General features: G+C 33.4%; 9 protein-coding genes and 1 non-coding gene across 17 annotated transcripts; 6 read left to right on the plus strand and 4 right to left on the minus strand.

The window, feature by feature from the left end:
- The first annotated feature begins 7,733 nt into the window (after positions 1-7,733).
- Positions 7,734-14,729, plus strand: LOC112705697 (protein EARLY STARVATION 1, chloroplastic). The gene is made up of 11 exons (XM_025756605.3): positions 7,734-8,659; positions 9,487-9,572; positions 9,706-9,899; positions 11,088-11,127; positions 11,281-11,362; positions 11,447-11,524; positions 11,626-11,751; positions 12,493-12,614; positions 13,054-13,093; positions 13,332-13,406; positions 14,299-14,729. The coding sequence occupies exons 1-11, from the start codon at positions 8,292-8,294 to the stop codon at positions 14,465-14,467; spliced, it is 1,380 nt and encodes a 459-aa protein (XP_025612390.1). The 5' UTR covers positions 7,734-8,291; the 3' UTR covers positions 14,468-14,729.
- Positions 14,730-22,466: 7,737 nt separating this feature from the next.
- Positions 22,467-28,255, minus strand: LOC112705698 (O-fucosyltransferase 16). Its single transcript, XM_025756606.3, has 10 exons — positions 27,880-28,255; positions 27,725-27,778; positions 27,507-27,597; positions 27,318-27,394; positions 26,545-26,633; positions 26,210-26,393; positions 24,838-25,019; positions 24,225-24,327; positions 23,640-23,971; positions 22,467-23,551 (listed from the first exon to the last, which is right to left on the minus strand). The coding sequence occupies exons 1-10, from the start codon at positions 28,045-28,047 to the stop codon at positions 23,107-23,109; spliced, it is 1,725 nt and encodes a 574-aa protein (XP_025612391.1). The 5' UTR covers positions 28,048-28,255; the 3' UTR covers positions 22,467-23,106.
- Positions 28,256-35,690: 7,435 nt separating this feature from the next.
- Positions 35,691-35,794, minus strand: LOC112708528 (small nucleolar RNA R71). Its single transcript, XR_003156382.1, has one exon. It is a non-coding gene; the product is annotated as a small nucleolar RNA R71 (small nucleolar RNA).
- A 10,944-nt stretch (positions 35,795-46,738) lies between these two features.
- LOC112705699 (uncharacterized) lies at positions 46,739-50,276 on the plus strand. Of its 2 annotated transcripts, none has more exons than XM_029288247.2 (7): positions 46,739-47,599; positions 47,983-48,072; positions 48,156-48,236; positions 48,519-48,650; positions 49,088-49,309; positions 49,413-49,505; positions 49,650-50,276. In XM_029288247.2, exons 1-7 carry the CDS (start codon positions 47,336-47,338, stop codon positions 49,698-49,700), a joined length of 933 nt encoding a protein of 310 aa, XP_029144080.1. In that variant the 5' UTR covers positions 46,739-47,335; the 3' UTR covers positions 49,701-50,276. The 2 variants fall into 2 exon arrangements, with proteins under 2 accessions (XP_029144080.1, XP_025612394.1); XM_025756609.3 differs by having other exon boundaries at positions 49,847-50,276.
- Positions 50,277-56,703: 6,427 nt separating this feature from the next.
- LOC112705700 (uncharacterized) lies at positions 56,704-60,136 on the plus strand. The gene is made up of 5 exons (XM_025756610.3): positions 56,704-58,642; positions 58,990-59,142; positions 59,240-59,311; positions 59,581-59,755; positions 59,860-60,136. The coding sequence occupies exons 1-4, from the start codon at positions 56,915-56,917 to the stop codon at positions 59,689-59,691; spliced, it is 2,064 nt and encodes a 687-aa protein (XP_025612395.1). The 5' UTR covers positions 56,704-56,914; the 3' UTR covers positions 59,692-59,755; positions 59,860-60,136.
- Positions 60,137-60,155: 19 nt separating this feature from the next.
- Positions 60,156-63,825, minus strand: LOC112705701 (uncharacterized). 2 transcript variants are annotated; one of them, XM_025756611.3, is made up of 11 exons: positions 63,327-63,825; positions 62,903-62,960; positions 62,691-62,801; positions 62,386-62,523; positions 62,158-62,227; positions 62,013-62,068; positions 61,719-61,844; positions 61,407-61,546; positions 60,957-61,029; positions 60,803-60,877; positions 60,156-60,707 (listed from the first exon to the last, which is right to left on the minus strand). In XM_025756611.3, exons 1-11 carry the CDS (start codon positions 63,467-63,469, stop codon positions 60,396-60,398), a joined length of 1,302 nt encoding a protein of 433 aa, XP_025612396.1. In that variant the 5' UTR covers positions 63,470-63,825; the 3' UTR covers positions 60,156-60,395. The 2 variants fall into 2 exon arrangements, with proteins under 2 accessions (XP_025612396.1, XP_025612397.1); XM_025756612.3 differs by lacking the exon at positions 63,327-63,825 and adding an exon at positions 63,044-63,247.
- Positions 63,826-76,169: 12,344 nt separating this feature from the next.
- Positions 76,170-77,215, plus strand: LOC112705706 (uncharacterized). The gene is made up of 2 exons (XM_025756617.3): positions 76,170-76,394; positions 76,490-77,215. Exons 1-2 carry the CDS (start codon positions 76,268-76,270, stop codon positions 77,035-77,037), a joined length of 675 nt encoding a protein of 224 aa, XP_025612402.1. The 5' UTR covers positions 76,170-76,267; the 3' UTR covers positions 77,038-77,215.
- A 22-nt stretch (positions 77,216-77,237) lies between these two features.
- Positions 77,238-108,125, minus strand: LOC112705703 (1,4-alpha-glucan-branching enzyme 1, chloroplastic/amyloplastic). 6 transcript variants are annotated; one of them, XR_011865004.1, is made up of 18 exons: positions 107,125-108,125; positions 106,811-106,885; positions 106,179-106,280; positions 104,958-105,051; positions 82,300-82,553; positions 82,099-82,218; positions 81,795-82,005; positions 81,649-81,718; positions 81,288-81,557; positions 80,299-81,205; positions 80,021-80,137; positions 79,807-79,869; positions 79,576-79,683; positions 78,931-79,032; positions 78,721-78,788; positions 78,183-78,604; positions 77,926-78,042; positions 77,238-77,673 (listed from the first exon to the last, which is right to left on the minus strand). XR_011865004.1 is itself a non-coding variant. In XM_025756613.3 (18 exons), the coding sequence occupies exons 5-18, from the start codon at positions 82,348-82,350 to the stop codon at positions 77,428-77,430; spliced, it is 2,532 nt and encodes an 843-aa protein (XP_025612398.1). In that variant the 5' UTR covers positions 82,351-82,553; positions 104,958-105,051; positions 106,179-106,280; positions 106,811-106,885; positions 107,125-108,125; the 3' UTR covers positions 77,238-77,427. The 6 variants fall into 6 exon arrangements, 4 of the variants coding, with proteins under 4 accessions (XP_025612398.1, XP_072057743.1, XP_072057744.1 ...); XM_025756613.3 differs by having other exon boundaries at positions 78,523-78,604; XM_072201642.1 differs by having other exon boundaries at positions 78,523-78,604; positions 82,300-82,604.
- On the plus strand, positions 99,391-103,954 carry LOC112705704 (catalase isozyme 1). Its single transcript, XM_025756614.3, has 8 exons — positions 99,391-100,842; positions 101,054-101,150; positions 101,669-101,946; positions 102,063-102,839; positions 103,018-103,107; positions 103,318-103,385; positions 103,475-103,568; positions 103,678-103,954. Exons 1-8 carry the CDS (start codon positions 100,828-100,830, stop codon positions 103,735-103,737), a joined length of 1,479 nt encoding a protein of 492 aa, XP_025612399.1. The 5' UTR covers positions 99,391-100,827; the 3' UTR covers positions 103,738-103,954.
- A 9,859-nt stretch (positions 108,126-117,984) lies between the features above and the next one.
- On the plus strand, positions 117,985-122,151 carry LOC112705705 (catalase). The gene is made up of 6 exons (XM_025756615.3): positions 117,985-118,428; positions 118,616-118,712; positions 120,244-121,295; positions 121,392-121,481; positions 121,564-121,631; positions 121,734-122,151. The coding sequence occupies exons 1-6, from the start codon at positions 118,414-118,416 to the stop codon at positions 121,885-121,887; spliced, it is 1,476 nt and encodes a 491-aa protein (XP_025612400.1). The 5' UTR covers positions 117,985-118,413; the 3' UTR covers positions 121,888-122,151.
- The last annotated feature ends 22,028 nt before the right edge of the window (positions 122,152-144,179 follow it).

The following is a 144,179-nucleotide window of genomic DNA, read 5'->3' on the forward strand; positions in this document are numbered from 1 at the left end:
AGATATTAAAATAACGATAACAAATTCTTTTCAATATTGAATGTTAATTTTACATAACCTAATCACTAAGATTACAATCGATTAGGCAATTGATTCTTTATTTGTTCTCTTATTAGTTTCATTTTTTTAGCGTCAGTATTTGGTTCTTCCCAAGTAATATCAATAGAAATGGATTCTTTTACTTCACCTCACTCATAAGGATGTTCTTGTATATGGTGAATAATAACAAAATTTTAGTTCACAATAATCTTGATGGCAATGCCAAAAAATTTATTATGTAGCTAGTGTTTGCTGTTTTATTGTGTATGATATGGCAGATGAAAATAAAAAATAAAAGTAAAATATGTGTTAAATTGTTAATGTATATTTTATTACTGTTTTTTATATTTTATTTTTTTACTCCTATTAGAATTTCTTCCTCTTTTATTGCAGTCAAGAATTTACTATAACTAACTATAAAAATAATAACAAGTTATATAAAAATATAGTCAATCACGTGAAAAAATAAAATTAAAACAGAGATTTCATACCACATATAATGTTAAATACAAATTTAATAATAAAAATAGAGTGGTAAAATGAGATGAGTAAGTGGTTCAGAAGGAATATTATTGAACATTATCTAAAAATGGTAGTGGAGGGTCAATACAAGGCTAGTATTTTCAGTAGAAATAGAAAACATTTTTTTTACAGAAGTGATAAAATAACTTATCAAAAAGAAAAAGTCATATATTTTTATTTTTTCAAAAAATTGTGAATTAATTTTTTGAAAAATTAAAAATTTTTCTTTAAAATGGTGCCAAATAAGCATATTGTGACCTTTCATTATTTAAAAGTAAAAAAATAGCTTCTACCACTTTTTTATTTGTCAAACCTTCTGCTACTTTTCAAACAGGCTCTTATTGGCTGAATTTTTTTCTAAAATAAAATAAAAAACTTATTATTTCCCTAAACAAGATTTTTGGACTTTAATTCTCCAAATACGATTTTTTTTTTGTAGTTGGACAAGTTTGCCGGACACCAGCGAACTCCATAAAAACTAGCAAATTCGCCGTATGCCTGATGAACTCTATAAAAATGATAGAGTTCGCCATATCCTCCCCCAAATTCTCCTTTAAAATTTTTAAAATACACGTTTTTAATCTGTCATCGTCTCCAAAAGAGTATATGGATCTACAAACAGTATACAAGAATATACAAAAATATCCAAATAATAAACACGGCTTCTTCAAGGATTTTTTTAATTATAAATTAAGAAAACAAGTCATATTTAACAATGACAACCATTATTATTGTCTCCAAAAATACATGAGTACATCGGAATAAGATATATTTAACAAGAATTTTTTTAATTATAAATTGAAAAAAATAATTATTTCCCAAAAATAAAATACAAATTATTCATGTATATTCTTGTGTATTATTATGTATTTTATTTAATATACAAGAGTGTATATGAGAGTACACAAGGGTACACAGAAATAAATCATATTTTATTTTTGAAAAATAATTATTTTTTTAATTTATAATTAAAAAATACTTGTTAAATATGACTTATTCCAGTGTACTGTATATTTTTTGAGACGATAATAATGGTTGCCATTGTTAAATATGATTTGTTTTCTTAATTTATAATTTCAAAAAATCTTTTAAAAAGTCATACTTATTATTTGGGTATTTTTGTGTATTGTTTATAGATCTATATACTCTTTTGGAGACGATGACATGGATTAAAAACGTGTATTTTAAAAATTTTAAAGGAGAGTTCGGGAGAGGGAACAACAAATTTGCTAGCTTTTACAGAATTTGCCAGTGGTTTAGAGAACTTGTCCGAATACCAAAAAGAATAAAATTAAAGTCCAAAAATCTTGCATAGTGAAATAATAAATTTTTTTATTTTATTTTAAAAAAATTATTGGCCTCGTTTTATTATGTGTCTTGGAAACTGAAAGGAACACTAGGGACTCGAGGCTTAACTGCAAAACCTTATCTTTTGTGCTAAATTGTCTAAGTGACGAGGTAGAATATTGAATCTGATCTATTGTTGACAGTTTATTATAACAAGTCACTTTCATCGTGCTTTTCATATAGATATAATCAGATATCAGTTGAAGAACAATGCCAGGGTTTTCAGTTGCTAGCTGACTTGTTTCGCCTTGGCACGTGAAGAATTAATAACCACGAATCTTCTGCCAACCTTTGGTAACAACACGTAAGTGCACATTCATTTTGAGTTAGTCTCTTATCCATAATTTGTTGTTCTCTTGGTCAACAGGTACTTTGATGTGTGCTCAAATTATATTTGAGTGCCACGTGACAGGACATTGTGGGAGAAAAGACTCGAGCATTTCTGAGTGACTAGACTTTGGGACAAATGGATAAGGGAAAAAGACTTTTGTTTCCAACGGAAATTTAAATTCGCTTTCGATCTTTGTTGTGTCGGTAACTATGTAGTATGTAATGTATATTTGAATTAGAGTTTAAATTAATTTTATAAATTTGATTTTGATAAAACGTGATGTTAACATGATTTATATTTGATTAATTTATATTAAAATGAATTATAATAAAATAAATGTTATTTGAATTACATCATTTAAAATTATGTTTAGACAAAAATTAATAAAAAAGACATAAATTTATATCATTTAAAATTATATTATTTTAATATTTTTTTATTATAATTTATTTAAAAAAATTTAAATTTATGTGTTAAAATTTAGTACTCTTTTGATTATAATTTGTTAGTACTCTTTTTTAATATTTTTTTTGTATTTAATTATATCCTTCTAATAAAATTTATATTATAAAAATTAATAATAATAAATAAAATATATACTAATTTAAGAACATATGGTAAAAAGTATACAAAATTAAATAAAAAAATAAAGTTCTATAAAAAAAATATGTATTAATAAAAATGATTAAAAAAAATTTATATCAACAATAAATACTAAAAATTCTATTAAAAAAATACAATATTATACATAAGTGAATATTAAAAAAATCTAAACAAAAATATTCATATTATTAACAAGAAAAATAAATAAAAAATTGATAAAAATTAAAACTTAACAAAGAGTACTAATAATAATATAAAAAATATTTGTTTGTAAAGTAAAGTCATGAAAAAAATTCAAGAACTCTAATAATTATTTTTGGTATTTTTTATTGTAAATGAAATTGAATGGCAAAATTAGTAAAATGTCAATTAATTTTTTAATTTATCAAGTGAAGGCAAAAACTACCATTCGTTGTTTTCGGCGGTCAAAAAAATTGAACGTGCTTCTAACGTGTTTATCAAGCACACCCCTACTTCTGACTCGACCTGTGATGTGGCCATGCTATACCGCCAATGATTTTAAATTGTCATGCATTAAGCGATCTTAATACAACGAATGACCGTAATTAAAATTATTTAAATAATTTTAGTATTAAAATTCATCAAAATCAGTAGTAAAATAGCGATTCATTAATACAGTCAAGTATTTTTTAAATAATTTCAGCGGCAAGAATCAATAAATAACTCAATAATTTAATATTTTTCATCAATCTCATAGATTAATTTAACTTATTCCAACCACCTAAATCTATTAAAATAAAAAATTAAACTAACTAAATTTTACTAATTAATTAACTTGAAGTAACAACATTTGAAAAAGAGTTGAAACAAAAAATCTTGAATGCAGACCAACAAAAAACGGAAAAGAGAGGTGGAGGTACAGTGGCGATAGAAGCAGAAGTAGCAGGGAGATGAAAATGTTAGAGAGAGAATGGGAGGGTGAGTGATTAGAGAGAGAGAGGAAGGTGAGAAGTTAGAGAGAGAAAATAAATTCTAAATGAAGGAGGAGAGGGTTCACGGTTCAAATTTAGGGCACGATCATGAGATTTATCGGCAGATCACCAAAATGCAACATTCCATTAAAAATTTGATGGTAACTCTGACACTAAATTTGGTGCCTATTTATCTTATTTTTCCGCCAAAGGTTACCGACAACTTTACTGTCGGAAGAGGCTATTTGCCGGTAATTATTTGGCATGGCGAATCCCACAACAAAATCATCGCTAAACTCTAAATCATGACAAATTCAAATCACAACAATAATTTCGCTACAATTGGAGCTTCTGATTTAGGGACCAACCTACTTAAATGTGGAACACAAGCTCTGAACGCTGACGATCTTATGTGATGGGCAACAAAATTGGCTGAGGAAGACGACGAGGTCCACAGTGGCATAACCACCTGATGATTATATATATATATATATATATAGAGAGAGAGATATTTAAGCTGATCCATCACTTGCATCCAGAGAGAGAGAGAGAGAGAGAGAGAGAGAGAGAGAGAGAGAGAGAGAGAGAGAGAGAGAGAGAGAGAGAGAGATTTAAACTGATCCACCACTTGCATCCGCTTTCCATAAATTTTCTTGTCTCTGTTGGTTCTACTCATATCTGTGAAGCTTTTTGTCGGTATGTGCTTATCATCGTCTTCTTCGAACTCTATAAAACGGGTAGATTGGACTATGGGAGAGAACGAAGGTGAGAGCGAGGATGAGAGAGAGAGAGAGAAAAACACATTGAGAGGTTTGTTACTTGTGAGAGGAGGAAGCAAGTTAAGGATTAAGGAGGGTGAGAGTTTTCACACTCACCAGCACCAGAGCTCAACAAAAATTCAAAAGGGTTTGGAGTTTTTGAGTTTGAGGAGAACAATAAAGGTGTTTTTATAATTTAGAAAATATTGAGGTGTTCTAGATTAGGTTTTTTATCCTTAACTTTAGAATATTCATTTTTTAAATAGAATATTTCGTTAATTCGGACCTTTTTTTTTACGGTAGAGACTTAATTAAAAAAATAAATGGTATAAGGATCTAATTGAAAAGAAAAAATATATACGAACTCAATCGAAAATTCGATAAAACTATAGGGACCGACAGAGTAATTAAACTATAAAATAAATAAAGTTAATAACTAAAAGAAGAATAAAAAAAATAAAAAAGTTTGAAAATTATATAATTATCAATTTTTGTAGTTTTAATTACTCTTTTATTTAATTAAAAAATAAAAATAAAAATTTTTGGTCCGTGGATTTACCAGATTTTTTTATTTGGCCGATTTTAAATCCTAACCTGACTCGCTCTTTTTGCTGAGTTTTAGAGATCTTCATGGATCGGGCCGGGTTTAAGTTGGCCCCGAATCCAGCCTTAAAAGACCAATGGGTCTATTTTAACCGGATTTGAAAGTGGTATGAAATAAACCAGGTTAAACTAGATTGATTCGATATAAAATTAGTATATACAAATTTCTATATTAAGGTAATAAAATTTTACCTTTAAAAATTTAATTTAATAAATACTATATCATATTTATATCAAAATAAAATATTTTAAAATAAAACTAATATCGTATAATATAAAAAAATATTAATGAAGTATAAAAGTATATTATAACATTACAAATTTTACTCTAAAATATATATATATTTTTGTTGTAAAAAAAACTTCGAGCCACGCCGAGTGATCCGAAGCACAACCCAAACCTGACCCAAAAATAACATTGAGTAGAAATGACAAATCCGAACCTGACAAAATATGTCCTGAGTTCAGGCTTGATTTTGGTCAGACTGGGTCTTGAACACCCGTAGCAGATTCTATAGGGTCGGTTCGGTGAGTTCGACCCATTTTGCCACCCCTAGTTGTTCCATAAACAATTTTATTTGACAAAAAAGACATAGAAGAAAGAATCAAGGGATGTAAGACTAGCCTAATAAAAAACTCCTAATAGATAAAATTATAAATACCTTATAGATCTAGTCAACTATGGAGAGTATTTAGAAGAGACTTGAGAGTTTGAGGGTTTGAGGATGGTAGAGTTAATAGCAAAAAATCTTCCAACAAAAGAGAAGATTTAACAGGAAAAGCATTACAAAAAGCAAATATGAAATTAAATAATTGTAGATATAGTGTCATGTATTGTTTTCAGAAACCTATCCCAAAGACAATGAAACCAAAAACTCTACAACATTCACAACTAACTAACAATTGTCTTCTTCAACCTATTTCTCCCAACACCTCCAACCTCCGACCATGGTCACCTCTATTTGCATCATCCAATTAAATCTAAGATTGATAAACTTAGTATATTAATTTTCAATCAAAACATCATTAGAAACTAATTTCTAAACTCTCCAACACATAATAAAATTTACAATAAGCCGATTTCATGAGCATAATTATATTTTTACCGATCCCCTTTAATAGCATGAAAACTCTATTTTCACTAACCAAAGTCTTTATTACTGTCGGTTAGAAACAACAAAGCACTCAAAAGTGAAATGTAATTGTGCTTCTTCAACTTCTATCACATTCATTCGTAGACGTTTGTAGCCTCCCTTTGAGCTATCCATGGCCTTCAAGCAAGTCTGGATGACTTCAGCATCAACCATGTCATGAGAGAAACTAATTACTGTGCCGATACTTTGGCCAAACACACCCATGGTCCCTTGGCGGGAATTCCTCAATTCGTTTCTCATCTCTCGTTTCTAGTTCCGTCACTTTTTTTTTTGTCAGTGGATTGGACAACTTTTATTCTTAGGTATCCCAATGAATTGAGGAACCCCAATTCTAGGTACACAACACACCCACACACTCGTCACACTTTTACCACATTTTTTCCTCTATTGCAATCTCTAGAATTTGAATCCTAGACCTTTGAGGTGGGAAAGTAAAAATATGCCATGTGAACTAAGGCTCATTAGTTAGTTCCGTCACTTGAAGCTGATAAAAGAGGAAGGTATTTACTAGAGTAATTAGAATGTAGTTTTTATTCTTTTATCTTGGGCCCTTGATCCATGAACAATAAAAAAAATAGATGATTTTATAATTTTTTTTATTATACAATAGTGAGACATGTGATCTCAATCTCATTATCTCGAGTTAAGTCTTACTTTGGTATTTAAAATTGGCGAGTTGCACTGATTTAGCCTCATTTTTCAATTATTACAATTTGGTCCCCGCATATTCAGAAAAATGCATCAATATAGTCTCTCGTGTATTTTCCGTTACCGGAACTCAACGCCGTTAGTGACATGACTCAAGTCTTGCCACGCTTGACATATTAAAACAACGTCGTACGCATTTTGACACTAAAGAAAGCATTAATCTACGTTCGTTTGAGGATTTAAACAATTTTGTCATAACCAAATTCCTTATCATAACCCTCAAACGATATCATCCAGCGTGGCAAAATTTGAGTTAAGTTACTAACAGTGTTGAATTTCAGTGACGAAAAATATACGAAGGACTATATTAGTACACTTTTTAAATTTAGAGACCAAATTGTAACAATTAAAAAGTCAAGAACTAAATCAGTACAACTCGTCAATCCTATAGACCAAAGTAGAGTTTAACTTCATTATCTCATTATATAATTTTATGTATTTTTAATATGTATCTTATATTTTAATATATATTATATTTGAATAATTATTTTATTTTTTAATGTTGATTATATATATATATATAATTGTAAATATTTATAGTACTATTAACATAAAAATATATTTTTATAAAATAATAATTAAAATTAATAAATAATTTAATCATATTATTTAATATAACACATACTTATACCTTAATTAATTGAAGATATATTTGTATTTATTATCCAAATACAATCCAATCATGACCAAATATTTTATATTTACATCAAGCAAGTATGGCCACGCATTAAAAGCTGTGAATGACAAATTGACAAGAAAAGAAATAGAGTAAGGATTAATTATAAGTTTGTTTAAAAACAAAAGGAAAAAAAATAGTGTGAGCTGGTACTCTCATCCAACAAAGATACCGGTGGCGGTTGAACAGGTGACACGTGGCGTAAAGAAAGTGGAATAAGTGACACCAATAGTGGTGGGATCCAAATGCTCACGTGTATGCTCATATATAAGAGTAAATCTCGGGATTCGCAGCCATAGTCGAAGAAGCCCAGCCCAGCCCGGATCTGATCTCATCATCACATCGCTCTCTCTTCTTCCTCCCCTTCTCTACCACTACTTCTACTTCCTCTTCTCTTCAATTTCTCGCATTCAATCTCACTCTCAATTCAAATGCTTCAATTCACACATTCCTCTTCTTCTTCTTCCTCTCCCTCACGCTCCTTTCATTTCTCATTCGACAATTATCCCTCACATTCCATTTCTGTCCTCACTATCATTTTGTGATAGACGCAAAGCAGCAACTAAACAGTTAGTTACGAACTGCAACTACATTTGCATTTGCGTTTTGACCTAATTTATGCGTCAATGTGATTTGGCGTTAATGGCGGCAAGTTCTAGAGGCTTCTCCACCACGCACTTCGATTTCAAGCTACGAGTTAGGCGACTCAGTGTTGCTCTCCAGCCTAACACTAACGTCCTCGGTTTCGGCTCCAGGAAGCGCAGGAAGGTCTGCTCCGGTGCCGACCGAGTTCGACTCGGTAGTTTCCAACTGCGATGCTGCTGTTCCGACTCGGTTACTCCGATTCGCAGAACGAGTGGTCCTGGCGGCAACGGCGGCGACAAGAATGACGAATGGCGCTTCGATGCAAAGAAAAAGCCTCACTCTCACACTCTGAGAGTCAGAATTCAGGCTTCTCCTGCCGCAATGCCTTTCGCTTCTCCGCCGTACGTCTATATATAGAATGGTTGTTTTCTTAGTTGTTTGAAATTTATTCGTATAGGTCTCTGGAGTTTGCATGTATTGGCTTGATATCGATGCTGTGACTTTTGTGGTTTTAAAATGATATTGGATCTGTAGTATGTTCTATACGGATTATGAAACAAAACGTTCCTGCATCAGTGCTAACCTACTACGCCTTTTTGTTTCGGCTCAATTTTTTGTGTAGTAGTGTATATGTCATGAATTACGAATATCATTGCAAATGATTTTTTAGGAATATCCATAGCTTATTTTCTGATTTCAAACGTACTTGGAAGATGCTTGTGATTGTGATGTCCATGTTCTGGTTTGTAATATAATAGATGAAAGTGGCTTTATATATGCATCTGTCACTATGTAATGTAGGAAGATGCATCGACCATTAAGCAGAATGATCAATGAGGGTAAAATAATTTTAATATTTTCGATTGTATCCTCGACTTCTGAAGGCTGATGTAATTATGTTTATATCCACAAAGATTTCTTAATTTATCCTAACTATTATACTGGTTTTAAAATGAAAATAATTAGGCGTTGATTTTGTCATCATACTGAAATGTTCTGATCTACCTCTAGGAGCAAGGAAGGATGAAAAACACTTTTCATTGTTTCTTTTCTGTTTAGGCTTTCTGGTCGTCCACAATGTTTTCTCAAGAAAAATTAAGATGCTTTGGTTTGGGAAGCAATTATAACTCTGAATGTTAAATTGGGTGTTGTTTATAGATTCACACAATCTGTGGTGGTTGAAACTTTTTTTTTAATCAATGATCATGGTGCTTCATGATGGCCACAGATCCTTTCTGAAGCAGGAAAAATTCTTTCCTCGTTGCACCCCAAGAAATTCTGGTCCACAATCACGTGATACGCCACCAAAAAGAGGTACTTCATAATCGCCATATTTACCACTTTATATATGCTCTGAACATTAACAGAGGCCATTTTAGATATGTACATTGCTCAATAATGGAGTGCTGAATATTATATCTGTTTATCTTTACTGGTTCTTCCACAGACACTGGTATAGCAAATGAGAAAGACTGGGGTATTAGCTTGTTAAATGAAAATATTAATGAGACCGGCACTAATGAAGATGGCAGTACCTGGTACAGAGAAAGTGGTGAAGAACTGGGTGAAAATGGATATAGATGTAGATGGACAAAAATGGGTGGTCAATCCCATGATACTTCCTCAGAATGGAAAGAAACGGTACTTGTTTTGGTTTAGTGTGAGAGTAAACCTATCGAAGAAGATTATGTTAACAAAATTTCTTGAATGCAAGCTTTCATATCGGTTATTTTTCTATGCTTAGTTATCAAATATATTCTTATTCAGTACCAGCAAATTATCTTGGTTTTTTTTTAAAGAGAACATTAGACTATATATATATATATATATATGGATCTGATTGTATTTCCAAGCTGCAGACCGGAAATATTTCCATACTTTCTTTTTGTTGTGGGATGATTTATAGTAAAACTAAAAACAAAAATGATAGCAACATTATGGAATGACTTGCTGGTGCTTTTAAAGACAGAGCTTGTAATATCACACCTTTTCAACTGAATACTTCCGTAGCTTAGATAAATATATTATTTGGCAAATATGGTTGCATGTAATGGGAAGAGGATCTTGATGGTTAACACTTTCTATTACTAGGAAATGTTGAGCACTAATCTGCAATCAGATATTTCTAGGAATTTGGTTTTTACTCTTGGAGCAGCTCTAGTTTGAAAGTTAATGTTATTACTGATTTTCATGAATTTAATGCTGATTGACCTTATAAGAATCTTCATTTTTTGACAAGGGTAATTTCTAGTTATCCCTGAAGTGTCATCACAGTGACCCATCCTTGCACATACAAGTGAAATCATAACGTTGGAATTATCTTAAAATATTTGAATTTATTGCCTAGACATTTTTAAAACCTGAATTTCTACATTTTAAATGCTTTACATATGTGGTTTCTTTCATTTGCTTTTGGTCGTTTCTCTTTACTTTAAACTCTAGAATATGGATGGGACTAAATGTTATTCTGGAGTTTATTTGTAAATAAATATTGTCTTTTGGAAATCTTTGAGGGCTTCTTCCATTTTTTTTTTATGTCACTTAAGACTTATCTTTTGTTAAATCAAGCAGCTGGATAGTTCCATTGGCATCTGATATGTGTTTATATGTTTTGAGTATACTCCATTGACATTTCTTATAGCTGAATCAAGCATATAATCTCAAAACAAATTTTGAAGTATATTTAAGTTGGTATCCTTTTAAGAATTGCATCAACTGTCTTCCAAGCCGGACTCATTCTTTATATGTTTTCTTGAAAATATTCATAACCCTATCAGTATCACACCCCAGGTGGATTCATTTAATTGGCTTTATTGATCTAATTGACAGTGGTGGGAGAAGAGTGACTGGACCGGATATAAAGAGCTAGGTATATTAGTTCCTTTGTGTTCAATTCACTAGCCTGAACTTACTAGGACACTCGTGAGAGTTCCTAGTTGCAGGACTGTTGCATTCTTATTTTTCGACTCTTACAAAATCTAATTTCGTGGGTGCAGATGATTAGTTTTTTATGTTTTTGCAGGTGTGGAGAAATCTGGTAGAAATTCTGAAGGGGATTCTTGGTGGGAAACTTGGCAAGAAAATCTTCAGCAAGATGAATGGAGGTCATTACTTTATTTTTCTGCTTGTTGTGGATGAATGAACCCTAAACATTCTTAAACCATATTCTGGCATGTTTAAATTTGCAGTAACATAGCAAGAATAGAAAGGAGTGCACAAAAACAAGCTAAATCAGGAACTGAAAATGCAGGATGGTATGAGAAGTGGTGAGTTAATGTGTCTTGTGCATTTATATAAAAAAGTTGGCATTTATATTCATCGTATTACTCAAATGAATTTATGATATGACTGTTTTGAATTTGTGTAGGTGGGAAAAATATGATGCTAAAGGCTGGACTGAGAAAGGGGCACATAAGTATGGTAGACTGAATGAGCAATCATGGTGGGAAAAGTGGGGAGAGCATTATGATGGGAGAGGATCTGTTCTCAAATGGTTTGTATTCTAACTTTCCTATCTAAAGAGTTTGCTTTATTCTCATCTGCATTTGCATGTTGCGAATGTGTAACACATCATTAATATAGCCTTAGTTTTTCTTTTTGCAATGATTCTCTTTTAGTGTGTGCGTGTTTGTGCGTCTGTATCCATGAGTTAACATTTGTTTACATTTGTAAAAATTGATACACTTATATCATCTAAATAACTTATTGCAGGTAATATAGAAACTGTTGAATTGTATGTAGCTAGTACGCTAATCACATTAACAAAATTTTGAACAGAAAATTTCATTTCTTACGAGATTATATCATAAAGTTGTGTTAGATGATATATGTGTTTCTATCTGGACAAATATTGATGGATGTGAATTCACATGAGATGTTGTGGGCATGACCTACATGATGTACATTCAGACTTTCCAACAGTGGAGTTTGTGAAATTTTGCTCCTATAAAATATCATTCGGTAGTTGAAGGTTGATTTTGATATAATGTAATATCAGCCGATACTGTGTTTACAAGTGTTATATGATATTTTTTGCTGGACCTCTTCAAATTTTAGCTTGCTTTGCTTGTTATTTTTTCTTGCTTTATTTTATTTTATGGCCTCCTATGGCTATACCTTTGTCAATTTTCCTGTAGATTTCTTTGGAAAAGGGGATATGAGTATAAAAATTTCTGGCTATACTAGTTCTGAATTTTGTCTTCTATTTCTTTGCTCCTTGTTGAAACTTCCTCAGGACAGATAAGTGGGCTGAAACTGAGCTTGGAACAAAATGGGGAGACAAATGGGAGGAAAGGTTTTTTAAAGGCATAGGTTCCCGTCATGGGGAGACATGGCATGTATCTCCAAGTGGTGAACGTATGTACTGTAATTTAAGCTTCCACATAAAGTCTACTCCAACATTTATTTCATACTTAGTAGTTCCCATTAAGTAACCAAATGCCATCTGTTTTCATTCCATACTCCATATTGCGATACTCCAATGGAGGTAGTCTTGGAGTTTCATTCCACTTGAAGCTTGGCTCATTGTCTGCATTGGCAATTTTTAAAGTTTTATTTGTGCATCTTTTGACACTGAATAGTTGGACATCCCCGAAAACAAGACATTACTGATTTTATTCTGTGGACATCACTTGTTTTATTCTGCTCTCCAGTTTTTTCTCAATTTTCTCGTAAAGTTAATGATAAAAGGTTTAGCTGCTGCAAAGGGCACTTGTCACGTTATTTCACTCTTCAACATAACAATATTGCTTTAATGTGTTTTCTTAAGTGAATGCATTTTTTTTCCCTTTACCAGGTTGGTCAAGAACTTGGGGAGAAGAGCACTTTGGAAACGGGTATGGAGCCATACACCTGATTGTTCGGATATATTTGCTCATGACGATAGCTTATTGTGAATTGGAAGTATTGAATAAATCTATTTCCAATGATATGAAGCTTTTATGCACCAGTCCCAATATTTAATGCACTTCCTCAAAATGCATTTCTGAAATATCAAGGAGTGTTTAGTCTCTCTTATATTTTCGTTTTCTAATTATCATGCTCGTTACTAATCGTGACTTTTGTCTGCAACAGGAAGGTACATAAGTACGGAAATAGCACTACGGGCGAAAGCTGGGATATAGTTGTGGACGAGGAGACTTATTATGAGTAAGAATGTTATTCTCAGCTACCAATATTTATTGAAATTGGTGCTTAAAAGATTACTCGTTTTTTCAACTTGATTACTTGTTTTTAATCAAATTCGTCTTTTAAAGATTTTAAATTAGTTATATTAGTTCTTTTGCCACTTTTTTGTTGATGGTGTCAAAATTTGTTAATGTGACACGTTAAGTGACACCACAACACACTTCTAGGAGTCTCAATTGACTATTTCATATAATAAATTTATGAAATTAGATCAAATCAAAACTTAATTGAGAGGAGAACTTGAGGTATTGGAATTCCTTAATTTGAGGTTAATTTGATCTAATTTCTTAAATTAATCATGTTAATAGTCAATTAGAAATACTAAATGTGTGTTGTGATGTTACTTAACGTACCACATCAACAAACTTTGACACCGTTAGCAATGAAAGTGACAGAAGGACTAACATGACTAATTTAAAATCTTCAAAGAACGAATTTGATTAAAAAAGTCTTTCGGGACCTTTTTGGAGAATGAGTGATCTTTTAAAGACTAATTTGACCATTTACTCAACATTTAACATGTATAAATAAATTTACAGATCAATTTTAATACTCTTACTGTCACGTGTCAACCATTCATATCTTTACATGACTTTCGAAATAATTACAAGAGTCAAACAATTTTAATAGTGACTATATACGATTAGTTCACTGCCAAAAATGTTTAGTTAACAAATTTTGATTGCCTGTATTATAAATGAAGTTTGGCCCGCTTTAAGCTTACTTAAATTACTTTGCCAATTGAAAACCTTTTTTGAAGTGGAATGGGTGTACATTCCAAAATATATTTGATTTGATTATGAATATGGCATGTATTCCATTTGGATTTGAGAATGTTTGTGACTGTATGAAGGGCTGAACCTCACTATGGATGGGCGGATGTGGTGGGTGATTCAAGCCAATTACTCTCGATTGAACCTCGGGCGAGGCCACCGGGTGTCTTTCCCAGTTTGGACTTTGGTACACCGCCATCACCCGAAGCTGAGCAGGACTCACCTGATGATTTGCCTCCCTCGCAATGACAGAACCACATTCTCTAATTTGGTCAGTTTTTTCAGAGCAACCCATCGTAATGCGGGAAGCTCCATTTGTACAAGATGTGGATCAATCATTTTATTCATTCTTTCCCATATTTTAATTGTTTTGCATTTTTCTCTCTTCTCTCCCTTTTTTCTTTTTTAAAAACATCTTTTGTCTTTCCCCTCGTTAAACTCAGCATTGATGATATTCATGTTTAGTTATTTACTGCTCATGAAATTATTTGATACTTTGGACATCGGCCAACAATTTCTTTTTCTTCTCTTAATTTTTACTTGCCCACTATTTTAATACTTGATTAATTCGTTAAATGAAAAATTGGTTCCTTAACAAAATAAAAAATTCTACAATGCGAAATTTAGTTTCATGAATAATTTAGATGAACAAAACTTGTGAAAATACATTTTAGATTCCAAATCCCACGAGGATATTCTTTTTGCGTTTAAAACTTAAATTTATTCATATCTATTTTAGGGTTTGAAATCCTAAAATGTTTTGTAATAGGGGTTTGAAACTATTGCAAAATAGCGTAGCTGGGTTGCTTCTTTATTGTTTAAAACTCTGAATTTAAATATTTTTAGGTTTTGAAATTCTAAATATTTTTATTTTAGTTTGAAACTCCACAAATATATTTTTTTAGGGTTCTAATCCCAAACTATTAATTTTTTAGAGTTTGAAATGCTAAATAATTTTATAGTAGACGTTTAAAATCCTCGCAACACTTAGGTAGCATTTGTTTTATATGTTTAGTAGTTAGAGATTGAAATTAAAATTTTAATCAATGTTGAGACAATTTGAATCTCTCAAGCACTTCTAAAAAATAAAGATACATGAGACCGATATTTTTTAAGATAAAAATTAAAATTTTAATATTTTTTTTAAAATTCTTTTATTTAATTTTTATTTTAAATTTATTCTTCAATTTTTATATTTATTTTAAACTAAACATAACACTAATATAATTCAATTTAGTATATTTTATATTAAATATAATACAGAAACTTAATTTAGTTTCTCTCTGTTGAACTTCAATCTTTCTTTTAAATGTAGGCTAAATTTATATTTTCTAGAGTTTAGAATTCTAAATAATATTCAACCAGAAGTTTAAAATCCATATAAAATGAAAATACTTTTCTAGGGTTATACTAAATAATTATTGTGATAAAAATAAATGCGTGGATGCCCATTTATGACTTGGGCGGTTAATTGAAGGAATCATCTTTTTAAAGATGAATTTATATTAACTGAGAGTTGAAAATAAAGTCTCTTTATGTGTATAAATAGGAGGTTAAGTCTCTGTTAATAAGACATTAATAACAATAATCTTCTCTCTATATTGTCTATATACAAAATTTTTCTCCTCTCTTTTTCATACGTTGCTAATATATAATAGTAATAGATATATAAGTTACCTCTATTATTATAGTGAGATAGTTATATTGGTGAATATCAAAACTAGAGTCTTCTATTTACATTTTATTTTATATTATATCTTCCTTAATTATTTATTCTACAACACGTTTTCAGTACGAGGCTCTGATCAAATTTTAGGAAGACTTCAGGTAACAAATTTTTATTATGTCGAAACTCTCTCATCTTGAATTTAGTGCTCTTGATATATCTGGAAATAACTATTTATCATGGATACTAGATGCTAAAATTCATCTTTATAATTGAGGATCTTGAAGATACCATTAAGGCTGAAAATGTATCCCAGAAGGATAAAGTCAAGGCCATGATTTTCCTTCATCGTCATCTTGACGATGGATTGAAAAATGAATATCTCACATTAAAAGATCCTGCAGATATGTGGAAAGACCTTGAAGAAAGGTATAATCATTAAAAGACGGTGATACTTCCTCAAGCCCGATATGTTAGAGAAAACTTTCTCGACCTTCCATGCCTCGAATGTGCTCCTGCAGTAGTATCGAGAAAAAAGATTTAAAAAATATTCTGAGTTAATTTCTTACCTTCTCGTTGTTGAACGCAACAATGAATTACTTTTAAGGAATCATGAAGCGCGCCCAGCTGGCACCGCCCAATTTTCTGAAATAAATGCAGCAAATCATAACCTCAGAAGAGGTAAATGGCAATGTTTTGGTAACAAGCACAATTATGGAATGAAAAAGAATTATGTTCACAAGAGAGGATCTCACCAGAAGTGTTGGGATAAGGAAAGAAACAATGGGCAAAATAAATCAATTGAGGATCTTGAAGATACCATTAAGGTAGAAAATGTATCCGGAAGGATAAAGCTAAGGCCATGATTTTTCTTCATCATCATCTTGACGAAGGATTAAAAAATGAATATCTCACATAAAAGATCCTGCAGATATGTGGAAAGACTTTGAAGAAAGGTATAATCATTAAAAGACGGTGATACTTCCTCAAGCCCGATATGTTAGAAAAAACTTTCTCGACCTTCTATGCCTCGAATGTGCTCCTGCAGTAGTATCGAGAAAAAAGATTTAAAAAGTATTCTGAGTTAATTTCTTACCTTCTCGTTACTGAACGCAACAATGAATTACTTTTAAGAAATCATGAAGCGTGCCTAGCTGGCGCCACCCAATTTCTTGAAGTAAATGCGACAAATCATCACCCCAGAAGAGGTAAATGACAAGTTTTTGGTAACAAAAAAAATTATGGAAGGAAGAAAAATTATGTTCACAAGAGAGGATCTCACCAGAAGTGCTGGGATAAGGAAAGAAACAATGGGCAAAATAAATCAATTGAGGATAAATATTTCCATTGTGGTGGAAAGGGCTATTGGTCGTGTACCTGTCGTACACCAAAGCACCTAGTCGATCTTTATTAAGCATTTTTGAAAAAAGACAACAAAGGAAAGGAAACAAATTTTGTTTTAAATGATATTGAAAATTCCACCACTCATTATGATGTATCTGATTTCTTTGAGGATTTTGAAGAAAATATTGGTCATTTGATCGATGATGGAATAGTTTAATATATGTATTTGTTAAGTATTCATGTGAATAAATAATGTAAGAAAACTTTTTGTTAAGTTTTATGCATTTGAATTTCAAGTGTAATATATATGAATAATGTTTGATAAAATATTTATGAATTTCAAAATTATTGAATGTGCCAAGATAATAATAATAAAATTTTTATACTATACTTCTTATAAAAATATTTTCAATCAAGAAAATGATTTTACTGCGTAGATATTTCTACTCATTTTTTTATTATTTGTCTTTAAAGAGAATAGCAAGGACATATAGTGAAGATATTTGCCTTGCGGATAGTGTGAGTTCGCACACCATTCTCAAAAGTAATATATATTTTATCCATCTTGTGCCAACAGAAGAATATGTTAATACTATTATTGGCTCAGGTAATGTGATAGAAGGCTCCGGAAGAGCTACAATTTTGTTTTCTGGAGAAGCAAAATTCATAATAAATAATGCACTATTATCTACCAAGTCTCTAAGAAACTTGTTGAGTTTCAAAGATATTCGCCGAAATAGATATCATTTTGAGACAATGAATGAGGAAAATCATGAGTACTTATATATCACAACTCATGATTCAAATAAAAGGGTTATATTAGAAAAGTTACTCTCACTCTCATCTGGGTTATATTATACCAAGATTAGTGCAATTGAATCACATGCCATTGTAAACCAGAAGTTTACTAGCCCAAATGAATTTATAATTTGGCATGACCGATTGGGCCATCCGGGAACAACCATGATGCGGAGAATTATTGAAAACTCCCATGAACATTCACTAAAGAACCAGAAGATTTTTAAATCTAGTTAATTTTGTTGTGCTGCATGTTCTCAAGGAAAGTTAATTTTAAGGCCATCACTAGTAAAGATTGGATTTGATTCCCCTAAATTCTTAGGAAGGATTCAAAGCGATATATGTGGACCTATTCATCCACCATGTGGATCTTTTAGATATTTTATAGTCCTAATAGATGCATCTTCGAGATGGTCATATGTATGCTTATTGTCTTCTCGCAACCTGGCGTTTACGAGATTACTGGCTCAAATTATTTGATTAAGAGCACAATTTCCAGAAAATCCAATCAAAGCAATTTGTCTTGATAATGCTGGTGAATTTACTTTCCAAACTTTTGATGCTTATTGTATGGCTAATGGAATAAGTGTTGAACACCTAGTAGCTTATATTCACACACAAAATGGGTTAGCAGAATCATTTATTAAACGCCTCCAATTAATTGCTAGACCCTTACTTATGATAACAAATCTCTCAACTTCGCCTTAGGGGCATGCTATTTTACATGCCGCAGCACTTATTCGTTTGAGGCCAACGAGTTACCATCAGTTCTCTTCTATGCAATTAGCTTTTGGCCAACAGCCAAATATTTTCCATTTAAGGATATTTGGGTGTGCGATATATGTTCCCATTGCACCACCTTCTCGTACCAAAATGGGATCCCAAAGAAAATTGGGGATATATATTGGATATGATTCTCTCTCTATAGTGAGGTATATTGAGATACAAACTGGAGATGTATTTAAAGCCCGATTTGCGGATTGTCATTTTGATGAATCAAAATTTTCAACATTAGGGGGACAAAATAAGCTTCTTGAAAAGGAACTTAATTGGAATGCATCATCCTTGATGCATTTAGATCCTCGATAAGGGCAATGTGAACTAGAAGTTCAAAAGATTATACATTTGTAAAGAATAGCAAATAAATTGCCTGATGCATTTTTTGATACGAAAAGGATTACTAAATCCTATATACCGGCTGAAAATGCTCCGATTCGAGATGATGTCCCAGTTGGACAAATTGCCACCGAAGCAAATTCACGCCAGAAGCGTGGCAGGTCTGTCGGTTCCAAAGACAAAAATTTTCGAAAAAGAAAATAGGTAAATACTATTCCTGTTGAAAAAAGATATAGTAAAGACACCTGCAGTTGTCCAAAATTCTGATATAATGCCAGAAGACGTTCAGGTACCTGAAAATTGTGAAAATGACGAGATCTCGATAAATTATGTCTTTACAAGAGAGAAATGGAACCGAAATAAGACAATTGTCAATGAAATATTTGCATATAATGTGTCATTAAATATCATACATGAAAGTAAGGATCTTGAGCTAAGAATAGTCGAAGAATGTCGACAAAGACATGATTGGCCAAAATGGGAAGAAGCCATGAAGGCTGAGTTAGACTCACTTGCAAAACGTAAAGTCTTTGGACCTGTAGTCCGTACACCAGAAGATGTAAAACCTGTTGGATACCGATGGGTATTTGTGAGAAAACAAAATGAGAAAAATGAAGTTGTGCGCTATAAAGCCCGACTTGTGGCACAAGGTTTTTCACAAAGGTCCGGTCTAGATTATAAAGAAACGTATTCCCCTGTAGTGGATGCGATAACATTGCGTTATTTGGTCAGTTTATCTGCATATCATAAACTGCATATGCATTTAATGGATGTGGTAACACCCTATTTATACGGCTCATTAGATCGTGATATCTATATGAAAGTCCCTGAAGGACTAAAGATATCTAAACCATCCAATGAATATTCATATGGGTTATACTCAGTCAAATTGCAAAGATCTTTATATGGTCTAAAGCAATCTGGACAAATGTGGTATAATCATCTTACTGAGTATCTGACCAAAAACGGATTCAAGAATGATGATATCTACCCATGCGTTTTCATAAAGAAGTTTGCATCTGGATTCATTATAATTGTTGTGCACGTTGATGATTTAAATATCATTGGAACTCCTGAAGAGATTCCAATAATTAAAAGCTCTAAAAGAAGACTTTGAGATGAAAGATCTTGGAAAGACTAAATTTTGTCTCGACCTGTAGATCGAGCATACAAAAAATGGGATATTTATTCATCAAACAACACACATAGAAAAGATCTTGAAAAAATTATATATGGATAAGTCACATTCATTAGTACCCCAAATGATTGTAAGATCTTTGAATATGGAAAATGATAAATTCCGTCCTAAAGAAGAGAATGAAGATATCCTTGGTCCTAAAGTACCATAACTTAGTGCCATTGGAGTGCTAATGTATCTTTCTAATAATACATGACCCGATATATCATTTGCTGTGAATTTACTAACAAGGTATAGTTCCTCTCCAATCAGAAGATATTAGAATGAAATCAAATAAATTTTTCAATATTTTCATGGAATGGTTGATATGTGATTGTTTTATACGCATATGGATCCAAGTCACAACTAGTTGGTTATGCAGATGCAGGATACTTGTCTGATCCACACAAAGGGAGATCTCAAACAGGATATCTGTTCACATATGGTGGTACAGCTATATCATGGAGGTCCACAAAATAGACGATAGCAGCAACCTCCTCTAATCATGCTGAAATACTAGCGATACATGAATCTAGTCGGGAGTGTTTTTAGCTCAGAAATCTAATCCAATATATTTTGTCATCATGTGGACTGATTGATCATAAGATAGCTCCAACTGTCCTGTTTGAAGATAATACAGCATGCATTGCTCAATTTAAGGATGGAAACATCAAAGGTGATAGAGCAAAGCATATTTCTCCCAAATTCTTCTTCACTCATGATCTTCAAAATCAATGGACAATTGATGTCTGACAGATCCGCTCAAGTGATAATCTGGCAGATTTATTTACAAAGTCACTCCCAAAATCCTCTTTTAAAATATTGGTACATTAGATTGGGATGCGCCGATTTCGAGACATTAAATGATGTCGGCAAGAGGGGGAGACTATACTTTTTTCCTTGGTCAGGTTTTTTCCCATTGGGCTATTCTTGACAAGGTTTTTAATGAGGCAGTCCCCATAAAAAGATATTGTACTCTTTTTCCTTCAATAAAATTTTTTTTCCATTGATTTTTTCTTTAGTAAGGTTTTAATGAGGCAAAATCCTAAATGGTCATCTAAGGGGGAGTGTTATGATAAGAACAAATGTGTGGATGTCCATTTATGACTTGGATGGTTAATTGAAGGAATCATCTTTCCAAAGATGAATTCATATTAATTGAGAGTTGAAAATGAAGTCCCCTTATGTATATAAATAGGAGGTTAAGCTTCCGTTAATAAGACATCAATAACAATAATCTTCTCCCTCTATATTTTCTATATACAAAACTTTTCTTCTTTCTGTTTCATACGTTGCTAATATATAATAGTAATAAATATATAAGTTACTTCTATTATTATAGTGAGATAATTATATTAGTGAATATTAAAATTAGAGTCCTCTATTTACATTTTATTTTATATTATATCTTCTTTATTTATTTATTCTACAACAATAATATCTTTTTTAGTGCTTAAAACTTTATATATTATCTAAGGTTTTGAAACTCTAAATAATTATATTATATGGGGGTTGAAAATCCCACAAAATAAACATAATTATTTAGTGTTTAAAATATTGTAAATTAAATATAAAAGTTGAGGAAAAACAACATATTTATTTATAGTCGGTCCAACCGAATAACAAAAATGTGGTTTAAATCTAGATTTTTTCTTGTATTGTATGCTCTCTTTATTATTAAACTATATTATTTTTTATTTTTTTTATATGCTAATTATAATTATATAGTAAAATTATACAATAATTTATTTAGATATTTTAATTTTAAATTTATTTAAATTAATTATATTTTTTATTGTTTATAATTATTAATATAAATATGATTAAATATGTATAAAAATATCAAATATTTTATTAGTTACAACATAATTATTTTTTATGCTTATATGATATTTATTAATATTATTTTTTAATAAATACATATAGTATATTACAATATAATAAATATTAAAATACTTTAATACAAAAATTAAATTAAAAAATCTTCATCATAAAAAATACTAAAATTTTATATACTTATTTAATAATAATTGGATTATACCTCGTTGATTATAATTTGTTGAACTAGTTGTTTTTAAAATATTAATTAAGATATGTATTTTAAATCTTTTATTATTTTATATTTTTTATTTATAGAGGACTAATTCTACCATTTCAATAACAACTCATCGGTTGAACCAATAATTCAGTTCTTACAACTATGTATTTATTCTTTTCTATTTTTCAGAAAAAATGAAGGAAAAAAAAAAAGACAAGTTCCCCGAATAGTTGAACATGTGTAGATTTCTCCCAACGATTATAGCGATCCTCTCTCTCACATCAAAAGGTTTCCCAAAACTTTTGGGACAAAAACTTTATGTTGGCATTTTGCTGCTTCTATTAGTGAAAATCAGTTGATTGCATCAAAATGCCAAAGAAAACTAGAAGCAGCGACGCACAATTTTCAACTATAAGAAATTTCCAGAACGAAGATATACACCGCCTACAGGGCTATGCCTCAACGTTGAATGGCTTCCCTCAATTGCACTCCCATTGCTCACTTCCGATCCCATCTCTGCGGATTCAGTTATGTCATCCCCTTGATCGAACCCAGGCCATTATATCATCGTGCATTTGATGATCCCATGTTTGAATTTTTTTCAGTATGTCTTTCCAAGTTATGTGGCTTTTCTGGCTCCGGAGTTTGTCATATACTTTCAATTGACTGGTAGCTGCTCAAGGGGATGTAACTAAGACTAACATAGCATAATGCAAGCAGGTACAATAGTGTTGAATATGGTAGCTCAACTAATCTGATACAACTTCTTCTAACTCAGGATTCTGAGAGTTCATTGCGTCATAGTCCGACACCGTTCCGTTGTATGTACCCTTCTCTACTCGATCACTCAGATCTTCATCATTTTCGTAATCATCATCCTCCATTTCTGGCAATCCAGAATCATCATAATCCTCGTCATCATCATTTTCATTGATTGCATTATCCTTCCCATGTTTTCTATGTCCAGAATCTTGGCCCACTTTGGGCACAGAATCTTCACAGATGCAGGTAGATGGGTTCTCATGAAACACGCCTCTGCCCGGTCTAACCTCATTTGGCTCCCCCATGAAGCCTTTTTGAAAAGTCCGTACACGGGAAGCAAAAGCTTCCCAAGTCATATTATTTCTGTTCATGATCAATTGGTAGAGATTTTTAGCATTTGGACGAATGGTTGGTTTGTGCCCAAAGTATCTCCTATAAGAAAGTTCATGGAAAGATAGAGTGGGTATAGATACGAGCGACCAACAGAAACAAGAAGAAAAAGCATATGCAGTTAATTTACCTTCGCCCAGCTAATATTTTAGCCATATTACCATTGTTATTGGTCACAAATACGTCACTTTCATCACAAACAATGAAGTCAAGTGCCGCCATGCGAGAGGAAAATGAAGAAAATGGTTCTAATTCTTCCTTAATAGCAATGGTCTCTTTTGAATGGATATTAGGAAATAATGCTCTCAGAGGTGCCAATGTATTTTCCCCTCCATATATTTCCCCTGATGCAACGTAAATATGAACACCAGAACCATACCCCAAGGCTCTTAGCATGAGACCAACTTCTTCTGGGGTTAACGGGCATTTTCCCTGTCTTCTTTGCTTATCAGGATTGGCTCCCTGCATTTCAATATAATCACATTATTCACTACTCTATATATTTCAAATCTGCTATCAACATAAGCATAAACCAAAATCATTCTCAACAAAATAATGTTTATGCCTCAGCAGGATGAAAGATTTTTCAGATTTTAATAGTCACTGATAATAATCATTCTGTGAACACATGCTATTAGGTTTAATAGCAGAAAAGGCAACAATAAAATATTACTAACAATCATTGGCAATAACAAAATTTAACTTTTGAGCTTACATGTAGCGTCTTCCACCTCTTCCTTATTGCACCCAGTTCTTTCTGTTCCTTCTCTCCTCCACCATAATCGCATCCAGAAAATGCAAGCATATCGGGTTCAAATCTGGAGCAAGAAAAGATAATCACATCTAGAAACTATTAAACACAAATTGTTTTTGGTCTGGAAAGAGTAAAATCCTTTTCTTTATTGTATTGTACAAGGCCCATGGACCTAGGGAAGGCCCCACTAGGGGGCAGGGTGAGGCCAGTGCAGTCATCCAAAAATATCGCCAAGGCTTGCAATAGTTGAGCTTTATTGGTTATCAAACTGCTGAGTCTAATCATGTGAATTTTTTTTTTTTTTGGTTTCCCACGGTATCCCCCAACCCGGCAGGTCAAGGACTAATCCGTCGCGGTACTGAGCTCCATTTAAGGGTTTGCCGCTGGCCAATGGGTTGCTGCATGCACAAGGCGAGATTCGAACTCCCGACACTTGCTTAAGCGGACTAGTGAGCTAACCACTAGACCAACCCAATTTGGTTCTCTAATCATGTGAATTATATAGGATAGAAATGAATAATAAACCAAAACTACCTCTTCTCACCCAAAAAAAAAAAAAAAAAAAAAACCCTACCTCAGGTGCAGTGCGATATAATGTTTGCTTCTCATCCTCATCCGACGTACCAATTTTCTACCCATTGCAAGTATTGGGTCGGTAAATCTTAACCCATGGTAGTTAACTCGACATCTTAACTTCTGATACTCCGGATCCAACCTGTTTGCAAGCCTGTAGTCATACTTGCTGAGCTGAATAACCTGCCACAAAGTGAAGCAAATAAATTTAATATATTTACGTATACCAAAAAAAAAATGTAATATATTTACTGGAAAATCAAATATTCAAACAGTTATCCACGTGCTGTTATCAGAACTTAAGGAGTCAATTAGTTGTATAAATGTAAACATACTTTAACTCGACTTCCATCATGCGAGTAGAATCCAACTCAACAATTATAGACACATTTGAAACAGTGACAGAAATCTAACAAATGGATGTTCCCTTTCCAAAAGAACGAATAGAATTAAATCTACAAGGACAAGACTAAGTAGTTAGCGCTGCATGAGTTGTCATGTGTATCTTCATCATCTGAAATATCGGGCAATTATTTTATTATTTTTTTTTGGGAGAGAGACGGAGAGAATGAGGCTTGCAATCAAAGTAAAGGAAGCGGTAGATCCTAGTTTGACTCGAATATTGTAGCAATTGCACACGTCGTGTTTAATTCCGCTTTTTATTTTTAATATTGGAATAAAATTGTATGTCTTGCTATATTACAAAGATAAGAAGTGTATCATGAAATTGTTGAGAATAATTGGAAGAATTCCGATGGTCAAATTTAGTAACAAAAGGTCTAAAGGTCAGATTTGTGTTTATACTATTTTATTTTTTTATAAAATAAAAAAAACAATGAGTCAAAATTTGTATTTATAATTTTCTTTATTTTTTAAATAAAAAAATTTGGCAGCTAGTTATAAAATTTTTATTATTTTAAAATCACAAAGCTAAAAATTCCATGTAAAATTTAACCTTCAAATTTTTATCTTCACATTAAAATAAACATCCAACCTACCCACATCAGTGAATAACAAACTATGTTTATTCATCTCTAAAAAAATTAGTCGTTTAATTCATCATATAACCACAAGATGCCATCCCAATGAAGGAAACTGGAAAAGACTATATTGAAAACAAAAGGCATCCAATAATTGAAGTTGACTGACTTTAACATTTTATGATTTATCCCGTAAATGTTTGGATTATAGACCTTAAACTAAAAGCATTTTAGAACACATTTTATTATCACAAAATAACGACCTCCACACTACAAACTGACAATCAACCTGGTGAATAAATTTACCTCTTTCTAGTTCTAGTTAACACACAGCATTTACTGAGTTGTACATCATATCAGCACCATCAGAGTTTCAGGACATAAAAAACTTACATGCTTTTTCTGGAGTATAGGTAATATACGATTTATATAACATCTTTCGCTACACTTCCTTGGAACACGCATCGAGTACAGAGATGATCTTCGGCCAACCTTTGCTGGGAGTTCCTTGATAATTTTGACATCTTTTGATAGGAAGGATATAAACCATTCAACATCAAAGATCTCCGAGAAGTTACTGCAACAGGCAAAGTATAACATCATTTAACAATCTAAGATACATCACAGAGAAAGTGCGAATGGAGTGTCAATACTTAGATCGCTAACTAAAATTAAATAGTATAACTGCAGAAAAGGGCTAAACAATATATGTCCTTTCTGCGACTGACCTAGAATCTTTCCAAAAAGACCGTTGATCAAGTTTGGGAACAACAAGAGTAGAATTCAGAATTCGCGCAGCAACAACAGCATCTGTAATCTGTCAAATGCAGAAAAGGAAATATTGGCATTGACAGCTGAGTATGCAGAAAGTTTGCAATTACTAACCAATTATTATATACAACAACGTGGGGTCGGCTAGACAACAATTATTATATGCTGCATTAAAGTTCTGAGGCTATATGTATTTCAAGCAAGCAGGTACAACTTTTGAAAAATAAACGACATGTTTCTTCCAGAAATGCAGGTAATAACGTAATCCAGAAAACTTTAGAAATCAAAAGACAGAAAATTAAAAGTAGAAGACACTTTTGTAGTCACACTGTCACAGTTATTGTCCTGAAACATGTGTCAGAGCCTTTGTCAATTTTATCGTCACAACTTCCAAGTCTTACATATGAAAGAAGCACTTTATATGAAGAGAAAGTGTTTCTAAGGCAATCCGTAGCAGCGGTTTGGATAAAACTTAAAAATCTTTTAAGGCTCCATGGTTATTTAATATTTAGTTCTATCTGCCAAGTGTAGTTCCGTTCTCATTAAAATGCAACACAGCATACTCCTATAATATAGCAATTAATAAGTTGATTTTGTTCACACTAGGCAATTTTTCCTCCCAGTTTTTTGTGTTCAATTCACAGTAAATTTAATAGGAGTCACTGTATAGTTTTCTTTATAGTAAAAAAAATCATATCATTATAATAGAGGCAAGATTCCAGAAAATTACTCCAGTTCTTTGTTGATTCAAGCCACCACTGGTTGCAATTACCAAATACCGATCCGGATGAGTAATGGCTTGAGCTTCTGCCACGCAAAAAGCGCATTCCTCATATATCATATATCATATGACAATACATATACACACAGCGCAATCTAAGCTTTAAACTAAACGGTTCTATATGCATGAAATACGCACTTGGAAACTCGCTGCTTGCGTTGCTACATCCATAGAAGTTTACGGAATTGTTAAAGCTCCAGAGTCCGCGATTCAACTTTCCTATTATTTTCTGGTTATTATGATAGGATAAAAACAAAATCACAAGCATAGTGACTGGTTAAGATCCAAAGGAAACAAAACATGGAACTGAACAACAAAATGAAAAAAAATAAAAGAAGCAAGAAGAAAGCCCTAACCGGAACGCGGAACACATTATCTCCAATAGCGTTGTCCTCCGATTGAACGTCAAACTACACGCACAACATTAGGTGAGAAAACGGTGAGGAATCAACGATCGATTGATTATGTTCAATTCATGTCGAACAGAGAGAAAGAGAGAGAGAGAGAGTACCGAAGAGCGTTGGCGCGGGCGGTGCATATGATTAGTTTCGTTGGGAGAAGGAGCTAGAAGAGAGAGTAGCGCGAAGAGAAACATAAGAGCGGCAGCGACGGCAGAGATGAGAGGAATCAAGAGAGGGAAACGCTGCAAATGGTGGAGGCGCCGCCTCTGAGGAGCCATAACGAGGAGGAGAAACCGATCGAACAAGGTAGTTAGTTATGGCGTACGGCATTGAAGTGCGAGCGAATGAAATGACCGAACGAGGGAATGAATGAATGAATGAAGGAATAAATATAAATAGATTTGAAAAGAAAAAGAGAGCGATGATGGCGCGTGGGGCGTGACTGGCTGATGAGACAAAGAATAACTATAAAAGGGGGACTCTGTCTCTTCCTCTGCCTCAGCTGGCTGCATGCTAATCATAATGTCAATCCTTCCCTCCTGTAATCTGGATTTGTTTTGACTCCTTCAGGATTCTTTGCTTTGTTTTTTTCCAATATTATCCGGTAGGAAAATGATTTCTCTTGTTGTAAAATAAATAGAAAGAGGCAATAAAATAAAGTATAAATAAAAAAATACTGCTATTAGTATTTAGTATTTATCAATATTATTATACTCTTATAAAAATAATATATTAATATTATATTAATGGTATATGAAGAAATAAAGTAAAGAAGTATTTTATATTGTAAAAAAGAGAGAGAATATTTATTTTATTATTGTTTTGTATTGTACGTAAGATTATGAAATTTTATTTATAGATGTACAAAATTAGCTTTTTCAAGCTTTGGAAATGATAACACCGTCTACATTAAAAATTTATATTATCTAAGTACTTTTTAATTGGATAAAAGGGTTGGTGGGGCATCCATACTGTAACAGTTCCCCTTAGATGACCATTATGAATATGCCTCATTAAAACCTTACTAAAGAAAATCTAATGGAAAAAATTTTAGTAAAAAAAAAAGAGTACAATATTCTTTATGATGGGGACTGGCTTATTAAAAACATTGTCAAGAAAAATTCAATGGGAAAAAATCTGACCAAAGAAAAAAGAGTACAGTCTCCCCCTCTTGTCGACATCATTTAATATCTCGAAATCGACGCATCCCAATCTCATGCACCAATCTTTCAAAGGAGGACTTTGGGAGTGACTTTGTGAATAAATCTGCCAGATTGTCACTTGAGCAAATATGTTGGATATCAATTGTCCCTTGATTTTGAAGATCACGAGTGAAGAAAAATTGGGAGAAATATGCTTTGTTCCATCACCTTTGATGTATCCGCCTTTAAGTTGAGCAATGCATGCTGTATTATCTTCAAACAGGACAGTTGGAGCTATATTATGATCAATCAGTTCACATGATAACAGAATATATTTGATCAAACTCCTGAGTCAAAAACACTCGTGACTTGCTTCATGTATCGCTAGTATTTCAGCATGATTAGAGGAGGTTGCTGCTATTGTCTGTTTCGTGGACCTCCATGATATAGCTGTACCACCATATGTGAACAGGTATCCTGTTTGAGATCTCCCTTTGTGTGGATCAAATAAGTATCCAGCATCAGCATAGCCAACTAATTGTGACTTTGATCCATATGGTTAAAACAATTCTATATCAACCGTTCCATGAAGATATCGAAAAATTTGCTTGATTCCACTCCAATGTCTTCTGGTTGGAGAGGAACTAAACCTTGCTAGTAAATTCACCGCGAATGATATATCGAATCGTGTATTATTAGCAAGATACATTAGCGCTCCAATGGCACTAATATATGGTACTGACGATCGGGTTTTCTATCGGTAAAGAAATTTAACAAATATATAATCGCGTTGTAAGTACAGCTTCTAAATCAACAGAAAATCCTTTCGTACAAACGTTTGGTTGTCACAAGTAACAAACCCAATAAAATTTATAAACCGAAGTATTCAAACCTCGGGTCATCTTATCAAGGAATTGCAGGGAAGTATGATTTATTATTGGTTATGGAAAACAGTATTTTTGGATTTTTGAAAGGTTGAATGAGAAAAATAGATTGCAGGAATTAATAAATCAATAGCAAAGAAAATTCTTGGCGAAGTATGAAAACTGGAAGTCCTATCCTAGTTATCCTTATCAATGGTGATGAGAATTATATTTTTACTCCCACTCAGTCAACCTCTAACTATAAAGGTAAGTCAAGTGGACAAATCAATTTAACACCTAAAGTCCTAGTCAACTCCTAAGGAAAGACTAGAGTTATAGGAATCTAAATCAATCAGCAAAGACAACAATTATCAATCACGATGAGTTTGATAACTCAAGAGTCACCAATTAATCAACTAGAACCAAGAATATAAGAAACTAAATAAAAGTCATATGTCTGAAATACCTCAAATATTAATAAAAGAAATCAAATCCAACATGGAAAAGTTCATAAGTCAAATTGGGAAAATAAAAAGAACATTGAACCTAAAAATTGAGAAGAAGAAATCCTAAATCCTTTAAGAGGAATCCTAATCCTAAATCCTAAGAGAGAGGAGAGAGCCTCTCTCTAAAAACTACATCTAAATTATGAAAAGTGAAATATGAATGTTGTATGAATTCTCCAATGAATGGATGGATTCCCCCACTTTATAGCCTCTAATCTGTATTTTTTGGGCAAAAAACTGGGTCAAAAATAGCCCAAAAATTGCTGATTGCGAAATTTGGTTCGTACAGGTCGCAGCAAAGTGACGCAGAGGCGTCGTCCACGCGTTTGCATGGATTGAAATTCGCAGATGCGACGCGTGCATGTCATCCACGCGTCCGCGTTGCCTAACTTCGGGGTAGCTATAACAAATTATATATCGTTGCGAAGCCCCAGATGTTAGCTTTCCAATGCAACTGAAGCCGCATCATTTGGACCTTTTTAGCTCAAGTTATGGTCGATTTAGTACAAAGAGGTCAGGCTAGACAGCTTTAGCAGTTCCTTCAGTTTCTTGTATTCCTTCCATTTTTGCATGCTTCCTTTTCATCCTCTAAGCCATTCCTGCCCTGTAATCTCTGAAAATACTTAACACACATATCAAGGCATCGAATGGTAATAAGAGATGATTGAAATACACAAATTAAAGACTCTAGGAAGCAAGTTTTCAATCATAGAACAAATTCTGGAAAGGAATTGTAAAACATGCAAATAGTATGAATAAGTGGGTAAAGAGTTGATAAAAACCACCCAATTGAGCACAAGATAAACCATGAAATAGTAGTTTATCAACATCCCCACACTTAAACATTAGCATGTCCTCATGCTAAGCTCAAGAGAAGCTAAAAGAGTAAATGGGGGAAAGTAAGACTCATGCAATGCAACCTATGTATATGAATGCAACTATATGCAAAATGTTTCTACCTACTTGGTTAAAAGTAAACAAGTTCTCCAAGACAAAAATAATTCAAATTCCACTAATTCAGATCATATAATAAAAGACAAGTAAACTTGTGAGAAGATAGCTCATAAAAGTAGGGAACATTGAATCAAGCACTGAACCCTTACTGGTAGTGTATATCACTCTAACTCTCAAGTGTCTAGGGTCAATTACTCTACTCTTCCCTAGTCATGCTTTCTCAACCTTGTTCTTCATCTAACCAATCAACAAATATTTAGCATGCCAATGCAAACATCATGAGGTCTTTTCAGGGTTGTAATGAGGCTGAGGTAAAGGTAAGGATATATGTATGGCCAAGTGAGTTATAATATGAATCTTTGACTAACCTAAGCTCCTACCTAACACACACACATACTCTATGTAATTCTAAAAATCACACCTAGCTACCCATAATTCCCACTTTTGTATCACATACTCATGTACCAAATTTTTTATATTTCTTTGTCACATGTGCATTGATCTTTCTATTAAAGCTTAACATTGGGGTATTTTTGTCCCCTTATTTATTTACTTATTTATTGAATATTTTTGGATTTTTCTATTTTTTCTTTTTTTTCTTTTAATAGAAAAATAATCATAACTTATCAATGCACATGGATTTTTCATTATTTTTCTATTTTGGTTTTTCATGAGTAGATTCCCAAATTTCCAATATTCAAATAAATTAGAAACATGATACATTTCCTTATTAACCCCTGTTCCCATAGTTTCCCCACACTTAGTTGATGCATGATGAGCAGATAATTTATACGCTTTTTGGCATTATTTTTAGGTAGTTTTTAGTATGATCTAGTTACTTTTAGGGATGTTTTCATTAGTTTTTATGCTAAATTCACATTTCTGGACTTTACTATGAGTTTGTGTGTTTTTCTGTGATTTCAAGTATTTTCTGGCTGAAATTGAAGGACCTGAGCAGAATGCTGATAAGGAGGCTGACAAAGGACTGCTAATGCTGTTGGAATCTGACCTCCCTGCACTCGAAATGGATTTTCTGGAGCTACAGAACTCTAAATGGTGCGCTCTCAATGGCGTTGGAAAGTAGACATCCAGGTCTTTCCAGCAATATATAATAGTTTATACTTTATTCGTGATTAGGCGACGTAAACTAGCGCTCAACGCCAGTTCCATGCTGTATTCTAGAGTCAAACGCCAGAAACACGTCACGAACCAGAGTTGAACGCCAGAAACACGTTACAACTTGGCGTTCAACTCCAAGATAAGCCTCAGCTCGTGTAAAGATCAAGCTCAGCCCAAACACACACCAAGTGGGCCCCGGAAGTGAATTTATGCATCAATTACTTACTTCTGTAAACCCTAGTAGCTAGTCCAGTATAAATAGGATAGTTTACTATTATATTAGACATCTTTGATCAGTTTATGCGATCTTAGACACTGGGGGCTGGCCATTCGGCCATGCCTGAACCTTCATCACTTATGTATTTTCAACTGTGGAGTTTCTACACACCATAGATTAAGGGTGTGGAGCTCTGCTGTATCTCAAGTTTTAATGCAATTACTACTATTTTCTATTCAATTCGACTTATTCTTATTCTAAGATATTCGTTGCACTTCAACATGATGAATGTGATGATCCGTGATACTCATCATCATTCTCACCTATGAACGCGTGACTGACAACCACTTCCGTTCTACCTTAGACCGGGCGCATATCTCTTGGATTCCTTAATCAGAATCTTCATGGTATAAGCTAGAATTGATGGCGGCATTCATGGGAATCCGAAAATTCTAACCTTGTATGTGGTATTCCGAGTAGGATTCCGGGATTGAATGACTGTGACGAGCTTCAAACTCGCGATTGTTGGGCGTGATGACAAACGCAAAAGAATCAATGGATTCTATTCCGACATGATCGAGAACCGACAGATGATTAGCCGTGCTGTGACAGAGCATTTGGACCTTTTTCACTGAGAGGATGGGATGTAGCCACTGACAACGGTGATGCCCTACATACAGCTTGCCATAGAAAGGAGTGACAAAGATTGGATAAAAGCAGTAGGAAAGCAGAGATTCAAAAGGAACACAGCACCTCCATACACTTATCTGAAATTCTCACCATTGAATTACATGAGTAACTCTATCCTATTTTATTTATTTTCGTTTACTATAATTTCTTAATACAGTTGAATCCGCCTGACTGGAATTTACAAGATGACCATAGCTTGCTTCATACCAACAATCTCTGTGGGATCGACCCTTACTCACGTAAGGTATTACTTGGACGACCCAGTACACTTGCTGGTTAGTTGTGCGGAGTTGTGACAAAGTATGATTCATGTTTGAGAGCACCAAGTCTTTGGAGCCATTGTTGATGATCACAATTTCGCCCACCAAGTTTTTGGCGCCGTTGCCGGGGATTGTTCGAGTTTGGACAACTAACGGTTCATCTTGTTGCTCAGATTAAGTAATTTTCCTTTTGTTTTGTTTTCAAAAAATTTTCAAAATTTTTTTTCCTTTCTTTCGAAAATAAGAAAAGAAAATACAAAAAAATTCATAAAATCATAAAAATCAAAAATATTTTGTGTTTCTTATTTGAGTCTTGAGTCAATTTATAAGTTTGGTGTCAATTGCATGCTTTAAAATTTTTTCTTGCATTTTTCGAAAATTCATGCATTCATAGTGTTCTTCATGATCTTCAAGTTGTTCTTGGTAAGTCATCTTGTTTGATCTTTAAATTTTCTTGTTTTATGTTGTTTGTTGTTTTTCATGTGCATTTTTGCATTCATAGTGTCTAAGCATTAAAGATTTCTATGTTTGGTGTCTTGCATGTTTTCTTTGCATAAAATTTTTTTCAAAAATATGTTCTTGATGTTCATCATGATCTTCAAAGTGTTCTTGGTGTTCATCTTGACATTCATAGTGTTCTTGCATGCATCATGTGTTTTGATCCAAAATTTTCATATTTTGGGTCATTTTCATGTTTTTCTCTCTCATCATTAAAATATCTTTTCCTTAATTTTCTCATAATTTTTAAAAAATTTGAGTTGACTTAGTCAAAAATTTTTAAAATTAGTTGTTTCTTACAAGTCAAGTCAATTTTTCAAATTTAAAAATCTCATCTTTTCAAAATCTTTTTCAAAAATCAAATCTTTTTCATTTTTTATAATTTTTGAAATTTTTTTAAATTTATCTTCAAAATCTTTTTCATAATTTTCGAAATTACACTAACAATTAATGTGATTGATTCAAAAAAATTGAAGTTGTTACTTTCTTGTTAAGAAAGGTTCAATCTTTAAATTCTAGAATCATATCTTGTAGTTCTTGTTAGTCAAGTAATCAATTTTAATTTTAAAAATTAAATCTTTTCTAACCATATCTTTTTAATCTTATCTTTTTATCATATCTTTTTCAAAATTTTATCTTTTTCAAAAAAATTTGATTTTAAAATATCTTATCTTCTTATCTTCTTATCTTTTCAAATTTGATTTCAATATCTTTTTCAACTAACTATTTGACTTTTTGTTTGTTTCTTATCTTTTTCAAAACCACCTAACTACTTCTCCCTCTCTAATTTTCGAAAATATCTCACATCTTTTTCAAAATTCTTTTTAATTAATTAACTAATTGTTTTAAATTTTAATTTTAATTCTATCTCATCCTTAATTTTCAAAAATCATTAACTCCTTTTCAAAATTAATTTTCGAATTCTCTCTCTCATCTTCTTCTATTTATTTATCTATTTACTAACACTTCTCTTCACCTCTTCTCATCTCAAATCACTGCCCCTATCCTTACCCGTGTGTTTGGATTATTCCTTCTTCTTAATCCTTATCCCCTTTCTTCTTCTACTAATAATAAGGATCCTCTTTACTGTGACATAGAGGATTCCTCTTCCTTTTCTTTTTCTCTTCTCTTTCATATGAGCAGGAACAAGGAAAAAGACACTCTTGTTAAAACTGATCCTGAACCTGAAAGGACTCTGAAGAGGAAACTAAGAGAAGCTAAATTACAACAATCCAGAGGCAACCTTTCTGAAATTTTCGAACAAGAGAAGGAGATGGCAATCGAACCCAACAACAATAATGCAAGGAGGATGCTTGGTGATTTTACTAAACCCACATCCAAGTTTGATGGAAGAAGCATCTCAATTCCTGCCATTGGAGCAAACAATTTTGAGCTGAAACCTCAATTAGTTGCTTTAATACAACAGAACTGCAAGTTCCATGGACTTCTATCTGAAGATCCTTATCAGTTTTTAACTGAGTTCTTGCAGATTTGTGAGACTGTTAAGACGAATGGAGTAGATCCTGAAGTCTACAGGCTCATGCTTTTCCCTTTTGCTGTAAGAGACAGAGCTAGAACATGGTTGGACTCACAACCTAAAGATAGCCTGGACTCCTGGGATAAGCTGGTCACGCCCTTCTTAGATAAATTCTTTTCTTCTCAAAAGCTGAGCAAGCTTAGAGTGGATGTTCAGACCTTCAAGCAAAAAGATGGTGAATCCCTCTATGAAGCTTGGGAAAGATACAAGGAGATGACCAAAAAGTGTTCTTCTGACATGTTTTCAGAATGGACCATATTAGATATATTATATTATGGTCTATCTGAGTTTTCCAAGATGTCATTGGACCATTCTGCAGGTGGATCCATTCACCTAAAGAAAACGCCTGCAGAAGCTCAAGAACTTATTGACATGGTTGCAAATAACCAGTTCATGTACACTTCTGAATATTTTTTAAATCCTTTTTCTTGATACTGCTGTTGTAGGAGCACATTCGAGGCATGGAAAGTCAAGAAAGTTTTCTCTAACATATCATTATCAGTGATCTTTTCCCCACATAATTTTATTCGTGAGGTGATTCGAAACATTGCAGAATTATATTCATTTATGGATTTAAAATCCTGTAGTCGCAAGTACGTCCATTCATATCGGACTTGAGGAAGTATCACCGTCTTTTGATTATTGTCCCTTTCTTCAAGGTTTTTCCAAAGATCTGTAAGATCTTTCAATGTGAGATATTCATTTTTCAATCCTTCGTCAAGATGACGACGAAGAAAAATCATGTTAGGCCAACAAAAATATTACTCTTAGGAAGAAAATAATCAGAAAGCATATTTGAACTTAGCACATTCACATAAGCTTATTAACTCAATATTTTCAGAACCCAAAACTTCACTTAATGAAATTAACGAAACAAAAGCTACTAAAAGTGAAAAGAAAAGTAAAAGAAAAAAGAGTGAACAAAAGATTGTGTTGGAAGTGCAAAGATTAGGGCAAAAGCTAAACTTGTTCTTCGGTTTTCAGACAATTTACCTCATCATCACGTCCCTTGTTAGTTGGACGAAGTATATAATCTCGATCTGTCAAGAGCCCAAGGAAAAGGACTATCCGTCGAGAAACTGCCGGAGATTTGTATGTTGGACAAATCGGAGGCGCCGAGAGCCACTGTAGATGACGACAGCTTCGTATGTTGTAGCAGGATATGGGGTTTAACCCTGAAAAAGTTGGGTGGTGGGGTTTCTTGGTTGAGTGAGATGAGACGTCAGAGAGAGATGACGGAGGTCACTAGGTTAGCTTTTGTGACCTTTGTTTTTATGGGGGGAAAGGAGAGGGATGTGGGTGACCTTTGGTTTTTTATATTTTGTTGGTGATTGCTTCTCATGTTGTTAAAAATGGGGAAAAATTAATAGAAGATAAAAATAAAAATTATTTGAAATTTTTTTAAGAAAAATTACACTAAAGGACCATTATAAAAAATTAATTATTAAAAAGACTTTTAATATCAAAATTGTTACGAAGGACTAAATTTTTTTAATATTTATGATAGTTAAGAACAAGTTTTTTCAAATAGTTTTGTTGCTGCATTATCAAGGAGAACAAAAAAATCAGCACACCCACCATCATGAAGCTTTACCCGAATCCCATAGCTAACATAATTAACAACCAAGAATAACAACGAAAACTAAGAAATCTGCTTAACAACACAAAGAGTTGTGCATAATAAAGAACTAAAAAAAATCCAAAAGATTGATACTTAATCTATTCCATAATAGAGTTATATATGAACCTTATTTGACCATAACATGTTCAACACATGAACCACAAACATCACAAAGGTAGAGATCCTCATGCTCAACAACGGCATGACCACATACACATGAGTAGTACCACTAATCTGGTTCATCCATAACTTCCTTAATTGTCCCAATAATAAAGTAATGACCATCCTGTAAAATTTTAAAAACAATGATATACTATAGAATAATGATTAACAAACCAGATTACGAAAACCGACACACATGTTTAATAAATTCAAGTTCAAATATTAAATGGAGAGTTTGTCAACCTAAAATAGTACCCCGTTATCTGCATGAAGATCTTGAATACTATTGATCTCTTTAGGATTGAAATAATCACCATCAACTTTAGAAACTAAGTTCCAAGCTCATTGGTCATAAGTCTTGAAAATTCATAACTGGCAACACTAAATCTACATAAAAGATCCAATAACTAATCTTCATAATACAAAACATATACATGAATACCAACAAAATAAGCATAGCAGATTGTAGCTTTACAATTTTTTTATCACAACTAACCTACTTAGGAACTCAACAGACTCAGGAATGTCGGGATTAAAGAATAACCTAGAGATATTCATCACATTCTGTAGGCTTACACGACCTGCATGCAAGAATCCTATTCTATTAACCTTAAACCATATTTAAATTAAAAGGTCAAAAAACACAACTAACTATTAGAGTAAAAATTCACTGAATATGTCTGAAACTAACCTTCAATTGCTTTGATTTTAAAATACTCGAGAACAATCATCGGAGATCTTGGATATTTTTGTAAGTTATCATATTCCAATAGATCACAAGCATTTTCAAACACATTGCATTGTAACTTTTTGCTGAATAAATAAGTTTCAAAAGCTCAAAAGAATCTAACTATATATTTATTGTTATAAACATAAAGGCTGGAACAAAAAAAAAATTAGAATTAATAGAAGATAACTAATGATATTGGAGAAAGTGAGAGAGATAATACCCATCAGAAAAAACTTCTAGCACAATTGCTTTGATCATCTTGCCATATGATGCTACATCTCTTTCTTTTCGAACACTAGTAATGATCCCAACAAAGTTTAATAATTAGATTGAAACATATATAAATTTGAATCAGAAACCACACTTTTTATTACATAATACTATGTTTCTAAGAGGGAAGAGCAAGAAACTTGTACGAACGAATGAGAAAATCGTCATCCTTTGTCCTTTGATCAATTTCATCTATTGAGGTAAAACACAAACCCGAATGAAGTATCCTTACAGATACCACAGAAACATCAGAGGTCTTGTATTGGAACAAAAGTCTGAATCGATGATTCGTCACTCTGTTTAAACCAGTATTTGGTAGAACTGTAAAATGGGTCATTAAGTACACATCTTCTTCAGATAAACATGAGTAATAATATCAGCATCATCGAATACAACATATTGCTGGTTCGGCAAATGAAAAGTCAACATCTGTACTGATAGCCATCTATGATGAATATCATTACATACCGAACTTCCAACGTACATAACTTTCTTATTTTAAAATAGTTTTCATCCATTCTTCGAACGATGTAAACTTCACAGACCTAATTTTCATATGAAATAAGTTTGAAATAATTTGGAGGTCCGAAAGCCAAGTTATGGCCTGCTGAAGTTTGGCCAAAAATCAATTTTACACAAAAATCCCTCAAACCTTTATTTCACCAAGTTTCTTTCAAAAACCAATAACTCACACTCCAATTTCAGCACTAATTATGTACAAAACAGTATCATACATATTCCATCTCTTCCATCACATGCAAATACCCAATTCTTAGCATTTTTATCAATACAATTTCACAAACCAATGCAACACAATTCACAAGTCATCCTATTATCATTATCATCATTTAAGATCCTCATCAATTATCATAAACAACATATTCTCACATACAACTCAACATTCAATACCTCATAATCTACTTAACCAATCCATAACACTATTTTAACAATTATCCTTAACTCATCCCAATCAACAATTTAATTCAACAACCAACAATCAATTCAACTTATCATATGGGTCAACTAGCCTAAGTTTTCACGACATATTACATATTATATACGACACCTCACCTTGTACCGCACCACAAGATTCTCAACCTTAGCTCCTCACTAATGAAACCCAGCCACCAAAGTTAGTCTACCAGTTTCTAATTTCTCAAATTGACTCCAATCCACAATAAATTTCAATCTACATCATAATATTCACTATAATCAACATAGAGTTCACTAATTCAATATTTCACAAAGGATTTGGGGGTGCTTACCTAACCCACAGCTCTAATGAGCTAAACCCGATAATACACGTAAGCTAATTCGAACCTAAACACCGAAATTAAATAATTTTTAACATAATTGTTCATAAGTTTCAAAATTGGAAAGGAAGATATTGAGGAAGAAAACGTGACTTTCTTACCTTACAATATACTGGGATTTGTAGAGCTCGACACTACGGTCGCGTGGCCACAATAGGTGCGACGATCGGAGCTCCGGATCAAAAGTTATGTGGGTTTAATTATCAAGTGAGGGTTTGTGTTTGTTGGAGGGTGTTTCTTCCTTCCTTGGTGAGCATTCAGCGTTTCCAGCATGCAAATGAAGAGAGAATGAACTGAGCTCATTCCTTTAAGTGAACAGGTTGGGCCCACGAGCCCGGTTTAGGCCCTTTTTTTCTTTTGATTTGCCCAATCTTAGGCCAAATTTTTAAAAATTAGTTTTAAAATTCTTATTTTAATTAGTTCTACCTCATTAAACCATAAAATTCTATTTTATAATTTATTGTATTAATAATTAATTTATTAACTAATTATACTAATTTTACGGGTTTTACAATGTCAACGATCATGTGATTATGGTAGGAGATTAATAGATGTTAGTTAACGAAAAAAATTATTTTGATTATTGTTTTATTTGAACTAATTATGATTTAAAATAAAATTATAGTTTATGGTCTAAGTATTTAGAGTTTTTAGATTTATTGTCAATGTGTGTGATAATAAGTTAGTTAATTTTAAATTAATTTTTATTTAGATTACTGTTTCAGTTGAATATATTAAGGTTTAGAATTAAATTATATTTTATTATTTAGGTAGTTAAATTTAGTTTGAATATGTTTGATAAAAGCGAGTTAATTTGAAATTATTTTTCTAATTTATTCTATTATAGTGTAGTTTCATGGCGCAAAACATGTTAGGGTATGAGGATACTTTTTATAAACGAGTTCAGATCGATCATATTCCTGGTAGACTATGTCGAGTGGTATAATTTTTAATTTACAACTTTCATATGTTTGAAATTTGTCTGATTATTTATGAACTTCGTTTTGTTTGACTAATTGATTTTTTTGATAGGCGCCTGAGGTCTTGCATACAAGAAGGAATTTACTACAACGGCCACTCGAGCAGATTTAGTTACACCTTAGATGAGACAGGATTGAGCATGTGGCATATATGCTAGAGTGGGACCATGATTGAGCATTGATTTCTACTTTGATCGAGAGATAGAGACATAAGTCCCACACTTTTCACTTGCCATGTGGAGAGATGACCATCACCCTGCATGACATGATGTATCAATTGGGACTCAACATTGATGGAGATCCAGTCAGTGACTGCATCAGTGGGTAGGAGTAATTTTATTATGGATGATCTATTGAGGAACTCTCTCAAGAGCTACTAGGTGTTATTCCGGGCCCCATGATAGACAGTCACAAAATAAGTGGACTATCAATCTTATTTGATTTCAGAATATTGTTTGTGGACAGTTGAAGGAGCACCTGCTACATTACACCTAATGAGCGGATATTTTATACACTTTTTGGTAGTATTTTCTTAGTGTTTTTAGTAAATTTTGTTAAGTTTTATTATGTTTTAGTAGGTTCTAGTGCAAAAATTACTTTTTGGATGCTACTTTGAGTTTTTGTGATTTTTCTATGATTTTAGGTGATTTGTGGGTGAATTTGGCAAGTTTTTGCAAAGTCTGGTTCAGAGGCAACAAAAGGATAGCAGATGCTGTTAGATCCTGACCTTTGTGTATTCAAACGAGCATTTCTGGAGTTACAGAGATCCAATTGATATGCTCTCAATGGAATTAGAAATCTAACTTCCAAAGCTTTCCAGAAATATATAATAATTCATACCTTTTTTTGGAAATAACTGGCCAAACTGGGCGTTGAACGCCTAACTTACTCATTTTCTGGCATTCAACGTCCCAAGAGGACCAAAGCCCGCATTGAACGCCCAAGACTGGCATTCAAAGCCACCAAGGGAGCACCAAGGCAATGTGGATACCTCCTAGTGGGCGTTCAATGCCCACTCACTCAAGTTGGACACCAAGCTCAACCCACACTCGCCATGTGGGTCCAGAAGTGGATTTTTGCACCTTTAGCTTAGTCTATTTTATTTTTGTAATTTCTAATTATTATTAATATCTTTTTAGGTCTAGTATTAGTATAAATAGAAAGAAGATCACCTTTGTTAGGGACTTTTGATCTTCAGCTTCTCAGAACTTATCTTTTTTGTAAATTATGAGCGGCTAAACCTCCTAGGTTAAGGATAGGAGCTCTGCTTATTCCTATGGATTAATATTATTACTTTTCTACTTTAATATATGTTTGATTTGATTCTATGGTGTATTTTTGTTCTTCATCTTCATAAATCTAGGGGTGGAACGATAGTCTGACCCCTTTTTCTACTTGAGTTCTTTACGAGTCTTGACTCGGATAGTATTCAGCTATAGCTTGAGAGTACATCACAGGTTCAAACAAGATACTTGAGCTAATTGGGATATGTGACATGAAATCTCGTTAGTCAGGGATAACTGAGGTTTCTGTGGCTCCAGGGCTAGAATCATAGAGCGTCATTCTCTGATCCAGAAGATCCGACCTTGTTTGTGGCGTTTTGAGTAGGATCATCAGAGATTGAATTGCGTGAGCTTCATCCTCTACCAAATTGACTGACCTATTCGGGCATTTGATTTGGATCCGAGGAGATTAACGACCACGACCCATGGCTTAATCACTTACAATCTTGCCATTGAATGAATTACTCATTGTTAAAGTAGTCAGTAAGAAGTACCAATTCGGAAGAACAAGCATCTCTGAGGCCTTAACTGTTTCCTTACTATTGTTTCTACGTCAATTCTTTATTTCTTTTATTATTGTTTTGTTTATGCACCTACAACAACAACAATCAACTTTTTGTTCGCCTGACTAAGATCTGCAGGATAACCACAGCTTACTCAATCCAGCAATCCTCGTGGAATTCGACCCTCACTCACCTGAGGTATTACTTGGATGACCCGATGTATTTTCTGGTTCATTTGTTCGAGTTTCATTTTTGCGCACCAACACCAGAGGATACATCATGTAATTTGTTGGGGTATTCTATTTTCGGATGCCTCTGACTCTCAGGAGTGGAGCACATGAATGGTTGTGCTTCGTCTTCTTGAATCTCTATCTCTGGACTAACTTCTTCTAAGTCTTCAACCATGATATGTCTTGGAGGTTGTACACCCTCCTCAACATCAATTTCAAGTGTCTTGGAAGGAGGCTCTATGACTTGAGGTTCAAATGGAGGTTCCGTATCTCCTAAGTCTTCAACTACTTCTTCCTCTTCAACTATCATGGCTTCCTCCACTTGTTCCAATACAAAGCCATGTTGCTCGCTGTTCACCGAAGTTTCTAGCTTCTCCTTTATGCTGCGTTCTTCAGTAAATTCTCCATATGAAGCCATGTGAGTTCCTTGAGTGTCCGGATGTCGAGAGTCTAGTCGACTTATCGCTTGGCCCAGTTATTGAATGGTTGCATTAAGTCGATCCATTGTTTCCTTAAAACGATCCTTTGACTCTTGTTCCGCTTGGCTATCATAAGTAGGATCATAGTGTTCTTGGATTGATGGATATGGACATGGTGTATATTGAGGTAGTGGTTCTAGGTATGGCTCATATGGTGGTTGATATGGTGGATAAGGGTTAGGGTCATATGAAGGTGACTGGTGAAAAGGGGCTTGTGAGTTTGGTGGTCCAAAGCTATGTTGAGGAGGGGGTTCATAGGCGTTTGGTGGTGGTTGTTGATAATCAAAAGAGCGCTCACCATAGCCATTATCTTGATATGCTTCTTGGAATGACTCTAGGTCATAGTATATTGGCAGAGGCTGTTGCCAAGAGGGTTGATCAAATCCCTGTGGCTCCTCCCATCTTTGATTTTTCCAACCTTGATGCTTGTTCCTATTAGAGCTTCCATTCCCTACAACAACATTGGAACCAAACTTGAAACCAAAGGGGTGAGAATTCATAATAGCTAAAGAAATTAAAATAAAAAACTAATAAAAAATTAATGAAAATAAACTCCTAAAACTTATAAACACTGACAACAATATAAGATAAAGATTTGAAAAAGGTTTAAATTTTAAAATTTGAATTTTGAATTTTAGAATTTTAAATATTGAAATTTGAAATTTTGATTTTGAAATAAGATAAGATAAGATTTTGAAAAAGATATGATTTTTGAAAAGATTTGAATTTTGAAATTTAAAACTAAGATAAGATAAGATAAAAATTTTAAAATAAAAATGTGAATTTTTTTTTGTAATTTTCGAAAAAATCAATTAAAATAAAGAGAAAAGACATTTTTGAAATTAATGAGGAAAGAGAAAAACAATAAAATGACACAAAACTTAGAATTTTTAGATCAAAGCAAAGAAAATAAACAAGAAAAATATTTACAATAACCAATAATAAGGCACACGTTTGCAATTCCCCGGCAATGACGCCATTTTGACGATTGGATTTTCTGTCGGTAAAGAAATTTAAAAATATAATCGCATTGTAAGTATAGCTTCTAAACCAACAGAGAATCCTTTCATACAAAAGTTTTGTTTGTCACTTAAGCAAACCTAACAAAAATAAATAACCGAAGTATTCAAACCTCGGGTTGTCTTCTCAAGGAATTGCAGGGAGGTGTGTTTTATTATTGGTTATGGAAAATATTATTTTTGGGTTTTTGAAAGGTTTGAACAAGAGAAATAAATTGCAGAAATTAATAAATCAATAGCTAAGAAAACTCTTGGTAAGGTATGGAAATTAGAAGTCCTATCCTAGTTATCCTTATCAATTGTGATGAGAATTGCTCGTTGCTCCCACTTAGTCAACCTCTAACTATGAAGGTAAGTCAAGTGGATAAATCAATATAAATCCTCAAGTCCTAGTCAATTCCCAAAAAAAGACTAGAGTTAGTGGAATTCAAGTCAATTAGCAACTCTCAATTATCAATCAACAAAAGAGTTTGATAACTCAAGAGTCTCTAATTACTCAACCAAAGCCAAGAATATAGAAAGCTAAATAAAAATCATATATCTGAAATACCTCAAATTGCATTAATAAAAGAAATCAAATCTAACATGGAAAAGTTCATAAATTAAATTGGAAAAATAAATAAAAGGAACATTGAACCTGGAAATTGAGAAGTAGAAATCTTAATCCTAAAAAAAAATCCTAAATCCTAAAACCTAAGAGAGAGGAGAGAGCCTCTTTCTCTAGAAAAACTACATCTAAAACTAAAATTATAAATTTGAATGTTGTGTGAATTGAATGAATGGATGGATTCCCCCACTTTATAGCCTCTAATCTGTATTTTCTGGGCAAAAAACTGGGTCAAAAACAGCCCAGAAATTGCCTCCAGCGATTTCTGGTACGTACAGGTCGCTACAAAGTCACGCGGAAGCGTCGTCCACGCATTGACGTGGATTGGGTTTTTGCCCGGTCACGCGTCCGCGTGATCCACACGTTCGCGTCACCTGGCTTTAGGGCAGTTATGACAAATTATATATCGTTGCAAAGTCCCAGATGTTAGCTTTCCAACGCAACTGAAATTGCATCATTTGGACTTCTATAGCTCAAGTTATGGTCGATTTAGTACCAGGAGGTCAGGTTGGACAGCTTTAGCAGTTCCTTCAATTTCTTGTATTCCTTCCACTTTTGCATGCTTCCTTTCCATCCTCTAAGTCATTCCTGCCCTGTAATCTCTGAAAACACTTAACACACATATCACAACATCTAATGGTAATAAGAGATGATTAATATTAGCAAATATAAGGCCAAAGAAGCATGTTCTCAATCATATCACAAAGTTAGGAAAGGAAAATGTAAAACCATGCAAATAGTATGAATAAGTGTGCAAAGGCTTGATAAAAATCACTAAAATTAGCACAAGATAAACCATAAAATAGTGGTTTATCAAGTATTAGCTTTCGACATTTAACCCCTCTTGATTACCTTCAAGTGACATATTTAGGTTAGCCATCATCCTTCTAATGTTTTCCCTAACCACCCCACTTAAAGGGGTATCATCAATAATATTTGCAGAAATTTTTCCACCTAACTCAACTTGAAAAGTAAATAATTCCAACTGATAGACATTTGTCCAATGGTTACACCAAACCCTAATAAAACGTATGTCCTCATCGTCACGTAACCAATTCCTAATTTACAAAAAACATAAAATCTTATCAAAATCACCATCAAATAAAAAAATAACAAAATAATAATAACAATACAATTATGATATACTTTTTGTAAAATAAAGTGTTATCTACTTTCGGACGGATAATTGTAGTAAATTTTTTTCACTCTTTTTGTATTGTTGACCAATGACATACAATATCAAATTCTTCAACGCTGTTCGACTTTCGACTTTAGGTGGCACATATGCAAATACTGATTAAATAGAACTGAACATGATAGATCCCTATTGATCATGTATTATTTCACAATTATAATGAATGGATAAAAATGGAATTCCAAACATTATATAGAGTAAGCAGAAGATCAGGGTAAATGGAGAAGGATGAGTTACTTGTAGTGATTTTAGTTTCCAATCGGTCTCGCTGAGATTTTATTAAGGAACCTGCTTGAAGTTTGTCGAAGAAAGCGGCGAACTTCGTATATTACAGAAAGTTCGTCGAGGAAAGCGGCGATCCTTGTGAAAAATGATAAGGTTTGCTGAGGGAAGCGACAAACTTGCTCCCGATACAAAAAAAAAATTTAAAAACTAAAGTTAGAATAATTTTTCTGTGAAGATAATTTTTTTATTTTATATAAAAAAATTAAAATTATCATGTCTCACTTCACACATTTTAGCACTGCAAGTGTTGCGGTCAACACCATATCTAGCTTCCACATGTCGCTCTCTGATTAGCGCAATTAGGGCTGGAAGTGAGTCGAGTTGAGTCGCGCTAGACCAAACTCAAGTTCAGCTCACAAAAATTGAGCTTGGCTCATTTCTTAAGCTCAAGCTTAACTCACCGAAATCTCACGAATTGGCTCAAATAATAAGAATATAATCTATAATTCTATATCAATAAATTATAACTTATATATTTAAAAGATATTTAAAAAGATCAATTTTATATATTGTTTATCTATCAATAAATTATAAATTTTTTATTTATGTCTTACATCAAAATTATATATAAAAAATAAATATAAAATTTTAAATAATTAAGATCATATATATATAATCGAGCTCGCTTGTGAGCTAATAAATTGAACTTATCCAAACTCAAATTCAACTCATTTAATTTTAAATTTAGGCTCAAATTTAACTGATTAGCTTACAAATTTATCTTATCGAATTATTAAAGAGGGAAACTCGAGTTGACTCTGACTTGACGCGCTTCCTGTTCTAACCGCACCTCTTGGATCAAGCTTAGCCAACAAAAACAATATGCCACCAGAGACAGCACCTTGTAACAATGGTAAAATGGTAATTGTAATACTAAAGGTGGCACGTGCAAGGGTTGGTGTTAAGCACTTAACCTCATCCTTGGACCCTGGGCAATGAAGCCTCAGGGTAAGAGTTTCTGCTGCCGCTTCTCCAATTACAATGGAAGCACAACTACACAAGCACTGCATTTCCAATATTAATAGGTTCGGGCTCTCAGTTTGACATATTCATTCATTCATTCAACTATTTACCTCAACTGGTTCTTGCTCTACCTGCCAGCTATGAATACCTTGACAGGGAAACCTACCTTCATTCCTCAACTACTTGTTTCTTCTTCTTCTTCTTCTTCTTCTTCTTCTTCTTCTTCTTCTTCAAATTGCGCTTCAACCACTCTTGTTTCCTTCCCGATTCGTTCGCCCTCATCAATTAGAATCTCCACGCATAATCGAAGATTCGCTTTCAGAGTTGAAGCTTACGATTCCTCTAACAACGACAGTTCCAGTTCTAACGCTGCCGGCGACTCCAAGCCCCCAAATGGCACTCTCGTAACTCTTCTTATCCCTTTACTCCAACCCTATCCAAAATACCCTTTTTTAAATCATTATTATCAATTATCGATAAATTATTATTTTAAAATTATTGGATATATATATATATATATATATATATATATATATATATATATATATATATATATATATATTATTTGGATATGGATTTTTGTTTTCTTGGAACTGCAAAGCCCTCTACAAGGGTATTATGAATGAATCTAATGTTCAAAAATTTCCTTATCAAATCACTTTTTAGCTCTTTTACTTATTGTGGTTGAGGTTCTGCGGTTCATTTTCTAAGATAATTATTTACTGCTGTCTAATTTTTTTTTATGATTGTATTAATGATTAGTGATTATACATTTTGAAATAACTAGTCGAAGAGTAGGAGAGATATTTTACTGGAGTATGTTAAGAACGTGCAGCCAGAATTTATGGAATTGTTTGTGAAAAGAGCACCTCAACAGGTATATAGATGGTGTTCTTGATATGAATTTTTATGTTTTTATACCATACACATTTATTGAATGTAGCTTGTGTTGGTGATTAGGTTGTGGATGCAATGCGACAAACAGTGACGAATATGATTGGAACACTGCCGCCTCAATTTTTTGCAGTAACAATTACAACTGTAAGATTGTTATGAGTTGCTCATTCTGTTGCCATAATTTGTTAACTTTTACCATTTTATGATAAACAGTGTATGTGAGCTTCCACAAAGATTATGATAGTTATATTTTGGTGGATAGCTATTTTCTTGACATCTTTGAGAAATGTTTCTTTCCCTTACAGTACATGCCTGAGCTTAATGAGAAATGTATTGATGCTGGGTTGAATTGTAGTTTTCATCTTTTGTTTTGTCTAGGTCTATCAATCTTACTTAATTCAATGGAACCATTTTCCTTTTATTTAGGTAGCTGAAAACCTTGCACAGCTCATGTACAGTGTCATGATGACCGGATACATGTTCAGGAATGCACAATACCGTTTGGAGTTGCAAGAAAGTTTGGAACAGGTTGCTCTTCCAGAGATGCAGGATAAGAAGGTAACAATATGTCCTTTTTTCCCCTATTATTTTTGGAATTTTTGGAGAAAAAAAAAGGGGGGGGGGGGTTTACTTTGTGTTTAAAGTATACCTAAGTGCTAGAATATTTAAGGGTGCTTTTACTCCTTTGAGACTTGAATACTTATTTGGATGACACTGGTTGGTCCGTGTATTGTGTTCTATGCTACCCTTTTCCCTCCTTATATGATTCCAGTCGGAGTTGCTTAGAAGGAAAGAAAAAATTATGGGGGACTTTAATGTTTGGTTGGCTTTGAGCACAAGAACGAAGAGGATTAAGTCTTGGGAATCTGATGTTTAAGAAATTTCTATGATGCCTTGTACTTTAGTTTTCCTTTAGTGACTATATCATTATGGTATAAACTCAGATTAAGCATGCTTATGTACATGCTTTGGATTATACTCTTAAAATGTTGCAGGATGTGCCAGACTATGCACCTGGTACACAGAAGAAGCATGTTTCAGGTGAAGTCATTCGTTGGAACAATGTATCTGGGGCTGAGACAATAGATGCTAAAAAGTATATTGAGTTACTTGAAGCAGAGATAGAGGAGCTGAATCGTCAAGTTGGGCGACAATCTAACAATGCACAAAATGAGTTGTTGGAATATCTAAAATCTCTCGAGCCTCGCAATCTGAAGGTTAATTAATTCTACATTTGTTGTCGATCCCTAATATAGCTTTTATTGTAAAGTTTTTTATTGTCAATAATATGCCATAATAGCCATTCATTTTAATGTGTAGGATTTGACTAGTAGTGCTGGGGAGGATGTTGTGTTTGCGATGAATACTTTTATAAAGCGCCTACTGGCTGTTTCAGATCCTAGCCAGATGAAGGTTTGTCTCTGCAGTTATCACAATCTCCTTTTCTTCTTAACCCATTTGATGTATACATCAGATCATCGAATATTATACCCAAACCTAGTCATCTATCGAAGTTGTCTCGGTGTAATTGTGAATTTTTTTCTTCCCACTTTTAAGGTTGTACGTGTCTCAAAGATACTAAGGTGGAACTCATTTTTGGCAAAATAAGTTCGTACTCTTTTTTTAATTTGACTGGGATGCTGCTCATGTGAATCCTACTTCTATTTGGTCATGTGATGCTAGGTAACTTGGGAATGATTCTATTTGTATCATTTGAGCCTTGTGTGTAACCTACTTCAATTATCATTTTACAGACTAGTGTGACTGAGACGAGTGCACCGGAACTCGCCAAACTTCTTTATTGGTTGATGGTGGTTGGGTACAGCATTCGCAATATTGAAGTTCGTTATGACATGGAAAGAGTACTTGGCACTCCTCCAAAGCTTGCCGAGTTGCCTCCAGGTGAAAATGTTTAAGCAGTCTTGATAATGTCCCAAGTTGCAGCTCAATAGATTTTCCACTTCTTATCTGATTTGCTGATGTTTCAGTCATGAACTAAAGGTAAAGGATGCTACATTTTTCAGAGCCCCTAAGTACGCTAGGAAGATATATCTTTATTTATTGTAATAGTTGACATATCCGGTTAAACTTTCTATCGATAGTTATACTGAAGAGATAAGATGTCAAGGTTGATTGATATCCATTCCTGAAGTTGTTCTATGCATCCTTGATTTTCATTCATAATATTTGGCAGTCTCTACTCTCAACTGTGAACAAATATTTCAAATGCAGCTATTTAATTTTGTTATATAATATAGCACGTTCATATGATACTACCACTTATACCCATCTCCAAAATAGATTCCAGTGCAAAAAAGTTGATACGCAATGAATATATCGTGACGACTATGATCCTGCATGTATTATAGATTTATAGTACACAAAATTTGACACGTATAGGACAAAGTGACAACTATTTGAAGATGAAGACATTAAATATTTGAAGAATTTCTGAGAGATTAATATCTAATAAATTCCCGCGGAAACAAGTAAAAAAACTCTACTGGCCATTAAAACAAATAAGGAAGAATGGATAAAAGTTAGTATACACGAATTTTTATATGGTAGATAGATGTATATTTTAATTTTTTAATGAGTTATTTGTATATATTAATATCAAACGATAATAGTTGCCAAGTGGTTGTGTGCATTGTCTGACGTGTCCCTTTTGATGATACGATAAAAAATAAGGATTGTATTATTGAATTTGTTAAATTTAAATTAAAAAAATTAATAAGTGACTATTGTTTATTCTCTTATTTTTTTTTAAATTACTTCGAACACAACTCTAACAGAGGGTGAAAAAAAAAATTATTCCTTCGTTCTTTTCATTCTCTTCCTTACTAGTCTTCGTTCTATGAAATTAAAAAGAAATCTCTTCCGTATATCTTTTTCGCATCTCTTGTAATAGGGATTTGTAAATCTTAAGGTATCAAAATGTCACAATCTCAATGAAGAAAGAACATACCTCATGCTTGTGTGAGTGGTTGTGGTGGCTCGTCTTCTGCGCCGAAGAATAGAAAGAAGGATAAGTTCGACTACAACAACGACAAGTATCTGCAAGGGAGGTATGTGAATTTTCGTTTTGTTTATGATGATAAATGCTATAAATCTTATGTAAAAAGGCTAAAATTGTCCTCGAATTCATGATGCAGAAGGTTGAATTGAGGTATGATTATTTCATTTATGTTGATGAAGTTGTTGATGCTGGAAAAGATTGTGAGATTCAAGAGCAGAGTGAAGAAAGCAAATGAAAGTCTCTAGAAGAAAGCAACTGAAAGATAGAAGAAGAAATGAAGATATTGCAGACAATTGATGAGATTAATCAAGAATTGAATAGTATTAGAAAATGGGTACAGTATGTATACTTAGGAATAAGTATATATATTCTGTGGTTGTTTATTAACACATTTCATCAATAATTGTAATTCCCTGTAAGTGTAGAAGGGAAAATATGTGATAAAGGTTGTCTTGTAGCTTTAATTTCTATCAATATTTAAATACAAATGTTTGTTTCAATTTTATTTCTAGTACAAATTCAGTTCAATAAACAACTGAAGAGCTAATTCATAATAATCAACACTTGATCAACAAAAGGATGAACAATAAGTAAGCATAACTAGAAACTGCCATTAAAAACCAACTAAAACACAAGTCATGAAACCAGAGGCTTAAACACAAAACTACCATTCACATTACAAAATAACAAGCAACAAGTCTATGCCTATAGGCATCAAAACAGAGGTCTAAATCAAAACAATGTTGTCTAAATCCAAACCACAAAGGTGCAGGTCTAAATTACAATACCAAAATCATAAGCCTAAATGAAAAGAACAATTGCCTAAATCCAAACCACAAAGCTGCAGGTCTAAATCAAAACAATGAAGTAATTCGTCTAAATCATAACACTAACGCAACAATTATCCTTTACCAACACAAACAGTAACACCAAAGGAACTATTTCTGAGTTGCAGCCCTTGATCCACTACCACTTGCTGATTTTATTCCACCTACTGTTTTTATACTTGATCCACTTTTTGCATTTGTTCCACCTTTTGCACTTGAGCCATCCTTTACCAGTAGAATAGTTTTTACAACTGAACCAGTTTTATTATTAGAATTTTTTTTTTGGGTTTGCAACTGGACTATCTTTTGCATTTGGACCACTTGCAACTGGGCCACTCATACTAAGGGCTAGTGGTGAGGGTCTTGGGCCACTGATGGGTTATTGGATCAGGCCTGAAGTGGGTATAAATTTTAGGAACCTTTCTCTCATTGAAGGACTTACAGCATTCATTGTCTCAATACTAACAACTGGCTAAACCCTAACACTTGAACTAGAATTGTTAGATAAAGGTGGGGTTTTGTTGACTTATGATGCTGCCTTTCCAGTGTTCTGAAAAAAATAACATACTCAAGTGGTGAGATAACATGTGATTTAGTGCATTTTCATATGAACATCCTATACCATGTCACCTGGAGTTGTTGGTTTTGTGGATTTGCTGTTGCAGCTGTTGACACTACTACTTCCTTATCCAGAATATCATCCTTCTTTTGTTGACAAGTCCTACTATTATGACCAGACTACAAAAACAAGTTCAAGTGAGTAGAACTAGTTTTAAACATACTATTTAAGCAATCAATAAGATTTTCAATAACAATTTTGGCTAATAGTCATACCTCTCCAAATCTGCCAAATCAACAGTAACTTTAGTTGGATACTTTTTAACCTCATATATATTTTTGACATCATCTCCAGACCATATGGGAATCTACTTATTGCTCTCTTCCTTCTCTCTCTCAAACCTATTTAATTGTCTTGGAGCAACAGTTCCAATATATTCAGATTGATCTTTTATTTCTTGCTATGATCTTTTTTACATATGTTCTTACTTCTTTTAACATTGTGATGATGGATTTACCTCTGTATTTCACAATCTTATCATTGAATCTTTTGCAGTTGTTGTTAGTAATGTTGTCAATCTTTGGCCACTCACTAAAATGAGCATTTGTCTACTGTTTCGAATCAAGCTTGTTCAGATACTCCCACGCACCAGAATTGATCCTTTGCATCCTGAACATCGCAATGTCAAACTCTTGAGTTGTGGTGGCTCTGCAACACTCCCACACTGCCTCTTTGGGTTGTTTGTCCTTCCATTTCTTTGTGAAATTGTTCCAAATGTGCATATCACAAAAACGATAATGAACTCTGGGCATAACTTGTTGCATTGTCGGAATACGACCCTGTTCAATTAACATGTGAGTGATTAATATAATTTAAGTTTATTTGAATTTAACAAAGATTAACTACATACCTTATGTTGCTCACTAATGAAGTTCCAGCCATGCACTTTGTAGTTGTCCAAGTCGTTGTGTAAATGCTCCAGGAACTATTTTCAGTTATTTCTAGTTTTTGAATCCACCACGGCGTAGGCAATTGGAAAAATCTTATTCTTCGCATCTTGACCTATTGTAGTGAGTAGCTGTCCTCTATAGAACCTCTTCAAGAATTGGCCATCAAGGCCAATGAATGGTCTATACCCTAGGACAAAACCCTTCTTACATGCCTCAAAAGAAAGGCAAACTCTCTTGAACAAGGGCATAGAGTCAAGCATTGGTGTGGTATCCAAATGCACAGTTGATCCTAGATTTGCAAGTAGTATTTGGTTAAAGTAATCCCTAAACTCAGCATATTGTTCTCTCTGATCTTTCAATATTTTTCCTTGTCTTTTTCATGGCCTTATGGATCTTATTATAATTAATAGCCACATTGAACTCCTTCTTAAACCAAGTTTCAGCCTCAGCACAAGTGATTTTTTGTTGGTCTCGAATCTTTTCTTCTAGCAACTCTATAACCCACACCCTATTTGTAGTCTTGTTACTATGTCTTCTAACATAGATATGCTGATCCATAAAAGTATTTACTTGATAGCTCCTCAGCTCATTTGACCTGGAACAATATATGTTCTAGGGACAATTCACGTCCTAACAAATTACCTTGCATCTTGTAGGCTCTACCCTGCTGAACTTGATACTTCTTTTCATTTGAATATTATACTTTCTCACTGACCTCTTAAACTCATCCATGGTAGCAAACTTCATCCCAAGCTCTAGATGAACTTGGCCAAAAGATACTGTTAGATTTTTTTGAGGCCACATATTGTGATTCCTATCATAATCATCCTCACAATCAGATGACATTAGATTGTGTAAATCTTTATATTCGTATTGATAGTAGTCAGAGTCAGAATCACTGTCATCATATGAATGAGAGGAATCAGGCTCCACACGAAGAACAAAGATCTTTGGTGCCTCATTCCTTCCTCCTTCCACAAACATTTGACTAGTGGGTGTTGGCCTTTTATACAGTGCTCTTCTGTTCTTCTGATTGCTTTTAGATCGTTGGGTGGACACTTTATTCTAACCTGTTTGTGAAGTTAGACCCATTGCATCATTAACTCCACATTCAGGTTGTGTTTGGACTTCAATGTGGCCTTTGGCGGAATTTTGGGATACATTAGGAGGATGGACTTAGGCTTCACTTTGCTGCTAGGTGGTGTTTTGGTTAACGTTTGGGAATTGGGATTGTGGCATTGGTTGGTTGTAGATATAGGCTTGAGAGATGCTATTTTTTGGCTTTGATTGCAACTTTGGTTGGTTTTATTTTTCCTATTTTCATTCTTACTATCTATCTTTTTTTTTTGGAGTTGAATTTCTATGGATTTCTATCTTATTTCTTTTTTTTGTGGAGTTTCTTATGGTATAAGTTGTTCAACAGTGTCAAAAATTGGGTTTGACTCATCATCTACATCTATCACTTCAACTTCAATTCCTCAGGTAAATCAACAGTATGATCCCAATAAACATGGCATATTCTCCTATTTTCAATAACAAATTTATCCATTCAAACTACATCATTGTCAAGTCTAATTAAATGTAAACAATTGGATATTTCATTCTCAATCCAATAAAAATCTTTAAAAAAAGCATACCCAAAATCCTTAAATAACCCCACTATGAAATATGTATTAAGAGTTTCGACATTCACTCTTAGAATTACAACAACCACCCCTCCAATATATTTCATAATTCTATTCATGTTTCTCTCAAATCGTCCCTTATGATGATACACAAAAGTTATATGATTTGTCATTTATTTATCAAAAAATTCTCAATCAAAGTATAGAACAACCAAAACCTAATTAACATCAACCACTAATGAACAACATTTTCAGTAAACCATAAACCAAAGTCAACATTTAACAAGGGAGAAGCATTACCTTTGATCGTGCCCACTTTGAACTTTTCTCATTCGCCTACTACCCTATGTGTGGACTTCTACGCTTCTCGCCTTATCATGTTTGCTTTCAAAATAGAATGAAAGTGACAAATTGCAACAAATTCGAATGGAAAGACTTCAAAAATTCACTCTTTAATTTTGTTTTATTAGAGAATTTAAAGAAAAAAAATCTCTTTGAGTACTTCAAGCACTCAATAATATTAGTACTTGTTTGTACATAGAATAAGTAAGAAATTATTTTGTTTTAGAGAGTAAATACTTTATTACTGTCATGGTTGACATTTATAAGTTTTTTTATGCACAATTCATTTGAAATAAATAACACATATTCCTTAATCTTAATTATTACCAACAATTTTATAATAAAAAATTGTATATACTTACAGACTACAAAATCTAATAGGATGTTCTAATATACAATGTGTAGAGAAGTAGTGGTTGAAACAGAATATTTAAATTTGATAATTCATCTCATACTATTTTAGAAATTTCTGAAACAGAAATATTGAAATGTCATGCTGACAGATGTAAATAATTAGTGAAATAAATTTTTATGTCTTGAATAAAAAAGGATTTATATACTAATATTATTTATTGATGTAAGTATTTTGTGTATAAATTGATGCATTTTCATATCATAACACAGGTACATGCGAACACTACTTAAGATAGATAATAAAGAATGATTTGACGACCTATTTTCTACATTTGATTTCTGATTCAACAATAGAGTTTGGTAAATTTAATTCAATGCAGCAACAAATACATTCAAGTGGAATAGTATTTGTCGTGAACAATATTTTCCAGTAAACCATAAAACAAAATTAACAATTAACAATGAAAGGAAGCATTATCTTTAATCACGTCTGATACTGAAGTTTCTTTGTTCGCCTATACCTGCGTGTGGATTTTTATGCTTCTCGTCCTTTTACGTTTGTCTTTAGAATAGAACGAAAGTGATGAACTACAACAAACTTAATTGTAAAGTGTTCAAAAATTCACTCTTATTATTTACTTTCTGTTAAAACATGTTTTTATTCAACGTAATTTATGAAAATGAAAAGATATATCTTATAAAACTTTTTTTCTTTTTTAATTTAATAATGTAATTTTTATTTTTTATTAAGTCATCAAAAAAGTCATATCATACAATAAGGTGTCATCTAATGTTGTAAAAAATATTCAGACAATAGAAAAATAAAAATGATAACAAAATTTGATATTAATGTGTACAAATAATTCATTAAAATATTATAATATACATCTATTCACCGTATAAAAAATGTATTTTGTCCATTCTTCCAAAGAAAAAAACCCTCTCTCATGCGCACAACACACTCATAGGACTACGCAGAGTGCAAAGATTCCATGCCTTTGTTTCGTTAACGAAGTAACGAACTTAACCCCCTTCAAACCAACAGTAACAACCAAATAATAATAATAAAAGTTGAAATAATAATAATAAAAGTTGAAGGTTCTTATTTTGTGCATTGAGTGAATTAGTGTGGGTCTTATCTCTAACATGTTCCTTTTGCCACCACATCTTACCACTCCATTCCCTTCTACCCGCTCCACCTACTACTTCCCCACCACCCGCCACCACCAACCACCACCTCCTTCCGCCGCCAACCCCTTGATCTCTTCCTCCGTCGCAACCGCTGCCCCACTCATCGCCGATGAGGGCCCCAACGACATTCTCCCCCTCCAGAACCGCCGCTATGACTTTACTCCACTCCTCAACTTCCTCTCCTCCAATTCCAATTCTGAACCAGAAAACAACTCGCCTTCCCCCACTCAACTTGACCCAACTGAGTTCCAACTCGCCGAGTCATACCGAGCCGTGCCAGCACCACTCTGGCACGGTCTCTTGAAATCCCTCTGCTCCTCTTCTTCATCCATAGGACTCGCATACGCCGTCGTTTCGTGGCTCCAAAAGCATAACCTCTGCTTCTCCTACGAGCTCCTCTACTCCATCCTCATCCACGCGCTCGGTCGCAACGAGAAGCTCTATGAGGCATTCTTGCTCTCCCAGCGGCAGGTCCTCACTCCCTTAACCTACAACGCGCTCATCGGCGCGTGTGCCAGAAACGGCGACCTCGAGAAAGCCCTTAACTTGATGTCTCGAATGCGCCGCGACGGGTTCCAACCTGATTTCGTGAACTACAGTTCCATCATTCAGTCGCTCTCGCGCTCTAACAGAATCGATTCTCCGATTCTGCAGAAGCTTTATAGGGAGATTGAGAGTGATAAGATTGAGGCCGATGCGCACCTTCTTAATGACATCATTTTAGGGTTTTCGAAAGCCGGTGATGCTACTCGCGCTTTGAAGTTTCTTGCTATGGCTCAGGGGAATGGGTTGAGTCCAAAGTCAGGGACTTTGGTTGCGGTTATTTTGGCTTTGGGGAATTCCGGTAGGACTGTTGAAGCCGAAGCACTTTTTGAGGAGATTAAGGATAATGGGTTGGAACCTAGGACCAAGGCTTATAATGCTTTGCTTGCAGGTTATGTAAAAATGGGGTCTTTGAAGGATGCGGAGTTCATTGTTTCCGAGATGGAGAGAAGTGGTGTTTTGCCCGATGAGCAAACTTATAGTCTCTTGGTTGATGCTTATGCTCATGCTGGTAGGTGGGAGAGTGCTAGGATTGTGTTGAAGGAGATGGAGGCTTGCAATTTGCTGCCGAATTCTCATATTTATAGTAGGATCTTGGCTAGTTATCGCGACAAGGGCGAGTGGCAGAAATCATTTCAAGTGCTAAAGGAGATGAGGAACAGTGGGGTTCAGCCTGATAGGCAGTTTTATAATGTGATGATTGATACTTTTGGGAAGCATAACATTCTTGATCATGCGATGGCAACGTTTGAACGAATGCTGTCGGAGGGGATTATGCCAGATACTGTTACATGGAACACGCTGATCGATTGTCACTGTAAGTCAGGGCGCCATGATAGGGCGGAGGAGTTGTTCGATGAAATGCAGCAGAAAGGATACTCGCCTTGTGTCATGACATATAACATTATGATTAATTCTATGGGGGAACAGGAGAGATGGGATGAAGTGACTAAGTTGTTAACTAGGATGCAGAGCCAGGGAGTGCTGCCCAATGCAGTTACATACACTACCCTGGTTGATATTTACGGAAGATCAGGAAGATTTGGCGATGCAATAGAGTGCTTGGAAGTTTTGAAATCGACGGGGTTCAAGCCAACTCCAACCATGTATAATGCCTTGATCAATGCCTATGCACAAAGGGTATGTAAATGTTATCGACACCTTTTGTTATGCTGATTGTATTGTTTTTATTTATCAACTGATATAATAGTAACTAACATGTTGATAGGAAAATTTGCCAGTAAATAATTACTCGCAAGAGTACATTTCAGTTCAACCATGAGGTCTCAGAAACTTACTCGATATCGATTTGTTCTTCATTGGGATCAAGTACTATCAATCAGTATTTGCACAAACTTGTAGTTTTGTGAAAGCATTCTTTGTTCTTCTTCGTTGAAAACTATAAAGCATAGGCTAGGTAAAAAATGCACCATATTGTGAACGAAATGTTAGCTTGAACTTGTATTTGATGAGTATAAATTCTGCAGGGTTTGTCTGAACAAGCAGTAAATGCGTTCAGGATGATGACAGCTGAGGGTTTGACACCCAGTCTTCTAGCTCTAAATTCACTAGTTAATGCATTTGGCGAAGATAGAAGGGAAACTGAAGCCTTTGCTGTGCTGCAGTACATGAAAGAGAATGTATGACTTTTCGTTTCTCTCCTTTTCTGAAGAGAATGCTCTTTAAGCTGTCTTCGGTGATGCAATAATTAGTGTCCTTTGTTCATATCATCTGCAGGGCTTGGAACCTGACGTCGTTACTTACACTACACTTATGAAAGCCTTAATTCGTGTTGAAAAATTTGACAAGGTAAATAACATTGTCATATTCCGCTCGTCTTTTATGTTATAATATTAAGTCTTGAGCAAAAATCATCATCGTTTTTTCCTGTACGTTTCCAAGGGTTGCATTTTTCTGCCACTTCTGTTTATTTCAAACCAAAGTTAAGGTGCCTCAAAATAAACAGATTAGTGAGAAATAACTAAGTTTCATCTTTGAATAAACTATGACCCTATTTCAGTGATAAGTTGTACACACTACACTTAGTACACTATGCTTATATTGTGTTTTGGTTTCAGGTTCCGGCTGTGTATGAAGAAATGGTTATGTCCGGGTGCACCCCAGATCGAAAAGCTAGAGCTATGCTGCGGTCTGCCCTTAGATACATGAAGCAAAGACTAAATTCATAATTAATTAATCAAGCACATTAAATTGCCAAAACAGTGTCAAATTTGCTCCCATGCTCTTTTGGAGGTTAGTTGCAACTTTCTGCTATCTGCTTACAACTGTAACTAGTGCTGAACTGTTAGTTTTGATTCTTTGGTGGTTGTAACAATGTATCATGACTTACATTGTAGGTAATGGTTCGCAGATCAGTTTGCGTGGGATGTGATCATTAGCATATAATTCTTTCTTCTTCTACATTGCATGAATGAGAAATGAGATTGCACAAATTGGGACATGGTACTCTCCCCCCAAAGGAACTTCATTCAGAGGAATTCATGGAAAATAGTTGGTTTCCCATGACGCTGTATTTTATATGTATCAATTTTTGGGATGAATGTATTGTATATGTTCAATGTAAGTAAACTTTGTATGTTAATGCGAGTTTGTGTACATCAGCAAAATTAAAAAGAGTCCGAGTGTATAAGCATTTCACATAAGCCTTCAATGTTATTTCTGTACTCAGCTATTTCTTCATCGAAAATTTGATGAATAAATAGCTATCACAGACGACAAAGCCACACATCGTTTGTTGAGTACAATAAAGAATCAGATTATACCACCTGGGAAAGTGGTGTGTTACGTAGTAATAGTACAGAGACAACAATATAAATTACAAGCTTTTCCCTCCCTCAAAATTGGATATACAATTTTCACCCAGGGCCTAATTTTAGAGCGGCATAGCAGGAACTGGTCTACTGGACTTACTTTTTGAAATTCTAGAACAGAACATGAACATTAGCAACACTGAAGACAATAAGAAGAGCCTAAAATATGTTCTTATTTCTTGCATTCCAAGGTCAAGAACCTCCATCTTTTTCCCATACCTATTTCTTCTTTCCATTAAATAACCATCTAAATATTCATCTATTGATACGAATTTATCCAACTTGGCAGGCGCTTTTGAATTGATGTCACCAAGTCGGAGTGGCCCCAGTTTAAAAATTGTAAAGAATGTTGTAGACCATTCATCAAGAACTCTCTGAAATTGACCACGTAGAAACGTTAGAAAATTTTACTGAACGGGGAAAAGGGTTTCAAATAAACCAATAATTTGGAAGTTTTTAAGTGACATACAACATAGCTAGTTTTGTCAGTAGGATTAAACATTTTAAAACAGTCTCTTGATGAAGCTGTTACATCTCCATATATCTGCCAGTCAAAACCCAAAATGAGAACACTGCCAAATCAAGTTTTGTAATACAAGATGGAAGGATGGAAGCCTACAAACCTCAAAGGTGAATGACATCGGAACCCTCACGACATCATACATGAAATCGGTTGCTGTCCCATGTGCAAAATACCTGGAAAGCTAAATATGAGGCTCAAGCAGATCATGTATCTTGCTTGTAGTTTAAAAATTTGAGAGTTTAAAATTGCTGGTTTCTAAAATGTGATGGTGAGCTACCACTTACACCTTCAACCTATCAAATACGTTAGAATATTTGAGGCCTTAAAAGGTCATTTTAGATATCAATTAAGATCCATTTGAGTACTCTAGTTAGACAAAAATTTAATGTCATTATAAATTAACTGTGTTAGGAGCAAGGGGATCCGTTCTTATGTGGCAATGAAGAACCGAAGATAAAAGAAGAAAAATGATATATTAATTAAACACAACATTTTGGCCCTAGTAAAACTTTTGCCAATTCTCATCAGATTCAAATGAAAATCAACTAACCCCACAGAACCGCCTCCCGACCCAACCACGCAACGCTTTTGAAAATGAAGATTGTTTACTTCTTCAAGCAATGAATTCATCCGCTTCAACGGCAATCCATCAAGTGTTGTATTTTTATGATCATAAGGCATAAAAAGAGCCTGCAGGGGGAAGGAAAATGGTTAATAAAAATTGTAGGAAGTGATATATGAAAGGCTGCATAGCATGTCTACCGAACTGCAAAAGTGTTCCAACTTGCTATGAATGCAGAAACTATGGAGGAGAACATTCAATTTTCTTTCAAGGAATGGGTAAAAAATTAACTAAACTTGCCTCCATTCCAGAGTGCACATTGATCCACACATGTGGTTCGAACGAGATGGCAAGTTTCCGCATAATTTGAGCTTCAGGCTCACTAAATGGAGCAGTTCCAGGATTCTCCTCATAAGGATCATAGTCCTGTTGATTTGAACAGTAATACAAATAAAAATGAAGCAATTTGACATTCAATGAATACATAAATAAATAGAAGGCAAGAACTATTGTATAGATTGACAAGCAGAAAATAAGAAAAAAGAAATCCACTTGGTGAAAGTTGATAATGAACAAGATCGATGCATAACCAACCTTCTCCTTTTTGCCCCAATCTACACTCCAATTCCGGTTGAGATCAACTCCTCTGCCTGCAAAACATAATATAAACTCAGGTTTTTGATATATAATGGTAGCCAAATTCAACATCTGAAATATTGTAAAGGAGAGATTCAAGAACCATTTCTTCTCTCACAGAGATCTCCAGCTTCTACAAGTTTTCGGCCATTCAAGTTCTCCATCGGAATCACCTGATAAACAATTAGAGAGTAGCATTTTGATGATACAATCTATAACATATAATTCAATAAAACTGATTATGACACTTCACTGAAATCCTGATTAGCAGAGCCTAGTTCCATATTAGATTCATTATTAACACATAATTACAGCGACAATATGAACTTGCCTTTATCACAAGCTTGTCAAGTGTAGTGTTCAAAGAAGCTTGATCCATGTTAGGTAGTGACTGTTCTCCACTTAGAATAGACAAAATCCTTAAAGCAAGTTCAGTTGTAATAAGCTCCCTTCCATGCTGCCCAAAACTCTGGAAGACAAGGAATCATCTGTCAAAAACACAGAATAACCAATTTGAGATAGCTAAACACTACATCTCAAGTTATAGCTTTCTTTTCAAACAATGCCAAATCATAAATCAGATCAGCCCAATTTCTTCTTCTCCCCTTTGGGAGACCAATGATGGAGAAAACTTACAAGAAGTATGCGGAACTTTGATCTCTCGTCTGTCTCTCTCTTTCGCTCCGAATAAGTAACCACGGTAATCTCAGCACCATAGCCTTTGTTCCCGGCTTTAATGGTCTCCATCTATTTAGAACCATCATATATTGGAATTAAGTTATAGCTTTATAAGTATCCTCGGATTAACTAACACACAACAGATATATAAGCAATCTAGATAGACTCACAGCGAGCATATCCGAGTGACGATGAACCAAAGCCTTGATCTCTTCCAAAAACCTGCCACTGCAGAATCCCACAAAGAAGAGTTTCACTTTCATCGCACCAACAAATCAACAAATTTATGAAGAAAACAACTAAATACTCACACCACAACACACCAAAAGAACAGGCTTAAAAAACACTGCTTCATCTAGTCCAGTGCTTCAACAACAATAAACAAATAAATAAATCATACTGTAAGTTGCAAACAGTGAATCGCAGATGCAGAAGCAGCACGCACAATTAACGCATAATTAATTAATTAATTCCGACATAAGACTGTAAGATTTGGTCAACAAAATCCTAACCTCGATTTACAATCGCGATCTAGACAGTTACAGAAGAAAGTAGAAAAAGGAAATAGTGATTGGAATGTAAGAAATAAGAAACCTGGAATGGTAGAGATCATAGTTGATTGGGGTAACAGTGAGATTTTGTTCCTTGGCATCAACGAAGATCAGATCTCGCGAACAAGAGAGGAAGCAGATGCTGATGGAGAGTGCCAAAGGAACAACAACATCGTCCAAACCCATCTCGTAACTAACTAACTAAACTAACTTAACTGATACTACAGATTCTATCTATGTTTCTTCATCTTCTTCTTCTCTTGTTTCATCTCATTTTTTGTCTCTATTTTTCTTTTTCTTTTTTTATTTGAGATGCTTGTTTGTTATTTTAATTTGATTTGATTGACTCCTGCTGCATCTACTAAGAGTTTCTCACCCAATGATATAAAATTGATGAAGTGATATGGTAGTGGGTCGTTGAAAAATAATAGAAGCATTTTCGAAGAAGCGGTGGACAACAAATATGTTGTCGCCTTTTTTCACGTTCAACGGTCTCGATCCAACCTTGTTAACTTGTCGTAACATGTCAATTCATATATACCATTACTATCTGCAAATTAAGCCATACTTTATATGAATTTAAACGCTTATGTAACCATTATTATCTTTTTATGGTGGTAAAACCAAAAAATATCTTTGTAACATAATGTTTATTAGCGTCAAGTCACAAAGAAAAATGTTTATTAGCGTCAGCTGGTGGAATGTGGATAACGGACCTGGCTTTGATGCTTCATTTTTTTAGTGAACTCATTTTTTATTTTAAAGGAAATTTTCAGAGTAAAATATCTATCATTTTTGTACTGATTTCACATGATAATTTTCTTGTTTCAGAATTTATATTGTTTATAAACGTGTAGATACAATGATATGCTACATTTTTCTCGTGCTTTTTTATTACATACTTGATATGCAACATTTTTTTTCTCACACACAAATATTAGCCCTTGTTTGAAACCACCTCACCTTATTATTTGGTTTTTCGTTTGTAACACATCAGCAACAATTTCCGAGACAAAACGGTAAATGAGGAGTTAAAAATCAAGGTTAATTTTTTTATATATTAAAAAAATTTGGGTGTAATACTTAATCATTGGATTTTATGGAGTTTTTCGAAATTGTGAGAACAGTACAATACGCCCCCCTTGTATTGACAATACGCCCCCCTTGTATTGTATATTTTAAATTAAAATATACAATACAAGGGGGGCGTATTGTACTGTTCCCACAATTTCGAAAAACTCCATAAAATCCAATGATTAAGTATTACACCAAGATTATACCAATATGTAAGAAAAAAAATCAAAAATCAAAGTCGTCTCTTAGATTTTTGAATTACATTAATTTAGTTTTTAATTTATAGTTGTAGGATTTGTGTCTTTGAGTTTATAAAAAATGCATTTAGTTGGACCCTTGCCTTATTTTTGTCCAATTAGCTTGCCGTTGACCAATGACATGGCAAATGAGTGTCACGTTGTATACTATAAAACAATATCGTATGATTTTTTGTGCTAAAACATATTGGAACGATGTCATTTGACAAAGAACAATGCTAGGGGGCCAACAATTTTTGTGATTGTTAGCCATCAACTAGCCATCAATGATGATTTGATGGTGTGAGATTGGTATGAGATTTCATCCAATGGCTCACCTTCTCCTGCTGGTTACATGCTGGCCAAAATTCAATAAAACTGTTGGCCCCCTAGACTTTTCCTTTGACAAATTTAGAGAGTTAAATCCCAACGTTGCTGATCACTTCATCTCCTTCTTCTTCTAAACTCAAATATTCAGCGCTATGAAATCCTCACGCCTGTAACTGGTACCTAGGGTTTGAACGGTGAAACTATCCGGCTTGGTAGAGTCCACTCACACACTGAACTTCGTTTGGAATTGTAGTCGTTGAGCTCAGAAGGAAAAGGGTTCTTCGTGAAACACAGAGGTAAATTTGTACTGGCTAAAAAAAAGTTATAGCCTTTCGATTTAGGTATGTGTCATTGTGTTTGTTTGGTTAGAATTTTGTGTAGGTTGATGAAAATTTTTTGCCATTATCTGCTAGGATTTATGTGTATTTTGTGGGTAGTGGAGGAATTTTTTCTATGCTCTGCTTTCACAGAAGGAAGACGGGTATTTTCTTCAATGCAATTTTATTTGGATTGGCTGATGGCTATTTATAAAATTTATGTTTGTGTGTGAGTGCCATGGTCCGTTGTTGTATGTGTGAGTGTCATGGCTATTTGGAGTTCTCATTGTTGATCGCATAGAGCTTCCATGACTTGATTCGCACATCCAATCATGACTCTGCTTTCAATTTTAAACAAAAATAGAAGAAAAAGAAGAAGAAGATGATGATGAAGACGAAGAACGTTGGTGAAGAAAGAGAAGAAGACCGATAGATGAGTATTACTGAAATTAGGGTTAAAAATAGGTGGAGGGACCACATTGGATCAACTAGTTTTAATTGCTAGCTCAGCTAGCTATTATGTACTCTAGTGTGGCGTGTCAATGTCATGTCACTGGCCTACGGCAGACTAATTGGTCGAAAATATGGTGAGGGACTAACTAGGTGCATTTTTTACAAATTCAGGAAAACAAATAGTGCAATCGGTAAGTCAAAGACCAAATTAGTGCAATCCGTGAATCTCAGGGACCATTTTGGAATTTACCTAAGGAATTATATATTTTTTTATTTTGATGTTCATTTTAATATATTAACAAAGGTTTAATTAATATGTGTTCATACCCTGCCTAAAAAAATAGCCAGACCCAAAATGAATAAGGTCCAAACCTCATAAGGACTCTTTTTCTGTCTACCTGACCTCACAGAGATTGGATTGAACGACGCCAATCCTGACCCTACTTACTCGAATCAATAAACTAACTCCTACAATCTCTCCCATACTTTCAAAAGAGATATCTCAACAATCCGCCAACAAAAGGGACGGTTATCCACCATCAAAAGTTGAACTACTCCAAAGGGTGGTTAGAGACTCTACAATTATAAATATCTGAACTCTCTCAGGTATACTCAAAATCCAATCTACTAAAAATCCTACTTAAACCCTTGCTAACTTAAGTATTGGAGTGATGATTGGATTTTTGTGTGGTATAGAATTTCACAAATGAAATCTCGTCGAAGTATAGTTTCTAAACCAACAATAATCCTTTCATACAAACATTTGTTTGTCACAAGTAACAAACCCTTAAAATTATAAACCGAAGTATTTAAACCTCGGGTCGTTCTCCCTAGGAATTGCAATAAAGTGTCTTGTTATTGGTTATGGAGTATGTTTTGGGGTTTTTGATAAGAGACATGAAAGATAAATGGCAAGGAAGTAAACTAATAGCTAAAAAGGGTCTTAGCAAGGGTTGGTGGTCAAGGATCTCTATCCTAATCACTAACCACAACTTGAGAATTGGCAAGGATCAATCCCATTAAGTCATCTTCTAACTAGTAGTAGAGGAAAGTCAAATGAGCTATATCAATCCTAGTCCATAAGTCCTAACTCTCCACTAATTCAATTAGTGAGAACTAGAGTCAATGGCTCCCAATCATCAATTACTTGGACATTAGTAACTCAAGAGATCCTAAGTTACCTCTCCAAGCCAAGAACATAAAATTCTACTCTAACTTCCTTCCAAGCATTTCATCAAACACTTGGAAGGCATAAAAGGAAAGCATAGTAAAATTGCAAGGAAAGTAAATCTACACTACTCAATTGTAAGGAATTAAACAACAACAAATCAAATGAACAATAAAGGAACATGAAAACATAAATTGCATTAAAGAGAAATAGAAGAACAAAAGTGCATCAACACAAAAGTAGAGAATTACAAGAATCAAATGCTAAACTAGAGAGAAGAGATGTAGAAGAAAAAGAATTACAAAAGAAAAAGTAAATCAAAGTATGAAATTAACCTAGATCTAAGAATTCCTAATCTAGATCTAAACCTAATCCTAATTCTAGAGAGAAGAGAGAGCTTCTCTCTCTAGAAACTAACTTTCCCTCCAAAATTAAACTAAACTAAACTAATGGTGAAAAGTGTGTAAGTTAGTTCATTCCCCCTTCAATCCCTGGCTTAAACAGCATCAGAAATAAGTTGGATTGGGCCCACAAGGCTTCTAAAGTCGCTGGCCACGAGTTGCATTAAGTGAATCATGTGCAACCATCGAAGCGTACGCGTACAGTGCGCGTGCGCGCTCTTATGAATGATGAAACTATGGCAAATCTTATATCATTTTGAAGCCCCGGATGTTAACTTTCCAACACAACCGAAACCGCATCATTTGGACATTTGTAGCTCAAGTTATGGTCGATTAACCGCGAAGAGGTCGGCTTGACAGCTTTTGCAACTCCTTCATTTCTTCATGAGTTCTCCATTTCTACATGCTTTTCCTTCATTCCCTTGATCCAATCCTTGCCTCCTAAATCTGAAATAACTTAACAAATATATCAAGGCATCTAATGGAATCAAGGTGAATTAAATTTAGCTATTTTAAGACCTAAAAAACATGTTTTCACTCTTAAGCACAATTAAGGAAGAAGTTATAAAACCATGCTATTTCATTGAATAAATGTGGGTAAAAGGTGATAAAATCCCCAAAAATCAATACAAGATAAACCCTACAAATGGGGTTTATCAACCTCCCCACACTTAAACCAAGCATGTCCTCATGCTTAAACCAAGTGAGAAACAAAGGGTATCAACATTTATTCAATGTAAATAAACTATATGCAACTATCTAAATGGATGCAACTAATATGCAAAATGGTTTTACCTACTTGGTTAAAAATAAATCAATCATCCAAGTCATACATGCACAAGTAGGGCCAAGATCATATAACGATTCATGAATCCTACCAATTTGAATATCAAAATGAAGTTCAAGTAGACTTGCAAGAAGAACGCTCATGAAAGCCAGGAATCAAGGAATTGAGCATCGAACCCTCACCGAAAGTGTTTGCACTCTAGTCGCTCGGTGTTTGGGATTTATTCACTCCATTCTCCCCTAATCATGCTTTTCAAGATTTGTTTTTCATCTAACAATCAACAATTATCCAATGCATGCATACAAATATCATGAGGTCTTTTCATAGGTTATAATGGGGCTAGGGTCAAGGTAGGATTGTATATGGTTAAGTGGACTAGAATTTGAATCTTTGATTGACTTAAGCTTTTCCACCTAACCTATATAATAACCTATACAATTAAGTGCTAACCTAACTACCCATCCTTCACTTTTTCACATACTCATGCATTTTTCTTTTCATTTTACAATACCTATGCACTGATCTTTAGTGAGCTTTATTTTGGGGCATTTTGTCCCCTTTTTATTGCTTTTCTTTTTCTTTCTTTTTCTATATATATTTTTTTCTTTTCTTTTCTTTTCTTTTTCGCTTTTATTTCTTTTTTTTTCTTTTGTTTTTCTGATTTTTTTTCTTTCTTTCAAGCTACATACAAGAACATCAATGCATAAGGTCTATTCATTTAATCAATACATGAGTATGCACCCAATTCCCAAATATAGAAATACAAAACACCCTTTTATCCCAACCAATATTCCCAAATCTCCCCAAACTTGAATAATAAACACTCCCACTAGCCTAAGCTAATCAAAGATCCGAATAAGGAACTTTTATTGTTTTTCGCTTTAGGCTTGTAATGTGCTAAAATAAAGAGCAATTGGGTTAAGCGTAGGCTCAAAATTGGTTAACAATGGAAGATAAAAGGTAGCTATTTGGGTAAGTGAGCTAATGAAATGATGGCCTCAATCATATAAATGCATGAATACACCAAACAATGGACATATAGAATTAAACAAATCAAAGATCATAATCATAAAAAGAGAACAGTTGCACACAAGAAGGGAAAATAAGTGGTTATAAGATGTAACCACACCATTAGGCTCAAATCTCACAAGCTTGTGTTCTTAGCTCAAAAACCATGTTCCAAAATAAATTCTTTCAAGCAAGTTCAACAAAAACATTTTCTTTCAAATTGGTAGGGTGCCCTAAAACAGTTTCCTGGAGAGGAAATCATCACCCTAACCAAGTAGTCCTAATAAGAAAGAAGTGGTAAAAATATGTACAAATTCTAACTAACATGCAACCTATCATGCAATGCAATGACTATCTAACATTGGTGTTGGAAAAGAAGATTGTTACCCATGGAGATCGGTCGAACGACCTCCCTACACTTGAAGATTGCACCGTCCTCGGTGCATGCAAAGAAGAGCAAAGTGGACGGGTTGCTACAACTGATGAGCTCCTTCAAAAGATTGTGCGGATGAACTTGTTTGTTGTCCCATTTAAAAACTTTTCCTTTCATCCCTCTTGGTGGCCAACCTAAAAGGAGAGAAAAAGAAAGAAAAATTAAGCCAATAACAAAGATATCAAAGCAAATAAAACGTAGGCGGGGGCTAATGCCAAAAAAAGAGTAAGGTTCTCAACTACATGGTAGCTACAACATGTAAGTGAGAAAACAATAGAAGCTAAGGCATATCATTAAACTTGATGCAAGAGTAAAATCAAAGCATGAAAAGCATATTGAGCATCAAGTTCAAACAAGAAATGGTGGGTCATGAAAGACAATATGAGCTCAAATTAATGCACAAAGAACACAAGAGTCATACAAGATTAAGCATTGATTTAAAAGTTTCATCACCCAAAAATATCAAACAAGTCAAGGGGCACCAAAATAATGCAAAGAATTCTCAATAATTGAGTATGAAAATTCAACACCATTATTAAAATAAGAAACTCGAAAAAAATAAAGTAAACACAAGCTATAAAAACAAAATGAAAATGCAAAGAATAGAAGTATACGAATGCGATAAACAAAAGAAAATGGAAGAGGAAAAAAATTTTTTTTTTACCGACGCGGATGCGTCATGTATGCTCACGCGTCGATGTGCATACCGTCCGAGGGACACGTACGCGCCAGGTGCGCGTATGCGTAAGTTGTGTCAGGCGTAGGGCACAACATCAATCCAAGGTTGGCCCAACTCTCGGGAGAAAGTACTAGGGGTGCAAGTGGCGCCATCGATGCGTGCGCGCACAGCGTGCGTACGCGTGCATTGCGCAATTTCAATAAAAAATGCGTACGCGCCAGGTGCGCACATGCGTGGGTTGGTTTGTGCCTTAGGCCCAATGTTCGCACAATGCAAGCCTAACTCTCAGGTTTTGGCTGGGGATGGAATTTTGCATCCACGCGTACGCGCCATGTACGCGTACGCGTGGGTGATGCTCTATTTTTCAAAATTTTTCCAAGTTCTTGCACCAAACCAAGCATTCCAAATCTCCAAACAGCTACCAAAATACCCTAAAACCTTATTTAACATACTATACTACTAATTAAACTTAACAAACAAAACAAAACATGAAATCAAACCTATTCTACCAATATTTACAAAGGAGAAAATGAAAAGAATTTACCATGGTGGGGTGTCTCCCACCTAGCACTTTTATTTATTGTCCTTAAGTTGGACTTATAGGGAGTTCCTCTCAAGGTGGCTTGTGCTTAAACTCTTCTTGGAACTCCCATCAATGCTTGGTTCTCCATTGTGCCTCATTCTTCAAAATTAATATCTCCAAACTTTGATGGAGTTCTACACACACCATGGGCTCCCAAATTTGATTTTCCTTGTGCGATCCGGGGTCCCACACTTTGTTTTGAAACCCGTCTTTAAGTTGGTCTTCATTAATCCATACGGGTGGTAAGCAAGAGGAATTCTCAAGGTGATACCAAACTCTCCTTTTAGACCCATTTACTTGAGCACTAGCCCTGTTGATTTTCGCCAGAAGCCATGTTGGAAGCTTATTCAGGTTGAGCCGAGTAGGTTGGAAGGCTCTCTTCAGGCTGGGTTGGAGAGGAGAGATATTCATCCATCCGAGTTGGGAAGCTTTCAGAAGTTCCCTCAACACGAACATTCGAGGTCTTGAGATTTTTCACTGGAATGTCTTCCTTGTCATTGGGAGGGGGAATGATATTTTCATCAATCACGATCATGTCGGAATCAATAAGGGAAAGGTCCACTGATAAACCCATATTTACGGTTTATCTTGTGCTTAATTGAGTGGATTTTATCAACTCTTCACCCACTTATTCATACTATTTGCATGGTTTTGTATTTGCCTTCCTAATTATGTGCTTTGATTGAAAACATGCTTCTTTGACTTTAATTTTATTAATATTAATTCTCCTTTTATACCATTAGATGCCTTGATATGTGTGTTAAGTGTTTTCAGAGATTACAAGGCAGGAATGGCTCAGAGGATGGAAAGGAAGCATGCAAAAGTGGAAGGAATACAAGAAGTTGGAGAAACTGCTAAGCTGTCCAGCCTGACCTCTTTGCACTCAAACAGCGATAACTTTAGCTACAGAGGTCCAAACGACGCGATTCCAGTTGCGTTGGAAAGCTAACGTTCGGGGCTTCGATTTGATATATAATATGCCATAATGGCCCTGACGCTAGGCGATGCGACCGCGTGCTCTATGCGGCCGCGTCGCAAGTGACGAAAATCAGCGAAGTTAAATTCGCAACCAGTGAATTCTGGGTTGTTTCTGACCCAGTTCTCAGCCCAGAAAACACAGATTAGAGGCTATAAAGGGGGGGAATGCATCCATTCATGATCATGCACTCATAATTCACTTTTATATTTTAGATGTAGTTTTAGAGAGAGAGGTTCTCTCCTCTCTCTCTTAGGATTAGGACTTCTCTTAGTTTTAGGAATGACTCTCAATCCCAGCTTCTTTATTTTTATTTATTTTTTCAATTAAATTTATGAACTCTTTCATGTTATGATTTTCTTTGAATTAATATTATTTGAGATATTTCAGTTATTATTGCTTTCTTTTAATTACATGATTATTGCTTCCCATCTGAAGGCATTTTTATTTGAGCAGTTTCAATTTTCTTTCCTTTTGGCTTTGGTTAAATAATTGGTGACTCTAGAGTTATCAAACTCATTGTTGATTGAAAATTAGAATTCATCCACTTAACTTACCTTCATAGTTAGAGGTTAACAAAGTGGGAGAAAAATCCAATTCTCATCACAATTGATAAGGATAACTAGGAAAGGACCTCCAGTTCTTATACCTTGCCAAAGGTTTATTTTACAGCTATTATTATTTTATTTTACTTGTCCTATAATATATTCACACCTTACTTCCAAAACCCCAATTTTACCTTTTTCATAGCCAATAATAAGAACATACCTCCCTGCAATTCCTTGAGAAGACGACCCGAGGTTTAATACTCGGTTATCAATTTTAAAGGAGTTTGTTACTTGTGACAACCAAAACGTTTGTACGAAGGGATTTTTGTCGGTTTAGAGACTATATCTACAACGCGACTGTTTTTATGACATTCTTTACTGGCAAAAATCCTAACGTCATCCACCCCAGGAGCAATAACTCAGAATTGAGCTTTTAAATTCTCGGCCATTTCATCCATCCCCTGGGCAACAGACTCCTCCAGATTTGCATATTTTTCCCTTTACATGGCCACCTCGTCCACCAAGTTCAGCTTCTCCCTGAAAATTTGACTGTAACTTTCCTCAGTTTTCTTCTTCAAATTCTCCGCCATGGCACAGGTGGTTCAGATTGCTTCACCTCTCCTGACCATTAGCAAGGTCAGAAATAAACACCTTCTTCACCTTCTCCCACTCCTACTTAGACTCCCATATAGATGCCACCTCAGCCTGCAGGTCAGTCAAAGTTTGCTGTGTGGCACCAAGAAGGGTCTTCTCCAACTCCCTCATCAGAGCATAACACACTCCGGCTGTCCAAATTTTACCTCGAGCCAATATTTGAAGATGATTTTTTATAGAAACATCATCCATACTAATAAAACTATGTGGCAAGATGTATTTCTCATAAAAGTCTACACCATTAAAGCTCGACTCATATAGGCTTCCAGATTCAGATGTTTTACGTTTTTTGGGTTTCGGTTTAGAAAAAGGAGGAAAGGGGGGAAAAGTTTGAGGGCCAGAGTCGAAAGAAGGGGTAAGAGAAGGAGGATTGGAAAGGATCTTAACTGTTGAAGAAGGGCACGAGTCTGACTTAGAAGAGGAAGAGAGGTTGTTCAACTTCCCAGCCTCCTTCAACTGGATAACTCAGATAGCAGCAACATTTTTCTTGGCTTGGCAGAGAGTTTTTAGAGCGTCCAGCCCACCAATCATCTCTTCTGCAAAATCAAATTAATCAATGTTAAGTAACAAAGGCATAAACACCAACAAAGGCATCTACAAGATATATAAAGAAACACTACCTAGCTTGGTCCGAACGTAACTCGGGTTTCCTATAAGAAATTTCTTAGTATCAAAGTTAGGAGCTCAGCCCCAATACTTTTGAAACAAGGCAACCATACATTCCTCTACTTCATCTAGGTCGTCAAGATTGTATTTTATAATAGTGGGGTTTCTTCCCAATACAAGCTAAAGAGGGGTTCATCTCTTTCATTCAGAAAAAAGATCGGACATCCTCAACAGATCAAACTTTGAAAAAACAAATTTTAAAATCATGAAAAGAATCATAAAAAATAGAGAAGACCTTCCTTCCCCGAATAGTTTGGAAGGAGATCCAACCCTGATTTTTGGAACTAAAGAGTTTGGTGAATTGGAAGAGGTAGAAGAAGACCTTGGAAGCCAAAGGCAAGTCGAGTTCTCGACATATCAGTTGGTAAACTTTTAAAAAATTCTAGAAATTAGGATGGAGTTGAGAAGGGACAACTTTACAAAGACCCAAAATTTCAAATTCAAAATCGGTAAAAGGGAGGCTCACTCCTAACCTAGTGAAAAAGCACTCGTATAGATTCTCTCCTCGGGATCATCAACTATAATCTCATACTTATTCTCATCCTCTCGATCTCTACATATCCTATGTTGTCTACGAAAAGTCTCGGCATACTCATTATTGATTACAAAGACAGCAGAAAATACAGTAATATCTACTCAATCTAAGTCAGACGAGACTTTAGACGACATGCTGAGAACTACTAATCGAGACATAAAGCTATACCTACAATACAGCAAAAGAAAAATCATCACTACAAGTCGGCAGGCTAGGCAAAATAACATAAACAGTCAAGACAATGTCGCAAGATGTCGATTAATCTTCAACAACGCAGAAGAAATTTACAATTTTCTCAACCTCTTGCGTACACAAAAAAACACATTAAATTATCAAAGGTGAAAAATGGCGCCATCTTCAATAAATAAAATGACACCATTTGGGGCATCACAAAGCAAAATCATATATTCAAATTTACAGCAAAAGAATAGAGTTCTCAAAACAAAAAAAGAGAATATAAAATCATCAGACAAACGACAAAGAGCATAAAAAGCATCAAGATATCATTTTTTAACAAAAAATACCAAAGAAGCAGTACAGTATCACACTAAAACAAATGTAGAAAATAAAAAACGAAATAGGGACCAACCTTGATTGAGAGCGAAGTTAAAAACCGCAAAAAGACGAACATTCCTTCAAGAAAGTGCGAGCAAAGCCTCCAAAATCTCAAGATAGATTAATCTTGAAAGTGGAAAGGGACACAACAAAGAAGATGAAAAACTTTTTTGAGAGAAAAATGAAGAAAACGTTCTGAATAAGAAGCAAAAAGGAGAAAGAGAAAGAGGGGTTGAGTATTTATAAGGCTCTAGGGACAGAATGATAAATTCATCCCCTCATTTATGATGTGCACGGTTTGTACGGTTACTAAAGTAATCGTAAGAAACGTGCCAAATGATTGCGAAAAAAACGCTACGGTTGAGATTTAGAAATCATGTCTAGTATCCGACCTAACCCCCGAAAGGCGGTTTACCCAATGTGATAAATTGGCATTTAAGGACTTGTCCGACCTCTAATTACTTGAGACCGACTTATCAAAAGTCCGGCTTCAAGTAGGGGTACTGTTCATACACTGTCCCAAAAATAACCAGGCTCAAAATGAATAAGGCCCTAACCTCATAAAGACTCATTTACTGACTACCTGACCTCATAGAGGTCAAATTGAACGACGCCAATCCTGTCCCTACTTACTTGAATCAATGAACTAACTCCTACAATCTCTCCCATACTTCTAGAAGGGAGATCTCAGCAACCCCCCAACAAAAGGGACGGTTATCCACCATCAAAGGTGGAACTACTCCAAGGAGTGGTTAGAGACTTTACAATTATAAATACCCAAACTCTCTTAGGTATACTCAGAACCCAATCTACTAAAAAACCTGCTTAAATTCTTGCTAACTTAAGCATCAGAATCTCTTCCAAGTACCACCACTACCTCTTCAAGGAGAACTCGGATGGTGGCACATCGATACTAGTAGAAGTCGGATACTGTCTCAAAAAAATTTGGACCTCACGTTCAGACCCAAAAGCGACCCAATTTCAAGTAACCCTCAGAACAATATGTATTACTAATGTAAATTATATTATGTGCATATTAAAATTAGTCACTAAAATTAATTATTAATATAAAATATATATTAAAAATAAATTAAAATAACATAATACAAATATATTATAATTAATTTTAATATACAAAAAATATTTTTTATTTTATATTACCAAATACAAGTTCTTACATTTAAAATTCAAATAATGATCATAATTAATGACTAATATTTAGGAGAAATTCTTTACATAATTCAATATAAATATGAAAAATATGGTACATAATTCAATGATAAAGTATCAGTAAAATTATTAAATTATTCTTGTTTAATTTAATTTAATGAGTTGGTCTTAGGTGTGCCGTCAAAGTCTAAAAATATGGAACGAAAAGGGCATTAACATCCAGAATTTGAGATGGAGTCCTTTCAGCCGTTGGATGTAGAATATGACCGTTGCAAGCGCTCCTTCTTTTCTCTATCTTGTAATATGCATTTATGCTTTTGGTTCTCTCCAATTTCAAATAAAAGACTGAGAGACCCACAGTAAAAGCCACACAAATAAAAGTTGGCAGTACCAAAAAAAAAAAAAAAAACGATGTATTCATTCTCAAACATGAAATCTGAACGGAAGCCTCCGCTCCCTAAATCGCCCATACGCCTCCGATCTCGCCGTCCTCTCCAACAATCATCTAATTCTACACTCTCTCTTCAGACTCCATCAGGTCTCTACTTTTCTTATTCTTATTTTTATGGTTTTATTTAATCTTTTTATTTGCTTGTTTATTTATTTATACTTTTCTGGAGTTAATTGAAATAGGTTCTTTGAACAAATTTCAAAAATCAACTCGTCCTCTGGCCATTGAAGAATCTGCGCTGCGACCTGAATACCAGACCATATCATGCGAGATAAGTGCTTTGTCAAAGATGGTGAAGGAAGAGCTTGGGAATGCAGAGAAAGAAAACTTTGATAGTTTTGCTGCTGGGGCTGCTTCTTGCGGTTCGAGACCGGGTGTTTTGTTTGAGAGAGGGAGGTTCTATGATGAATACTCTGCCAGAAGGAACGAGAGGCTGAGGAGGAAGCAGGGAGTGGTGGCAGTTGCAGAGGAATCGAAGCTGCAGGCGTACTCTGTGGGACTGGGTGTTACCATGGAATCTGCAAAGAAATACAGTTCAAGAAAACTTGGAAGCATCAGAAAATCCGTTACTGCTGCATATTCTATGGAGATGAGTGAGGCACAAACGCCAAGGTACATGCTCAGAAGCATGACCAAGGAAAAGGAAACCAAGAAACCTACTCTTGCTGCTGTCCCCAAACCTCCACCTGCAGGAAGGAAGATTGGAACAAGAAGAACAACTAGAATTTGAAATCTGTGTTCAGTATGAAATATGACCTTTTTTGTTTCTTTTGATTGGTTGGAGAAGAATTTGATTTAACTGATATTTGGATTAAATCTTGCTCTCTTCTCTGTTTAAAAAAATTTAAAATTTGTTAGTTTTTACTTAGTCAACCTTAACATTGAAATGAGATGAGATTGTTATGATATGATGAATTTCTACACCATATATCCAAGCATGTAAATTCATAAAATTCATTGCAATTGTCTAATTCTCCCTCAAGCTCCTTGGCTTATTTGAAAGAAAATAAAAGGGATGTTTACATGAGAAGAACTGTTCTTTCTCGTACATATATATACACACACCACCCGCTGGCATCTACAAAATTTACAAAATAAATCCCTCCCTCGAGAAAATTTCTCAGTTGTCTGCATCTTCGTTATTGTCCAGAACTTCACTTTCTAACGAGGTAGGTTTCTCAAGAGTTTCTGCAACAAGAACTGGAGTTGATGTCTCCTCTACCACACCGAAATTGGGATCTTTATCTGCTATGGATGCAGATTCACCAGTAACTTTGCCAACATCTTCTGCAGCCAGTCTCTCTTTTGCTGCAACCACATTGCCATTGCTGTTTTCTTTGTTGTTTTCGTCCACTCTATAATATACCTGCAGAAGTTTTCAAGTCAAGTTAGCAACCCACAATTTGCAGGGAAGGGCAAAAGAAAGGCTTGCACATTTTTTGTAAAGTACATAGTGTTAACATGTGCAGTGAACTCGGTTTGAACTTGTTCCCAAGTGATTGTATTAAAGTACACATTGACACCATTGCCTAATAGAGGGCAAAAAACAAACTAGTAACCAGGATCAAATAGCATTTACACCAAAAGGTGGTTTCTAGAGGGCAACAGATAAGCATACCACACAAGTGCGAGCGGGGGAGAGGACCTTGAAGGAATTGGGCCGATTATTAAAATTAGTTTCAGGAACTCCTGGAATTCCTTCTGGGGAGGTGAAATGGTCTATATCATGACCTACCTGGAAAATGGAAACAAAAAACAGTCAACCTTGTCAATGAAGCAGGGGAAACAAAATGTGAACACATACTTTCAGAATATGCAACTGAGAGTCGCACTTAAAAAATACAGGCCCCTCCCATTGTTTTTCTTTATGCTCACCTTTTCAGTTACTTCTGTCATTCACTACTCTTACGGAGTAAAACCCAAAGTGTTTAAATTATTTCATATTCGCGTTACTTCTACATTTTCCCTCAAGCTGTTCTCCTACCTCACCCCTGCTCCTAAGTGCCAATTGGTGCGTGAGCAAGCATTATACTTGGATAGAATATAAGGCTTGGCAGATTTCTTTTTGGTTTGGAAAAAAAGAAGTAAAAAACAGAAGCTTTTGCAATTTGAAAACAGTTTGTGTGCGCTAGGGGCGAAGAGAAAGGAAGAGAGATGGGTTAATGTTTCCCTGCTTATACTAATGCATACTGCCAGGGAGATTAGGGCTCCTTACTCTTCCACGTCCTCCAAATTCCCAAGCATCACTATCCAATGCAACTCTATATTTCCCAGGCAAGTCACAGCCAACTTTATAGCTGCATAAGTTTAAACCAAACCATGTGGTAATCTGTTACTATTACAAGTAATAAAAATACAAACTGCAACAAATACAATTCCCCACGAATAAATGAAAATTAAACACATTGCATACCCTTCATACGTATTCTCTGGGTGAAAATTGAACACAAACACAAGATCTCCACGCTCGAAAACTATAACCTAAAAAAGGAAAAACCGACAGGCATTTAATTATAGCATGGCACTGAATTACACTTGGATCAACTCAGTAGCCAGTAGCATGTGAATTGTATTTTCTTTTTTTCTAATAACTCATGTTTCAAAAATACAAAACACCTATCACCTTGTCTTCTTCGTCAGTGCTGCTTACAATCTGTTTTGTTGATGTGAGGAATGAAAATTTATCATCAAGCAAGTTCATTGCCCTGTCAAATGCATTCATGAACTGCACAAATCCAAAAGACAAAAAAATAACACACATATGAGAACCAACAAACTAAAGAACAAAGAGAATTTTTAGCTTTCTGCAAAACAGGCTGAGACAAAATATCTGAAAATGACCACATCTCACGGTCTAGCACATCTTAAGAGTCACGCAGTTAAATACAGAAACTATATGTATGAAATTTCATGAGTTAACAAAAAATTCAAATGTATATTACACATATATGTGATACAATTTTTCTTTGACTATGTGAAAATTTGTTTAAAAAATAAGATTTTCCTGTTACACCTACAGATTTATGTTTGCTTGATTTGAGTTATCCCAACTTAAAAAGGATTCAGATTTTTGTAATTGTGATTGTTAATAACAATTAGATCCAAATAGATCAACCTAGACAAGATAAAGCTTGATTCATACTGGAAATATAATGCTAACTTAGGAATCAATCATAATTAAACTTGGTTTGGGCCTTGTTGAAAAGCTGAGGCATGAAGCCATTTAATGAGATGTCAATATTCTGTGCAGAAGTGATTCAACATGTACCTTGTATCGCAAATGATCTGTATCCACCAGATTCCACTGACGCCTGCACTTCTCATAACTCCATCCATTGCCTTCTCTTGGGAAATCAATCCACTCCGGATGGCCAAACTAATTTCTCATTAAATATAATTGAACAATAAAGAATTTTTTTTGTCAATTTGAAAAAGGTAAATGGCAGGTGCAACCATGAGCACCAGTTTTTCAGGCAGAATAGTGAAGTAATACGCATACCTCATTGCCCATGAAATTAAGGTAGCCCTCCCCACCTAATGCCATGGTTATGAAGTGTATCATCTGTACAAGATTAAAATATCAATGACTACAATATCTATAAGTGCACGGAAATTATAAAGCAACAAAAATAATTTATTTATTAGCTGCTTTTTGTAATTCATTTTTGATGTGATTGATGTGGTCCAGAAGTTTTCATGGTTGGATAATCAACCTTGTGAAGTGCAACCCCTCGTTCAATAGCAGGAGAAGCATCAGTCAAACAAGACATGCCAGAATACATTTCTTCATCCATTAGAAAAAATGCAATAGTCTTGTCCCCAACAATGGCCTGCCCAAGGCAAAAGAAAGAGAAGAAAACTTTAGAAAGCCAATGAAATGAAATAAAATTCCCAATTATCTGTCCCTGGTGGGTTCCTTCATTTTCTATTCACAAATTTATCATTGCCCGTCATAAAGGTAAAACCCGATGCAAATTGGCAAAGCTCATACCTGATCATGACTTTCAGCATAAGAGACACATCTCTCAGTGTATCTCCTGTTGGTCAGACTTGAAGAGATTTCCTTCATTGACCACTCATGGTCTTTCTTGTTCTTCAAGTAGTCAATCCACTTGTCAGGGATGGCCATGGCCAGACGATAATCAAAGCCGATTCCCCCTTCAGATACTGGCCGACCAAGTCCAGGCATGCCAGAAACATCTTCAGCAATGACAGTTGCATCTGGGAAAATATTACGGATCAGAGTATCAGCCAGCATCAGATAAACAACAGCATCTACATCTGTGGCTTCACTAAAATATTCACTATAATTCCCTGTAAATGTAGTGTTAATCCCATGATGATGATACAGCATTGATGTTACTCCATCAAATCGAAATCCATCAAATTTGAATTCCTCAAGCCACCACCTTAAATTCGATAGAAGGAAACGAAGAACTTCCCAATTTGCATAGTTAAAGAGCCTACTATCCCATAATTTATGGTAGCCTCTATCTCCAGTATGGAAGTAAGAATCTTGTGAACTTTGACCAACATCATATCCATTGAGTCCATCGGTAACATTATTACTAGCATGACTGTGGACGACATCCATTAAGACATGCATACCTAAGCTATGTGCCTTGTCTATTAGATATTTAAGATCTTCAGGGGTTCCAGATCTACTGCTCACGGCAAAGAAGTTTGTTACATGATACCCGAAAGACGCATAATAGGAATGTTCCATCACAGCCATTAACTGGACAGTGTTATAGTTGTTTTCTCGAATGCGGGGCAAAATATTATCTGCAAATTCCGTGTAGGAGTTTATGCGGGGTTCAGAGCTACTCATTCCCACATGAGCTTCATATATCCTTGGGGCCTTGGGCTTTGGGGGACGTGGATACTTAAACTGATACCTGTAGAACAAACTAAAGGGTGAACTAGCAGCTAATACAATTCTTCATAAGATAACAATCTAATAGATATGGAATACGGAACCTCTCCGAAAGTGGTGGATCCCAGTAGACACCATCATACGGTGCAGCAAATCTGGTTGGATCGACAGTAGCATATTTAATCCAAGCAGGGATTCGATCAACCCAAACTCCATCACTGTGTTTGAATCTAAACTTCACTTTCGAATTGTGAGGTATAGCTGGATTTCCCTCAACATCAGGAATCTTAATACTCCAGACGCCAAACTGGCTTTTTTCCATTCGGTGGTTAGAACCATCCCATCCATTAAAATCTCCAATAACTTGTGCTTCCCTGCATTGAAAGAAGCATATCAACTGATGAAAAACTAAACAAAATGATGAGAAACCAAGTCGACTAATGTTTATCCTCGGAGATAACTTACTGAGCAGCAGGTGCCCATTCACGGTACACAATGCCACCTTCTTCTCTGTTAAATCCAAATTTCAAATAACCTAAAATATATAATCCAGCAAAATTAGTGAAGCTTAACACAACAAAAGTGAAACATTGCTTAGCAATTAGAATCACCTTTTGCAAATTCCTCAAGGCCTCCTTCGTATTCCTCAATAAGCTTCTTCTGATCTGCATATCTCTTTAATCGATAATTGAAGTGATCTTTATACGGTTTTAGGGCAGGATCAACATTAAAGATGGCGATATTTTCTAAGTTTTCCTCAGTGGAAGACATTGTTGACTTGTCATCAGTCATAACAGCTATGCCTTTGAAACCTGGCCTCAACTAGACGAAGGAAAAAAGCACACTGAACTAATCTAGCATACGTAGAATTCACGGATCTCTAAAGAGTTTCGTATAATCGTATCGTATGCATACCGTATGGTGTATTGGTTTTGTTGATGGAAAGATGAAGCCATTGAATGCATGCAGTCTGCGAAAGGGAATAGTGAGTGGAATGGAAGTTTGCGTTGTAAGCCGGTGCTTATTTCTGGAGACCTGCAAGAAAGGGTGGAAAATGATTAAATGAGAAAACCAAAAGATATAATTAAACATAAAAAAAATGAAATTAGAGAAAACCTGGGAGGAGGGTGAGCAAGAGGGAGGAAGCAGAGGATTAAGAGCAACCATGTTGAGAGAGGAGGTTGTTAAAGTTGCATTGAGGAACACCGTAAGGCGCGATAAATAAGTGAGTGAGTAGCGCCAAGCAGAACCACATGGGACCCATGGACATGGTTGATATATTATTGTGATTAGTAGCTACAGTAACTATACAGAACAGGAAGGAAAGGACAGCATATGTGCTTTCACCCCGTGAAGAAGCAAACAACGGCCTACGATCAACCATATGTGTATGTTTCATTTGCTCTTTTTTCTTCCCAAAGCTGCTTTCATAAGTTTCGTTATAGTTCCACCGTTCATAAATTTCATTTTTTCCTCGACTAAAATCACCTATTAAAATTAATTATTATATATTTATATATTATATAAATTAAAAATATTATTTATATATTAAAATTAATTATTAATATATTTATATATAAATATATATTATTTAATTTATTTTTAATATATATTTATATTTTAATATATATTTTATATTGATAATTAATTTTAATATACATATAATATAATCGTATATAAATACAGAATTTATCTATTTTATATTTTTTATATTAAATTTACAAATTAAAAAATTATTAAAAAATAAAAATTTAAATTTTTAATATATTAATTTTATATTTATTAAATAAAAATATTTAAAATTTTTACTAATAATAAATTTATAAAAATACATATTAATTAAACTCATAAATATATGTTATTTAATTATTTTTAATATATATTTTGTATTAATAATTAATTTTAATAATTGATTTATATATATATATATATATATATATATATATATATATATATATATATATATATATATATCTTGATGCAAAGATAGTTATTTGTTTTGTCCAATGCATGAATGTCAAATGTGAAACTGGAAGGAGGCCAGCCCAAAAATAGAAAAACAAAGCCCAGTGGATGTATTAGTGGGCTCGAGTGCCCTGTCTCACTGTCTTGCTACATGATATGGTTGTTATCTAGGCTTTGTCTTGGATTTACCATCCATCAAATTAGACCCAAAAATTATTTTCGTTGTCTTGTCAAAAATAATTTCTTCTTTCGCGTTAAATTATATATCTATTTTTATGAAAAAAGTAATTCTATTTTTTTATTTTATACATGAAAGTATGAAATACACGTTTACGGTTTATCTCTTGACAATCTTTAGTTATTATTCATGTCTGTTGAAAATATCGACACAGTTTGGCTGAGTGTTTTTTTTTTTTAGTATTTCAGAGGAACAAAAGTTTAGAAAAAAGCAATAATTACAAACTAAACAGATAAGATAACTCTTCTATCATCTTCACTTAAGATTCTAGCTACTTTAGGAGGAGACACATCCAAAAAAACAAAATTAGATTCTATCTTTAAATTAATTTTCGCAGGATAATCTGCACATCTATTATCTTCTCTATAATTTTATACAAAAAATATGTTCCAGTCTTTCTTTCTCACCTCATTTATCTCTCTAACATTTACATTGGGTAACTTTCTAACTTCTTTCCTCCATTCAAAAGTCTAACCACTGATGCAGAATCAATTTCCACCACCACTCTCTTGAAGTCTATGGTCCAAGCTAAATTAAGGCCATTTTTTACACCCAAGAGTTCTACTAGAAAAGTCATTCTAGCCCCTATCTTGTGGGTGAAACTTGCGATCCAACTTCCTTCTTCATTCTTGAGGATACCGCCGCACCCAGTAACAACCGGATTTTCCTGCGCTGTGTCGTCGATGTTCAATTTAATCCAACTCCTTGGAGTCCTTGGAGGAGGATGCCAACCAATGTTTCTCTCCAGTTCTTCCTCTTTGCTTTTCTACCAGGTAATTCTTCTCTAATGCTTCTTTAATATCTTGCACCTGTTTGTAGATTTCTTAATGTGATTGTTATGGTCTGTTGTAACTTGTGTCATGCATTTCTTTATTTCTTCAATACCAAATTCTCCAGCAAGTTGTGATGAAGGTATCTAGCTAATTTAGGTTATCGTTCTTCCTTAATTGCTTCTATAAATTCACCTCAATCCAGTCCTTCCAGTTTGATTGGAAAAAGTTTAGAATTTCATTACTTTTCAACAAATTGATTCAAATGGTGGATGCTTTGCGACAATTTCTTAGAGTATGTAAAGTATTTTCTGTTCCACTATTGCAAAGAGAGCAGTTTTCTATACCACCAGATATCTTTGCCTTTCTTTGATTTGTCATGATTCTCATGTGCATAGCTGTCCAGAAAAAAATTTTAGCTCTTTGTGGTCCTTTCTAACTTCATACTTTTTTTCTAAATGGTATTCCCTTCTTTCGAATAGTTCTTGAGAGATTTATATGTAGTATTTAGAGAGAAATCTCCATCTTGTGATAGTTTCCATCCAATTCTATCATCTTCTAATTATGCTTGGGGAGTAGGAGTAACAATGATTTTTCACAATATTTGGGGATAGATTTTGGTAGAGCTTGTCTATATTCTAGTCTCCATTTAGATTTGTCCATTCCCAAACAAAGCTGTTAGGGTCAATTGAGTCAGGATTTAGAGCCAAAATAAACAGACAACCTTCTTTTTTCACCCATTGATGTTTCTAGAAAAGAGTTGATGGCCCATTTCCAATGTAGTAGGTGGAGAAATTTTGAAAAATAGACCATAATTTCATTAACTCCTTTCAAAGAGGGGAATCTGTAATCTTCACTTTGATTTGATAGTTCAAGCTTTTTTCCATTACAGTACTTATGACTTAATACTTTCACTCACAATGCTTCTGATTTTCTTTGGCTTGCCATAAAATATTGAGCAAAAAAGCATCATTCACTGTTGTTAAGTCACGAAATCCAAGGCCTCCTTCATGTTTTGGCCAACAAAGAGTTTTTCACCAAATCAGATGCATTTTTCGTTGATTGTTGTCCTCACCCCAAATGAAATTTCTTTGGATCTTTTCTACTTCTTGGCAAATTTCTCTCAGTATCCTCTCGTGTTGCATATTAAAATTTAAGTCTGGACTCAACACTAATTATACTAAAGTTAATATCCCTGCAAGGGATAGATATTTCCCCTTTCACCCCTTAAGCTTATTCTGGATTCTTCCCAACATGTCTTTATAATTCTCTTTTCCCTTCAATTGTTTGTTATCATAGCCCTCAAATATCTGCCTAAGTCTCTTTTAGGGATGGTAATTTCCCCCGGCAGGATGGGTATTCGCGGAAATTTACCCACCGGGGGACAAGTTTGGAAGTCATTTTCTCCCTGCGGGGATGAAGGATGGGTATCCGTTTAATAAACGGGGCGGGGGCAGGAAGAGAGGTACCCGCCTCGTAATACTCGTATAATACCCATATAGATAAAATTACATAAATATCCTTTTATATATATATATATATATATATATATATATATATATATATATATATATGTATGTATTATGATGGAAACAAAAACCTAATTCATGCCTCTGTCTCAGTCCCTCACTCTTTCGTCAGATCACTCTCAGTCTCTCACTCTCTCAAGTCTCACCCTTTTCGTCTTTCTTTCTCTTTCTTCTTCCCTTGTCGCCGCTCACCTTCTTCCTCTCACTGAGTCGCCGGTGTCGCTCTGTGCTTGCTTCTCATAGCGTTGGCGCCGCCTGCACCCGTGTCGCCGCTACACCCACATTGTCGCCTCTACTCTGCAAAGACGAAGCTCCTCCAGCCATGCCTCTGCCATCATCAGCTTTTTCAGATCTGTCATCACTAGCCATGCCTTTGCGTCCAGAGGAGAGGAGAGCCTTCATGCCGCGCGTTTGAGGAGAAGAGAACTGTCACCACTTTGTCGCCGTCCAGAGGACAGGAGAGCCGTCTTCACGCCGCGTGCCTGAAGAGAACTGTCGCAGTTTTCGTTACCATCCAGAATAGAGTTATCTTCGCCGGCGCCGTTAATAAAAGATCCACCTTCGTCGCCATTCAAAGAAGAGCTGTTCTTGATCGCCGTCAAAGGAGAGCCGCTGCTGCCTGATGAGCAGATATTTTATACGCTTTTTGGGGATAATTTCATGTAGTTTTAAGTATGTTTTAGTTAGTTTTTAGTATATTTTTATTAGTTTTTAGGCAAAATTCATATTTCTGGACTTTACTATGAGTTTGTGTGTTTTTCTGTGATTTCAGGTATTTCCTGGCTGAAATTGAGGGATCTGAGCAAAAATCTTATTCAGGCTGAAAAAGGATTGCTGATGTTGTTGGATTCTGACCTCCCTGCACTCGGAATGGATTTTTTGGAGCTACAGGAGTTCAACTGGCACGCTCTAAATTGGGTTGGAAAGTACACATCCAAGGCTTTCCAGCAATATATAATAGTCCATACTTTTCTTGAAGATAAATGACGTAAGCTGGCGTTTAACGCCAGTTCCATGTTCCATTCTGGCGTTAAACGCCAGAAATAGGTTGCAAATTGAAGTTAAACGCCCAAAACAGGTTACAACCTGTTGTTTAACTCCAGAAATAGTTCAGACACGTGAAAAACTCAAGTCTCAGCCCTAGCACACACCAAGTGGGCCCCAGAAGTAGATTTCTGCACCATCTGTCTTAGTTTACTCATTTTCTGTAAACCTAGGTTACTAGTTTAGTATTTAAACAACTTTTAGAGATTTATTATGTATCTCATGACATTTTAGATCTGAACTTTGTACTCTTTGACGGCATGAGTCTCTAAACTCCATTGTTGGGGGTGAGGAGCTCTGCAGCATCTCGATGAATTAATACAAGTATTTCTGTTTTCTATTCAAACACGCTTGTTTCTATCTAAGATATTCATTCGCACTTCAATATGAAGAAGGTGATGATCCGTGACACTCATCACCATTCTCAACCTATGAACGCGTACCTGACAACCACCTCCATTCTATATTAGATTGAATGAGTATCTCTTGGATTCCTTAATCAGAGTCTTCGTGGTATAAGCTAGAATCCATTGACAGCATTCTTGAGAATCCGAAAAGTCTAAACCTTGTCTGTGGTATTCCGAGTAGAATTCAGGGATTGAATGACTGTGACGAGCTTCAAACTCACAAGGGTTGGGCATAGTGATAGACGAAAAAGGATCAATGGATCCTATTCTAGCATGAATGAGAACCGACAGATGATTAGCCGTGCGATGACAACGCACCTGGACCATTTTCACTGAGAGGACGGATGGTAGCCATTGACAACAGTGATCCACCAACACACAGCTTGCCATGGGAGGAACCTTGCATGCATAAAAAGAAGACAGGAGAAAGCAAAGATTCAGAAGACAAAGCATCTCCAAAACTCCAATACATTCTCCCTTACTACGTAACAAATACTCATTTCATGTTCTTTCACTTTTTACAATTGAAACTAAAGAACCCTATTGGTATCCTGACTAAGAATAATAAGATAACCATAGCTTGCTTCAAGCCGGCAATCTCCGTGGGATCGACCCTTACTCACGTAAGGTATTACTTTGACGACCCAGTGCACTTGCTGGTTAGTTGTGCAGAATTACATAGTGTGAGTGTAATTTTCGTGCACCAAGTTTTTGGCGCCGTTGCCGGGGATTATTTGAGTTTGGACAACTGACGGTTCATCTTATTGCTTAGATTATGAAAATTGTGTCTTTTGGGTCAGAGTCTTTTATTTTCTTTTCAAAAATTTTTCAAAAATATTATTTTTCTTTATTAATTTTGAGTTTTTCTGTGAATTTAGTATCATGTTTTGAGTTTGGTGTCAATTGCATGTTTTTCTTTATCTTTCAATTTTCAAATTGCATGTTTTTGTTTTCCTTTAAAAATACATTTTTAAAACACGTTAAATTAATAGCTCAGTTGGTTAGAACGTTGTGCTTGTGTTCTTGGTAATTGGATATCTTCCTTTTAAAACTTTTTCAAAAATAATTTTTCTTTGATTAAATCTTGTGCCAAACTTTAAGTTTGGTGTTCTCTTGTTTAATTTTTCTTTAATTTTCGAAAATTTTATTTTGGTTCTCTAAAAATTTTAAGTTTGGTGTTCTATCTTCATGTTCTTGTTGTTCTTGTGAGTCTTCAAAGTGTTCTTGAGTCTTCTTTGTGTTTTGATCTTAAAATTTTTAAGTTTCATGTTCTTTGGTGTTTTCCCTCCAAAATTTTCGAAAACAAGGAGCATTAGATCTACAAATTTTAAGTCTTGTGTCTTTTGTGTGTTTTTCTCTTTCATCATAAGATTCAAAAATAAAAAATATATTTTCTAACTATTTTTAAGCAAATATTTCGAATTTTTTCATAAAAATTCAGATTTCAATTTCAAAATTTTATCTTATCATATCTTAGTTGTCAAGTTTTTAAAAAAAATCATATCTTTTTCAAATCATATCTTTTCAAGATTTTTTTTAAATCATATATTTTTCAAAAATATCCAAACCACTTTCTCTCTCCTCACTTTTTCAAAAATCTTCATAAAATATTCTTAAATCTTTTTTTATTTTTATTTTAGTTTTTATTTTATTTTATTATTTCAAAATTTTTTTATAAATATAATAAAATAAATAAAATAAATCCACGTCATCTCCCTTTCTCCATCATGGACCTAAGAGGAAATGAACAGTCCAGAAGGACTCTGGGGTCATATGCTAACCCCACTACTGCTTCATATGGGAGTAGTATTTGTATACCCTCCATCGGAGTCAGTAGTTTTGAGTTGAATCCTCAGCTCATTATCATGGTGTAGCAAAGTTGACAGTATTCTGGTCTTCCAAAGGAAGAATCTACAGAGTTTTTGGTACAATTTTTACAAATTGCTGACACAGTACATGATAAAGAAGTAGATCCGGATGTCTACAGATTATTACTGTTTTCATTTGCTGTAAAAGATCAAGCTAAGAGGTGGTTAAATAACCAACCTAAGGCTAGCATAAGGACATGGAAACAGCTGTTAGAAAAATTCCTGAATCAATACTTCCCTCCAAAACGGATGACACAGCTAAGGCTGAACATCCAAGGCTTTAAACAAAGAGATAATGAATCTCTTTATGATGCCTGTGAGAGATACAGAGAGATGCTAAGAAAATGCCCCTCTGAAATGTTTTCAGAGTGGGTGCAGTTAGACATCTTCTATTATGGGCTTACAGAGAAAGCTCAGATGTCTTTGGACCACTCAGCTAGTGGATCTATACACATGAGAAAGATAATTGAAGAAGCTCAAGAGCTCATTGATACAGTTGCCAGAAATCAGCATCTGTACCTAAGTAGTGAACCTTCCATGAAAGAAGAGGCTAAAACAGTAACTGCTGAACTCAGTCCTGGAGAACAAGTTACTGAATTCAATCAGCAATTAGATTTTCTAACAAAACAGCTAGCCGAATTCAAGGAGATACTACAAGACACAAGAATGGCTAATATGAATATGGAAGTACAGTTGAAGCAAACAGAACAGCAGTTATCAAAATAGATAACAGAAGAGTGTCAAGCAGTTCAATTAAGAAGTGGGAAAACATTAAATACCTCACTTCAAGGCAGCAGGAAGCCAAGGAATGAACAAACTGCTACCCAAAATCCCTCTAAGGACAGTAAGAGCCCAGAGAGGAATAATTCTAGCGTTCAAACGCCAGAAAAGGGTGAAAGGCTGGCGTTAAACGCCCAATCCATGCTCAGTTCTGGCGTTCAAATGCCACAAACAGGCAAGGAAGTGGCATTAAACGCCCAAAGGAAGGTCAGTTCTGGCGTTCAAACCCCAGAAACAGGAAAGGAATTGGCGTCCAATGCCAATCCAGCTTCCAACCCTGGCATTCAAACGCCAGTGGGGGATCAGACACATACAATTGCTGATAGTAACCCCTCTAAGAAGGCTTTTCCAACCACCTCTGTATGAAATAAACCTGCAGTAACTAAGGTTGAGAAATACAAAGCCAAGATGCCTTATCCTCAGAAGCTTTGCCAAGCAGAACAGGATAAGCAATTTGCCCGCTTCGCAGACTATCTCAGGACTCTTGAAATAAAGATTCCGTTTGCAGAGGCACTTGAGCAAATACCCTCTTATGCTAAGTTCATGAAAGAGATCTTAAGTCATAAGAAGGATTGGAGAGAAACTAAAAAAGTTTACCTCATTGATGAATGCAGTGCAGTCATTCTGAAAAGCTTACCAGAAAAGCTTAAAGATCCCGGAAGCTTTATGATACCATGCACATTAGAGGGTACTTATACCAAGCAAGCTCTATGTGATCTTGGGGCAAGTATCAACCTAATACCTGCATCTACTATCAGAAAGCTTGGTTTGACTGAAGAAGTCAAACCAACCCGGATATGTCTCCAACTTGTTGATGGCTCCATTAAATACCCATCAGGCGTGATTGAAGACATAATTGTGAAGGTTGGGCCATTTGCCTTTCCCACTGACTTTGTAGTGCTGGAAATGGAAGAACACAAGAGTGCAAATCTCATTCTAGGAAGATCTTTCCTAGCAACTGGACGAACCCTCATTGACTTCCAAAAAGGGGAATTAACCCTGAGAGTCAATGAGGACGAGTTTAAGTTGAATGTTGTCAAAGCTATGCAGCATCTAGACACCCCAAACGACTGCATGAGCATTGATATTATTGACTCTCTGGTGAAAGAGGTCAATATGACTGAGAGTCTCGAATCAGAGCTAGAGGATATCTTTAAAGATGCTCAACCTGATCTGGAGGAACCAGAGAGAATAATAGAACCTCTGAAAATCCCTCAGGAAGAGGAGAAACCTCCTAAAACCGAGCTCAAACCATTACCACCATCCCTGAAATATGCATTTCTAGGAGAAAATGACACTTTTCCTGTAATCATAAGCTCTACCTTAGAGCCACAGGAAGAGGAAGCACTAATTCAAGTGCTAAGGACACACAAGATAGCTCTTGGGTGGTCCATCAGTGATCTTAAGGGCATTAGCCCAGCCAAATGCATGCACAAGATCCTATTGGAGGATGACGTTAAGCCAGTGGTTCAACCACAAAGGTGGCTGAATCCATCCATGAAGGAGGTGGTGCAGAAGGAGGTCACTAAATTACTAGAGGCTGGGATTATTTATCCTATTTCTGATAGCCCCTGGGTAAGCCCTGTCCAAGTCATCCCTAAGAAGGGTGGCATAACAGTAGTTCATAATGAAAAAAATGAACTGGTTCCTACAAGAACAGTTACAGGGTGGCGTATGTTATTGATTACAGAAGGCTCAATACAGCTACCAGAAAGGGTCATTTTCCTTTACCATTCATAGACCAGATGCTAGAAAGACTAGCAGGTCATGAATACTACTGCTTCCTGGATGGATATTCAGGTTATAATCAAATTGCAGTAGATCCCCAAGATCAAGAGAAAATAGCATTCACATGTCCATCCGGAGTATTTGCATACAGAAGGATGCCATTTGGTCTGTGCAATGCACCTGCAACCTTTCAAAGGTGCATGCTCTCTATTTTCTCTGATATGGTGGAAAAATTTTTGGAAGTCTTCATAAATGACTTTTCAGTATTTGGAGACTCATTCAGCTCTTGTCTTGACCATCTAGCACTTGTTCTAAAGAGGTGCCAAGAGACTAACCTGGTTTTAAACTGGGAGAAATGTCACTTTATGGTGACTGAAGAAATTGTCCTTGGGCACAAAATTTCGAACAAGGGAATAGAGGTGGATCAAGCTAAGGTAGAGGTAATTGAAAAATTACCACCACCTGCCAATGTTAAGGCAATCAGAAGCTTTCTGGGGCATGCAGGATTCTATAGGAGGTTTATAAAAGATTTTTCAAAAATCGCAAAACCTTTGAGTAATCTGCTAGCTACTGACATGCCATTTATCTTTGATAAGGAGTGTCTGCAGGCCTTTGAGACTCTGAAAGTTAAGCTGGTCACAGCACCAATCATCTCTACACCAGACTGGACATTACCATTTGAACTAATGTGTGATGCCAGTGACCATGCCATTGGTGGAGTGTTGGGACAAAGGCATGACAAGCTTCTGCACGTCATTTATTATGCCAGTCGTGTTTTAAATGACGCACAGAAGAACTACACAACCACATAAAAACAGTTACTTGCAGTGGTTTACGCCATTAACAAGTTCAGATCTTATTTAGTGGGATCAAAAGTGATTGTATAAACTGACCATGCTGCTCTTAAATATCTACACAAAGCAGGATTCAAAACCCAGACTCATAAGATGGGTGTTACTTTTGCAAGAGTTTGATATAGAAATAAGAGACAGAAAAGGGACAGAGAACCAAGTAGCAGATCACCTGTCCCGAATAGAACCAGTAGAAGGGGCGTCCCTCTCTCTTACTGAGATCTCTGAAAACTTTTCGGATGAGCAACTCTTTGCCATCCAGGAAGTACCATGATTTACAGACATTGCAGACTAGATTGAAAACTCAGTAATAGTCTAGCTAAAGACAGTAAAGAAGCACTTGCTGGGAGGCAACCCAGTCATGAGTTTATTTTATTTGTAATTTTAATTCTAAATTAGATAATACATTTCAGTGAATGATACAGAGAAATAAAGGTTCAGGACATAAAGCAGAGGAATCACAGAGAAAAGGACATCACTAGCACAAAAACGCCAGTAAAGAAGGTTTCTGGTGTTTAACGCCAGAAAGAAGCAGCAAGTGGGCGTTAAACGCCCAAAACAAGCAAGGACTGGGCGTTAAACGCCCAAAGGAAGCATCTCCTGGGCGTTTAACGCCAGGATTGTGGGGAGGAGGTAATTTCATTTTCACTTCAAATTTTTTCCATTTTTCATGTTTCAATTTATGATTTATTGCATAAACATGTTACAAATTCTCATCTTTTAACTTCAAATGCAAAAAAATTCTTAATCCTAAAAATATTTCTTCATTCTTCTTCAATCTCTTTTCAAATCTTTTTCAAAACTCATCTATCTTTTTGAATTCTTTTCAAATCTTTTTAATTTCTTCTCAAATCTTTTTCAAACTCATCATATTATCTTTTTAAATTCAAAGTTATCTTTTTCAAAATCTCATCATATCTTTTGAATTTTCGAAATTGCCTCTCCTTCTATTCCTCTCCTTTCTTTTCTTTTGCTTGAGGACAAGCAAACCTCTAAGTTTGGTGTGTTTTTCCGTGATCACTGAGCTAAAACTCATGAAGATCATGGCACCTAAGGGAAAACAAACCACTTCAAGAGGGAAGAAAGAGAATATTCTAAAACCACTTTGGAATCAAGAGAAGTTTTTAACCAAAGAACATGCAGACTAGTACCACAAAATAATGGGTCTGAAATCAGTGATCCCGGAAGTTAAATTCAATCTGAAAGAAGACAAATATCTAGAGATACAGGAGCTGAAGTGCCAGAAGCTGTCTCTTGAAGGACCAGACACCCCACAAGTTGAAGGAGCACCCATCATCTCCCAAACTAAAGGTTGTTGAGTCCTAATCTTAACCTTAAATCTGTGATAACTTTTATTTTTAGGAACCTATCTGATTATTAGTAATTAGGATCTTTATTTTTATCTCCAAATAAGTTATAATCTATTTCTCTCATCATCATTAAACATGGATAAAATAGCAGATTTTTAGAATAAGGAGGCAATATTTTTTCAAGTTTTTAATAAGGAAAATTCTAATTATTTATATGTGGCGGCAATACTTTTTGTCTTCTGAATGAATGCCCGAACAGTGCATATTTTTTATATTGAATTTTATGAATGTTAAAATTGTAGGCTCTTGAAAGAATGATGAACAAGAGAAATGTTATTGATAATCTGAAAAATCATAAAATTGATTCTTGAAGCAAGAAAAAGCAGTGGATAACAAAAGCTTGCAAAAAAATTTGGCGAAAAAAAATATATAAGAAAAAGAAAAAGCAAGCAGAAAAAGCCAATAGTCCTTAAAACCAAAAGGCAAGGGTAAAAAGGATCCAAGGCTTTGAACATCAATGGATAAGAAGGCCCAAGAAAATAAATCCAGGCCTAAGCGGCTAAATCAAGCTGTCCCTAACCATGTGCTTGTGGCATGCAGGTCCAAGTGAAAAGCTTGAGACTGAGTGGTTAAAGTCGTGATCCAAAGCAAAAGAGTGTGCTTAAGAACTCTGGACATCTCTAATTGGGGACTTTAGCAAAGCTAAGTCACAATCTGAAAAGGTTCACCAGTTATGTGTCTGTGGCATTCATGTATCCGGTGGTAATACTGGAAAACAAAGTGCTTAGGACCACGACCAAGACTCATAAAGTAGCTGTGTTCAAGAATCAACATACCAAACTAGGAGAATCAATAATACTATCTGAATTATGAGTTCCTATGGATGCCAATCATTCTGAATTTTAAAGGATAAAATGAGATGCCAAAACTGTTAGGAAGCAAAAAGCTACTAGTCCCGCTCATCTAATTAGAATCTGAGCTTCACTTAAAACTCTGAGATATTATTGCTTCTTGATTTCTTTTTATCCTATTTTATTTATCTAGTTGCTTGGGGACAAGCAATAGTTTAAGTTTGGTGTTGTGATGAGCGGATATTTTATACGCTTTTTGGGGGTAATTTCATGTAGTTTTTAGTATGTTTTAGTTAGTTTTTAGTATATTTTTATTAGTTTTTAGGCAAAATTCATATTTCTGGACTTTACTATGAGTTTGTGTGTTTTTCTATGATTTCAGGTATTTTCTGGCTGAAATTGAGGGATCTGAGCAAAAATCTGATTCAGGCTGAAAAAGGACTGCTGATGTTGTTGGATTCTGACCTCCCTACACTCGGAATGGATTTTTTAGAGCTAAAGGAGTCCAATTCTCGCGCTCTCAATTGAGTTGGAAAGTAGACATCTAGGGCTTTCCAGAAATATATAATAGTCTATACTTTGCTCGAAGATAAATGACGTAAACTGGCATTTAATCCCAGTTCCATGTTCCATTCTAGCGTTAAACGCCAGAAACAGGTTGTAAATTGGAGTTAAACGCCTAAAACATGTTACAACCTGTTGTTTAACTCCAGAAACAGCCCAAGCACGTGAAAAGCTCAAGTCTCAACTCTAGCACACACCAAGTGGACCCCAGAAGTGGATTTCTGCACCATCTATCTTAGTTTACTCATTTTCTGTAAACCTAGGTTACTAGTTTAGTATTTAAACTACTTTTAGAGATTTATTCTGTATCTCATGACATTTTAGATCTGAACTTTGTACTCTTTGATGGTATCAGTCTCTAAACTCCATTATTGGAGGGTGAGGAGCTCTGCAGCGTCTCGATGAATTAATGCAAGTATTTCTGTTTTCTATTCAAACATGCTTGTTTCTATCTAAGATATTTATTCGCACTTCAATATGAAGAAGGTGATGATTCGTGACACTCATGACCATTCTCAACCTATAAACGCGTGCCTGACAACCACCTCCATTCTACATTAGATTGAATGAGTATCTCTTGGATTCCTTAATCAGAGTCTTCGTGGTATAAGCTAGAATCCATTGACAGCATTCTTGAGAATCCGGAAAGTCTAAACCTTGTCTGTGGTATTTCGAGTCGGATTCAGGAATTGAATGACTGTGACGAGTTTCAAACTCACAAGGGTTGAGCGTAGTGACAGACTATACTTTGTACATAATTATTTGTTCTTAAATTAGAGAATCAAATGATTATATCATTAATTAATAATTTATTTTTTAATTTTAAAAGTATTATAGTTAAATACATATACTCTAACTAAGAGGATTAGTCTATTAAACATAATATTTAAATTAAATATTGAGAATAAAAGAATATTAAATTTTTTTATTGTTAAAAATTTCGATACTTGGTCTCAATCCTGAATGATCCATATAAACGAATTATTTGAGAATTCATTTCATTTATTTGGGGACTATCTTTTAAATATACGCTAAACTTTTCAGTGGTATAGAGTCAAATACTAAAAAATTCATTTCTAATAGAAATTGTTATGAAAAAATTTGATACAATAGTTTATTTTCTTAGATAATTATTTTAAAATTTTATTTTTTAATATATTAGGTATACTTTTATTTTGATATTCTTAAAAATACTATATTTACAAAAAGAACATAGATATTAATATATTAATATATAATTATAAGAAAGATAACATTTATATATTATTAAAGTTAAAATTCATGTACTAATGTTTTAAATCAATTAATAGTAGTAATATATATGATTATATTATTAAGAGAAAGATAATATTTTAATTTATTATTAATTATACTAAAAGTAAATTATACAAATTATAAAATAATTGTACAAACCTATTTGTTTTTAAATTAGAGAATAAAATTAGTATATTATTAACTAATAATTTATTTTCTAATTTTAAAAATATTATAATTAAATAAATAGACTCTAATTAAAGGATAAATATATCAGTCTATTAAAAATAAATTTTAAATTTAATTTTGAGAATAGAATAATATTTCAAATTTTTTATAGTTAAAAATTCTGTAATTAATTTATTTAAAATAATTATTTCGAGATTTTATTTTTTGATATATTGAGTATGATTTTATTTTTATGTTCTTTATTATATTATTAATTAATAATTTCTTTTCTAATCTTATAAGCATTTCACTTATAAAAGAAACGTGTATATATTACTATATGATTATGAGAAAAAATATTCATATATTATTAAAATTAAAATACGTATAATAATACTTTAAATCAATTAATAGTAGAAATATATTTAATTATATTATTAAAAAAAATAATAATCTAATTTATTACTAATTACACTAAAATAAATTATATTAAAATAATACATAATTATTTGTTATGAAATTATTATATTATTAATTAATTTTTTTAATCTTAAAATATTATAAATTAAATACATAGACTCATCTTAAAGAATAAATATGTTAATTTGATTATTAGTTTATTTTAAATAATTATTTTTAAATTTTATTTCTTGATGAATTGAGTATAATTTTATTTTAATATTCTTTATTTTTCTCTATCTATCCATGAATATTCCGAAAGCATATAACTATTAAAAAAATATATTTTTAATAATATTAAATATCTTTAAAATTTATTTTATACAAAATTGTAAATAAAATACTTACCCGTTATCACTACGAATAACAAAAGAAAAAAAATAATAATTAAATAAAACAGATATTATTTAAATTTTTATAATCAAAATAAAATTTTTGTAACTTATATAAGATATTAAAAATATAATTAATATATTATTATTTGATATTTATATAAATAACAAAAAATATAAAATTATTTTATATAAACTAAAATGTATTATTTATGATAATTTTTTTCAAAAAATATATTTTAAATATAAATATAAAAAATAAACATTTTTCGTACGTTGGACGAATACATATATACCAGCATTATTCAAATTTCGTTGTTTTCGATCAACATAAACGAAAAATGAAATAATGAAACTGTGATAATACTATACGACATAATGAAAGTATGAAACACAATTCATGAATATCGAGAGTTAAAATCCGTTTTGGTATGTGAGATTGGTGAGTTGCTATGATTTAATTTTTAATTTTTTAATTATTATAATTTGGTTTTTAGATTAAAAAAAAGTGTATTAATATAATTTTTTGTATATTTTTTATTGTTAGAACTCAACACCTTTAATAGCATAACTCAAATCTTATAAGTTATAATGTTAGACATATTAAAACGATGTAATATGCGTTTTAGTGTTAAAGAAGGTATTAAATAATGTCGTTTGAGAGTTTGAACAATGCTAAAATGTTATATCTGTCTCTTTTAATATTGTTCAAACCTTAAAATAATATTATTTAATGCTCTTTTTGTGTCAAAATGTGTATAATATTATTATAATATGTTTAACATTACAAAATTTTCGCTATCTCACTAACGGTATTGAAGAGGGACTACATTGATGCACTTTTTTTAATTCAAAAGATTAAATTGTGACAATTAAAAAGTCAAAAATCAAATCAATGTAACTCGTCAATTTCAAATATCAAGTATCGGCGGACACAATACTTAACAAGGATTCATGTTCAATTCATAAATTATAGTCTTAATTATAAATCGAGAGATTATCAAATTCATCATATCAAATATATCAATTATAATAAATTTAAGAAAAATTTTAATTTCTTCATTTGAGAGATACTAAAAGGATATTTTTTTTTCTTTCTATTTATAAAATTTACATTTTTTTCTTATGACTTTTAAATTTTTTTAATTTATTTTAAACTTTTTTATGTTAATTAATATTAATTTTATCCATTTTTTAAAAAATAAATTATCTTTTACAAAAATACTCTTTAACAAAAATTTTTTATTTTTTGTCATTTAATTTTATTTATTAAAATATTTTTTAATAAATTATTTTTTATTGATTAAATTGTATCTTTACCAAAATATTTTTAAAAAAATTTAATAATTAAATTATTTTTTCTAAGATACCCTTCAATAATTTTTTAATTATTAAATTATGATTTTAGTAAAATTCTCGTTAACAATTATAATTATATTTTACTATTAATTTTTTTATATTAATATATATTATTTTAACATTAAATAAAAAAATTTTGGTAACTCTTTCTTTATCATCAATCGAATCACTGTTCGAGAACCAGGATTCTATTTTATCATCAATCCAATCACCATTCACGATTATTTTTCGATATCAATATATATTAATTGTTATACATATTAATAGTGGTAAAAAATATTTTTATTTAATGCTAAAATAGTATATTAATATTGAAAAATTAATAATAAAATATAAAAATAATTGTTAATAAAAGTTTTAGTAAAATCATAATTTAATAGTTAATATTTTTTAAATATTTTAGTAAAAATACAATTTAATCAATAAAAAATAATTTATTAAAAAAATATTTTGGTATGCAAAATTTAATAATAAAAAATTAAATTTTTGTTAAAGAATATTTTTGTAAAAAATAATTTATTTTTCTAAAAAAATGAATAAAGTTAACATTAGTTAACATAAAAAATTTAAAATAAATTAAAAAATTTAATTATAAAAGATAAAAATATACATTTTACAAATAAAAAAATGAGAGTGTTATTTTAACATCTAAAAAAAAGAATAAAATTTTCTCTAATTTAATTAAAAGTAAATAAAAGATCAAAAAGAATTATCCTATTCAACAAATCTCAGCTTGTTCTATTCTAGCAAATCAGTAACCAAGCAATTATCCGTGCACAAGAATGCTGAAGATTGCAGGAGGGCGTGGCATGTTTAGCATTTTGTGATGTTAGAACTTAGAAGTGATCAAGTGTGAACATTCGAAGATGAGAGCATCTCTAATTGTCAGAGCTTCCAAATTAAAAGTGGCTCCTTGCTTATCTCTATGGCCAAGATTCAAGATTGTGATGAAAAGCACACATTTCAATGACTTTAGCATACGTGGCACTATACTACTGGTCCATGTCGCCGTTTCTCACAAGTGGCTCTGGCAATTTTTTGAAGAAAATGCCACAAACAAGATAAGGAACCATGAATCCATGATGTTCTCAAATACTGCTATTTTAATCCCTTCCTCATATTCTTCCAAAACTCTTATCTATATCTTTCCACTTCCCACCATAAAATATTTTAAATGCCAATTATGTATTAATTAATAATCATTGTGGGTCCTAATTTATTACCTTCCATAAAATATTCTCTCCATCAATTTTATATATCCATTTAAACGAATTATCATTTAAAGTTCCGTTTGCGTATGCATCAATGGTTTGTTGGAGTTATCTTAGTCTTAAAAAAAAAGTTTTTCTCATTTTCAAAATAAATTGACTTTGCTCTTTAATAAAACGAAAATAAAATACAGGTGCTGCTAATTTGCGAATAAGATATTGCTGATTTAGTAGTACTTTGTTATTCTAATCAAAGATAGAAAAAATTTCAATTTGATAATTTTATAATATTAAATTTTAAATATGTCAATCGAATTTAAACTTTTTTTACTAAATTAGACAATCTTTTATGAATTTAATTTTATAAATAATTGAATTTATATTATCACATAAATAAAAATAATTAATTTTGATATTATCATTTAAAAATTAACTATATTCGTTAATATGATTGAATAACTATATACAATTTTTTACAACTAATTATGCCGCAATTTTATGTCATATATATTTAATTTAAGTTTTTAATGTAACCTTAGTTTTCGTTACCCTTAGGCCTTATCCTGACTGCTTGCTTTTATATTGATCACTAAATTACTAATGCTTTAAGTATTTTGGTTAAAATGGAAACTTTTCATAATTTGTGATGTAGGGAATTAGCCTAATTAGAGAAATGAATTTATGATACTAAATTATTTATGGATTGTTTAATCTCACGTTAGTTAACATTGTAAGATGGATTATTTTTATAAAAAATAATATAAATAAAAAATGGATTTTTTATTTTATTGCCAAGCCACTAATAATAGAAGGAAGTTAAAAAAATAATAGAGAAGAAAAAGGAGAGCCTTTATAAAGCGTAAAATACTCGCTTTTATTGTGTTTCCCACACGAAAACTCTCTCGTCTTTGTTTTTCACAATCTCGTCTTTGTTTCTCACTCTCAACCATTCCAAGTCCATGGATCCCTACAAGGTACGCAAACTCCTAATCATAAGCTCATTCATATCGATTTCCGTTCCTCTGAAAACGATTCTCGTGAATCTGTTAAAGCTAAGCCTTTTGGTTTTGACTTTTCATGCTTCTTTAAAGTTTTGTTTAATTGAGCCATTTTTTGCGGATCAATTTAATTGTGAAACGGTGTTTGGTGATTGAAATCATTGCCTTTTTTCTCCGTTTCATACAGTACCGGCCATCCAGCGCCTTCAACTCTCCGTTCTGGACCACAAACTCCGGTGCTCCCGTTTGGAACAACAACTCATCCCTAACCGTTGGAAATAGAGGTTTCTTCTTATTCTTTATCCTTTTTGGGCGATGAACAATTTTCTGTGTCTAGAGGTTATGAATATATATTGGATTTGTGATGTATATGTTGTATAATTTTACATATTAACTTATTTGAATGCCTTCTTGTTTGCTTAATATTGCTGGAATCCCTAGGAAATAACATACTTTTTAATGTGGTTCGATTTGATTTGCTTCCATTTATGAATAATTTTGATTTGTTAAACACTCTTAGCTTTGTGATGATTATATTTTTTATTTCAAGGTAATCTGATTGTCAAGTGTAGACTGTGGAGTATTGAGTTGCAGTAGTTCCGTATCTTTTCTTATGTTTAAACAAAACACTGTGTATTTTTTTCCTTTGTTTGTTTTGGAATTTTTATTTATAGTTTGGGTTTCTTAAGGAGGGTGTTTATGTATCCCGTCTGTTTGTGTAAAGCTAGGATGTGAATTTAGATGAGTGTTGTTTCACTGAATTTTCTTCTTTTTTTTTTTTTTCTTTTAACCCTTTTGGCAGGTCCAATTCTCCTAGAGGATTATCATCTTGTCGAAAAGCTTGCAAACTTTGACAGGGAACGGATCCCAGAACGTGTTGTCCATGCTAGGGGAGCAAGTGCAAAGGGTTTCTTTGAGGTCACACATGACATTACTCACCTGTCATGTGCCGATTTCCTTCGTGCCCCCGGAGTTCAGACACCCGTTATTGTCCGTTTCTCAACTGTTATTCACGAGCGTGGCAGCCCTGAAACCTTGAGGGATCCTCGTGGTTTTGCTGTGAAGTTTTACACCCGGGAGGTAATCATTTAGGACCATACCACACAATTTAATAAATATACCTTTCAATGTCAAATATTAAAAGATGTTTTATATGTTTAAATGTATTTATCTTTTGAAGCAATTTCTAAATACAGGGTAACTTCGACCTTGTTGGAAACAACTTTCCAGTCTTCTTTGTTCGTGATGGGATGAAGTTTCCAGACATGGTCCATGCCCTTAAACCCAATCCCAAGTCCCACATCCAGGAGAATTGGAGGATTCTTGACTTCTTCTCCCACCACCCAGAAAGCCTTCACATGTTCACCTTTTTGTTTGATGATGTGGGTGTCCCACAAGATTACAGGCATATGGATGGTTCTGGTGTTAACACTTATACTCTGATCAACAAGGCTGGGAAAGTACACTATGTTAAATTTCACTGGAGGCCCACATGTGGGGTTAAGTGTCTGTTAGAGGATGATGCTGTTAAGGTCGGAGGATCCAACCACAGCCATGCTACTCAAGATCTTTATGATTCGATTGCTGCGGGCAACTATCCTGAGTGGAAACTGTACATTCAAACTATAGATCCCGACCATGAAGACAAATTTGACTTTGACCCGCTTGATGTGACTAAGACCTGGCCCGAGGACATCTTGCCCCTGCAGCCTGTTGGTCGTTTGGTCTTGAACAAGAACATAGATAATTTCTTTGCTGAGAATGAACAAATTGCATTCTGCCCTGCAATTGTGGTACCTGGTGTTTACTATTCAGATGACAAGTTGCTTCAGACTAGGATATTCTCTTACTCTGACACACAAAGGCACAGGCTTGGACCAAACTATTTGCAGCTCCCTGTTAATGCTCCCAAGTGTGCTCACCACAACAATCATCATGAGGGTTTTATGAACTTCATGCACAGGGATGAAGAGGTGAATCTTTATCTTTGTCTGCAATTTCCTTATTCAAATTTTGGATCAGAAGCTGGTTGCCACTTTAAAGTACTGCTTTTACCTTTTTTGTACATGTGTAACTCCTCTTGTGATATTGCAAAATGCTTTTAGCTGCTTTCATTCTTTTTCTCTGTTGACTGAATGCTTGATTTCACAGATCAATTACTTCCCTTCAAGGTATGATCCTGTTCGTCATGCAGAAAAGGTCCCCATTCCTTCTGTTATTCTCAATGGAAGGCGTGAGAAGGTATGTTCTGATGGATTTCTTATCGTGAATGTGAATACTTCATATTTAAATGTCTTCCAACTTGAAATCAGTTATATTTCTTAGTTGCCAATAAAGTTAGGCCAAAGTTAATATGAAAGGTAGTTGATTTATTTAAAAAGAAGAAAGAACCCCTCAAAATGTCTCCTTTATTGATCAACAATGTGTAAGCAACTCTACTTCTTAATGCAGACCATAATTGAGAAGGAGAACAACTTCAAGCAACCAGGAGAGAGATACCGTTCTTTTGCACCGGACAGGTTCCTGTCATAAACCAATGATGTGATTAATACAATATATTATATTTGCTGATGTCTGTATAACTGGATTCTCTCTGCTTGTTGTGCAGGCAAGATAGATTTATCCGCCGATGGGTCGATGCGCTGTCTGACCCACGTGTCACCCATGAAATCCGCAGCATCTGGATCTCATACTGGTCTCAGGTGAGACTTGAATTGCAAATTTATCGCTTGATGAACTTTATTTTCATGAATGCCGAATGAATCTATACTGGTTTGCTCATTCAATGTTTCTCTTTGTATCGTTATGCAGGCGGATCGTTCTCTTGGTCAGAAATTAGCATCTCATCTGAACGTGAGGCCAAGCATCTAAGGCTGTTTGGCACACCAAAGCAGAGAGTTTGTTTGCAAGAGTTGCAGATGTGGAAGGATTATGATAAGGATAATGCCAGTTTGGATCACTTTAAAGGGTTGATATAGCAATATATTTGTGTTGTATACCAAATACCAAATATATACCTACAAATTTGTCTATGCAACTCCTTTAAGCTGTCGTCTCAAAATAAATAATGTTTTGTTTGCGTTATTTATCACTAGGTTTTTGAGCACTCTTCTCTCTGGTGTAATTTCTTATGCATGCCATCTTGAGAAAGTAATAGCATTCTACAGAATAATTAAGATATTGTAACTCTATCCAACCTCTAAAGCCTTTGATTATGTTTCCTAAATAATGCGGCTTATGGGATCTAATTAGTGGTCATATGTGGTGTTGGACTGTTGGTCAAAATTTTTTTATCCCCTTGATGGTATCTCCCAAGTTAAGGGTTAATCTATCATGATACTGAGTTCCATTTGAGAGGTTCCCATTTAAGGGTTTGTTACGGTGAAAATTCGAATTTTTGAATAAGCTAATTACTATATCAATCCAACTTAATTAGCTCTTAAAATTTTTGTTGTCATTGGTTATTATTTCAATGCCCTAAAGACGAACTGGGCTATCTTTTATTGGCCTCTTATATTTTGTTTTCTATGGGTTTTTTTTTCATTCAAAAAGATGTTAAGTGGACTTTCTTTAGAAAGTCCTAACGTGTTCCGGTCCCCAAAGAAAACAAATCAACAAACAGTCCTAGCATACACTACCCAGAAAAAGCCCTAACATATATTGCTCGAATTTGGTAATAAAAAATGTTTAAAATGTTAACCAAGTTGGGTTGGTCTAGTATTGGTTCACTAGTCCGCATAAGCAAGTATCGGAAGTTCGAATCCCGCCTGCTGCATGCAGCAACCTATTGGCCAGCGATAAACCCTTAAATGGAACTCAGTACTGCGACGGATTAGTTCTTAGCCTGCTGGATTGGGGGATACCGTGAAAAATAAAAAAAATGTTAAAGATGTTTATAAATTTATTTATGAAGGTTAAAATGGTTGTGAAGAGGATAAGGGACAGTTAAATTTGGCTACCACTTGGTTCATATTTAGCTATTTATGAATAAATGAAACTAATTTTATCTGTAGATTTCTATAAATGAAAATTTATAATTTACACAAAAATTGAAAAAGTTCAGTGGCTAGATGGCAATCGTTATACCATACCCGATATGCTTCTTTCTTCTTCCTTCTTCAAACCTGAAAGTTGCAAGCCTTCCTTCTTCAAACGTACGATCGTAATCACAACCCCAACTTACGCCTACACCCAACAACTCTACAAGTGTTTTGAGAATGTTAACGAGAAAAAATGGTGAAATTATCATTTATCAATTACAATTGCCTCAAAAGATAACGAGTCTCTTAACAAAAAAATATTCTTTTTTGATTCTGATCTTTATTTTTATGAAACTGATTAGTTTCTATGTCAATATTTCTATCGATATTAACGGAATAAGCCTACATAGTATGTTAAATTATTGATTTATCCATTAAAAACCAATTAGGATTAACAAATTCCTTTTTGTTGAGAGTCTCGTTGTCTTTTAAGGATAATTATCAAGATTATTTAATTATTATTTTTATTTTTCTATTATCTTTTTCATATACATTAACTAAATTTATTGTGTAAAACTAATAAATATTAGTGATTTTTAGATTTTTTTATTTATAAAAATTAAATAGAAGATATATTAGTGGTTAACATATCACGTAAGTATGTTTTGAAAAGAGATCATTGACAGAAGGGCTAACCAGTCCTACAAAATTAAATATCAAAAATTAAAAAGAATATTTTTTTGTTTGAGAGTCTCATAATCCTTTAAAAAAATTATAAGAAATCAAGTTGGATATTCACTCTTTATCAAGCAGGATTTGACATTAATTGTAAGGAAATTTTGTTCGATAAAAGATAAAATTGAGTAAAAAGTAAAGATTTTAACTAAATTTTATTTCGAAAAAGTATAGGTAAACAATGAAAATATTAAACAATATAAACAATAGATATATCGGATGTTCATTTTATTAGTGTACGGATGGTTATTTTAATATTAAAATTTAGAGGATTAATTTAGAAGTGTAGTGTGTTTTAATTTGATTGATAGTTGTTCATATTGTTCAAAAAAATTATTATCCCCTAGTATTCTCCATTTCAAAAAGAAGTGTATTACACATGACAACTTTTTTTTGGTGAATTTTTTTATTAAAAAAATAATCTTTATTCTTTTCACATTATTTCTTTTTTTTTTAATTTTATTATTGTATACACAAAGCAGAGTTTGAATTTCCACACTTATTTAAGTATATTAATAAGTTAACCACTAGATAAATCCAACTTGGTTTCAGACTATTCTAATTGCAAACATATTGTATATGATAAAAGAAACTTGCCTCTGAATTGGCCCAAATGCTATTTTCATTGCCAATTGGGAAAGTGGGAATAGTCCAGTCGGTACCAAGTACAGGATCATGTGTTTTCTCTCCCATATGTTCCTAGTTCAATTTCCATGTAACACACACCAAAATAAATAAATAAAAAACATTAAAATAGAAGAAGAACGCCACGTTGCTATGTTCATGATCTGTCCGGTATCAGCAAAATTTTGGATTGGGTATTAAACCAGACAAGGCATAAATTAAAACGTTTAAATGTTAATTTAACTAGTTCAATGGGATACGTGTAGATATGATGTAGTAATTATCCTTGATAACATTGCAGAGAATTCAGATCTCGTATTACTTATACATAACTTTATATTTTTAAGATTTTTTAAAAATGGGTGACTACTCGTATTCTTACATTACGTTATCATGTGTTCAAGTTAAATTTATTTGAGAGTAAGAAATTTGTTTTACGAGATTGCATTTTTGAAATTTTTCAATCATGTTATTATTAATGAAGGAAATTGTTAGCAGGGTTTTTGAAGTTTTTAATTTGTTTTAGCTAATAATAAAGCATGTTTAACATAACACATAAGAAACAAACAAAAAAGTGGAGTTGAGGGTAGAAAGTTAAAACATACTGTGTGAGAGAAGCAACATTTCTGGGCAAAGAAGGACTATATATAATTCCACTCCACTCCTGCAAAAAATATCAGCTGTATATATAGGAACACGTTATGTGAATATATAATTAAGCCCTAAACAAATTAATACCATTATTAGAAACCACGCAAGAGCTAAGTCACACACACACACACATATATATATATATATAGACTTCAGATTCTCCTCGCTCATCGAGATTTCTTTCCTCCTTTTTTGTTTAATTTTCAAGCACAGACGACACTAATTAATACGCACGAACATTACTGAAATACATAATATATATACTTACCATCAAAGCTCTTGATCAGTGATGATAATTAAAGCTAACATACAAGCTAAGCTTGGTCGCTAATTCAATGAATTGAATCACATCTTTCACGATGTCTTTGTTGTCTTGCAGCCTTTGCTCATTTTCTTTATCTGTGTTTCGTTGTTTTCCATTGTTGATGTATATGTGGGAGGTGTATGCATGTTCTCAATAATGCAAGCTCTCTTCTCCCTTTTTTTTTCCCCTTTTTGTTGGGGCTATGCTACATGTTGTTATGGAATGATTTTAAATGCTTGTGTGTTTTGGAGAAACAGAAAATTAACATGAAACGTTATTTCCGGGTCATTTACTTGTTTAATAGGCTATGCAAGAGAATTTAATGAAAGAAAATCAATATTTTGGTTATTTATATAAAATATAAAATTATAAAAATAAAAGTACTCTTAAAGTAGGGTTTGGTGGAGAGACAGAGATGGAAAGACTAAGATTGAGAGATAGAGATTGAAATAAATCTCAATATTTTGTTTGATATAAAGTGAGAGACATAAACTAAAACAAAAATAAAATTTTAATTTAACTTGTACAAAGAGTAAAATTGAAATTAATTGAAAGGAAGGTATTTTAGATATAAAATATTATTAAAATTTCAGTCACCATTTTTAAAAATTTTAGTCCCTGTGTTCATATTTTTTGGAAGTACTAAAATACTAAAATTTTTTAACAGAAATAAAAATTTTAATAACAGTCTCTGAACAAACAAACATAATACTAAATTTCAATCTTCTCGTCTATGTGTTAGTACCTAAGTTACTGTTTTTAAAAACCATCAAAAAAGGTCTGTTATTTGTCGAGATTAGTTACGGTAGTGGATGCTCTATTGATTTCGCTAATTTGTGGATTATTCGGTATAAATTTATCTACTATTACTTGATAAATTTGTTTCCATCTAAATTAAAATCAACCACCTCAAAATGGTTATGCCTCTGACTTTGATTTTTTTTTTTTTTGTCAATACTGATGATATTTTTCTATTGCCAAGAATAAAAGTTAATATATACGAATTTTATCATAGTACGCTTAATGCATTAAAGTTTTTCAATATTGAAGGCACCTTTGAGAAATAGTAAATCAACTAATCATTTTATTGGGATAAGCATTAACTGTGGTGGCTGCATGCTGACTGTAGTGAGACCCACCGAAGACTTTTGGGTATTTAGTGTATATGTGGATTGTGGCTAAACAGCCTTCAAAATCAACATTATTGATGGCAACATAACATGGCGTGTTGATGGTGAAAACTTCAAACTTTGTGAATTAAAAAAATAACTTCAAGCATTGGTTTCGTAATTTAGATCTTTACAACAACTTGTTAATCTGCTATAGCCACATAACATGTCTTGATCTGAAATTTCTGTAGTAAGGGATATGAAAATATCTAGATCCCCCAATAAGGTGGGGGGAAAGTGGAAGGGACACAGTTTCATATGAATTATTAAGCTAGCTTTGAGACTTTTCTTTCTTTATGCTACACAACAAAGTGACACGCACATGCAAATGCAATGTCGTCCTCTACTCTCACAACTCAACAAAATTAGAATTAATGTGGCTCCTAATTTCTCATCTAAACCCATCTCTTTTATCCCTCCCTAAAATACTAATTGTTATTATTATATTAATAAAAAAAATTGAGTTGATTTAATAATTAACTTATTAGCGAGTTCAATTAAACAAGTATCGAAGATTTGACTTTCATTTTATACATATAGTAATATTTATTGACTAACAACAAACTTTTAAATATAACTCGTATTTGGGATAGATTAACTTTTTAATTTGTCGGATAGATAAATATCATAAAAAAACAAAATTAACAATTATATTAACTCCAATAGAAGAAATCAGTCATCAATCAATCAGTACGTATATATAAAATAAGTTTGATTATTATTTATCTTTATTAGTTTCATTATTGTTTTATTATGAATTATTTAATTATTTTCATAGTTAATTTAGTTAAAAAATAATATGAACCAATATATAAAATATAAATATATACATAGATATATAGCGACTATATAATTTGATAATTAATTTTTAATATATATAAAATATTTTTGTTACGGAGGGTCATATATACAATCAATCTCTCACGTTTCATAGTCCGGTTTTAGTCATTTAGTGTTATAATATAGAAAAGAAAAATAACCAATATATCCTTATTATTAGTAAGCATATATATAAAAATAAATAAATAAATATCTAACAGTGCGAACAAGTTGGAGCCACAGGTAGCTTAGCGAGGGTGAAGGGACCATTTTGACATGAATTATGATTTTGAGTGAGCCTTTTCATTATTGCTTTGCTATGCAACAAACAAGAAAAGGAACCTACGACCATTGCCAATATCATTCATTTCATTTCATTTCCTAACGTGATGAATTGATGAAGCTGCCGACACCCTTTCTTGATATATTTATAAATAAAATTTTTAAGTAATTTATAAGTGTGAAATATCATTCATTTGGCGAGTTAGTATTTGAAGTTAAGTTAGACCTATTGAATTTTAATTAAAATATGATATTAGAACATATCTAATTCAATATTGTTGGGTCACCCATTTATAAATATTCACGTTTTAGATTATCATTTCTAAATTCTTTAAAGATAATTTATAAGTAGTGTGAAATATTCCTTCGCTCTTGAGATAACTTTGAAAATTGAATTAAATTTTTCTAATGTAAAAGACTAGAATTCCATCAATTACCTTTAATTTTTCATTAAGTTTCATAATATATATATAGTAATATCATTAAGTTGTTAGTCTTACACTACGTACTGTTGCATGGTGATAATGATCAATGACATGCGCATTACTTGTGGTTAATCATATATATGATCCGATCTTATCCCCTCGCGAGACAATGCAACTTTAATTTGATTTCATTATTAGCGCCAGTAATCGTAGTTGTAAAGGCGTTGAAAAATAGTAATGGCTACCTAAGAATTTTGATTAGTAGTGCAACTAATTAAACTTTTTACTAATTGGCAATCAGTTTTCGGAAACACGGGTGTTGTCGGGTCATAGTCACACATGCATAATGCATAGTTTCTTTGATAGAGATTTTTGTAGTGATATGCACCTAACAATTAATATTATGATAACATTATTTATTTTTGTATCATTGTTTCATGAAATCAAGAAAAAATGTGATATGAAGACAGATATACATACATAGTTTTGTTCTCTTCATGGAGCTAAGCCACGCACTGAGCGGTTTTCCTTTTAAATCACTACAATAATGAATCATGAATGTCAATGGTGTAAGAAAAAGTGAAGTACATATATATATATATGATGCAGTACAAAGAGATCACACCGTATGTACCGTACAAATGTATATTATTACCAATAACTGCTAATTAACTACATCTTATATAGTTACTAGCTAGATTTGTTTGAATTTGAATTATTGAATCAATTGTTTGAGATTGATTTTAGGGCACTATGATGGTCCCAGCAGACATGTGGATGCAAAGGCCTATTGATTTTGGCATTATTATCTCACCTCACTTCACCTACTGTCTACTGACCCACCCCACACTCACATGTGATCACTTGCTTAATAATATATGTTTCTCTTTTTATATATTATGCTTCATTCTCTATTACGATCCGAGCTAAGAGAGAGGTGAGAATTAAAGAATTAAACCACATTTTGTAATGAAAATAATTGGGCTCTGTAAAATTTCTAATTCCACCACTACGTTATTATAATATATAAGAGATAAAATTATTTATGTGTTTTTATTTATTAATTTAAATATTTTAAAAAATAATTTTATAATATAATATTAAAATTTTTATATATAATTAATATATTTAGAGTTTAATTTTTATTACTTTGATCACAGTTATATTAACCATAGTTAAAAATTGTGACTTTTGCTAGAAAGTTATAACAGGTCAAAGATCACAGTTTTTTTTTTAAATATGATTTAAAATAAAAAATATTATAATGCTGTCTTTTTTTATTAGTTTAATTTTTTTGAAGTAGTAATTTGGTGCAATTATTACTATATATCCTTATGAAATTTGTTTACATTGCATAGCCTAGCTAGCTAGTGAGTGCATGTATCTGAAGTGGTCATACAAATATACAACGAAGATTTGGAACTTTGGGTGGGTAGGGACAGTCCCTCTTTTCCTTTGAACAATAATGCATTTCTATCATTGTCTTTCCTACTTTTCCCTTTTTTGTATTCTTCTCTGTTGGTTTACTTGTACACTTCACGTTACTATTAGCGTTTTGTCAAGACACGTTTCAATTTTATATGATATAATAATAGTTCAGAATTGTATATACGCGACTTTCAATTTTTCATTATAATTACTTTAAAATTATTTCTGAAATACAGCTCATATTAGCAGTAAATCAATCTTTTAATTTGTTTGTCAGATTAAAAGAAAGCGTGAAAGAAAATCTAAAATCATCCAACCCAAAATTTAATAAAAATGGTAATACATAAGTCTAGATAAGTGACGATGCAGTCAAGGATTCCTGCAAAATTATTGGACCTCTCTTTAATTTTCTTTGAAAGGCTCAACAACCTTTTCAATCTTATTCGGATATATTTCACTATTACTTTGTACAAGGAAATAACTATTGTACTGATTAATATAGATATGCATGCATGCATGGATGTACTCATAAATAAATATTAAAATACCAAATTCATTCTTATCGGAGGAACATTAAAGTATTTGATAGACATGGGCTATGGTTGAAGAGTTTCTCGTGCTTGACAACTTTGAGTACTAGTGACAAAGTTTGGAGTTAGCTAGTCGTTCAATTCTTCAAAGTTTTAATTTCTCAATTGTTTATTATTACTAGCTTAGAAAGATAAACTTTACGGTTCTGGTACTTTACCAACAACATATCTGCCAACTTCTGCCAACTCTTATTTATAATTGTGTTTTATGAAAGTATGTTCGTGGATGTGTCTAATAAAAATGTCTTTTTTATAACTGTGTTTAATAGAAGTATCTTTATAGATATATTTTCTGGATGTGTCTCTTTATATATGTATTTAAAATATATTAATTACTAGACACATCTACGAACACACTTCCATAAAACACAAATATAAATAAGAGTTGATAGAAGTTGACGGATAATATGTTGGTATCTTATACTTTTCCTGAACTTTATTTAAAACCAATCACGCATTATCTTCGCCGTCTTAAGAGACTAATTGTAATCTTACGGTGGCGTAGGATAAGAATAAAGGAATAATGGAGGGGGTTGAAAGAGAACAATAATGGATAAGTAGTCGCCGAAGCACGCACATGATTATTGTCTTATGTATCTGACCCACTTATCCTTAATTGATTCCTTTTAGATTTTGTTTCTTATTGCATCATTCTTACGACCAGAAACGCATAACCTTCAATTCAATTAGGTCGTTGCTCAAAGAATCAAGCATCAAATCTTTCACCAAAAATAACTATTATTTAAAAGAGTAATATTATATGGGTTTTTTTTATATATAACTAATTTTTTTTTTAGAATTTAAGCTGATAAAAAATATGAATAATTATATTTTTAATGTATTTTCTTGTTTGAGATTCTTGATTTTTTGCATACTTTTTATGATTTATCTTATATTATTATTTTTTTGGAGAATAATAAAAATAAAATTCTAGATTTTTTTTATTATAAAAATGTTAATACTGTTATAAAATTATTTTTCAAAAAATTTAAAGTGAGAAAAAAAAGATATATAAATTATATATGTAATACTTTTTATATACACTATTGTTATATATTTTCTATTATTAATATTAAAAGTTATTGATAAAAAATTGAGAAAAATACTAAATTTATCTTTTATACCATAAAAATATAAAAATGAGTGCTTTAAATATATTTTCTTACTTAAAATTAGAGGTTAATTGTTATATATTATTATTGTATTAAAATTTTAAGAAAATAAAAATATTATCAACGAGTTATAATTCATCAAATTGTATAATTTTTTCATATTTATTTAAAAATTGTGGGTTCGAGTCTCACTTCTAATTTTATAAAAAAAAAATGAAAGCACTAATTTTTTTTTATTCATCACTTATATTATATATGGGAAATAGGAGTTATTTTTAGATTAAGAAAAAGAAAGATCAAAGAAAATAATGTCCATCTCACCCGAATTAGTTTATAAATAATTGAGTATCTCAATTGACATATTTGTTTGGATACTTATATAGACTAAAGGCCTCAACTACTACTGCTCCAATTGCTGTGTGAATTTTTCCTTAAAAATAATGGAGGGGAAAAATTATATTGTAACACGCATGAGTTAATCTTAGCTTCCGCAATATTAGATTGGCTTTGCCTCTTCGAGAACTGAATATCTAAGGTCTAGCATACTATACAGTATGTAGATAAATGTATAAATAAATAAAAAATGAAGCATATACAACAAAATTGAATGAAGCACGTGTTTTTGGGGACTTGACTTTATCTTATGCATTGGTGTAGTAAGAATTAATAACTTAATGGACCAATGGTCCATGTATGTAGTCCAACTACAATACAACTAGTTACTTGTATGTTGCTTCATTCTCCAAAATTTTGATGAGAAACGACACAAACAAGCAAGATAAGGATTGCGATTTATGTGTGGGTCCTAATTTTATCATCTAAAATCAAACTCTCTTATCTGTACCTTCCAATTCCGATCTACTTGAATAGTTGCAATTTTGCAACGCTGTTTATGGGTACAGATAATAATTTGATTATCCGACTAAAATCGATTAGTTTGTATTTAAAAGATAATCAAATGTAATTCAATTGGATTAGTTTGATTTTAATTGAATTAGATATGGATTCTGAGATCGCAAAATTCGAATGAATCTGATTATTTAATTAAGTTTATATTATTTAATAAAAATATAATAATATATATGTAATTTTATTTTTTAACTTAAATTATGATATTTATTTAAGTATAATTTTAATGATGTATTGTTTTTTATTTTTTATTATTATTACATATAATTTACATAAAATGGTTCTCTCTTTTTTTTATACAATTTTTTTTCAGTCTTCAAAATTTTATTTTCAATAGATATTTAATTATCCAAATAGATCCAATCTGAATTTAATCAATTTAAATTAGTTCGGGTCTACATACAAAATTTTTGTATTTAAAACAACTCAAATCTATTAAAATATAATCAGTTTATTTTCTATTTCTTTTTAAATTTAAATCAACCTGAATTCGTGAACACCTCTACTATTTTGGCATAGAAAAAATGAATATATAAGTGAAATAAATGTATCCCTTTAAACTCCAATAATTTATATGTTTGATACCAACATTATTGGTTTTTTTTTTTCAAATAACATTATTGGTATTTAGTTATTTAGTGGTTGAATCTAAAGCATAACCTTTTTCAAGTGGGTGCTTTTGTTTAAAAGAATTTTAGTTTATTATGGAAAATTGTCTGTAAAAATATATTATTTTTATGTTTATTTAAAATTGTAAAATCTAATTCTTAAAAATAATTTATTCTCATAAAAAAGTATTGCCAAATTTTACAAAAGCTTAAAATTATTATTTATAATAATAATATTAATCAATCGATAAAATTTAAAAAGTGGACAAATTACATGAATAAATCGAAATTTGAAAAATATGTATCATGTATGTCTATATCTAGCAGCGATTTATACATATAGTTTTTACTTTACATTTTTTATGTACAAGATAAAAATTGCTACACTCTATAATAATTTACATAAAATTAAAAAAGTTACAAATTTATCTGTTATTTTAAAAAGTTATAATTAAATAAATTTAAAATTTAATTAATTAATTTATATAACTTGCCCTTAAAAAGTTGATTGGTAATTTTGTTATCAAATATCAATTTTAATCTAAATCCTAAACACTACTGCATAATCTTTTCCTTTAGACAAAAATATTTGGCAAACTAACTGTAGAAGGAGGGGAGGAACAAGAGAAAAAAGGTTTATAAATATTCAAATGGTGTAAAATAATATAATATAAAAAAATATTTATAAATATAAAAAATTAAAATAATAAAATTATAATATTTTATAATAAATATTTAAATATATTAAATAATACTAATTGATGTCATTAATTCTAATTATATTTTATCAATAACATAAAGTAGCATAAAATATCAGGTTGCGGCAACAAGCTGGAGCTAAGTGAAAGCGACTTGGACCCATTTATGGATGAATTATTAAGCTTTGAGACTTTTCGGTGCCACCCTCTGTCTTTGGATAGGGACAGAAATTTTTTAAAATGAAAAGTTTATACATGATTAAATATTTATGAAGTATGTACATTTTATTAAGTTGTTTGTTTATATATCGAATATATTTTAAATATGACATTTATTTGATATGCGTGTTTATTGTATTTAAATTATATTTTAATAAAAAGATAAAAAATAATTTTTTTAAACATATTTAAATACATCTAAATATGTGTCAGTATGTCTAATTTTATTTTTAAAATATATTTTTAAAATAAATTTAAATATAGTATATATTATTATTTATTATAATAAAAAATATTTTAAATATTTGATATAATTAAAATAAAATATTAAAAATAACTAAAAAATTGATTTATATTTTAATACAATAAATATCAAAATATCATTACGATTTATCTAAAAGATACTTTATATTTTATATGTATGTGTGTCTCCATATCTTATAAGATTTTAAAATTTGTGTATCGACGTATCCCGTGTCGTATCGTATCCCGTGTCCCGTGTCCGTGTCAGTGTCCGTGCATCATAATTAAATATCCTTTGCAAAATAAATAATATAAAATAAAAATGCTATAATATATGTTACACAACCACCGTTCTTTTCTCCTAATCAATTAATGATGCATGTTAATCTTTACTTAAATAAGTTTTTAATTTTAAGTTTTTATTATTAATTTGATGTTTTAGTTTTTATTCCATATTTAGCCCGTTACAACGATATTTAATAGAAGAACAAACTAATAACAATAATTAAAATAGAAAATTTTAAAGTTTACTAAACAAATTATAACAATAACAAATGGATACATAAAATTATTTAACTCTATAATATTTCTTTGATTTTTTCTCTTTGCAGTTGATCTGTGATTAGCAATGACAAAAAATAATTGAAATAAAATTGTCTAGTCCTGCGGTATTCTTCGCACGTGAGCATAGAAAAATTTCCATAGGAGCAGCCCCACTTTTCGATTTTATCTGCTACCTCATGAATTTTCATTAAGGAAAAGTTTAGGAGCCAACAGTTTTATTAAATTTTGATCAGTATGTAACCAGCAGAGGAAAATGAATCATTAAATAAAATTTCATACCAATCTCACACTATCAAATCATCATTAATAATTAATTAATGGCTAACAATCACAAAAATTACTGCCCCTAGCATTACTCTTTTCACCAATATGTTATTTCTATTTTCTAGCTACACAAACACTCAATTAACACAGGAATCAAACGTGGACCTTTGGCTTTACCTCGTCTTGTAGTTCATAGATATTTATACTACACGTCATCTATCATCATCAGATCACTCTTTAATTTTTATTTTAGTTTTTAACCTTGTCCATATATGTTCATATAATAATAATAATATCTCTATTATTAGTTTCGATTTTTGGGCAATCGTAAAATAAATTATTTTTTTAATAAAAGATATTGATATTAATTATATAATATATAAAGTATATTTTTTGTTTTAGCGTTTGTAATTTTTTTAATAAATAAAAATATTGATATTAATTATATAACATATAAAGGATGTATATTTTTTTAAACGTTTGTAATATTTTTAACAAATGTTTTTAATGTTTTATTTAATATTATTTCTAACAATTTATATTCATTCAATTTTGTTTACAATGCTTTTGATTTATATAAAATATACTTCTAAATATTTTTTAATTTTGTCTTTAATATTTTAAATAAAATTAATATTTAAGAATAATTTTAACATAAATAAAAATATTAAAAAGATTAAATAAAATTATATATTAAAAAATTAAAAATAAAAAATATATTTTAACCTTACAACTAATTCACTTGAGAAATTTTGGAGGAAAGGTTAAAATCAACATGAAAAGGAAATTAAAATTAGACATACAAGAGTAAATAAATCACTAGGTTTTGTGTGATCAACTAACTGCAAAAGTATACTAAATTTTGTTTATTATTATCTGCACTGTTCTTAACAAGTGTTGTATTAAGCAAAAACATCTATTTAAATCGTATCAATTTATGAAAAATTTCCCTAATATAATAGATATGTCTATCTTCTCCTAACTATTTTAATATTAATTTACATGCCTTTGGTCTTAGATATGCTTCCCTTCGTAGCTGGAATCCAATGTAGATTTGTATGGATCTATACACAGTGCGTGTTGTCGGTTCACTTCATATATTGTTCACGTAAAAATCTATGAAATATATTTAAGGACAATAATTTTATTGAATAATATTAACAATTATCAATTAAATAAAAGTACACTATATTTTTAAATTATTTTTTTAAATTTTAATATTAAAATAATCATCTGTACATTAATAAAATAAATATTCAATATATTTATTATTTATATTATTTAATATTTTTATTATTCACTAGTTAATTTTTTAAAATTATTTTACTCATTTTAAATTATAAATTCTACATCATAAACTCTTAATTTTATATTGCTTAAATTATAAATTTTAAATTCTAAAATTAACTAATATTAATTAACTAAAAATTAACTTTTTATACTTTTTATTCTAAAAATACTTGCTTATAATTCATAAGTTGATTATAACTCCACTTCTGTTTGGTGATGATAATGATCCTGATATAGTTGGGGACGTGGTAGGACACAATTATTGGCTACTCATATTTATGAGGAATTTTACTGCGGTTAATTTTTATAATTAATTAATGGAAAGAGAGAGATGATATGTCACGATCATAGTTGCTGTGACTTGAGATCGAGATATTTGTAGCGATATACCTAACAATTTAATTTCTATCATTTCAATTAAGAGTCATTATTAATTAATAATAAAGAATATACCTGTTATTTTTTCCTTTTTATAAAAATAAGGATGAGAAAAGAAAAGCAGAAAATAAGAGAGGGGGCTTTATAAAGGTGTAATATAAGGCTTGTGGTTTGCTCACGAAAACACAGGGTTCTTGTTGTGTGGATAGTCACACTACAGTAGAGTACGGTAGTCTTCTTTACCCTTCCAACACAATGGATCCTTACAAGGTATGCAACACTACCAGGCATGCATGCATTTCGTTCTTTAATTTCTTCACTCAAGCTAAGGAGAAGCTAACTCTCTGATCTCTCAACTACTGATCGCTTTGTTCTTATTTGTACATATCTATCTCTTGTGTTCTGACTTCTGAGTTTGAGTTTGAATAATAATGGTGATTGGGTTGTTGTTGTTCAGTACCGGCCATCGAGCGCGTTCAACACACCGTTCTGGACCACCAACAGCGGCAACCCTGTTTGGAACAACAACTCCGTTCTTACTGTTGGAAACAGAGGTATCATCCATCTTAATTATTCTTACCCTTTTCCTTTTGAAAAATCAAATATTATACAAATAACTATGTATATAGAGGTAAAAATAAATAAATAATTAATATATTTCTTTTTGTTTTTAATTATTTGTTCATTAATTATATAAATGACTGGAAGATTTTTGGTCTTTGGTATACATATCAAGGTTAAATTAATTATTTATGTAGCATTTTAAACTTTAATTGTGTGTAACTCTCTCTTGAAAAGAGAAAAAAAAAAAGAAAAAAGATTTAAAAACAAAGGAAGAGAGATAAAAGAAAGAGTGGGTTAATCTGAAAAAAAAAGGTTAAAAAGGTTTTTGTTAAAATAAAACAATTATGCTCCATCAACATAAAATATTAGACACTAATTAGGATTTATAATTATAAAGACACATATTTAGTGTTAAGAAATCAATTATAATATTATAAAAATAGTTAAGTATTTTATCATGACAAATTTAATTATTTTATTAGAAGTATTTGATTTTATTTTAAAAATATATAAAATAATATACACAAATATACATAAATACAAATTGGTTAATTTAGTAAATAATTTTTATATTAATATAATTTTTTAAATAATAGATTTAAAAATTATTTGTTTTTTATGATATAATGATATATAATTAAGTGTCAATTCTTTTATACCGTACCAAAGAAGTGTAGTTGACTAGTTGAGTTGCAAGAATAGCCGCACAAGCACATGATGAAATATAATTTTTTGAGCAAATATTTTTCAATTTCATGAAAACAAATTGAGGTCAATATCCGTACACATCTCTTTCACCATCTTAGGAAGCTTTCTTCTTTTAAGGAAAAAAGAATTGTACTTTTTCTATATTGTTATAGATGAACAAAGACAAAAGATGAGTGGTGGAGTTGATGGTTCATGGATTGACAATATATAGTAGAGAGAAAGAAGAAGCCACAAGAAAAATATGGTTAATTAATATAGGATTTGGTGGTTGATAATGATTTTTGTAAATAATATTATTAATGTGTTTAAAATTGATTCAATATTACTTTATTTTAAATTAATTTATAAATCTTAATATTAGGATAATCATTCGCATACTTAGTAAATTGAATATTTAGTCATTATTAACGGTATATAAGTAAATCGAATCAAAAGAAATAATCATCCAATTAAAATAGTTAACATAAAAAAAGTATAAATAGACAATAAAAATACTAAACAATATGAACAATAGATATATTAGATGTTTAATTAGTTAAGTATGTTGATGGTTATCCTAATATTAAGATTTAGATAGATAATTTAAAAATGTAATGTATTTTTATTTTATTGAACAAATTTTAGAATCTATTGTTCACATTTTTCACAAAAATCAATTTAATAAAATTTCATCCATAATTATCTATATTACTATTGAATTGAATATCCAATATATTTTATTATTTACATTGAATATCCAATATATTTATTATTCATATTATTTAATATTATCATTCTCTCTATAATAGAATTTAATTAATTAATTGCATCCAGGTCCAATTCTGTTGGAGGATTATCAATTTGTGGAGAAGCTTGCAAACTTCGACAGGGAGCGGATCCCGGAGCGTGTAGTGCACGCGAGGGGAGCTAGCGCTAAGGGCTTCTTCGAAGTGACACACGACGTTTCACACCTAACATGCGCCGACTTCCTCCGCGCCCCGGGAGTGCAAACCCCCGTCATCGTCCGTTTCTCCACAGTCATCCACGAGCGCGGCAGCCCCGAGACCATCCGCGACCCCCGCGGCTTCGCCACCAAGTTTTACACCCGCGAAGGCAACTTCGATCTCGTCGGCAACAACTTCCCCGTGTTCTTCATCCGCGACGCCATGAAATTCCCTGACGTCATCCACGCCTTCAAGCCAAACCCTAAGTCCAACGTCCAAGAGAATTGGCGCATTCTCGACTTCCTCTCCCACCATCCCGAAAGCTTCAACACTTTCACGTGGTTCTATGATGACGTGGGCATCCCCATCAATTACCGTCACATGGAGGGTTTCGGTGTTCACACCTACACTCTCCTCAACAAAGCTGGCAAGGTTCTGTATGTCAAGTTTCACTGGAAGCCAACTTGCGGCGTTAAGTCCCTTCTAGAAGAAGAGGCCATTCGCATCGGAGGAACCAACCACAGCCACGCAACGCAAGATTTGTATGATTCCATCGCTGCGGGTAACTACCCCGAATGGAAGCTCTACTTTCAGACTATGGACCCTGATCACGAGGACAATTTTGACTTTGACCCTCTTGACACTACCAAGACTTGGCCGGAGGATATTCTTCCTCTTCAGCCTGTTGGTCGCTTGGTTTTGAACAAGAACATTGATAATTTCTTCGCTGAGAATGAAATGCTTGCTTTCAGTATGCATGTGGTGCCCGGTATTAGCTACTCCAATGATAAGATGCTTCAAGGTAGGATCTTCGCTTATGCTGACACTCAGAGGCATAGGCTTGGTCCTAACTATCTTCAGATTCCTGTTAATGCTCCAAAATGTGCTCATCATAACAATCACCATGATGGTTTTATGAACTTCATGCACAGGGATGAAGAGGTACACACACCTTTATTAATTGCTTTAGTTTACATTCTGTTTCCATAACTAAATCTGTAACTAACTAGTGTTGGTTTGGTTGTTCAAATTTGACAGGTGAACTACTTCCCTTCAAGGTTTGATCCTGTTCGTCACGCAGAAAGGGTCCCCATGTCTAATGCTCTTATCAGTGGACAACGCGAAAGGGTTAGCTAGTTCTTCAATCAGATGACAATAGTTGTTTGAATTTTAATCCTGATAACAAATGAAATTATTTTAATATATGCAGAGTGTAATTGTGAAGGAGAACAACTTTAAGGAAGGCGGAGATAGATACCGTTCTTGGGCACCTGACAGGTTCTTATTATCTTATCACAAATTATAGTATAATCTGGAACTAATAACATGCATGTTTATATGTTGTTATGTCCTAACATTGGATTATTATGATTGTGGCAGACAAGAAAGATTTATCCGCAGATGGATTGAGGCATTGTCTGACCAACGTCTGACCCATGAAATCCGCAGCATTTGGATCTCATACCTGACTCAGGCTGATCGTTCTCTTGGTCAGAAGGTAGCAAGTCGTTTGAATGTGAGGCCAAACATCTAAGGTTGCTGTGGAAGAAGAAGGGGTCAACTATGAAGAATGTAATATAGGAGTTACTTTGCATATGCGACTCTGTTACATTACAATGGATTCATAGATCCTTTTTACTATTTATTATTATTACTGTTACTATTACTATTACTATTACTATTACTATTACTATTACTATTACTACTGCGTTGTATACCAATGTACTGCTAAATCTGTCCGCGTGTACGTGCAACTTGTTTACCTATTTGATCAAATCAATAAATGTTGTTTGAATCATTACCTATATGTATATATTATTTATGCAAGGATTCTAGTACCAAATCCTAATCTTAGCTGGGAAATGAACGTAGTGCAGTTGTTCTTTTTTGTGTGGTCATGGTAGTGCAGTTGTTTGTGAGCAAATTATGGACGAAAATTTTTTATTTGGACTTGGATATAAAAATATAACGTTTCTTTTCTTGTTTTTTTCTTTATTTGGACAGAAATTTTTACTTGGACTTCGATACGAAAACAGGGCAAGAGATCTCAAACTCTGCTGTGTGGTCGAACGTTGAGTCTTCGAGGATTTTATTAGAAGCCCAATAGGCACAAGTTTTTATTAGGAAGCCCAATACATACTTTAAGATCCAAAAGTGAGAGCTATAAAGTTACTATGTCCAAAAACCCATGAATGTTGGTGCAGTTCTTCATTAAAAAGGGAAATTGGTCCTCTCAAAGTCAGTGCAATTCTTCACTTCTGCCTCTCACTTTCAAAAAAAAGAACTGTCCAAAACAAGAAAAGGTTAAAAATAAGGTCGGCCAACCAAAAATAAGGGAAAAGAAAAGCAAGGTTGCGAGAACCGAACCGGTAAATGAACTGGTAAAGTAATTGATTTAATGGTTCAGAGGTTCAACCGGGATTCAACCGGTTTAATTATATATACAATAAAAGTATTAACAAATTTAAATACCTCAGTCAGATTCTAATATAAACAATATTTTTTCTCAAATCCAGCAACCCATAATTAATAAAACACCATCAATAACTCAAATCCAGCAACCAGAATCAACAAAGCAGACAAATCAGCAGAATCAACTCAGAATAAAAATCATAGCACAACTCAGAATAAAAAAATTCAGCATCAATAATAAACAATGCAGTGAAGCACTGCCTATACCACCATCAACAACTGAATAAGAAAAAATCAAAATCATAGCATAACTTAGAATAAAAAATTCCAACATAAACAATAACCAATATAGTAAAGCACTGCCCATAACACCATCAACAACTGAATCACAAAAATCAAAATCATAGCATAACTCAGAATCAGAAAAATTCCAACATAAACAACAAACAATGTAGTGAAGCATTGCCCAACTGAACAAAAAAAATCAGCAACCAGCAACTCATAAATCAAAATAAACAAAATTAACAAAATAACCGATGCAAGGTGACAAAGCGGCTAATACTCTGCAGTCGAGCAGAGAGAGGCGTCGCCGTGAGAGAGACGGAGAGAAAGGACGTTGAGCTTCGATCCTCATACAGAGAGAAAACTCGAAGAGACAGACGGAGCAGTCCTTCGCGGCGGCGATGCCAACAACTCAGACTCGATGTCGAGGAGAGGTGACGATAATAGGTGTTGTTGACCTTGAAGAGAGCGACAGAGAGAGATCACCGAAGAGACGACGACGGCCGACAGCGACAAGAAGAGTAACGATCCGAAGAGACGACGACCGACTGACGGCGATGAGGAGGAGAACGATGAGAAGAGTGCAACGGGGGGATAGTGATGGTGGTTGGGTTTAGGGTTTCTCAGAGACGGAGAAAAAGGGGAGAGGAGGGGAGGGGTGGGGGTGGGCTGAGAAGAGTGTGACGGTGGAAGAGTAATGGCAGCTAGGTTTAGGGTTTCTCAGAGACAGAGAGGGAGAGAAGGGGGAAGAGGGAAGGGTGGGGGTGGGGTGGGGGTAGAGGTGGGGTGGGTTGGTATCTGTTGGGTTTTATATATATATAATAAAAAAAACGGTAACCCTGAAAAAATCCGGCCGATTCTGACGGTTTACCGGTTAATCGCCGGTTCGGCCGGTTCTTAGTCCGGTTTTTTGATGAACGATTTTATAGTACAACTGAACCGACCAGATGACCGGTTCCTGGTTAATCCGGTTGTACTGGCTGGTCCATTTCGATTTTCAGAACAATGAAGAAAAGAACCCGAATTAGAATGAAGGTTACCTAATAGATTTTAGAGAAAAGGATAAATAGGTCTTTAATTTTTTAATTCAAAAATACATAAATTTTTAATTAATTAAAAATATAAAATTGTCTATGATTTTTTAAAATATGAAATATTTAAGTCTTTCCATTCAAAATATATAAGGTCAAATCAGTCATTCGCAGGGACTTAGATGTCTCGTATTTTAAACAGTGAAGATTATTTTTCTATTTTTAATTAATCAAAAACTTATTTATCTGTGAAATAAAAAGTCAAGACCTATTTATCGTTTACTCTAGATTTTAAGATCTAACGGCCGTTAATTTGTTGAACCCATAATTCTGAAAACTCAACCAAACTGATCGGTTCAATCGAGTTAACTAGGAACCGATTTTTTAACCAGTTCGATTGAGATATAAAACCATTCTTAAAAACCGATAAAAAATCAATCGAACTAACATTAACCGATAAACCGTTAGAACTGACCGGGTTTTTTTTATAGTTTTCAGTTTGGTACATCACTTAAAAACGACGCCGTTTTGCTTTTGTTTAAAACGCAAAATCAAAAGGAAGAAGCACACCCTTTCTTTCACTCTCTGAACCATGACTGAAACCTAACCCTAACCCCAGCTAGCCACCATCACCATTATTTAAATTAAATAAGGGTTGTTAATACTCAAATTCGTCCCTGAAAGATCACGCGATCTTCTTTTTTGTCCCCGAATGATTTTTTAAATCAAATTAGTCCCCAAAAGAATTAATTTAAACCACGTTCATTCTTTCATTAACTGATTGATGTCGCCATTAGAAATCTGCTGACGTGGACTGTGACTTGGCTACCCACCCTAACCAAACAACGTCGTTTGGCAACTTTAGAGTGTTGCAATGAAACGCCTGTGTTTTGAGGGTAGAGTGTAACATTTTACACTTTGTCTTTGATCTCTAACCTCGTTCTTCTTCATTCTCAGCGTGACTCTCTGTTTCTCTGGCCCCAAACCAAGCATCACGAAGATGAAGAAGACCGCCCCATTGTCCGCAACCATTGGAGTAGTCGTGGAGCATTGTTCGTGCGTCTGCTGTAGAGCTTGGTGGAAAACCTGAAGGCAAGTACACAACATTGTTTCTGCGTTCGAAGTAAGAGGTAAAGTTTTTTGTATGTTGCCAAAAAAATTGGTAAAACTGTGTAAACCCCTAGTTTCTGCATTATTTGATTGAGTCATCGTTAAGAATCTGTTAGTGCATAGGGTCTAGCGTTTCATCCCAGGGTTTGGTTTATGATCGGCTGAATGCATAAATGAGGAAAGACTCTGTTACTGGTTTAGTTGTTGTGTTGGTGATGATTTAGTGTTTTTCATGTTCTGTTTTAATTTTTGTATAGGGTTTGGAGGCCTTGCAATTCTAAGATGGAGGGTCCTCCGATGACTTTCATATTTCATCATGGTGGAAGCTTTAAAAATGATGAGAAAGAAAGTAGAATCTACGAACCAGATAATATGAAAGTGTTGATGGGGGTTGATGGGGATACGTTGGATGTGTTTTTTGTTAAAGGATACTATAAGGAACTGGGATATGCTGGGGGGCATATGTTGGTGGAAGGGTTCCTTGGCTGTCGCTTAAGAGTGGGTTGAGGAAGTTGGAGACTGATAAAGACCTGCTCAAATTGTGTAAGACTTGTAGAAGGAATCACAATGTGATGAACATATTCTTTGAACATGGAGTTTCAGAGCCACACGTGGTGGAATGCATGAGTGAGGAAGATGATGTAATTCTGCCAATCAATTCACCTTTGTTGAAGTTGCCCAGCACACAGCCTGCAATGCAAGCAAGGAAATTTGCATCCCAGCCCACAATGAGCCACTCACAGCCACTGACAACAAATCCTCTGCATCCCACTCCCAAAAATAAAGCCAAAGCCACTCCCAACTCTGCTGGACCCAATCCTCACCATAAGAACATGGACTATGTTAAGCCCAAAACAAGGTCTTCCTAACAAGCAGAAAAGCCCAAGGAAAAGCTCACTAAAAAGCCCAATTCTCATCCCACCAGAAAGTGTAGTTCTCAGCCCACTCAAAAGCCCAAACCCCAGCCCAAGTTCCAACCAAAAAGCTTCTCCCAACCTGCAAATCCCAACACTGCTGTTAAACTAGGAAGTAGGCACCAACCTCCAAAGAAGTCAAATGCTAAAAATAAGAACAAAGAATCTCAACATTGCACTAAATCTGGTCGAGCTGTCAAGCCACCCCCTATTCAAGATGATAGTGACTCTCATGACTCATCTGAGAGTGCTGAGGACAGTCTATATAAACCCACCAAAGGCTTGGGAGATGTTAGTGACACTGACAGTGGGGGTGAAGAGTTTGAAAGTAGAGGTACAAGGAAGACTGATTTTAGAGAGAAGCACAGACTAGCTTCTTCTAGAAGGGAGGAGAAGGTTATTGACACAGATGACTCTAGCTACGAAGATATTGAAGAGGATGACCCATCTGATTCAGGTAAGTCATGGTTGGTAATTCGACCAATGTTACTCATGTTTTTATTTTTCACACATATTTATTTGATAACTGAAATTTGTTATGATTGTATTGACAGACTCGGGAGAGGAGACTGAAATTGAGAGTGAATCCGACTGTGACTCCTGGCACTTGGAAGATATGGATAAGGTCCTGGACTCTGATGAAGAGGAGGCCACTGTTTATCCACCATATAAATAAAAGGAAAAATTTGGAAATCTGAAGCTTGAGGTTAGCATGATCTTTAAGTCCAAACAACAATTTATGAATGCAACTAGAGATTATACCATATAATGGGGGTAGGAATATTAGTTTCACTAAAAATGATAATGTGAGAGTGAGGGCTGTATGCAAAACAGAGGGATGTCCCTGGGTTTTTTATTGTGCATGTAATAAGCAGAATGGGGTATGGCAGATTAAGACACTAGTTGATGAACACACGTGTCCTAGAAAGAGAAAGAATAGGGCTGCAACACAAGAGTGGACATTGGGTAAGCTGGTTCCTAAGCTTAAAAAGCACCCAACAATGAAGCACAGAGAGGTATATGACTGGTTTGTCAGGAAGTGCAGCGTTAAACTTAATAGGACCTGCATTACTAGGGCCTTAAAGGCAGCACGAAAAGTAGTGGAAGGAGATGAAGTTGAACAATATGCACTTATCTAGGATTATGCTAACCAACTGTGGACCACCAGCCCAGGTTTAACAGTTCAAGTTGGTGTCATTCCCATGCCGGAGAGTCCTCTACAATTTCATAGGTTCTATGTATGTCTGGATGCATGTAAGAAAGGATTCAAGGCCAGGTGTAGACCATTGATTAGCCTGGATGGAGCCTTTCTGAAGAGCTTGCATGGAGGGCAGCTGCTAACTGCTTGTGGCCAGGATGCCAACAATCACGTGTTCGTGATTGCTTATACATTTGTGGATGTGGAAAACAGAGATAACTGGCACTGGTTTCTTGAGATGCCGTAAAATGACATTGGTGACTACAGAAAAATTGGATGGGCCTTCATTTCGGATATATAGAAGGTAAGGACCTTTTTGCTTCATGAAATGATTTTTAAGGACCAAATTGATTTAATGACATATCTATTTGGACTTGTTTGATTTAATAAAATATCTATTTAGACTTTCTTGATTTAATGAAATATCAATTGAGGACTGATTCAATGCAAAATCTTGTCGATGTAAAATGTTTTTGTAGGGATTAATCCCATTCATGCAGGAAGTAATGCCAAGAGTTCACCATAGATTTTGCGTCTGGCATCTGTGGAGGAATTTTTCCAAACAGTGGGGGAGTTTACAACTGAAGGAGCTGGTGTGGGAATGTGCTAGATCTAAGATTGTTAGGTAGCATTTGGTGGAAAGACAGATACTGAAAGACTGAGACTAAGAGATAGAGACTAAGAGACAAAGACTGAAATAAGTTTTAGTATTCTATTTGGTGCCAAGTGAGAGACAAAAATTGAAACAAGAATAAAACTCTAATTTAATTTGCACAAAGGATAAAATTAGAATTAATTAATTAAAATAAGAGTATTTTAGGTATAAAATGTTATTAAAGTTTCAGTCTCTGTTTCTAAAAATATCAGTCCCCTGTGTCCCTATATTTTGGAGGTACTGAAATACTGAAATTTTGGGAACAGAGACAGAAATTTTAGTACCAGTCTCTGAGCCAACAAACATGATACTGTGTCTCAGTCTCTCATTCTCTGTCCCAGTACTGCAAAACAAACGTTACCTTAGTGAATTTGAAAGAAACATGAAGAGGGTGAAGGTGTTAAATGAACGAGCATGGGCTTATCTAGATAAGTGGCCGAAAGAATTATGGACAAAAACTCATTTTTGTGAAGGACCTAAAATAGACAATATCCGTAACAACGCCTGTGAAACGTTTAATGCAAAGACCAAGCATGATAGGGGTAAGCCTATCCTTACACTGGCAGAGGAGGTTAGGAGGATCATAATGAAGTCCATGATCGACAATAGGGAGAAACTGGCCAACTACCATGGTATTCTGCCTCCAGTGCAACAGAGCAGGCTTGAGGCAATGACAAAGCTTTCCCAGCATTGGAGCCCACAATGGAGTGGTGATCAGAATGAAGAGTTATACGAGGTTCACGGCTGGCTAACGACAATGGTTGTTGACTTACGAAAGCGAACTTGCACATGCAGATTCTGGCAATTGACAGGTATATATTCTCACTCTATATGCAGAAACTGAAGTGTACAGTATGAACAATGCAAACTATGTCTGAAATATTAACTGCTTGCACAGGTATGCCTTGTATGCATGCCATATCATGTATACAAGATAAGAATGATAAGAGGGCTGAGGAATACTGCCATGAGTGGTTAACCATGGAATCATACCGAAAAACGTATGCTTTCCATGTTAACCCAGTTAAGGGCCAAGACTTATGGGAAAAAACAGATCGTCCTGCACCAGTTTTCCCTCCAATTAAGCCCAAACCAGGTCGACCGACAAAGAACATAAGAAAAGACAAAGATGAGGGAGGATCTGGGTCCAAGACGAGAATGAAGAGAAAATATAACCCCATCCGATGTATGTTCTGTGCTGAGGTTGGACACAACAAGAGAACATGCAAAAAGAAGAAACAGGCTGATGCTAAAGAAGAAGCACGTTTAATGCAGCTGCAACTGGCATTAACTAAACCTAACACAGATGCACCAAATGAGCTGCCAACTGATGCTACTGGTGCTACTCCAGATAATCCTGCCCCATTGTCTGTTTTCCCACCACCACAGCGATCGAATGCAGCCACTGAATCAACAGTGGTTTGATTAAGTACTTTAACTTCAATTTCATGTTACTACATTTGTCTAGTTTCTCTATTCATATGTTTACTTCACATGTCATGTAGGCTAAGGTGAGGGAAAGACCACCAAAGCTTCAAATTTGTAAGGGAAAAGGGAAAAGAGCCGCCTCTCCCCAACCTGCTCCACCAACAGCAACAACTCCAATTTCTGCTGGAACAATCAAAGGATCTAGTGCTGCGACAACCAAGAAGCTTGCAAGTTTTATGACCTTCGTCCCGACTCCAGGGTTCAAACGGCTAAGAAGAAAGATGACGCCATCTGAAGTACATTAATAAGAACATATGCAACTTTTTTTTTGGTTTTAGGCTATAGACTAGGCTTAATATGTTTGTGTTAAACACTATCTAGTTTGAATGTTTTGTAAGGCCACTATTTTGGGTGCATGTTATGCCTTGGTATGATGTGTTTCTGTTGAATCACTTTTAGGAACTCTACTACCTTTTGTGTTGACACTTTATATTAAGAAATTTAAGGAACTTTATTATTTTGTTATGTGTCTGGTTTGCCATTTGCTTCTTTACATATTATCTTTTCATCACAGGTATATTCAAAATCTAAATTGCCATTGATAAACTCTAGTTTCAGATTACAATACATTAGCCAGGGTACTGGAAACAACGAAACCAGTCCTACTTGTACATATATGACATGCAAAGTAAATCTCCTACTAAGATGACTAGCATCACGATAGTGAACATGAAGCACATTAACATTCTATGTACTCTGACTTCTACTTCTAAACTATATATTCTCCATGCTAACTTAACTTTCCAATCTTCATAATCAATGTCCAGTTCTCCTTCGATTTCTGGAACACCCCTGGAACCTTCTGCAACAGCTACATTTTCATTTTCTTCCACCCATTTAAAAAAATTGCAATGATTCTCTTTCTGAAAATATTGAACAACAGTGTAAACCCCAGAACAAGAGTAAAAGCCAACATGATGGTATCATTCATACAAAATTAAATTCACCCGATATTTTGCACAAGTATGAAACAACCGATCTGGATTCTTTGATGTCCCAGATTTCTTAATCAAAATTTTTAAACGCAGAAACAGGTTTCCTCATGGTTTTGTCTTCTTCTTCGCATGGACGAGCTCGACGTATAACTACTGTGTGAGTGCGAAGGAAGCCCACCACCGGACCCTCCACTTCCGCTTCCCATCATGGCGCCGAGATCAACTTCCTCCTGCAAGAACAGCACCTGGGTCTGTGACACCGCTCAAGCAAGGCAATTGTGTTCTTCGAAGGTTGGGTATTAGGGTTTTTTAATTTGACACTTAGGGACCAAATTGATGGAACACCCTAAACATATCTCGTCAGCAATACACACACCATGCCAGGTATTAGGGTGGGCAGCCAAGTCACAGTCCACGTCAGCAAATTTCTAACGGCGGCGTCACTCAGTTAACAGAAGGATGAACGTGGTTTAAATTAATTCTTTCGGGGACGAAAAAGAAGATTGCGTGATCTTTCAGGGACGAATTTGAGGATTAACCCATTTAAATAGTTGGAATTATATGTTGAATTTTTAATAATTTTATTTAATATTTAATTAAATCGATTGAATTTCAATCAAACTATTAAACTAATAAATTAGTCACTTTATCGGTTTATTGACCGGTTCGGTTTTTGCAACCTTGGTTGAACCTATTTCTCACATTTTGACTCTAATTTTATGCATTATTTTATCTTCTGCTCATAATGCTCTGCTACCGAACAAAGAATTGGTATCAAAGGTGAAGTTATGAAACCGCTCGTCCGGTTGCTAGACGATGAGTTACTCCGACGCTGGTGTCTCTGATGTCATCTTGACATTGTTGACTGCGCTGCTCTGGTCCCTGACATCCCTCCTGCTGCGACTAGCCCGATTCCTTGATATGGTCCAATCTGACAATGCTATCTGATCGAGAGAGATGAGAGAACGCTGCGGCTGCAATTGTTGCGAGATGGAGAGTGCGAGGAAGGGAGAGGTGTTAATGACTACAATTTACAGGATTAATTGGTAGCTATGAAATCCGTCCTAAAATTGAACCTGATTTGCAGCTTCACCTTCTGTCATTTCCAGTCATGCTATGGACGGGTGTTGGGGGAGCTTGTGCGATCACAAAAATTTTTGTGTGGTCTAACGCTATGAGTCTAAGCCCAATATGTGTATTTTTAGTCAGTAAACCCAAATAAGTACTTTAGAATACGAAAAAGGGAGAGCTATATAATTCGGATGTTGCTATGACCCTGTTTTTGGTCCACTGGGCCTCTTCGCCATGCCCAATTCTTCTCATTTGCCTCTCACTCTCCACTAAACAGGTCAAAAAGGCATGCAACGCTATAGTTGAAGTGGGAAAATTCCTTGCCTTGCAATAGATGCATCTGTGTTAGAAAATTGACTAAGAGCAATAATGGATGAGAATTTAATGCTGTGTTTAAAAGGAAGATTGAGATTGAGAAATAGAGACGGAAAATAGAGATTGAAAAATAAAAATTAAATTAAATTTTTGTATTGTATTGGTGTAAAATATATTAAACTGAATTATGTCTAAATATCATATTTAGTTTAAGATAAAATAGATATTGACTCTAAATATTTGCAAAATGTAAGGAATAAGTGCCAATAATCAACGGTTGTCGAATCTCAGTCTAGATCAAACCGTCATTTTAAATGTACACCAATGTTAGTGCAAAAGGGTGAAACGGATTTTTGGCCTAGATTGAGTATATAGATATACACAAATAAAAGTGGAGGACCATCTAGAATCTGGACTGCTTGAATTTCACGTCTACCAATATGATAGGCATAAAAGTAAATAATTTATTTGAGGTTCTTCCAAAATACAAATTATGACACATATACTGTGTAATTGTGATACCTTAATAATTTAGGTGATGAGGCTGTCCGTACAATAATAGTGTTGCATTGGTAATTAATCTGATGGCTATGGTGGCCATCGCTACCAACTAGCTGGGCAGAAACTTAGGTCCCTTCCCAGACGTACAAATGCATTCATTAAAAACTAAAGGTTAGAAAATACGGACCATATGTAACAGTTACACAGTTAATTTGGATTTAAATTAGATGCCATCAGCCCACCACCAAACAATAGAAATTAAAGGAGGAAAATAAAGACAACAGATATGTATATCGACAGAAAATGACCAATTTGGCGTTACCTACCAAGTTGCTATGGTCCCATTCCATCATATCGTTGCTCTTTTCACAAACACTACTTGTTCAAAGAAACTATGAGTAATTTGATCACTTTTTGGTCATGCATTCTCTTTCTCTTTTATTTTATATTTTTTCCTGCGTGCGTGCGTGGTATATGCAACTTGCTACGCACCACATAATTTGCCCTGAAGTTTTCTTAGTATTATTCATTAGATTGTGATCTGCCTAAAGAACAAGTTCTATGTATCGTTAGTTTTGTCTTTACTATTAATACGCAATCTAAGTAGTACTAACATGCATAAAATTTAGTAATAAAATTAGGTACACGCCATTAAGTTTTAGACTGTGCCATCCAATCATATATATAGCTGTTAATATGCGATATTGAGTCAAATATTTTTGTTAAAATATCCTTATTCCTTACTAGCTACTAAAAAGAAAATCATCGTAAGTTGTAACACGCAAGTATAATTATATTAGATGGCTACTAAAATTAGTTATTAGTATATAATATATATTAATTAAAATATAAAATATATATTAAAAATAAATTAAATATATATATATTTATATATAAATATATAATAATTAATTTTAATAACTAATTTTAGTATACAAATAATATTTTTATCAAACAATATACTATACCGCAACAGTTAAAGTTTTTGAAACTATATAGCAAAAATATATATACATAATATAATACATAATTTAACGTAGCAGAATTGAACTCGTTTAACTATACTTAATTATAAAAATGACTTATTTTTCTGGACATTATTCATTTGCTGTATATCTTGCATGTTATTTTTGACTAACGTATATCAATACCAATATTATTAGAGTAAGTTTTTGGTGGTCAAAATTATAGTGATTTAAAATAATTAAATTTTAACCGACTAATAAACACATGATATGTGAAGAATTTAACGAAAGTGGTTAATTAGAGTGATGGATCTATTGTTAGTGATTATTGCAGGACAAAAAAGTAAATAAACTGACCAAAATAATGTGTATATTATGTGAACTTTTTTTTTAAGGAAAAAAATCTGGTAGTATTTTTTGAGTAAATAATTCCAAAACTTTAATGATTGGGTCTTAGTGTGAAAATCTATTATAATATTGAATTAATAAAAGATCATGAACTATTAATGATCTAAAAAAAATAAGAACTAAATCATGTAATATTTATGTGAGCTCTTACTATTAATATATTTGTGACATGAATTATATGAGAATATAAATTTATAAAATATTAAACTTTTATAATAAAATATTTTTATTTTGAATAAAAATAACTATTAAATAGTATTATTGATTTTATCATAGTTATTATTATTTTTGTTCTTGTTATTATTTATATTATTATTATTATTAAAAGAGAAATAATAATTTTACTAATGCTATGCCCTAATATTTTTAGAATCACACTCTATAAATCTGGTTAGACTTTTATAATTTTTTTATTATAATTATTTATTATTTTAAAATTTAAAATATAAAAAATGTATACTGAAATACCACGTTAAAAGGTTATATATAGGTTACTTTTTCGAAAACAAAATTTATGGTTTAAATTTATATGTTTGTAGATATGCAATTTTATTTGAGTTCCTGTCAAATACAAAATGTGAATTTTAATTTTTATTTATTTTATTCTATTTTTATCTTTTATTGTAACATGTAGGAGACAGTTGTGGCCTTGGCCATCCAAAAATTTTAAAGAACTATGTCTATATATGAGATATATGTCTAAGAAAATAAAAAATATTATGTAATTTAATAACTTTATTAATATTTTTTAGTTAACCAATTTAATATTATACACTCAAGTTTTTATACTTATCAAATTAGTTTTTATATATTTATCTCTATATCTATTTTAAAAAAAATTATTTGTTCTTTTAATAATAACATATTTAACATTTATATTATTATATAAAATATTAGTAATGACTTATAGAATTATGTTTTGGTAATTATATTATGTATTTTAGATGTTATTTTTTGTAAAAAAAAGACTCAATTTTTCGTTTAATTTTATATTCTTAAAAAAAAAATTACCTAACTTTTTTTTTATCTTAACTTATTTAATTCTAGTTATCATTTTATTTTGATATTCGTTTCTTATATTTGATAACAGTATTATACCTTTTAAGTAATTAATCATTTATGTTTTTTTTTCAAGTAATTTTAATTAATAATTTTTGTAACTAAATACACTATAAATTTTTGGTCCATTATAACTTTATAATATATTATCGATATTGTTGTCTCTTTTATGTAATTGTCATATCAAAAATAATATTATAAAAAATAATTTATAATATTTTTTTTATATTTGGATAAAATCAATTCAATAACTATATATTATTCCTAAATTACTTTTATGTAATGAAAAAATCTAAAAAAGAAGTTAAAGAATTTGTCTATATTTCGACCTTTATATATTAAAAATCTTAGATCTGTCCTTAGTAATCTAATAAAAAAATATTTTATATATTATTATGATTAAAATATCTTTTACCGTAATTTTACATGAATATTCTAAAAAAACACGAGTGACTCTTTTTGTTTTATATTTTTACATTTTCTGCTTTTCAATGCCATTTCTTCCTTAGTTTTAAAACTTATATCATGAAATTAATAAATAATATGTATAATCATGGATATACAAATTAAAAAATAAAGAATTTTTAGTTAAATAAAAATTAACAAATTAATATCTTAAAAAAACATAAACGTTGATAAAAACTAACAAATTTAATTCACAAATTATGGTACTTTTGCAGATTTTATATTTGTTCCTTTAAAATTTTATACAAAGATCACGTTTTATATAAATATTAAGAGAAAAAGCAAAATTAACAATGAATTTAGTTTTAAGACAATCTGGTATAATTGATTTTTCACTAGTTTATTTAAGTAAATTATAGAAGATATGACATTATGAATTCAAGATTTACGGATACCAGTTTTTGTGGATTCACAAAGTAAAAAAGCAAATCTTATTAATAAAACTATTATGAAGATTTTTAATAAGAGCAGTGTTACATGACTAAGAAGTATTATTATTTTTTGTCAGCACTTAATCAGTAATAATTTGTACTCATATTTATAGAGATTTTGTACACAATAAACATACACTTTACACATATGTTTATTAAAGTTTTGCACATACACATGAATCATTACCATTTGCACTCAAAATTTTTAGAGTTTGAACATATAAATTAATAAAATTTATCTGTTAAAAATAATTTAGTATTTATATTAACTAAAATATGAACAAAACTACTAAAAATTACTAATTTTCAAAAATCTCTTTTAATAATAATAATAATAATAATAATAATAATAATAATAATAATAATAATAACCATGATAATATCAATAATACTGTTTAATAGTTATTTTTATTCAAATAAAATATTTTTTTATAAAATTTTAACACTTTATAAATTTATACTCTCATATAATTTATGCCACAAATACATTAATAGTAAGAGTTCACATAAATATTACAAAATTTAGTTCTTATTTTTTTATTATTCTCATTATTAATAATTCATGACTTTTTATTGATCTAACATTATAATAAATTTCATACTAAAGTCCAACCATTAAAATTTTGAAATTATTCACTTAAAAAATACTAACAAATTTTTTTCTTTCAAAACAAAGATCCACATCATTTTGGTCAGTCTATTTACTCTTTTGTCCTGCTACTCACTAACAATAAAGTCTATTACTTTGACTAACAACTTTCACTCAATTCTCTACATATTATGTGTTTATTTGTCGATCAAAATTTAGCTACTCTTAGTCACTATAACCTTGGTCACAAAAAGTCACTATAACCTTGGTCACAAAAAATTTACCCATAAAAACTAAAATTCTATTTAAAATTAAACAAGTAACTTAAGGTATATATATATATATATATATATATATATATATATATATATATATATATATATATATATATATATATATATATATATAAAAAAAATAAAATTAATTATTAATATAAAATATATAATGACAAATTTTGATATATACATATTGAATATAGTATATCCATATATATGTAATAATTTAAAATATTGGTGCACATATAAATATAGATTATATTATTATTATTATTTGGACGTCGGCTTTAATTTCCAGTGGAGAGAAAGAGACGTTGCCTCTTTTTCTTTTTGCTTAAAAAGAGAAAACAAATAACAAAAAAACTGAGGAATGACCGAATGAGGATTCGAGTTGCCGTATGAGAGCGAATATAATTGTCGTTATCAAACGTATGTGTGTGGTGGAAGATGAATCTCCCTCGTTAATGGCCTCATCACACTCTGCATCTCTGGCATCAAACGCACTTAAAATTAATCAAAACTAGTTCGGTGGGATTGGATTCTTATTCTCACTTTATTATTATTATTATTGTTATTTATTTTATCTATTCACTTTAAACAAATGGCCGGGTTTGGGAATCTCGCGGCGTGTTTACCATTTGGAACCAACCTTGCTCACTACTCTGCCATTTTTAATGTAGAAAAAAAAAGTCAGGTAATTAATGGTTTTTTTTGAAAAATATACTGTATTCTAAATTAATTACTTAAATTTTAATATTAGAATAACCATTTACACACTTAATGAATTGAACATCCAATATATCTATTATTCACATTGTTTAATATTTTCATTATCTACCTATACTTTTTTAAAAAAAAATGCCAATTTGTAAACAACTAATTGTTAGTCAAAAACTTCATAAAACCACTTATTTTTAATGTTAGATAGGCCTTTTTCTTACTTTTAAAAGAAAAATAATAATCAAATTTTAAATTTTTTAGTTATAACAATTCTGATAATAATAATCATCGGATCATGCGCTAATTCCATCGTCAGTGGGATGGATCTTCAGTGGCTACGAAATTTGAAATTGACTCCCTCATTTTGAAGACGAAGATGTGGAGGATTAAGTATTTTGAACTTGTCAGTACTTTGAGGTCTTTGATATTCCGTGAGATCAGAAAATTCGCGTTCTCTCCTTCCATCTTGTTGGAGCCGCCTGCATTTGGTATAAGTGGGGCGTCAACAACAGTATGGAGTATACTTAAAAAGGCTTTCCAAACGATCTATGTGTTCGTTTCGACAAAAATGTGTTATACAATCCTAGAATGACTATTAAGGAGTTGAAATAATTTGGCACGATGGAGGAGTACTATGGTACCAGAGTGTCTTTAAGGAGTTGACAAACTGTATCTCTGGTCTAAGCGAGGAATGGATTGTGTCTTTGTTTATGGCTAGGCTTTAAGGAAGTGTGAATTGCTTCTGGCCTAACCCAAATTCTATGTGCAAGCTGTATCTATAGCAAAATTCTATGGGCGAAAAATGCAACCATTTCAGCCTAACAATGCAAAACTCGCTACCCGCAAACCTTAGACCCACCAACCTGATTCGCTCCAAATAGAACCCTAAACCCGCACTGAAGACCCCAGCAACCAACCCATCGACACCCATACTACCCATCCCCACCAAACACAATGCCACCACCAGCCAATCCTCTCCCTCAATGCAATTCAAGAAACTCACCAGTGCAGACATCCGGGCAAAGCGCAAAAAGAGGTTATGCTACTATTGTAACGAGAAGTATGCCCTTGGTCATCGCTATAAGGCCACTTACTAGTTCTTGGTGGGCAAAGAGGAGCTGCACGAGTTGTTGGGTTGGGAGGAGTCAGAGAAAGATGGCGGGGATGATTTGGAAGAGGACGAGGAGGATGCGCAAGGGGAGACACTACCTCGTATCAGCCTCAACGCTTTGGAAATAGAATTCAATCCAGAAACGCACCACGTTAAGGGCACCCATGTGAACTATCCTTTGATGATTCTTATAGACAGTGGCAACATCTATAACTTTGTGAAGTGGACCCTAGTATAGAAATTGTAGCTTCCTTTTACCTCAATGCCAACCTTGCATGAATGGTAGGTAATGTTAACTCTATCATGTGTGAGACCAAGTGCTAGGACCTTGCTTTGACGGTTCAAGGTTATGTACTTGCAATGGATGCCTACCTGTTGGATTTATAGGAGGATGATACATTGTGCTTATGGGTCATTGGTTTAATTAGATAATCTATCTGGAAGTATTAATGAAGTTTGAGGTGGAAGGTAAGTAGGAGATCTTCAGAAGTGAAGGATTATTATGAGAGGCTGGCTTGCACATAAAGAGCTAGTCAAATTGAGCGATAGCAAAGATGTGGCATCTCTGTTTTAATTAGATGCGGTATGTATAGAGGACGATTTAGATACGTATGAAGAATGCAGCGATTGAGCAACTCCTCAATGACTTTGGGGATGTTTTTATGGAATCCAAGCAAATGCCACCTAATAGAGCCATGGACCATCCCCTCCACCTTACCTCAGGTGCAGCCCTAGTGACTGTGCGACTATACAAATATCTATACTTCCAAAAGGAAGAGATGGAGTGACTAATGGCTGAAATGCAGTAAGCCGGTACCATTAAGAAGAGCCATAGTGCTTTCTCCAGCCCTGTCTTGTTAGTGAAGAAGAAGGATAAGACTTGGCACTTCTGTGTTGACTACCATGCTTTAAATACCGTTACGGTAAAGAACAAATTTTCAATTACTACAATTGATGAGATACTGGATGAATACTATTGTGCCACATACTTTTCCAAAATCTACTAACATAGTTGGTGTTACCAGATTCAAATGCAGGAGGAGGACATTAAAAAAATAGTATTTCAGATTCATTGGGACATTACGAGTTAGTTGTGATGTCATTCGGCCTCACTAACACACCATCCACCTTCTAAGTTACTATGAACCGTATATTCTAACCTTACTTGCACAAATTTATTGTTGTCTTCTTTGATGATATATTAGTCTATAGTAGGTCTTAGGAGGAGCATTTACAACATTTAGCAATGGCTTTGGGGGGTATTAAAGAAACATCAGTATTATACAAAACTGTTCAAATGCTTGTTTATGCAACCATAGGTGGAAGTATCTTGGCCATGTTAATATCTATGAATGGGGTGAGCGTGGATCTCCAAGATCGAGGCAATCATAGCGTGGCTGGTTCTTAAGACACTTAAGCAGCTTCGTGGGTTTCTGAGGCTTACCGGATACTATAGAAAATTTGTGGCCAATTATGCCCAGCTAGCTGACCCCCTAGCCAAGCTCCTTAAGAAGAATGGGTTCCTTTGGTCGGTTGAAGCGAAAATGGACTTCCTTCTTCTCCAGAGTATCATAACTCAAATCCCTATGCTCACCTTGCCTGATTTCACTAAACCATTTGTGGAGGAGACTGATGCCTCGAACACAGAGGTGGGTGCTATACTAATGCAGGCCAGCCACCCGGTGGAATATTTCAGCAAAAACCTGGGTTTGCATTTGTCTCAAACCTTAGCAATGTGCGAGAATTATACGCCGACATGCAAGCAGTTGCTAAATGGTGGCATTATCTCCTTGGACAAAAGTTCTTGATCAAGACCGACCATCAAGGGATCCAGAAGCTCATATTGCAAGTGATTCTCACATCGGAGCAACAATATTACCTTTCCAAACTTCTGAGGTATGATTTTGACATCAAGTACCGATCATGAAAGCTAAATAAAGGTGTCGATGCTTTGTCAAGGCAAGGGAAAAAAGAGATAGTCCCTTATTTCCAGGTTTTCACCGCTGTTCAATTTGCCATTATTCCCACTTTGTTGCAGGAAAACATGGAAGCATATGAGATATTGTAATTTAAAGAGAAAGCTGAGAAGGGGGATCTTGGCCAAGAGTATTTGTTTTGGGACGGGCTGCTAGTGTACTGTGATCGCATTTGGATTCTTGACTTTGAAAACATCTGAGACACCTTACTCCATCAGCTTTATTCCACCTCCGCTGGTGATCATAAAGGCATTCTTAAGACATATAAGGCACTTAATGAGCTATTTTTCTGGCAGGGATGTGCCAGAGTGTAATTCAGTTTGTGAATCACTACCAAGATTCTTAGTTCTCAAAATACATCTCAGCTAAGCCACAGGATTTTCTTCAACCCCTTCCCATTCTTAATAGATCGTGGGATGATATTAGCATGAATTTTATTGTTTAGCTACCTTGCTCAGAGGGATTTACAATGCTTATGGTTATGGTGGATAGATTCACCAAGTGGCCTCAAGCCCGGGTTCACAGCAAAAAGGGGTAGCTCAGATTTTTTTATCCTCCATTGTGCGCCTCCATGATTTTTCTGCCGCCATTGTGTTCAATCGCAATATCCTTTTCCTTATCCCTTTTTGGAAGCAGTTATTTCAATATCATGGCACCAAATGCTTCTACAGTACCACGTACCACCCACAAGCTGACAGCCAAATAGAGGTGGTTAATCGCACACTTGAGCAGTACTTATGAGTCCTCTCCCATGCTCACCCGAATAAGTTGTCTTCCTACCTTTCATTAGGTGGAATTCTGCTACAACAACTCTTTCTATTCTACCATTAATATGACACTACATGAGGCATTGTATGGTTACCTTTCTCAGTCCACTCTTGGTTACATGGCTCACAGCATCGAGACGTGGATTCCTTGCTTCAAGCTCGAGAAGTCCTTAATGCTGATGTCACTTTTTAGCTGAAGAATACACAAATCCGAATGAAGTGCCATGCTAATACGTACCATCGAGGGAAGTCATATATCGTAGGGGATTGGGTGCCTTTGAAACTTTAGCCATACCAGTAGGGATTGGTGGTGTCTCCAAGTAGCCAGAAACTTAATAAATGCTATTTTGGACCTTTTAAAGTCTTTTACAAAGTTGGCGTAGTGGCTTATAAATTGGAGCTGCCGAAGGAAAGTGTTATTCATTCGATGTTCCATGTCTTTGCTTAAAGATTTCCATGGCAACGACGGTAGTTACAGGCAATAGCACTTTGCCCTTGGTTCTCCCTTTGAACCAACTCCAACTACCATTATTGATAGTTGAGTTGACAACACAGATGAGGAGATGCAAGTTCTTGTAGAATGGTAAGGCTCACCTCGAGAAGAGACAATATGGATAAGCTAGTCTGCTCTAATGCGAATGTACCTGGATGAAGATCTTGAGGACAAGGTCGTGATAATAAGAGGAGTAATTGATACGAAAGGAGGTCTAAACCATGAAGAAAAAGAGATAAGAAATGGGCCAAGAGATGCAAAAGAGTTAAAAAAAGAGCTAGAAGAGCCCAAGAAGAGGGTGAGAAAACCACCTATTTAGACCAGAGACTATCATATGTGATGCAATGTGTAACACCTCGTTACCCTAAGCTTTACCTCTAGCGGGAAAGCAGAGGATAACAAAGTGCCACGACAGTTCTAAGACTTATAATATGTAATATATATCCAAAAATTTATATAACTAGAAGCCCGATGAAGGAGTAAAGCTCAAAGTCGCATAAAGCAGAATTACAAAACGCGAAGCGTTCACACGCGATAACTAAACGCGTAGGCACAGACATGACAAGACATAATATATATAAAACCTTGTAGATAGCCCCAGGATACACAAGGTAATAATTAAATTAACAAGATATATATATAAGTATGAAATACCAAGAAGAGAACTAGTCACAGCCTGCGGAGTTTAGGCTGACTAGTCAAACTAAAATACAAAAGAGTTTTTGGAAGTTTAAAACAACTTGTACAACTTATCTCTCAAATCAAGCCTCTATGGCCATAAAGTCTAAAACGAAAGATGAGAGAAAGTACTACAACAAATAATCAAATACAAAGAGATAGCAAAAGCTCCTCTGCTCGGTCACCATCCTACAACTCATCGAGGTGGGTTACCACCTACATCTGAAAAGTAACAACAACATATGGTATGAGAATCAGAGGTTCTCAGTATCATAACAGTGCCCAATATGTAAGATATAAGGTTTCGGGATGCCAAAGATAATCCTAGAACTTCACATCAAATATAGATATTCAAGCTTAACAAAATAAATAACTTAAACCGTGAACAATAAACAAGGTTATCTAAACTTAGGGAATTTCTAACTAAAACTAGTCACTGTTGTCCCACAGCCTTTACCAATCTATCCTCCATGCGATCCTGATAATAAGAATTTGTTGTCAATCTAGATTTTTCATAAAATATGATCACTTCGTTGCAAGTATAGCCAAATCAACAACTAACTCCCACAATCAAATTTAAATCAAAAGATAGTCACAATCAAAACAGAATATAAACCAGGAGTTTTAAGTCCCGGATCGTTCTCCCTAGGAATTGCAATTAAGGTGCTCAATTATTGGCTATTAGGAGGAATGATGGGGGTTGGATGACAAGAGAAGCAAATAATGTAAATAGAAAGAAATTAAACAAACGTGCAAGAAATTAAAAGTCAAAGCGATAAAAGTCAAAGCAAGGAAAATTCAAATGCAAGAAACCTCTTGGCAAGTAATTGAGAGCTAAGGCTACCTATCCTAGCCATTGACCACAAACACATGATGATTATGAAGAGTTAATTCTACTTAGTCAACCTTACATCGAAGATAAGTCACATAGGCATAGTTGATTCCAATCCCTAAGTCCTAGTCAACAGTATTAATGGGTCACTTAGAGTCAAGGAAAACCAAATCAACTAACTATTCTAATGTATCAAACAAGAATGTACATCAATGACTCAAGGGTCACCAAAGTAATCAATTTCAAGCCAAGAGTGAAGAAAAACTAAGTAAAAACTAAGCCAAGCATTTTATCAAACACTTGGTGTGCATGAAATAAAATAATATTAAATTGCATTAAAAATAAAATCTAACGACCAAAAGCCAGAAATGATAACAATAACTCAAACAAGCATTAAATGAACATAAAACATAAATTGCATTAAATGTAAATTAAAATAACAAAGTGTCATAAACATAAAAGAACAAAAAAAATGAAAATGACAAATAGAAGGAAAGAACAACAATGCAATAACAATAATTGACAAGGAAAAGTAAATGAAAACAAGAATTAAAAGTAGAAATAACAAGAAATTAAACTAAGAAACCCTAATTCTAGAGAGAGGGGGGAGCTTCTCTCCCTAGAAACTAAGAGAAAAACATGTAAAAGCTAAACCTAATTCTCCCCCCTTCATTCCTTTTCACCTTGGCCTCAAATTGCTTCGGAAAATGAGTTGGACTGGGTTTTGGAGGCCCAGAATTCGTCTCCAGCGATTTGCAATTAATGAGATCACGTGACACGGGTCACGCGTACGCGTGAGTCATGCGTACGCATCACTTGGCAAAAATCCTTCCACGTGTATGCGTGGGGCACGCATACGTATAGCTGAGCTCTCGCTTGTGCGCGCACACGCGTACGCACGGATGCTGGAATGTCCAAACTCCATTTCTTCATGGTTTCTTCCCTTTTGCATGCTCTTTTCCTCACTTCTTCAACCCATACTTGCTTTGGAAACCTAAAATCACTCAAAAAATATATCAAGGCACCAAATGGGATTAAAGTGAATAAAATTGACTAAATTAAGCACAAAAGAGCATGTTTTCACTTTTAAGCACAATTTAGGAAGAAATCTCAAAAGCATGCTATTTAGATGAATAAATGTGGGT

The sequence above is a fragment of the Arachis hypogaea genome, chromosome 8 (genome assembly GCF_003086295.3).
Source record: "Arachis hypogaea cultivar Tifrunner chromosome 8, arahy.Tifrunner.gnm2.J5K5, whole genome shotgun sequence".
NCBI classification, from domain to species: Eukaryota; Viridiplantae; Streptophyta; class Magnoliopsida; order Fabales; family Fabaceae; genus Arachis; species Arachis hypogaea.

Bases quoted from the DNA above. Each gene is read 5' to 3' on its own strand.
- LOC112705706 (XM_025756617.3), top strand. From the start codon at position 76,268: ATGTATTCATTCTCAAACATGAAATCTGAACGGAAGCCTCCGCTCCCT. The intron at 76,395-76,489 runs GTCTCTACTTTT...TAATTGAAATAG, and splicing joins CTCTCTTCAGACTCCATCAG to GTTCTTTGAACAAATTTCAA.
- LOC112705699 (XM_025756609.3), top strand. From the start codon at position 47,336: ATGAATACCTTGACAGGGAAACCTACCTTCATTCCTCAACTACTTGTT. The intron at 48,073-48,155 runs GTATATAGATGG...GTTGGTGATTAG, and splicing joins TGAAAAGAGCACCTCAACAG to GTTGTGGATGCAATGCGACA. The intron at 48,237-48,518 runs GTAAGATTGTTA...CCTTTTATTTAG, and splicing joins TTGCAGTAACAATTACAACT to GTAGCTGAAAACCTTGCACA.
- LOC112705701 (XM_025756611.3), bottom strand. From the start codon at position 63,469: ATGGGTTTGGACGATGTTGTTGTTCCTTTGGCACTCTCCATCAGCATC. The intron at 62,961-63,326 runs GTTTCTTATTTC...GGGATTCTGCAG, and splicing joins TATGATCTCTACCATTCCAG to TGGCAGGTTTTTGGAAGAGA. The intron at 62,228-62,385 runs GCAAGTTCATAT...ATTGTTTATCAG, and splicing joins TTGACAAGCTTGTGATAAAG to GTGATTCCGATGGAGAACTT.
- LOC112705698 (XM_025756606.3), bottom strand. From the start codon at position 28,047: ATGGCTCCTCAGAGGCGGCGCCTCCACCATTTGCAGCGTTTCCCTCTC. The intron at 23,972-24,224 runs GTAAGCTCAAAA...ATTGAAATGCAG, and splicing joins AGAGGTGGAAGACGCTACAT to GGAGCCAATCCTGATAAGCA. The intron at 23,552-23,639 runs GTAAATTAACTG...ACTTTCTTATAG, and splicing joins AAAATATTAGCTGGGCGAAG to GAGATACTTTGGGCACAAAC.
- LOC112705705 (XM_025756615.3), top strand. The intron at 121,482-121,563 runs GTTAGCTAGTTC...TAATATATGCAG, and splicing joins TCAGTGGACAACGCGAAAGG to AGTGTAATTGTGAAGGAGAA. The intron at 121,632-121,733 runs GTTCTTATTATC...TGATTGTGGCAG, and splicing joins CGTTCTTGGGCACCTGACAG to ACAAGAAAGATTTATCCGCA.
- LOC112705697 (XM_025756605.3), top strand. From the start codon at position 8,292: ATGCGTCAATGTGATTTGGCGTTAATGGCGGCAAGTTCTAGAGGCTTC. The intron at 11,752-12,492 runs GTTTGTATTCTA...AAACTTCCTCAG, and splicing joins AGAGGATCTGTTCTCAAATG to GACAGATAAGTGGGCTGAAA. The intron at 13,094-13,331 runs GTATGGAGCCAT...TGTCTGCAACAG, and splicing joins GAAGAGCACTTTGGAAACGG to GAAGGTACATAAGTACGGAA.
- LOC112705704 (XM_025756614.3), top strand. The intron at 101,947-102,062 runs GTAATCATTTAG...TTCTAAATACAG, and splicing joins TGAAGTTTTACACCCGGGAG to GGTAACTTCGACCTTGTTGG. The intron at 103,108-103,317 runs GTATGTTCTGAT...TTCTTAATGCAG, and splicing joins TCAATGGAAGGCGTGAGAAG to ACCATAATTGAGAAGGAGAA.
- LOC112705700 (XM_025756610.3), top strand. From the start codon at position 56,915: ATGTTCCTTTTGCCACCACATCTTACCACTCCATTCCCTTCTACCCGC. The intron at 58,643-58,989 runs GTATGTAAATGT...TAAATTCTGCAG, and splicing joins TCAATGCCTATGCACAAAGG to GGTTTGTCTGAACAAGCAGT. The intron at 59,312-59,580 runs GTAAATAACATT...TTTTGGTTTCAG, and splicing joins GTGTTGAAAAATTTGACAAG to GTTCCGGCTGTGTATGAAGA.
- LOC112705703 (XM_025756613.3), bottom strand. From the start codon at position 82,350: ATGGTTGCTCTTAATCCTCTGCTTCCTCCCTCTTGCTCACCCTCCTCC. The intron at 79,033-79,575 runs GTACATGTTGAA...GGATTTGTGCAG, and splicing joins CAGATCATTTGCGATACAAG to TTCATGAATGCATTTGACAG. The intron at 78,605-78,720 runs GTATGCAATGTG...AAACTTATGCAG, and splicing joins CCAGAGAATACGTATGAAGG to CTATAAAGTTGGCTGTGACT.